Raw genomic sequence first — 144,179 nt, 5'->3', positions numbered from 1 at the left:
TTAGAGGTCGTCAGGCGGGAGATCACGATGTTCTCTGTATGATACCACCCTCCCCCATCACCACCACCGGGACGGTGGGTAATCCTGGCGTTTGGAGTTACAACTTTCTCACTACCTCCCGTAAAATGGTTCCGCCATTTTATTGTGGATCTCACCTTTGCCCCCAAACTCCTCAGCTTTCTGTTCATCTCTGGCCTTTGCATTTATATAGCACCTTTCACCACCTCACTCCCTTTATTTCTTACAGCCAATGAAGTTTAGTCACTGTTGCAATGTAGGAAATGTAGCAGCCTCTTTGCGCACAGTAAGGTCCCATAAACAGCAACGAAATAATGACGTGATGGTGATGGTGATTTTGGTGGTGATGGTGATAATGGTGATGGTGATTTTGGTGGTGATGGTGATTATGGTGATGGTGATTATGGTGATGGTGATTATGGTAATGGTGATGGTGATAATGGTAATGGTGATTTTGGTGGTGATGGTGATTTTGGTGATGATGGTGATTATGGTGATGATGGTGATTTTGGTGATGATGGTGATTATGGTGATTATGGTGATGGTGATAATGATGATGGTGATGATGGTGATGGTGATAATGATGATGGTGATGATGGTGAAGATGATGATAGTGATTATGATAATGGTGATGGTGATCATGGTGATGGTGATGATGGTGATAATAGTGATGATGATAATAGTGATGGTGATAATGGTGATGGTGATAATGGTGATGGTGATAATGGTGATGGTGATGGTGATGATGATTATGGTGATGGTGATAATGATGATGGTGATGATAGTGATAATGGTGATGATAGTGATAATGGTGATGATGGTGATAATAGTGATGGTGATAATGGTGATGGTGATAATGGTGATGGTGATGGTGATGATGATTATGGTGATGGTGATAATGGTGATGGTGATGATAGTGATAATGGTGATGATGGTGATGGTGATAATAGTGATGATGATAATGGTGATGATGGTGATAATGGTGATGATGGTGATAATGGTGATAATGGTGATAATGGTGATAATGGTGATGGTGGTGATGATGAGAGGTGTTAGTGTTAGGGACAATTTCCTATTTTAGTTCAGCTTAACACCTCTGCAAAAACAACAGAGTTCCTTTGTCATCCTGGGTCAAAATCCTGGAACTCCTGACCTAACAGCACTGTGGGAGAACCTTCACCACACGGACTGCAGCGGTTCAAGAAGAAGGCCCATCACCACCTTTTCAAGGGTCAAATAGGGATCGCAATAAATGCCAGCCTTGCCAGCGACGCCCACATCCCGAGGACAAATAATAATAAAAAAGAAATTCACGCAGAAATACGTTGAGCATTTTGCGCGCTAGTGTCTCACGGCAACATTTGAGAGATCCCAAGGGAGTGGCTCTGGGAACGTTGACAGATAAAACTCTGAGGCCCTTGCCATCCGAAAGGTCCCGGGTTTTTCCATCGAGTTGGTTACTGATGAATGTAGGGGGGTGGGGGGCTGCTGGCTAATGTCAGCAGAAGGCAGAAGAAGCTGGCATTCGCCCTGCTGCGCTATCGCATGGTACCAGAGGAGGATGCTGCCACCTATCAATAACTAATGGAGCGAGAATCACCACGGCCTCCTCACATTCCCTGCTGCAGATTCCTCCAGTCTCCTCCCTCGGCCCTGACTTGGGTGAGCATTACGAAATGTTGCAGCAAGCTCTGTTTGGCAGTACTTGCAGTTCACTCAGTAATTACCTTGCGCGACCTTGCTGCCGGATAACCGATGCCTTTCACCAGGCCTCCCTCCCCCCTCTCCGCCCCCCTCACCCTGCAACCCTGCTCCCGGGGAGCTTGGACCTTCAATCTGCCCACTGGGGAGAAGGGGAGAGGGAACAGACATCATCAGCTCCATCATTCCATGAACAGCTGCATTAACCCTATTGGGTAAGGAGATGGTAATAGAGAGTTTTCGTGGCCATTTTTCAAGCCCTCCCCTCCGACAGACAGCACGTCCACATGCCCTCCCGTGGCTTCCTGAGTGGCCATTCTTCATTTGCTTGCCTAGACGTTGAGTGTCACCGCGCTATTTGGCTATGAAGGGCATCGCAGCCCAGGCCAATCCTTCGCTCGCCCGATGTCCATGGGCTTTTCCCAGCAGGGTGTTACTGTAACACTTGTCTCTGAGTCAGAAGGTCATGGGTTCAAGTCCGACTCCAGAGACCTGATCACATGATCCAGGCTGACACTCCCACTGCCAGTACTGAGGGAGTGCTGCACTGTCAGAGGTGCCGTCTTTTAGATGAGACGTTAAACCGAGGCCCCGTCTGCCCTCTCAGGTGGATGTAAAAGATCCCACGGCCACTATTTCGAAGAAGAGCAGGGGGAAGTTCTCCCGGGGTGTCCCGACCAATAATTATCCCTCAACCAAAACCTAAAACGGATTATCTGGTCATTTATCACATTGCTGTTTGTGGGATCTTGCTGTGCGCAAATTGGATGCTGCGTTTCCTACATTACAACAATGACTACACTACTAAAGTACTTCATTGGCTGTAAAGCGCTTTGGGATGTCCTGAGGTCGTGAAAGGCGCTATATAAATGCAAGTCTTTCTTTCTCATGTCCTCTGCCCACAGACCACTTTAGCGGGGGAATAAAATAGAAATCCATTTGGGCCCCTCTTATTCTTAAGTCCTCCACGCAGACCTCTGACCTTAGTGCAAATCCAGATCCCAGCTGAGTTTTCTGATCTCAATAATTGGCCCCAGTGCCCTTGATTAGGGAGGAGACAAGTCAGCCAGAGTTTCCACCTCAGATCACTATCGCTGTAAAACGCCATGTCCGACAGGCTCAACCGCGAAGCCCTCCCAAAGTCGAATAACCTTCTAACGCTCATTTTCCGGGCTGACCCATGAACAATGGATGAGATCCCGGAGGGTGGACACAGCGTGTGGAAATATACCCCGGGAATAGTCCACACCTTCAGGAGAGGGGGAGGAAAGTTGCTTTGCTTGACAGGGTCATAATTCACCCAGTGCGCGGAGCTAACCCAAGGCCTCGAGGGGAGCCAATAAAGTTGATTCTTGGCTTTGGGTCCCTCAGCTGTGAAGACAAGTTAAGGATAGTCAACCTGATCTCACTGGAAAAAAAGATTATAAAGGGGACATAATCCAGGTTTTATGGAGGAGGGGTGGCAGGGGGGAATTGATAATGATAAACACAGAGAAAAACTTCTTGCAAATCCAGAAAGGAATTCTAGGAACAGGAAGATACCCATTAGCTCCAACAAGTCCACACCTCTTTGATAGTTCAGTCTCACCCACTCATCCACCAATTCCCTCACTCCCTCTCTCTCCAGAGGTGCATCTAACTGGAACCCAGTTATACTGTCTGCTTCATCAGGCTTTCCTGCCAACGACTCTCGCACTTTGGATTAAAGAATCCCACCTGATTCCCCTTCTTCTAATTTCCTAATGTTTCATTTGTGTTCTCTGTATTTAATCCTCAAAGAAGCTACATGCAAAATGTAACTCTAGGAATGACCTAATCTTCTTTAGAGTAATTGAGCTGGGAGCGTTTGATGGGACAGTGTAGAGGGAGCTTTACTCTGTATCTAACCCGTGCTGCACCTGCCCTGAGAGTGTTTGATGGGTCAGTGTAGAGGGAGCTTTACTCTGTATCTAACCCATGCTGTATCTGCCCTGGGAGTGTTTGATGGGACAGTGTAGAGGGAGCTTTACTCTGTATCTAACCTGTGCTGCACCTGCCCTGGGAGTGTTTGATGGGACAATGTAGAGGGAGCTTTACTCTGTATCTAACCCATGCTGCACCTGCCCTGGGAGTGTTTGATGGGACAGTGTAGAGGGAGCTTTACTCTGTATCTAACCTGTGCTGCACCTGCCCTGGGAGTGTTTGATGGGACAATGTAGAGGGAGCTTTACTCTGTATCTAACCCATGCTGCACCTGCCCTGGGAGTGTTTGATGGGACAGTGTAGAGGGAGCTTTACTCTGTATCTAACCTGTGCTGTACCTGCCCTGGAAGTGTTTGATGGGACAGTGTAGAGGGAGCTTTACTCTGTATCTAACCCGTGTTGTACCTGCCCTGGAAGTGTTTGATGGGATAGTGTAGAAGGAGCTTCACTCTGTATCTAACCTGTGCTGTACCTGCCCTGGAAGTGTTTGATGGGATAGTGTAGAAGGAGCTTCACTCTGTATCTAACGTGTGTGGTACCTGACCTGGGAGTGGTCAATAAGATAGTGTAGGGGGAGCTTGACTCTGCCTGTAACTCTGTATATAATCCATGCTGCACTTGACCTGAAGAGGATGATGGGACAAAAAATGGATCTGCCTTCTTCGAAACAACATTTAAATCTAGAACCATTCCCGTGTCCTGCTGCTCCAACAAACATCTCGGGTGTTGTGGGGTCTCAGATATTTAATCAACCAGAAGGGCTGGTTATTGGTTCTGCCTTCAGTCGTCACATGATGATATTAGATAAATATACGCCTCAGCCAATTGGATGTCTGCCATGCCGCCTCAGTGGTCTGCAAAGAAACCTTGGGTTTTATTTTTATGAATCGATAGGGAATGAAGGTTCTTTACTGCCAATTAATTCCTAAGTAATTATTTTGTAAGAGTTTGGCACAATCAAGTCAAATGCTATTGGTTTGAAACCAATGAAATGACTATGTCCCTGAAGATATTAAACGTCCAACAAGGCTGTAAGGTATGTTCCATTTTGCATTGATCTGTGGCAGTCAGATTCAACTACCTCCTTTAAGACCAGTCACTGTAAGGTTGGATTGAAGTGGAGTGGTGCGCTGGGATAGTAAATAAAGAATAATGAATAGGAACAGCAGTAGGCCATTCGGCCCTTCGAGCCTGCTCTGCCATTTTTGTTTATCATGGCATGCTCCATCTTTTTAACCCCTATTACCTGCCCTTTCTCCAGGTCCCCTAACACCGTAACGTCCCAATCTATATTCCAAAGTAAACATCTATCTTCGAACCAAGTCCAGTCCTCCCGTCACCCCCTGTGCTCGCTGACCTACATTGGCTTCCGGCCCGGCAACGCCTCGATTTTAAAATTATCATCCGTGTTTTCATATCCCTCCATGGCCCTCGCCCCTCCCCCCCCCTATCTCCGTAACCTCCACCAGTCCTACAACCCTCCGAGATCTCTGCGCTCCCCCATTTTGACCTCTTGTGCATCCCCAATTTTAATTGTTCCACCATTGCCGGCTGTGCCTTCAGCTGCCAAAGCCCTAAGTTCTGGAATTCCCTCCCTAAACCTCTCCGCCTCTCTCTCCTCCTTTAAGACGCTCCTTAAAACCTACCCCTTTGACCAAGCTTTTTGTCACCTTTCCTAATATCTCACCATCACAAAAGCCAGTCTTCAGCCAGTTCGATTCACTGCACATGATATCAAGAAACGACTGAGTGCACTGGATACAGGAAAGGCTAAGGGCCCCGACAACATCCTGGCTGTAGTGCTGAAGACTTGTGCTCCAGAACTAGCCGCACCTCAGTATAGCTACAACACTGGCATCTACCCGACAAAGTGGAAAATTGCCCAGGTATGTCCTGTCCACAAAAAGCAGGACAAATCCAATCCGGCCAATTACCGCCCCATCTGCCTACACTCATCAGCAAATTGATGGAAGGTGTCATCGACAGTGCTATCAAGCGGCACTTACTCACCAATAACCTGCTCACTGACGCTCAGTTTGGGTTCTGCCAGGACCACTTGGCTCCAGACCTCATTACAGCCTTGGTCCAATCATGGACAAAAGAGCTGAATTCCAGAGGTGAGGTGAGAGTGACTGCCCTTGACATCAAGGCAGCATATGACCGAGTGTGGCATCAAGGAGCCCGAGTAAAATTGAAATCAATGGGAATCAGGGGGAAAACTCTCCAGTGGCTGGAGTCATACCTAGCACAAAGGAAGATGGTAGTGGTTGTTGGAGGCCAATCATCTCAGCCCCAGGACATCACTGCAGGAGTTCCTCAGGGCAGCGTCCTATCTTCAGCTGCTTCATCAATGACCTTCCCTCCATCATAAGGTCAGAAATGGGGATGTTTGCTGATGATTGCACAGTGTTCAGTTCCATTCGCAACCCCTCAAATAATGGAGCAGTCCGTGTCCGCATGCAGCAAGATCTGGACAACATCCAGGCTTGGGCTGATAAGTGGCAAGTAACATTCATACCACACAAGTGCCAGGCAATGACCATCTCCAACAAGAGAGAGTCTAACCGCCTCCCCTTGACAATCAACAGCATTACCTTCACCGAATTCCCCACCATCAACATCCTGGGGGTCACCATTGACCAGAAACTTAACTGGACCAGCCACATAAATACTGTGGCTACAAGAGCAGGTCAGAGGCTGGGTATTCTGTGGCGAGTGACTCACCTCCTGACTCCCCAAAGCCTTTCCACCATCTACAAGGCACAAGTCAGGAGTGTGATGGAATACTCTCCACTTGCCTGGATGAGTGCAGCTCCAACAACACTCAAGAAGCTTGACACCATCCAGGACAAAGCAGCCCGCTTGATTGGCACCCCATCCACCACCCTAAACATTCACTCCCTTCACCACCGGCGCACAGTGGCTGCAGTGTGGACCATCCACAGGATGCACTGCAGCAAATCGCCAAGGCTTCTTTGACAGCACCTCCCAAACCCGCAACCTCTACCACCTAGAAGGACAAGGGCAGCAGGCACATGGGAACAACACCACCTGCATGTTCCCCTCCAAGTCACACACCATCCCGACTTGGAAATATATCGCCGTTCCTTCATCGTCGCTGGGTCAAAATCCTGGAACTCCCTTCCTAACAGCACTGTGGGAGAACCTTCACCACACGGACTGCAGCGGTTCAAGAAGGCGGCTCACCACCACCTTCTCAAGGGCAATTAGGGATGGGCAATAAATGCCGGCCTCGCCAGCGACGCCCACATCCCATGAATGAATAAAAAAAACTCATGTAGCTCGGTGTCAAATTTTGAAGTGCCTTGGGATGTTTTACCATGATAAAGGTGCTGAAAAATGCATGTTGTTTTAATTAAACACTTCAATTGACTTTGGGACTAATTTTGACTTTGGGTGATAGTGTAAAACGGGCGATATTAGATCACCCAAATCTGACAGCTGATTCGATATCACTGGTTTTCCATTATCGCCCAAAGTCAAAATTACCCCCTTTGTATCTCAGAATTTCCTGGGTTCAGCTTTAAATGCCCAAGTTCAAATTCTAAGATTATATCTCTTTGTTCTGGATTCCTCAACTCGAGGAAAGAATTATTCTTTAACTATCCGGCCAATTCCCTTCATTGTTTTAAACCATCAGTGAGTGAGTGCTGAGAGTGCTACCTGTAGCTCAGTGATAACTCTCTTGCCTCTCAGTCAGAAGTTTCTGGGTTCATGCCCCACTCCAGAAATGTGAACACATAATCCAGGCTGACACTCCCAGTGCAGAACTGAGGGAGTGCTGCACTGTTGGAGGTGCCGACTTTCAGATGAGATGTCAAACCGAGGCCCCGTCTGCCCTCTCAGGTGGCTGTAAAAGATCCCATGGCACTATTTCAAAGAAGAGCAGGGGAGTTCTCCCTGGTGTCCTGGCCAACATTTATCCCTCGACCAAAACAGATTATCTGGTCGTTATCACATTGCTGTTTGTGGGATCTTGCTGTGCGCAAATTGGCTGCCGCGTTTCCTACATTAGAACAGTGACTACACTTCAAAAAATACTTCATTGGCTGTAAAGCATTTTGGGAGGTCCTGAGATCGTGAAAGGCGCTATATAAATGCAAGTTCTTTCTTTAATTTACTCCCTCCGCCCTCCCAAAGTCATCATTTGGATCCAATCATTCCAGCAAACTCCTTCTGCACTGCCTCATAAATATAGGTGGCGGTTAATGTTGCTTGTTTGGGTGAGGGGGGAGTAAATGGCAGCTGCCTTGTACAGGAAAACTTCACCCCCCGTTTCTGAAGCCCCACTCCTGCTGCACAAGTGCTCCTCATGTCAAAACTTCTAGGCTGCCCTCTCCTGCATCTTCTCCAAGAGCGAGGGCCCGCTTAAAAGTAAGTTGGCGTTGAACTAAAGGCCCCTTTGCGCTGCGGGCTCAACTCCACCGGGACCCTGAGTTGCCTAAACTCATTTCACTTAAAGACGCTTAACGACGACCCAAAAGGGAGAAAAGGCCATGTTTTGGGCCTGTGTTTTTTGGACGCGAGGCCGCAGAGGTCAAAGGGCAGGGCTCCCATCCACCTCACCACTCAGGGCCCTGTAGTTTTCTTATTTTTTTTTTTGCTTGTGCTAAGTTGACAGGATCGGTGTCTCTGCAGAGTAGAATCCTCTCCGCAGACCAGCCCAGGCCCTGATGACACTGATTGTTCCTGGTTGTTGTCGATATTTCTTCCATGCTCGAAGAAGCATTGTCGCTGAATAATAGAAGCCTCATTTGCTACCCCTTGCCCCTCAGTTCCTAGCGGCTGAATAAAAAATCAATGAGCTCTCATCGCCCTAGCGAATGTGCCTCCCGACAGCAACCTTATCCCAAATGACTGCAGTAAAATTTAATTCCTTTCAGCCCACCATTCCGAAATCAGAAGTAGGCATAGCTGCCCTGTTTTAGCTGTGCAGTTAGTGGGAGTAGTGACGAGCTTAGGCTCATGGAGTCTTACAGCACAGAAGGAGGCCATTCTGTCCGCCGTGACTGTGCTGGCTCTTTGGAAAGAGCTGTCCAATTTGGACCCAGACCCCAGCTTTTTACCCATAACCCTGCAAATTAATCCTCTTCAAGTCCAATGTCCAGTTGTCTTTTGAAAGCTCCTGCAGAACCTGCTTGCGTCACCCTCTCAGGTCGTGTGTTCCAGGTCTTAACAACCCTCTGAGTGAAAAAAAAATTATCCCCATTTCCCCTCTAATTCTTTTGCCAATTGTTTTAAATCTATGACCTCCGGTTATGCAGCATTTTAGTCGGAGAATTCGACAGGAAGGGCAGAAGTGTGGACGTCATGCCCTTGACAGCATCCAGCAGTGGTCAGGTGACCAAGGTCGTCCCGGAGAGCAGGAGCACTCCAAGATTCTTCACCAACGACTTGCATTTTCGGTGTCAGCCGTGCCTCAGCGGGCAGCACTCTCTCGCCTCGGAGTCAGAAGGTCGTGGGTTCGAGTCCCACTCCAGAGACTTGAGCACGTCGTCTCGGCTGACACTCCCAGTGCCAGTACCGAGGAAAGTGCTGCGATGTCGGAGGTGCCGTCTTTGGGATGAGATGTTAAACCGAGACCCCGGTCTGCCCTCTCAGGTTGACGTAAAAGATCCCACTATTTCGAAGAAAGGCAGGGGGAGTTCTCCCCGGTGTCCTGGGCCAATATTTATCCCTCTACCAACATCACTAAAACAGATGATCTGGTCATTGCCACATTGCTGTTTGTGGGATCTTGCTGTGCACAAATTAACTGCTGCGTTTCCTACATTATAACAGTGATTACACTTCAGAGAAGTACTTTATTAACTGTAAAGCGTTTTGGGACGTCCTGAGGTCATGAAAGGCACTGTATAACTGCAAGTCTCCTTTTTTTGAGAAGAGGGGACAATTCATTCACTGCAGGGACACTCAGCATATGTTACCAGCACGGTAATTAACCCTTTGAGTTCTGTCAGGACCTGACTGCCCCCCACAGATTACACCTAACAAGGTCCGTGGAGTCTGCGAGGGATTATCATTTTGCTCTCTGCGAAACGAGGCTCCGTCTTGTCTCGGATAGCCATTATTTCTGCCGTGACTCTGGATCAGGCTATGGTAGAAAAGCAAGGACTCTCTGGCTTATTTACCAGCAGCCCAGTATCAGCAGTGAAAGGTGCCGGCCTTCTGTGTGACATATTGCACGAGATGGAATTGGTTTTGTAGCCTCCTGTCGCATCGCATCAGGAGCGATTTTGGAAGCTTTTTTTTTTTCATTTTCCCTAGTTTTTCTCTCCTGAAAGTGCCCCGGCTAGAATCCACCAGATCAGCAGAAAAGGGAAAGGTGGAGAAAAGGGAGTCAGGGACTGAACAGGAAAGAAAAAATGTACAAAGACTGTTATTGCTCAGCCATAGAGTGAAGGTCAATTGTCAGAAGAAATTTGTTCAAATATAACCTTTAGTTTTCCTCTCTCCACCCAACATCTCTGCTTATCCTCAGTCCATGTGTGTGTGTGTGTGTGTGTGTGTGGAGCAGGGGGGAGTATTTGTGTATCTGTGTGTATGAATGTGTGTGTTTATGTGTGGGTGTAAGTTTGTGTGTGTGTGTATGTGTATTTGTGTATGTGTGTGTATGTGTGTGTATGTGTATGTGTGTGTATTTGTGTGTATGTATATGTGTGTATGTATATGTATGTATATGTATGTATGTGTGTGTGTATGCGTGTGCATTTACGTATATGTGTGTGTGTATCTGTGAGCGTGAGCGGGAAAGCACACATAAAGGTCAAAAATAGAGCAATATATTTGTCGCTCTTTCACAATTATATCGAGAGCTCAAGCGAGTGAAAAGAGAGAGACGTCAAAGGAATGAAAGAAAGAGAGGAAAAGTGAAAGTGACAGGTATATGGAGTAAAACTGTGAAAAGGGAAAGACATTGAGACATGGGAAAAGGAAAGAGGTATTTATAAAGAGAAGGGGAGAGAGCGAGAAGGGGAGAGCAAATTCGGAGAGTTGTTGAGTCAGAAAAAGGGAAAGAAAAATAAGAAAGGAAGAGATGCAGAGAGAGAGGGAGAGGCAGAGAGAGGGAAAGGCAGAGAGAGGGGGAGGCAGACAGAGAGAGGGAAAGGCAGAGAGAGGGGGGGAGGCAGACAGAAAGAGGGAGAGGCAGAGAGAGGGGGGAGGCAGACAGAGAGAGGGAGAGGCAGAGAGAGGGGGGAGGCAGACAGAGAGAGGGAGAGGCAGAGAGAGGGGGGAGGCAGACAGAGAGAGGGAGAGGCAGAGAGAGGGGGGAGGCAGACAGAGAGAGGGAAAGGCAGAGAGATGGGGGGAGGCAGACAGAAAGAGGGGGAGGCAGAGAGAGGGGGGAGGCAGAGAGAGGGGGGAGGCAGACAGAGAGAGGGGGAGGCAGACAGAAAGAGGGGGAGGCAGAGAGAGTGGGGGAGGCAGACAGAGAGAGGGAAAGGCAGAGAGGGGGGTGGCAGACAGAAAGAGGGGAAGGCAGACAGAGAGAGGGAGGCAGACAGAGAGAGGGAAAGGCAGAGAGAGGGGGGGAGGCAGACAGAAAGAGGGGGAGGCAGAGAGAGGGGGGAGGCAGACAGAGAGAGGGAGAGGCAGAGAGAGGGGGGAGGCAGACAGAGAGAGGGAGAGGCAGAGAGAGGGGGGAGGCAGACAGAGAGAGGGAAAGGCAGAGAGGGGGGAGGCAGACAGAAAGAGGGGGAGGCAGAGAGAGGGGGAGGCAGAGAGAGGGGGAGGCAGACAGAAAGAGGGGGAGGCAGACAGAGAGAGGGAGGCAGACAGAGAGAGGGAGGCAGACAGAGAGAGGGAAAGGCAGAGAGAGGGGGGGAGGCAGACAGAAAGAGGGGGAGGCAGAGAGAGGGGGGGAGGCAGACAGAAAGAGGGGGGAAGGCAGACAGAGAGAGGGAAAGGCAGAGAGGCAGAGAGAGGCAGAGAGGGGGACCCAGAATGAGAGAAGCACAGAGAGAGAGAGAGGCAGAGAAAGGGGGAGGCAAAGGGAACAAGAGAGGCAGCGAGAGAGGAAGAGGCAGAAAGAGAAAGGTAGACAGAAAGAGAGTGAATGAGGCAGAGAGAGAGCGGCAGAGAGAGGGGGTGAGGCAGAGAGACAGAGAAAGGTAGACAGAGAGAGAGTGAATGAGACACAGATAGAGGGAGAGGCAGAGATAGAACTGTAGACAGAGAGAAAGGTAGACAGAGAGAGAGAGTGAATGAGACAGAAAGGGGGAGAGGCAGAGAGAGAGAGAAAGGGTGGCAGAGAGAGTGAATGAGACAGAGAGAGAGTTGGAGGAAGACAGAGAGACAGGGAGACAGAGAGGGAGTGAATGAGAGAGAGAGAGTTGGATGAAGACAGAGAGTGAATGAGAGACCCAGCGAGCTCTGCCTTTTTGCAGCTGGATTTGGATCATTTTACTTGGAGCGATTGCTCACTCCCGCAGGTTAACCCCGCTGCAGATCTGAGCCCCCCTTGCTCTGTTCCACTTGCCTACATTCTTTATCCAGATTAATCTACTGGGGGCTAATGGGGTACAAGGGCTTGGCAGACAAAGTTACATCAATACCTTGACTCATTTCCATTTCCATTCCTTGGGGAAGGAGAGAGGGCCGATTCTGCATCATTTGGTCTTCCTGATCACCCAGCTCCCACAGGTTTATTCTGCAGTGAAGTCCTTGTGGATTCACCTGAACAGTTCCATGAACATAAATAACTAAGTGACCATATCCATTGATTCCAGGTACAAGCTCACCCAATCCAAGGATAACTTTTTAGTTCAAGCCCTTTCCTGGTTACTCCCATTCCACAGTGTACAGGAAGCTTTACCCTACACCTGCCCTGGGAGTGTTTGTTGGGACAGTGGAGAGGGACCTTTACTCTGTATCTAACCCGTGCTGTACCTGCCCTGGGAGTGTTTGATGGGACAGTGTAGAGGGAGCTTTACTCTGTATCTAATCCGTGCTGTACCTGCCCTGGGAGTGTTTGATGGGACAGTGTAGAGGGAGCTTTACTCTGTATCTAACCCGTGCTGTACCTGCCCTGGGAGTGTTTGATGGGACAGTGTAGAGGGAGCTTTACTCTGTATCTAACCCGTGCTGTACCTGTCCTGGGAGTGTTTGATGGGACAGTGTAGAGGGAGCTTTACTCTGTATCTAACCCGTGCTGTACCTGCCCTGGGAGTGTTTGATGGGACAGTGTAGAGGGAGCTTTACTCTGTATCTAACACGTGCTGTACCTGCCTTGGGAGTGTTTGATGGGACAGTGTAGAGGGAGCTTTACTCTGTATCTAACCCGTGCTGTACCTGTCCTGGGAGTGTTTGATGGGACAGTGTAGAGGGAGCTTTACTCTGTATCTAACCCGTGCTGTACCTGCCCTGGGAGTGTTTGATGGGACAGTGTAGAGGGAGCTTTACTCTGTATCTAACCCGTGCTGTACCTGCCCTGGGAGTGTTTGATGGGACAGTGTAGAGGGAGCTTTACTCTGTATCTAACCCGTGCTGTACCTGCCCTGGGAGTGTTTGATGGGACAGTGTAGAGGGAGCTTTACTCTGTATCTAACACGTGCTGTACCTGCCCTGGGAGTGTTTGATGGGACAGTGTAGAGGGAGCTTTACTCTGTATCTAACCCGTGCTGGACTTGCAATTTTAAAAGGTCGCTATTGAAACTATACGGACTGTAGTTTTAATAAACGACTTTTATTACTCCTATGAATGCCGGGATAGGCCCAGCTCCATAATTGTTTCTTGCCTTGTCTCCCTCTCCAGCAAGAAAAAATTACCGGCAAATACAAAAGAGGTGGGACGTGAAGAGAAGAAATGCAAAAGAGAAAGGGAGACAGAGAAAAGAAAAAGAGAGGAGAAAAACAAGGAAAGAGGGTCAGACAGGAAAGTAGAATATGTTAATTCCACGACCATTCCCTGCGGCCCATGTGGCGGATACTTTCAGCCGCGGTTAAATTATTTAATGAAGGAGCCCAGCTCAGAACTGAATCACACCTGGGATTTGTCCAATGTTGAGAGTAGGAGATGCCAACCCTCCCAAGATTGCCCTGGAGTCTCCAGGAATGAAGGATTTATCTCCTGGACACTGCTGCGAGCAACTCTGGAGAAAAATCATAGGGGGCATTAAAAAAGAAATTATTATGTTTCTTTTTCCCATTTGCCTTGAAGATTTTTGTTTACTAGTCATAGAAATATTGGAGACGGCGGGAAAAAAGGCAGTTTTCCTGAGCAGCGCGGTTGGAGGTCATGGGATGAAACCTCCAGGAATACGTCCAACCAGAGTTGGCAACCCCTAGTCGAGAGGTCAGTCAAACATGTCCGCACTTTCAAAAATGGCGTCCGTGCATTTTCCTGTGAGGGTTTCACAGAACAGAATCATTGTGACCCAAACATCTTTTAAATGAATTTGTTTCCTCTGCGGCCCCGAGACCTCCTGCACCAAGCAGAATAAGTCCTGGCAGAGACATTTGGTGTTTATGAGGATTCTGACCTGTCAGCAATTGGAAAGGAGGCAAAAAAAATAAGTTGCATCGACCTGGACACAGGAGTGAGCAGACGGCTTATCTTTTACCAAAGTATCGGCAGTCAGCAGTAAAGATCCGCTTTATCATTTTTCAAATCAGCACATTTGACACAAAACTGTTTCAAACTGATCGCTCTCAGGGGCTCGTGACAAAAGCAGCACTGAGTGAAAGGTGCATCGCGCCTACGACACTCGTTCCTGAGGGAGACACCTCTTCTCGCGAGTGTTTAGGGAAATAGGCAGCGAACAATAAACGATACAAGAATATTTCATTGTATCTATCTATCCAACATCTATCGATCTATCTATCTATTTATCTATTGATCTATCTATCTATCGATCTATCTGTCTGTCTGTCTGTCTGTCTGCCTATGTATCCAGTATCTATCTATCTATCTAACATCTATCTATCTGTCTGACAGTCAGTCAGTCAGTCAGTCTGTCTGTCTGTCTTTTAGCTATCCGTAAATTCATCTTTATCTACCTACCTATCCACCTTTGAACTGTCTATTAATCTATGTATCTATATATCCATCTCAAAGGGTCAGTGGCTTCAGGAGGGGAGAGAGTAAATTGTAAAGCACATGAAAAAAAGTTCTATGGAATTTATTGATTCTAAGATTTTTACAGAAGGAAGATTCTTCCAGATACCGAACCCCAGATAATTAGAATTACGGTGTTTTCCGGGGATTGGTTGGAGGAGTGGATAAGACACTGACTTTTCCTTTCTGGTACCTGATCTGGAATGCACTGCCTGAAAGGGTGGGGGAATCAGAATTACATCGAATAACATCGAATGTACAGCACAGAAACAGGCCATTCGGCCCATCTGGTCTACACCAGTGTTTATGCTCCGCACGAGCCTCCTCCCTCCCTACTTCATCTCACCCTATCAGCATATCCTTCTATTCCTTTCTCCCTCATGTGTTTATCTAACTTCCCCTTAAATGTATCTATGATATTCACCTCAACTACTCCTTGTGGGAGCGAGTTCCACATTCTCACCACTCTCTGGGTAAAGAAGTTTCTCCTGAATTCCCTATTGGGTTTATTAGTGACTATTTTATATTTATGACCTCTAGATCTGGTCTCCCCCCACAAGTGGAAACATCTTCTCTACGTCTACCCTATCAAAACCGTCATAATTTTAAAGACCTGTCTTAGGTCACCCTCCCCCCCAGCCTTCTCTTTTCTAGAGAAAAGAGCCCCAGATTCAATAGTAACTTTCCAAAGGGAATTGGATAAATACTTGAAAAGGAAAAAAAAATTGCAGGGCTATGAGGAAAGAGCAGGGGAATGGGACTAATTGGATAGCTCTTTCAAAGAGCCAGCACAGGCATGATGGGCTGAATGGCCTCCCTCTGTGTTGTATGATTCTATGGTACCTGTCTTCAAATCCAGCCCAGATGGCTGGGATGAAAGACTTGCCTGTCTGCTCACTCTATGGATCCCAATGGCATCATACAGTCTCACTCCTATCTCTGGTGAGTACTATTAAATTGGTAATCTCGTTCAGCGAGGCCAAAGGACGGCTGATTGGCAAAATGGAATAATGTCACACTGCCAGAACGGGAGGTGTTCTTCTAACTTGATGCCGGGGCAGTGCAGAGGGAGCTTTACTCTTCACCTACTCCGCCAGTCCTGCTGTGTAATTCCAGTTTTGGATTGGTACTTTCCCTTTCCAGTTGTCTATACCTGATCTTGGAGTGTTTGATGCGTACACTGGGCGCCTGAAATGGAAAGAGTGCGCCATTCCCCAGCAGTAATGTTGTTACGATCTGGAACGCACTGCCTGAAAGGGCGGTGGAAGCAGATTCAATAGTAACTTTCAAAAGGGAATTGGATAAATACTTAAATGGGAGAAATTTGCAGGGGGGCTGTGGGGAAGGAGCAGGGGGAGTGGGGCTAATTGGATCGCTCTTTCAATGAGTCGGAACAGGCACGATGGGTCGAATGGCCTCCTTCTGTGCTGTATGCTTCTATGATTCTATAGTAGCCCTAACCCGAGGAACATAAAATTCACATAAAACTGGTTAAAAAGGATTTATTTTTATTTTAATAGTGAATTTTTGATGCATTTTCACTCCATCATGATGAATCAGCTTCATGCAAAGACCCTGAGGAATCTCGAACATACGGGTAAGGATAGATACTTTCATCGCCAATACTCCTTCAGGGAGCTGAGTGCTTATTTTACTGAACTAATCATTCCCACGGCGTTAATCCCACATGATTCGTCTCCTCCCTGCCGAACAATCGACTCTAATACTTTCAGAAACTTGTGCTGTAACCAGCCATCCCAATAACTCCATGGCAGGACTACATTTCAGGATTGGAGGCAGCATTCAGGGATTCGACGGAGGGGAGGGAGGGGGAGGCGGGCAGAGGGAGATGGAGAGGGAGAACAAATACTGATCAGGGAGAAAGAAAGACTTGCTTTTCTACAGCGCCTTTCATGACCTCAGGACGCCCCAAAGTGCTTCGCAGCCAATGAAGTACTTTTGAAAGTGTCGTCACTGTTGTAATGTAGGAAACGCAGCAGCCAATTTGCGCACAGCAAGATCCCACAAACAGCAATGAGATGATGATCTTGAGGGAAACACATTGGCCAGGGCCCCGGAGGAGAACCCCCCCTGCTCTTCTTCCAAATACTGCCGTGGGATCTTTTAAGTCCGCCTGTGAGAGGCAGACGGGGTTTAACTCTGAAAGACGGCACCTCCGACAGTGCAGCACTCCCTCTGCACTGGGATTGTTAGCCTAGATTACGCGCTCAAATCGCTGGAGCGGGCGGGGCTTGATATTTATTCAGTGGTTCTGAAACCGAGGAAAAATACAGGGAGAAACGTCTGTGAGTTGGTTCTGAGACTGTCCTGCGTTCAGCTCCAAGCAATAAAAGTTCCTGATAGAAGCGATGAGTATCAGGGCTTGAAATAGCCTGAGGCCCGATTCCTAATCTAATTAGCATGGTTGAGATCTTGGCACTGCTTAGGGTGAACCCATCCAGTTTTAGTAGCCTGTTGAGTTTCGGGCCTGGGCACCTGGTAGTTTGGACAGATGGTTCACCCAATACCCAGTGATGGACTCCCCTCAGCCAGTCCACCTCCCACTCCTTCTTTCACCACGAGCCTGTGACGGGCCTTTGGTTCATGTTGTAACAGGGTCCGTCGCTGTTGGGTCACAGGCTGCCGGTGGGATCCACATTGGTGATCGGCGGAGATTGTGTTGTGTAATGGGAAAAACGGAGGGCTCCTCAGCTGTGCTAATTAGATTAGGATTCAGGCCTCCGGCTGTTTCAAGGCCTGATTCTCATTCCATCCGTCAGGGACTATTTTCTTTTGGAGATGAAAGCAGGACTGTCTCAGAACCAACTCACAGATGTCTCCCTCTGTATTTTTAGTCGGGTTTCAGAACTAACAACAGCGTGCATTTATACAGTGCTCTTAACGTAGTAAGACGTCCCAAGGCGCTTCACAGGAGTCTCACAGCACAGCAGGTGTATCTGTGACAATCCAAAACTAATCGCACTGCCCTGCTCCCTTTGGTGCTCATTAAAGTGAGGGATGTTGTTGATGGAACTGGGGGGGGGGGCACTTTACACACAGACTGTCCCATCAAACACTCCCAGGGCAGGTACAGGGTTAGATACAGAGTAAAGCTCCCTCTACACTGTCCCGTCAAACACTCAGGTACAGCACGGGTTAGATACAGAGTAAAGCTCCCTCTACACTGTCCCATCAAACACTCCCAGGGCAGGGACAGGGTTAGATACAGAGTAAAGCTCCCTCTACACTGTCCCATCAAACACTCCCAGGGCAGGTACAGCACGGGTTAGATACAGAGTAAAGCTCCCTCTACACTGTCCCATCAAACACTCCCAGGGCAGGGACAGGGTTAGATACAGAGTAAAGCTCCCTCTACACTGTCCCATCAAACACTCCCAGGGAAATGCTGAAGTCATGAAAGGTGCTATATAAATGCAAGCTCTTTCTTTCTTTCTGCCTTTAAGCAGCAGGAAAGTGTCCTTAGACACAAAGTGAACGTAAAACGAATCAGGGGACGTGCGTTTGGACATTGTTCTCCCTGACTCCCAGCTCTGTTCCCTTCTGGATTCTGGGCCATCAGAAATCAGCAGTGCCTGAGCTGCTGACACAGGCCCATTTCCAGCAAAGGCATAAATAAATCATTAATTGTCAAATGGTCGAATCTTCTCACTCCTGGAAGCTCTCCAATGGGAGTTTTTTTTCTCTCTTTGTAATCCTGACACAGGCTGCAGTTTAGTAACTATCAGAAGTTATTGAATACCAGGTCCCAGCAGGTTCCCCTTTGGGTGCTGAGTTAGCTGTTTTCAGGGAGGGGCAGCGGTCGAGGCACCAGGGGGTTATAATAGGGGCTCAGCACCCCGAAGCTAGAAAGGCTGGAACCATGGACTGAACCCCTGCTGCTGAGCAGTGACATTTGCTGGAGAGTGTATGGACCTCAGGCGAGGAGAGATCATAGAATCATAGACATTCACAGCACAGAAGGAGGCCATTCAGCCCATTGTTTCTGTGCCAGCTAATCTGGGCTTAGCTGTGCTGCACCCTGTAGTTCAACAGCTATGCCCTATTCTCAATGTCCAGGTTGTTACATGCTGTGAAAGAAAAAAAAAAGAAAGGCTTGCGTTTCTATAGCACCTTTCACAATCTCTGGACGTCCCAAAACGCTTTACGACCAGTGAAGTACTTTTTGAAGTATAGTCGCTGTTGCAATGAAACTCGGCAGTCAATTTGCGCACAGCAAGATCCCGCAAATAGCAATGTGATAATGGCCAGATAATCTATGAACCAGGGATGGAGGGGAGAGAATCAGGAAGGAGAAATCTATTGTATGCAATTCTTTTTGTAATTTCTTGATGGCTCCCTAGCTCGCACACCTGCCCGAGCTGAGAGGGCAGGCTTGAGGCCTACACCTCTGACGTTCTCCCTCTGTGACAGTATGGTTGAGTAAGGCACCTGGGATCACAGTGGATGGAGTCCAGCATACCCCTGTTTCATCGCCCCCTTCTACCCCCTCCCGCCACCACCTGCTTAACTGACACTGTTTTCTTCCCCCACTCATAGAAAATAGGAGCAAGAGTAGGCCATTCGGCCCTTCGGGCCTGCTCCGCCATTCAAAATGATCATGGCTGATCGTCTAACTCAGTACCCTGTTCCCGCTTTTTCCCCGTATCCCTTGATCCCTTTAGCATTAAGAAATATATCGATCTCCTTCTTGAATATATCTAATGACTTGGTCTCCACTGCCTTCTGTGGTAGAGAATTCCACAGGTTCACCACCCTCCGAGTGAAGAAATTTCTCCTCATCTCGGTTCTAAATGGCATACCCCGTATCCCGAGACTGTGACCCCTGGTTCTGGACTCCCCAGCCATCGGGAACACCCTCCCTGCATCTGGTCTGTCTAGTCCTGTTAGAATTTTATATGTTTCGAAGAGACCACTCAATATTGCTCCATTGTCCTCTTCTTTCCTGCAAGTGGTTACTGACATGCAGCTATGGGCATCCTTCATTACATCGCTCCCAAGTCTCTATACTTCATGTGTGAGCCTCCCGGTCACCGATCCTGCCTAAGATCAGCCAACCCAGCGCAGATGAAGAATTGAACTAGCCGAGTACCACACAGGATGATACTTTTACACACTGACTTATGCAGAAAATCACTGGTTAGGCCTCAGCTGGAGTATTGTGTCCAATTCTGAGCACTGCACTTTGGGAAGGATGTCAAGGACTTAGAGAGGGTGCAGAGGAGATTTACTAGAATGGTACCAGGATTCAGTTGTGTAGAGAGACCAGAGAAGCTGGGATTGTTCCCCTTGGAGCAGAGAACATTAAGGGGAGATTTAATAGAGGTGTTCAAAATTACGAGGGGTTTTCGGATAGAGTAGATAGAAAGAAACTGGCAGGAGGGTCGGTAACCAGAGGACACAGATTTAAGATAATTGGCAAATGAACCAAGGGGGGAGATGAGGGGAATTTGTTTTACGCAGCGAGTTAGGAACATAGGAACAGGAGTAGGCCATTCAGCCCCTCGTGCCTGCTCCGCCATTTGCTAAGATCATGGCTGATCTGTGATCGTACTCCATATACCCGCCTTTGGCCCATATCCCTTAATACCTTTGGTTGTGATGATCTGGAACGCACTGCCCGAAAGGGCGGTGGAAGCAGATTCAATAATAACTTTCAAAAGGGGAACTTGGATAATTACTTGAAAAGGAAAAATTTGCAGGGCTGTGGGGAAAGAGCAGGGGGGAGTGGGATTAATTGGACAGCTCTTTCAAAGAGCCGGCACAGGCACGATGGGCCGAACGGCCTCCTTCTGTGCTGTAAAATTCGATGATTCTATGAAGTGCTTTGTCATTAAATTCTGATGTGCTATTTAATGAGTCCTGTTCGGAATTTGTTGACAAGTAAACAATTAAACGCCCCATCTGTCGTCTCTTTGGAAAATCCAGGGAATAGATCAACATTCGCCGGAAATACCTGTCAGTAATTTATTAACACATGGTAGGTGTGGGAACAATAGACTGAGCTGGTGAGGGAGGCGGAAGAACAGGGCTCTTCGAGATGGATGTCATGTTACAGGGTGAAGCACGAGGATCAGGAAACTGCGGAGACCCTATGAGATCCTGGGGAGGGGGGGGCTGGTGGGGGGAATGGGGTAGAAAAAAAACGGAGAGATTTCCCACTCCATTCCCCCGCACCCCGACCTCCAACCCAACCCAGCCTGGTCACCAATGAGTAAAGGCTCTGCTCGCTGTAGTACTGAGTTGTAAGGACCGGCAGGTCTCCGATACCAGTTTCAAGTCGGCGCTGAGCTAGATGCTTTAAGTCAGGGTGAAGCTAATGGGCTGCAATTAACCTCCGCACCGCTGGGCCAAGGGGGAAAATCAGGATGGATTGCTGGTCCTGTCCCGTTACCCCTGCAGCACTGTGTCGATATCGGGTGACGACAGGATCGGGCTGTGTTGTGATGTCTTCCACAGGTGAATAGCTAGCCAACACTGCTGTCTAGGCATGACGAATGGCCGTTTGTGTGCGATGCCAAAGATCCAACAGCTCCATGGAATATTTAAGGAAACCTCAGTGTCTTCAGAGTAAAATTAAGCTTAGAAAAGTGCTGCAACTACGTACTGTACCCGCCCTGGGAGTGTTTGATGGGACAGTGTAGAGGGAGCTTTACTCTGTATCTAACCCTGTACCTGCCCTGGGAGTGTTTGATGGGACAGTGTAGAGGGAGCTTTACTCTGTATCTAACCCTGTACCTGCCGTGGGAGTGTTTGATGGGACAGTGTAGAGGGAGCTTTACTCTGTATCTAACCCTGTACCTGCCCTGGGAGTGTTTGATGGGACAGTGTAGAGGGAGCTTTACTCTGTATCTAACCCGTGCTATACCTGCCCTGGGAGCGTTTGATGGGACAGTGTAGAGGGAGCTTTACTCTGTATCTAACCCGTGCTGTACCTGCCCTGGGAGTGTTTGATGGGACAGTGTAGAGGGAGCTTTACTCTGTATCTAACCCGTGCTGTACCTGCCCTGGGAGCGTTTGATGGGACAGTGTAGAGGGAGCTTTACTCTGTGGCTAACCCATGCTGTACCTGCCCTGGGAGTGTTTGATGGGACAGTGTAGAGGGAGCTTTACTCTGTATCTAACCCATGCTGTACCTGCCCTGGGAGTGTTTGATGGGACAGTGTAAAGGGAGCTTTACTCTGTATCTAATCCTGTACCTGCCCTGGGAGTGTTTGATGGGACGGTGTAGAGGGAGCTTTACTCTGTATCTAACCCTGTACCTGCCCTGGGAGTGTTTGATGGGACGGTGTAGAGGGAGCTTTACTCTGTATCTAACCCTGTACCTGCCCTGGGAGTGTTTGATGGGACAGTGTAGAGGGAGCTTTACTCTGTATCTAACCCGTGCTGTACCTGCCCTGGGAGTGTTTGATGTAGAATGTATCTTATACGTCTTGAAAAGCCTCAGCAATCAAAGGGTTAATGGGCGTTCTCTCGATAAATTGGATGGTGCTAACCTTATCGAGCACTGACCAAAATCCTGCAGCAAAAAAGAGGCAATTAATATTCAATAAACATAAGAACGATTTTCTGTTCAGCGAAAGGACCCTCGATATTCATTGCAGACACAGGGCACTGCAGCTGATTATTTCGAGGTATTTGTGCAAAGGCTGAGCTCCTGCGAGATTTGTTTGTGCATCCTCCCCTCCTCCCGTTCCCCCCCGTTCCCCGGTTACTGCAGAATTTATCGGCCCAGCCGTGCTCTGACCCCACCGCATTCCATCAGCTCGGTTTCTTACCAACCTCGCAATGCTCTCAGCAGCACAGTGGATTTGAGCAGGAAGTAGGGTCAGGATTTACGAGTCTGCCAGGCAGACTGTGCTGAGGGAAGCAATTCTGCGGCAGCGTGGAGAAAAAAAAGAGGGAGAGGGAGCGAGAGAAAATGAACGTCACAGATGCAGCATGTCAGCCGAGGGCTCACCACAGACAGTGCGCAGTCTTAAAGGGGACCCGCACATCTCGTTCGGAGAGAGATAGCTTCGCGTCAAACAGCGCTTTTTTTTTTACTGCTGATAGGCTTCTGCAGCTGAGCTGTCTTCATGTGTGCACAGCATTAGGGTACTCCTGATACAAGAGACTCTGAGTCAGAAGGTCGTGGGTTCAAGTCCCACTCCAGAGACTTGTGCGCAAAAATCCAGGCTGATACTCCCAGTGGCAGTACTGAGGGAGTGCTGCACTGCCTTCGGATGAGACGTTAAACCAAGGCCCCGGGTCTGCCCTCTCTAGTGGATGTAAAAGACCCCGCGGCCGCTATTTCAAAGCAGAGCAGAGGAGTTGTCCTCGGCCCATATTTATCCCTCATTGAACATCACTAAAAAAAACAGATTATCTGGTCATTATCACATTGCTGTTTGTGGGATCTTGCTGTGCGCAAAATGGCTGCCACGTTTCCTACATTACAACAATGACTGCACTTCAATAAAATGTTTCATTGGCTGTAAAACGCTTTGGGACGTCCTGAGGACGTGAAAGGCGCTATATAAATGCAGGTTCTTTCCTTTTCTTTTAACCAGACATAGTTTGAGGCAGAGGACAGCTCCCTTCACACTGCTCCATCCCAGGGCAATCTAGAACAGGTCCAGTATTTCTGCCAGTGCTGGATTATGCTGAAGATCAGCTGGGAGACTGTGTTTTTTCGACATCAGGAACAAATCTTCATCTGCTTCCTGCAGTGCAGTCTGAGGGAGTTGACATGATTGCTGGCTGGGGACTGGATGATGCAGTGGGTGAGACACCGTCCTCTGGGTCTAGCCTTTGAATCCTTTCCCAGCTGAGGCCTTAAACATCTTCTCGCTGCCAGTCGTAAGGGACTCACATGAGGTGAGTTTGAGCACTCTGCCCGGCTCTTGGTCTTACTAAAACCGGCCAGAATTCAAGGCAAATTTGTTAGCCTTACTCAGAGAGGTCACAGGGAGGGCTGCTGTGCAGAATGGAAACATACATGGTGTCTGGATAGACACGCACACACACTCACACAGACACACACACACACATACATATACACACACACACATATACACACACACACACTCTCACACAGACACACACACACACATACATATACACACATACATATACACACACACACTTACACAGACACACACACACACATACATATACACACACACACATATACACACACACACACTCTCACACAGACACACACACACACATACATATACACACATACATATACACACACACACTCTCACACAGACACACACACACATACATATACACACACACACACTCACACAGACACACACACACACATACATATACACACACACTCTCACACACACACTCACACAGACACACACACACATACACACACACACACACACTCACACAGACACACACACACATACACACACACGCACTCTCACACAGACACAAACAAATACACACACACATACACACACACACTCTCACACACACACTCATACGGACACACACAGATATACACACACACACTCACACAGACACACACACACACATACACTCATACAGACACACACACACTCACAGACACAGACACACACAGACACACTCACACAGACACACACACACTCACAGACACACACACACTCTCACACAGACACACACACACACTCTCACACAGACACACATACACACTCTCACACATACACACACACACACACTCTCACACAGACACACACACTCTCACACAGACACACACACTCTCACACACATACCCTCACACATACCCTGATGGACATGGTGCCACAGTAGGGAGCATTGATGTGCTTCACTAAACACAAACATGCAAACGAGCAGACGAGTGAGTTAGACTCACAGCGACACACACGAGTACAAAAATAACACCTCTAGATAGCAACAGTCACCCACTGGAATGAAGCAGTAACAGTCAGACCAAACAACTCTCCTCCAATTGGCAGGAGTTTCAGGTGGGATCCCAATCTCCCACTCTTCCATTTGAGGATCGTGGCCTCCCACATGTGTGGACTGTTCTATACACGTGGGAGGCCAATTACCAGCATCTTTCTTGCTGAAGGGAGAGCGAGGTCAGAGAGCGCGATGGAGGTGAGGCCGTCCCATCATTCACACCGACAGCAGCAGCCATCCACGAACATTATGGGGCCTACAGTTTTAATAGAGGACTTTCATTACCACTATGGATTCTGGGATAGCCCAGCCTCCATACCTGTCTCCAGCAACAGGAAGAGCCAGGCTGGCTGTGAAGAGAGAAAGAGGAATATAGAAAAAGGGGTAACAGAGAAAGGGAACAGGGAAAAGAGAATAGGGAAGAGCAGTAATGAAGAGTATATTCATGTTCCTTGGCTATGGTCAGCCCACTGATGGATGTAGCTGCCTGTGTTGGCCATGTTTATGTTTCCTGCTCTGTGTACAACTCAGAACTGAAAATCTCACACATAGAATCTAGCTCTGCTAAAACACTGTACAGGCCTCACTCAATGGGAAGCCCCCGGCTGTACGCATGCAGCTGGAAGCATGAGGTGATACCCGATTGTTTCCTCCTGGAGACCTGAGTGAAGGAGAGAATCTTCTCCAAAAGAAAAGGAAGGACTCGCATTTATATAGCGCCTTTCACAACCTCAGGACGTCCCAAAGTGCTTCACACTTTTTGAAGTGTGGTCACTGTTGTTATTGCAGGAGATAAATAAACCAATTCATCAGAACGCCAGTTCTAATTCTCAAAGACTCCAGCACCTTCTATCCAGACCATTGTTTCTCAAGCTTCAATCAACAATCGGGCTCGTTGCCCGAGTTCTCACTGCCCGATGATAATTCTGGTAACCTGACCTCACACAGTGGATTTCTTGCTCGGATATGTTTCTGGTCACGGCCCAAATGGCCATTCCTTATGTGAGATAGTGGGTTCATAGAATCATAGACTCTGTGACAGCATAGAAAGAGGCCACTCGGCCCATCGTGCCTGTGCCGGCTCTTTGAAAGAGCGGTCCAATTAGACCCACTCCCCCCCAGCTCGTTCCCCACAGCCCTGCACATTCTTCCTTTTCAGGTATTTATCCAATTGAATGGAAAATGTTGGCACAAAAGTGAGACAAAAAATTGTGACAAGAGGGAATAAGGATTGTGGATGGCAAGTGCTTACACTATCGTTTAATAACTGATAGATTTAATGTGCATGTGAGTACACTCCTCATTCCCAAGGGTTCCTGTGGGAGTTGCTATTGAATATTACAGTACTCGAAGTGCTGAATAAAGCAATTATAAAGGGGAAGTTGCTCCAATGAAATTCAAATTTATAAAGATAGTCAAAGTTCTTCAAAGGTTTCCAGCTGTACAATTGTACATTTATGTTTAAATTTAAATTTTAATAAATGTTCAACTATGTGAGAGGAGGGCACATCGCAACCAATCCCAATGTTGTCCTGAGACAGTTCCCACACTTTCATAATGACATTGATCACAGGAACAGGAGGAGGCCATTCAGCCCCTCGGGCCTGTTCCGCCAGTCGATTAGATCATGGCCGATCTGCACCTCAACTCCAACTACCTGCCTTTGCTCCGGATCCCTCGATATCCAAACCTCACAGATCAGGAGCAGGAATGCTGGTTAACCTTCACTCCTCTAACTCCAGGGCAATCGTAGCACCTCCAACTGTGGTCAATTAACTCAACACAGGTAACCTTCGATCCTGAGTCCAGGAGCTGTGGGGGGGCAAAGGGATTTGGGTGTCCAGGTACACAGATCACTAAAAGCAGAGGTGCAAAAAGAAATCAAAAAAGGCCAATGGGATGTTGGCCTTTGTCTCGAGGGGGTTGGGGTACAAAGGGGAGGAAGTTAAGCTTCGGTTGTACAGAGCCCTGGTTAGACTCCATCTGGAGTATGGTGTTCAGTCCTGGGCACCGCACCTCAAAAAGGATGTATTGGCTTTGGAGGGGGTGCAGCATAGATTCACCAGAATGATACCAGGGCTCAAAGGGTTAAATTATGAGGACAGGTTGCATAAGCTTGGCTTGTATTCAATTGAGATTAGAAAGGTGAGGGGTGAACTGATTGAAGTGTATAAAATAATAAAGGGATTCGATAGGGTAGATACAGAGAAGCTACTTCCTCTGATGGGGGGGGATCCAGAACAAGGGGGCATAACCTTAAAATCAGAACTAGGCCCTTCAGCAGCGAAATCAGGAAGTACTTTATCACACAAAGGGGTAGTGGAAATCTGGAACTATCTCCCCCCAAATGGGCTGTCGATGCTGGGGGGTCAATTGAAATTTTAAAGACTGAGATCGAGAGATTTTTGTTAGGTACAGGTATAGAGGTGTAGGGAACAAAGACGGGTAAATGGAGTCGGGGTGCAGATCAGCCATGATCTGACTGAATGGCGGAACAGGCTCGAGGGGCCGAACGGCCTCCTCCTGTTCCGAGGAGCCCTTCTTGTCTCAGTTCCTCACCGCCCTAACCAGTTTAGCCAGCAGGGGGCCTTTGTCCTACAGTTTGAGCGAGTCCGTTCTCAGGTGCTGCTGTCTGTTGTGAATTATCCCTCTTCGCACGGCCTGGGCTCGGAATGCCTTCGATTTCCTCTGTTCCGACCACGTAAATAATTCAAGCGGTTTGTCAGCCAATCGCACATACCAGCTCCGTGGTGTTTGCTGGGTGAGAGCTCAGTGTATATGTCAGAGGTACACAATGTGCACAGGAGTGTGACTATGGGCTGTGCATTGCTGCTGCAGGGCCCGGAGAGCGTGACTTTCCTCCGTGCACATTATTCAGGTTTATATATAGAATAACGGATACCCGGGAGTGAGTTACTGACTGGAATCTAATCGAGGGGTTCGGGGGGTTTATATATAGAATAACAGATACCCGGGAGTGAGTTACTGACTGGAATCTAATTGAGGGGTTCAGGGGGGGGTTTATATATAGAATAACAGATACCCGGGAGTGAGTTACTGACTGGAATCTAATCGAGGGGTTCGGGGGGGGTTTATATATAGAATAACAGATACCCGGGAGTGAGTTACAGGCTGGAATCTAATCGAGGGGTTCGGGGGGTTTATATATAGAATAACAGATACCCGGGAGTGAGTTACAGGCTGGAATCTAATCGAGGGGTTCGGGGGGTTTATATATGGAATAACAGATACCCGGGAGTGAGTTACAGGCTGGAATCTAATCGAGGGGTTCGGGGGGTTTATATATAGAATAACAGATACCCGGGAGTGAGTTACAGGCTGGAATCTAATCGAGGGGCTCGGGGGGTTTATATATAGAATAACAGATACCCGGGAGTGAGTTACAGGCTGGAATCTAATCGAGGGGTTCGGGGGGTTTATATATAGAATAACAGATACCCGGGAGTGAGTTACAGGCTGGAATCTAATCGAGGGGCTCGGGGGGTTTATATATAGAATAACAGATACCCGGGAGTGAGTTACAGGCTGGAATCTAATCGAGGGGTTCGGGGGGTTTATATATAGAATAACAGATACCCGGGAGTGAGTTACAGACTGGAATCTAATCGAGGGGTTCGGGGGGTTTATATATAGAATAACAGATACCCGGGAGTGAGTTACAGGCTGGAATCTAATCGAGGGGCTCGGGGGGTTTATATATAGAATAACAGATACCCGGGAGTGAGTTACAGGCTGGAATCTAATCGAGGGGTTCGGGGGGTTTATATATAGAATAACAGATACCCGGGAGTGAGTTACAGGCTGGAATCTAATCGAGGGGTTCGGGGGGTTTATATATAGAATAACAGATACCCGGGAGTGAGTTACAGGCTGGAATCTAATCGAGGGGTTCGGGGGGTTTATATATAGAATAACAGATACCCGGGAGTGAGTTACAGACTGGAATCTAATCGAGGGGTTCGGGGGTTTATATATAGAATAACAGATACCCGGGAGTGAGTTACAGGCTGGAATCTAATCGAGGGGTTCGGGGGGTTTATATATAGAATAACAGATACCCGGGAGTGAGTTGCAGGCTGGAATCTAATCGAGGGGTTCGGGGGGTTTATATATAGAATAACAGATACCCGGGAGTGAGTTACTGACTGGAATCTAATCGAGGGGTTCGGGGGGTTTATATATAGAATAACAGATACCCGGGAGTGAGTTACAGGCTGGAATCTAATCGAGGGGTTCGGGGGGTTTATATATAGAATAACAGATACCCGGGAGTGAGTTACAGGCTGGAATCTAATCGAGGGGTTCGGGGGGTTTATATATAGAATAACAGATACCCGGGAGTGAGTTACAGGCTGGAATCTAATCGAGGGGTTCGGGGGGTTTATATATAGAATAACAGATACCCGGAGTGAGTTGCAGGCTGGAATCTAATCGAGGGGTTCGGGGGGTTTATATATAGAATAACAGATACCCGGGAGTGAGTTACTGACTGGAATCTAATCGAGGGGTTCGGGGGGTTTATATATAGAATAACAGATACCCGGGAGTGAGTTACAGGCTGGAATCTAATCGAGGGGTTCGGGGGGTTTATATATAGAATAACAGATACCCGGGAGTGAGTTACAGGCTGGAATCTAATCGAGGGGTTCGGGGGGTTTATATATAGAATAACAGATACCCGGGAGTGAGTTACTGACTGGAATCTAATCGAGGGGTTCGGGGGGTTTATATATAGAATAACAGATACCCAGGAGTGAGTTACTGACTGGAATCTAATCGAGGGGTTCGGGGGGTTTATATATAGAATAACAGATACCCGGGAGTGAGTTACTGACTGGAATCTAATCGAGGGGTTCGGGGGGGTTTATATATAGAATAACAGATACCCGGGAGTGAGTTACTGACTGGAATCTAATCGAGGGGTTCGGGGGGTTTATATATAGAATAACAGATACCCGGGAGTGAGTTACTGACTGGAATCTAATCGAGGGGTTCGGGTGGTTTATATATAGAATAACAGATACCCGGGAGTGAGTTACAGGCTGGAATCTAATCGAGGGGTTCGGGGGGGTTTATATATAGAATAACAGATACCCGGGAGTGAGTTACTGACTGGAATCTAATCGAGGGGTTCGGGGGGTTTATATATAGAATAACAGATACCCGGGAGTGAGTTACTGACTGGAATCTAATCGAGGGGTTCGGGGGGGGGTTATATATAGAATAACAGATACCCGGGAGTGAGTTACAGGCTGGAATCTAATCGAGGGGTTCGGGTGGTTTATATATAGAATAACAGATACCCGGGAGTGAGTTACTGACTGGAATCTAATCGAGGGGTTCGGGGGGTTTATATATAGAATAACAGATACCCGGGAGTGAGTTACTGACTGGAATCTAATCGAGGGGTTCGGGGGGTTTATATATAGAATAACAGATACCCGGGAGTGAGTTACTGACTGGAATCTAATCGAGGGGTTCGGGGGGTTTATATATAGAATAACAGATACCCGGGAGTGAGTTACTGACTGGAATCTAATCGAGGGGTTCGGGGGGGGTTTATATATAGAATAACAGATACCCGGGAGTGAGTTACTGACTGGAATCTAATCGAGGGGTTTGGGGGGTTTATATATAGAATAACAGATACCCGGGAGTGAGTTACAGGCTGGAATCTAATCGAGGGGTTCGGGGGGGTTTATATATAGAATAACAGATACCCGGGAGTGAGTTACTGACTGGAATCTAATCGAGGGGTTCGGGGGGTTTATATATAGAATAACAGATACCCGGGAGTGAGTTACTGACTGGAATCTAATCGAGGGGTTCGGGGGGTTTATATATAGAATAACAGATACCCGGGCGTGAGTTACTGACTGGAATCTAATCGAGGGGTTCAGGGGGTTTATATATAGAATAACAGACACTTAGGAGAGAGTTACAGGCTGGAATCTAATCGAGGGGTTCGGGGGGTTTATATATAGAATAACAGATACCCGGGAGTGAGTTACAGGCTGGAATCTAATCGAGGGGTTCAGGGGGGGGTTTATATATAGAATAACAGATACCCGGGAGTGAGTTACTGACTGGAATCTAATCGAGGGGTTCAGGGGGGGGTTTATATATAGAATAACAGATACCCGGGAGTGAGTTACTGACTGGAATCTAATCGAGGGGTTCAGGGGGGCGGTTTATATATAGAATAACAGATACCCGGGAGTAAGTTGCAGGCTGGAATCTAATCGAGGGGCTCGGGGTGTTTATATATAGAATAACAGATACCCGGGAGTGAGTTACTGACTGGAATCTAATCGAGGGGTTCAGGGGGGCGGTTTATATATAGAATAACAGATACCCGGGAGTAAGTTGCAGGCTGGAATCTAATCGAGGGGTTCGGGGTGGGGGGGCGGTTTATATATAGAATAATGTTGCTTGGATGTGACAGTTGCTCCTGTCCCAACTCTCAGTACTTTATACTTAGATTCACTCTCCATTCACAACTCAGACTGAGCAAGATGTCAATGATTCAAAGGGGTAACCACACCACCCAGTGAGGTACTGAACCACACAGACCGCGTGGTCCCAGGTTCCACTCCTGCTCTCTTCGCTAATCAGTTGTGGGTTGTATACTTCAGGTGATCCCTGCATATATATAAATGTGGTTATACATAGGGTGTCAGCTGTGGCTCAGCGGTAGCTTTCTCGCCTCTGAATCAGATGGTTATTTTGCGTTCAAGAGACTTGAGCACATAATCCAGGCTGACACTCCAGTGCAGTACGGGAGGAGTGCTGCATTGTCGGAGGTGCCGTCTTTGGAATGAGACCGAGGCCCCGTCTGCCCTCTCAGATGGACGTAAAAGATCCTACGGCCACTATTTCGAAGAAGAACAGGGGAGTTCTCCCTGGTATCCTGGGGCCAATATTTATCCCTCAGCCAACATCACTAAAAAAACAGATGATCTGGTCAGTATCGCATTGCTGTTTGTGGGATCTTGCTGTGCGCAAATTGTCATGTTTCCCTACATTACAACAGTGACTACGCTCCGAAAGTACTTCATTGGCTGTAAAACACTTTGGGACGTCCTGAGATCGTGAAAGGCGCTATAGAAATGAAAGTGCTTTCTTTTTAAATACAGAAAGCTGCATGTGTCATAGTTGGACCACGAGATTTGGCCTCCTCGGCTAGGGAGAGATAAAATTCAGCCAAGGTTCCCGTGGAATCCTACTCCAGCGTCATAAGGAGAGGGAGGGGGAAAAGGGAAATAAAAACAATGCCCACGTTACAAATACAGCCTGAATTTTGAGCTTTAGTTCTGTCAGCGTGCAGCTTGCTCAGATGCAGCGTGCCAAGAGGAAGCAGCATTGTGCAGGGTTGTGGGGATCTGGTGGTTTCGTCCGCACTCCGCACGGTGCAGCTGGACTGCAGTCTCTCTCTCTCTCTCCCCTCTCTCCCTCTCCCCCCACCTCCCTCCCTTACACCTGAGCCTCTGCAGTGTGGGGGGGGGAGGGGCTGCACATCCTGCACCGAAAGAGACTGCACACCAGACTCCAGAGTGCAATCCCAGGTCCCTTCGGTCCGCACGCTCCAGCTCGTCCGTCTTAAAAAGGGAAGGCGCACGATATATAAATCACAGAGCTGGTCAACATCCAGTAACATCTGGCTGCACTGTTTTTAGCTTCCAGCCATACTTGAGGTATTGATTTCAGCTTAAATACAAATGCGGTTTAAATACAGCAAACTGCATCTGTCACATGGCAAAAGAACATTAATGCACTGTCCTCTTCTCTTCCTGTCTTTCACTGTGTTTCTCCTCTTAATGTCCCGCCCTCTTTATTTGCTCTTTCTCTTTTCCTCCCCCCCCCCCCCCACCCCCGTTAAGAAATTTGTGAGTGTTTTCTCTTTCAGCGATGTAGGCAAGGCTATCCCAGCATGCACAGCAGGCCTGAAAGCCTTCTATTTAAACTATAGGCCCCTGAAGATTTAAGAAGGGGGTTTTGCTGGAGGTGGTCCCGGCTCCATTGCATTGTCCAGCAAGGAGAAGTGCTAGGAAATAGCAGCATTAGCTTTACAGCCAATGAAGTACGGTCACTGTTGTAATATAGGAAATATGGCAATTTGTACACAGCAAGATCCCACAAACAGCAATGAGATAATTTGTTTTTTAGTGATGTTGATTGAGGGATAAATATTGGCCCAGGAAACTGGAGGGGAAGAACTCCCCTGCTCTTCTTCGAAATAGTGGGCTTGGGATCTTATCATCCACCTGAGAGGGCAGACATGGCCTCGGTTTAATGTCTCATCCTGAAGGGCGGCACCTTTGACAGTGCAGCACTCCCTCAGTACTGCACTGGAATGTCAGCCTAGATTACGTGCTCAGGTCTCCTGGGGTGGGACTCGAACCCACGACCTTCTGACTCAGAGGGGAGAGTGAACCCAATGAGCCACGGCTGACATATAAAGGAAACAGGTAAGTTCCCTCAGGGCATCTTAAAGCCCTTCACATCCAATGCAGTACTTGTTTGAAGTGAAGTCACTGTTGTAATGTCAGGAAATGCAGCAGCCAAAGTCCCACAAACAGCACACCCATTCCACACCCCCCACCCCACTCACCTCCCACAACAACCCCCCCTCCCCCTTGTTTCCCACACTTCCATCTCACACACTCCTGCCTCACGTCATCCTCTCATTCCACACCCATCCCCCCTGCTGCCAATACCGCCCTTGGATCAGAGGGAAGTAGATTAAGCTTTCTGAGAAGCACTGAAAGTCAGGGCAGAGGGAAGACCAAGGAGAGATAGACAGAAAAGAAGGTGAGAGGGATGATACCAGAACTGAGAGGTTATAACTATCAGGAAAGACTGAACAGGCTGGGGCTCTTTTCTCTAAAAGAAGGCTGAGAGGTGACCCGATAGAGGTTTTTATAATTATGAAGGGTAGAGAAGATGTTTTCACTTGTGGGGGAGACCAAAACTAGGGATTATAAATATCAAATAGTCGCTAATAAATCCAATAGGGAATTCAGGAGAAACTTCTTTACCCAGAGAGTGGTGAGAATGTGGAACTCGCTATCACAGGGAGTAGTTGAGGCGAAAAGCATAGATGCATTTAAGGGGAAGCTAGATAAACACATGAGGGAGAAAGGAATAGAAGGATATTTTTAAAAGGTGAGATGAAGTAGGGTGGGAGGAGGCTCGTGTGGGGTTCAAACACCAGCATAGACCAGTTGGGCCGAATGGCCTGATTCTGTGCTGTAATTTCGATGTCATTCTATGAAGCCTGATTTGCATGTCAGTAATGAGTCAGGCAGGTGTCTCGACCACCTTAAAAAAGGACCCAGTTATGGGGGCAATTTTACCTGCGGGGGTGTCTCGTTTCCCCACAGGCCGGGGTTGGGTTAAAATCGCTTCCCCCGCCCCGAATTAGGCCCACTGCTGATGGTGGAGTAGGAGCTATCGCAAGGGGAGAACAACAGCTTCACTGAAGAGATTTGCCCTTTCCGCTGTCAGCCCGCAGTGTGGCAGAAGGATCTATTTTAAACTCTGATCCGTCACAGCTCTGCTACACTCCGCTGCTCGAAGCCTTGACGTTGGAAGTTAGCGCACTAATACGGCAGAGGCAGCCGAGCGCGAGCATTTATAACTGGCAGGGCTCACGGGCTGCTCCGATGATTCGGTGCCTGCAGGCCCCTTTACTGGAGAATGTAGATGCTGTCTGCTGGCACTCAGCCATTTGTCTGGCACATCTGCGCCGCTCCACAGCTGGATTAATAAACGTCGGGAGATTTATCCCGCTTCGGTCAATCGGTGGCCACTTTGGGATTTTTATGACAGCGTGTCGCGATTGGCTGTTAACTGGGTCTTACAACGAACCAAATCTTTCTCACAGTCATCACAGATTTCGAGTACATGTGTCCCTACGATATTGTTGGCAACACGTTTACATCGGCCGAAAAAACAGCCCAAAAGCCAGTAGACAGGTACAAAAAGCAACCAAAAAGGGCTAATGGAATGTTGGCATTTATCTCGAAGGGGTTAGAGTACAAAGGGGAGGAAGTGATGCTCCAGTTGTACAGAGCCTTGGTCAGACCTCATCTGGAGATACTGCGTTCAGATCTGGGCACCGCACCTCAGGAAGGATATTTTGGCCTTGGAGGGGGTGCATCGCAGATTCACCAGAATGATACCAGGGCTTAAAGGGTTAAATTAGGAGGACAGGTTGCATAGACTAGGCTTCCATTCCCTTGAGGGTGATCTGATCGAAGCGTTTAAGATATTTAAAAGATTCGATAGGGTAGATAGAGAGAAATTATTTCCTCTGGAGGGGGAGTCAAGAATGAGAGGACGTAATCTTAAAATTAGAGCCAGGCCGTTCAGGAGTGAAATCAGGAAGCTGTTTTTCACACAAAGGGGAGTGGAAATCTGGAATTCTCTCCCCCAAAAGGCTATGGATGCTGGGGGGCAATTGGAGTTTTCAAGAGTGAGATCGATAGATTTCTGTTGGGTAATGCTATCGAGGGACATGGAACAAAAACGGATGGATGGAGTTGAGGTGCAGGTCAGCCATGATCTAATAGAATGCTCAAGGGGCTGAATGGCCTCCTCCTGTTCCTATGTTCCGATGTTCTCTCTCTCATGGAGTTCTCCCTCCATGGCCTCTCCCCCTCCCTATCTCCGTAACCTCCTCCAGCCCTACGATCCTCCGAGATCTCTGCGCTCCTCCAATTCTGGCCTCTTGACCACCGCTGATTTTCATCGCTCCACCATTGGCGGCCGTGCCTTTAGCTGCCTCGGCCCAAAGCTCTGCAATTCCCTCCCTGCATCTTTCCGCCTCTCTCCTCCAAGATGCTCCTTGAAACCTACCTCATCACCTGTCCTAAGATCTCCTTATGTGGCTCGATGTCAAATTTTGTTTGATAATCACTCCTGTGAAGCATCTTAGGACGTTTTACTACATTAAAGGCGCTGTATAAATGCAAGTTGTTGTTGTCACCAATGATTGTGATTTCGTCAATGATTAATTGAATGTTGCGCAGAATTCTTGTGGGTAAAAGAGAGTGAGAGAAAATAAGCTACATTTATCGCTAAATGAAGAATTTTCTTGCCACCCTTTGCACTGACTGAAAGGGGGTCGGGGATTTTGGGAAGAGGGCTGTCTGTGTGGGGAATGTTCAGTTTAGCCTGGAGTTGGTTTAGCACAGGTGAGAGATGGTTGTCACAATGTACTTGCTGTCAAGAGGCAGCCTGAATATTGTGGGTTATTTCAGGAGAAAGGAGATTTACACAGTGCGACCTTTCCTGAGTTAATGACTGTGGAACCAGGTGAAAACACACAGACAGCGGTTACTCCATTCAGTTTTTATTGCGTAGTTAACGGGCTCTGAAGGATTTATTAACTCTTGCTCTCCTCCACAAGACCGCAGAGATAGTCTGAGGAATCAGCAACCAGCTGCAGATTGCGAGCAATCCGCAATAGAAAAGACATCGCCATGGCGACACAGCCAGACTGCTCCGTAAAGATGAAATAGCAGCCACCGTTTCCGAATATCTTGGTTGACACATCACTTATTCACTTGACATTGTGGGCTTTTGCTACGGAGCACCAGAAGAAAGGTGGGAGGGCGGGTGGCGTTGGGAGGCAGAAGGAGATCGTTAAAACTAAGTCAATGGCCATTTTGATTCTCCAGCATGCTTTGCCAATCAGTGGTGTAACCGAGCTGGCTTCCTCAGCTGTAACCCCCTATCTTTTCTTTATTCGTTCATGGGATGTGGGCGTCGCTGGCGAGGCCAGCATTTATTGCCCATCCCTAATTGCCCTTGAGAAGGTGGTGGGGAGCCGCCTTCTTGAACCGCTGCAGTCCGTGTGGTGAAGGTTCTCCCACAGTGCTGTTAGGAAGGGAGTTCCAGGATTTTGACCCAGCGACGATGAAGGAACGCCGGATATATTTCCAAGTCGGGATGGTGTGTGACTTGGAGGGGAACGTGCAGGTGGTGTTGTTCCCATGTGCCTGCTGCCCTTGTCCTTCTAGGTGGTAGAGGTCGTGGGTTTGGGAGGTGCTGTCGAAGAAGCCTTGGCGAGTTGCTGCAGTGCATCCTGTGGATGATACACACTGCAGCCACTGTGCGCCGGTGGTGGAGGGAGTGAATGTTTAGGGTGGTGGATGGGGTACCAATCAAGCGGGCTGCTTTGTCCTGGATGGTGTCAAGCTCCTTGAGTGTTGTTGGAACTGCACTCATCCAGGCAAGTGGAGAATATTCCATCACACTCCTGACTTGTGCCTTGTAGATGGTGGAAAGGCTTTGGGGAGTCAGGAGGTGAGTCACTCGCTGCAGAATACCCAGCCTCTGACCTGCTCTTGTAGCCACAGTATTTATATGGCTGGTCCAGTTAAGTTTCTGGTCAATGGTGACCCCCAGGATGTTGATGGTGGAGGTTTCGGTGATGGTAATGCTGTTGAATGTCAAGGGGAGGCGGTTAGACTCTCTCTTGTTGGAGATGGTCATTGCCTGGCACTTTTCTGGCGCGAATGTTACTTACCACTTATCAGCCCAAGCCTGGATGTTGTCCAGGTCTTGCTGCATGCGGGCACGGACTGCTTCATTATCTGAGGGGTTGCGAATGGAACTGAATGCTGTTCAATCATCAGCGAACATCCCCATTTCTGACCTTATGATGGAGGGAAGGTCATTGATGAAGCAGCTGAAGATGGTTGGGCCTAGGACACTGCCCTGAGGAACTCTTGCAGCAATGTCCTGGGGCTGAGATGATTGGCCTCCAACAACCACTCCCATCTTCCTTTGTGCTAGGTATGACTCCAGCCACTGGAGAGTTTTCCCCCTGATTCCCATTGACTTCAATTTTACTAGGGCTCCTTGGTGCCACACTCGGTCAAATGCTGCCTTGATGTCAAGGGCAGTTATTCTCACCTCATCTCTAGAATTCAGCTCTTTTATCCATGTTTTGACCAAGGCTGTAATGAGATCTGGAGCTGAGTGGTCCTGGCAGAACCCAAACTGAGCATCGGTGAGCAGGTTATTGGTGAGTAAGTGCCGCTTGATAGCACTGTTGATGACACCTTCCATCACTTTGCTGATGATTGAGAGTAGACTGATGGGACAGTAATTGATGATTGGATTTGATTGGATTTGTCCTGCTTTTTGTGGACAGGACATACCTGGGCAATTTTCCACATTGTCGGGTAGATGCCAGTGTTGTAGCTGTACTGGAACAGTTTGGCTAGAGACGCGGCTAGTTCTGGAGCACAAGTCTTCAGCACTACAGCTGGGATGTTGTCGAGGCCCACAGCCTTTGTTGTATCCAGTGCACTCAGCCATTTCTTGATATCACATGAAGTGAATTGAATTGGCTGAAGACTGGCTTCTGTGACGGTGGGGATATCGGGAGGAGGCCGAGATGGATCATCCACTCGGCACTTCTGGCTGAAGATGGTTGCAAACGCTTCAGCCTTGTCTTTTGCACTCACGTGCTGGGCTCTGCCATCATTGAGGATGGGGATGTTTACAGAGCCTCCTCCTCCCGTTAGTTGTTTAACTGTCCACCACCATTCACGACTGGATGTGGCAGGACTGCAGAGCTTTGATCTGATCCATTGGTTGTGGAATCGCTTAGCTCTGTCTCTAGCATGTTGATTCCGCTGTTCAGCATGCATGTTGTCCTGTGCTGTAGCTTCCCCAGGTTGGCACCTCATTTTTAGGTATGCCTGGTGCTGCTCCTGGCATGCACTTCTACGCTCCCCATTGAACCAGGGTTGATCCCCTGGCTTGTTGGTAATGGTAGAGTGAGGAATATGCCGGGCTATCTCCACGCTGGCAGGCTGCACAAGAGCCGACGGATTTTCCACAGGCCGGCCGCCTCTTCCCCTCTCACTTCCATCCTGCTTCGAGCAGGAGAGTTAGACCAGCAACGTGATAATGAGGCCTAAGGTGTTAAAATACCCTGGGCCTGTTTTCCTGCGGCAGTGGATGAGTTTCTAACTCACCCTCTCCGCCCAAAGAGCCCGCTCCAGAATTAAAATCGAGGTCTTTGTTTTAAATGGGTTTGTGCCTCCATTAAAATATAGACAGATGAAAGTCATCATAAGAATTCATCCACTCACATCACAAGCAGTCATTTCAGTTTGCAGAACACAATTAATCCTTAATTAACTGCCAGTACCATTACCCAGATTCCATGCATCATGAGTCACTTGTGGGTTGTTAAATTGCAAAGTGCAGTTAAAACACCAATGGCTGCGGGATTGTCTCCTCTTTCAAATTTATGAACCAGTCCCATACAGTTCATTTCAGTCAGCTGTGTGCCTGACACAAGCGGAACATAAGAACATAAGAAATAGGAGCAGGAGTCGGCCATACGGCCCCTTGATCGTGCTCTGCCATTCAATAATACCATGGCTGATCTTCGACCTCAACTCCACTTTCCTGCTTGATCCCCATATCCCTTGATTGCCCTAGTCTCCAAATATCCATCGATCTCAGTCTTCATCAAACTCAACGACTGAGCATCCACAGCCCTCTGGGGTAGAGAATTCCAAAGATTCACAACCCTATGAGTGAAGAAATTTTTCCTCATCTCGGTCCTAAATGGCAGACCCCTTATTTTGAGACCATGACGTCTAGTTCTAGACTCTCCAGCCAGGGGAAACAGCCTCTCAGCATCTACCCTGTCAAGCCCTCTAAGAATGTTATACATTTCAGTGAGATCACCTCAGTAACCTGTCACATGCTTAAGCGTCTCTCAAGCAAGCCTTGGAGAAAACCCCAAGAGTAGTGACTGGCTTCCATCACCATGAGTGCCTACTTCCTCCTTCCTACTTGTCATCTACATGCTGCCCCCTCAGCGACATCATCCGAAGGCACAAAGTCAGGTTCCACATGTTCGCTGATTATTCCCAGCTCTATCTCAACACCATCTCTCTCAACTCCTCCAATACCTCTGTGTTGTCAGACTGTTTGTCCACTTTCCAGTCTTGGATGAGCCGATATCCAGTGTAACTCCTTCTACTCTGTCTCTAATCCATGTTGTACCTGCCCTGGGAGTGTTTGATGGGTCAGTGTAGAGGGAGCTTTACTCTGTACCTAACCTGTGCTGTACCTGCCCTGGGAGTGTTTGATGGGACAGTGTAGAGGGAGCTTTACTCTGTATCTAACCCGTGCTGTACCTGCCCTGGGAGTGTTTGATGGGACAGAGTAGAGGGAGCTTTACTCTGTATCTAACCCGTGCTGTACCTGCCCTGGGAGTGTTTGATGGGACAGTGTAGAGGGAGCTTTACTCTGTATCTAACCCGTGCTGTACCTGCCCTGGGAGTGTTTGATGGGACAGAGTAGAGGGAGCTTTACTCTGTATCTAATCCGCACTGTACCTGCCCTGGGAGTGTTTGATGGGACAGTGTAGAGGGAGCTTTACTCTGTATCTAACCCGTGCTGTACCTGCCCTGGGAGTGTTTGATGGGACAGAGTAGAGGGAGCTTTACTCTGTATCTAATCCGCACTGTACCTGCCCTGGGAGTGTTTGATGGGACAGTGTAGAGGGAGCTTTACTCTGTCTCTAATCCATGTTGTACCTGCCCTGGGAGTGTTTGATGGGACAGAGTAGAGGGAGCTTTACTCTGTATCTAACCCGTGCTGTACCTGCCCTGGGAGTGTTTGATGGGACAGTGTAGAGGGAGCTTTACTCTGTATCTAACCCGTGCTGTACCTGCCCTGGGAGTGTTTGATGGGACAGTGTAGAGGGAGCTTTACTCTGTATCTAACCCGTTGCTGTAGCTGCCCTGGGAGTGTTTGATGGGACAGTAAGGAAAGTTATCCTGATTTCTATAATTCTGAATCTAAGATTGAAGGGAAGCAGCTGCTGAGTTGACTGATTTTGCGTTTTACAGAAAGGAGATCAGGTCACATGGAGCTGACTGGAGTCGACATTAGATCCCATTGCATGCGCCTGTCTCCCTTTGAATAAACAAGTGCAAATTGTGGCTATTTTCATCCCTGCTGTTCCCTCCCTGAGGGGAAAGTCCACGCAGAACAGATAAATACGTACAAGTTCATTTTGTACAGCTTTTGTTCAGATTGAATCGGCATGGCAACGTGGGGGTATGGGTTTATTTACAGTTTGCAGCTCAGATTGAAGTTGCATTGGATCGCGTCCATCTTTTGTGAGCGGTGTTTATGTCACATTGAGTAAATAAATACACTTCTCTTGGAGGGATAAACGATTAATGAGGCTAATTGGAGCGTTCTCCCTCTATATCTCTTTTCTTTAGCTCTCTCTCTCTCTCTTTCCCTCTCTATTGGTAGATTTTCCAGTCGTTGCTGTTCCTTTACAAAGGGCTCCTGCTAAATCTCTATTTTTTTTAAGGAGAGAAAGGAATGAACTTGCATTTATATAGCGCCTTTCACAACCTCAGGACGTCCCAAAGCGTTTTACAGCCAATGAAGTACATTTGAAGTGTAATCACTGATGTAATGTAGGAAACATGGCAGCCAATTTGCGCACAGCAAGATCCCACAAACAGCAATGAGATAAATGACTAGATATTCTGTTTCAGTGGCGTTGGCCGAGGGATAATTATTGGCCAGGACACCCCTGCTCTCCTATGAAAAAGTGCCGTGGGATCTTTTACATCCACCTGAGAGGGGAAATGGGGTCTCCGTTTAACGTCTCAGCTGAAAGACGGCACTGGAAAAAGCATGGAATTAACCGGTCCATTCATGTCAAAATGGCTGTTCCGGGCACTGTTAGTGGGAGTGCGACCAGCTATTGTGTACTGAACCCGTCTTTTATTGTGATTTGTGCGAGATGAGTAAATACAGTTTCGTAGGAACATTAGGAACAGGAGAAGGCCATTCAGCCCCTCGAGCCTGCTCCACCATTCAATCAAATCATAGTTGATCTGTATCCCAACCCCGTTTGCCCTTCTTTGCTCCATATCCCTTGATACCCCTACCCAACAAAAATCTTTTTGTTTCTTTTGTTTGGTTTAATTCTTCCTCCGCTGCCCAATTGGAATTGTTACTGAAATGTCAGGATATTTTAGAGGATTTCAAATGAGTTCACAGTTGATTTATTCCTTTTAACCTATAATTTTAACAATCAAAGCCATTAAACGGACTGGTCTCTCAGAATTTGCCTGATGTCCTTTATCTGAGAGAGAGATAGAGGGGATCAGAGCATCCTTGATATGTTAGGCACCAAATAACGAAGCTAAATGAAACAGAAGGAAGATTCTCCTTGATTGCCCGGTGAGCAAAGGCACCGTTCCCTGTGGCCCGGGCCTTACAGATTAGCACGGTCGCTGTGTGGGCCACTCTTCATCTGGATGTGGCACTATTCGAAGACGAGCAGGAGAGTTCTCCCCAGTGTCCTGGCCAACATTTGTCCTCAGGTGGCTCAGTGGATTTCACTCTCGCCTCTGAGTCAGGAGGTCATGGATTCAGATTCCCGCTCCAGAGACTTGAGCACAAAATCCAAGCTGACATTCCCAGTGCCAGTACTGAGGGAGTGCTGCGCTGGCGGAGGTGACGTCTTTCCGACGAGACATGAAACCGAGGCCCAGTCCGCTCTTTCAGGCGGACCGTAAAAGATCCCATGGCACTATTCGAAGAAGAGCAGGGGAGCTCCCCCCCTGTCCTGGGCCAATATTTATCCCTCAACCAACATCACTAAAAAACAGACTATCAGGTCACTATCACTTTGTGGGATCTTGCTGTGCGCAAATTGGCTGCTGTGTTTCCTACATTACAACAGAAACTACACTTCAAAAGTACTTCATTGGCTGTAAAGAGCTTTGGGACGTCCTGAGGTTGTAAAAGGCGCTATATAAATGCAAGTTCTTTCTTTCAAACAACATTATCGAAATAGATTAACTGGTCACTTTTCACATTGCTAATGTATTGCCCACAAAACAACAGTGACTGCAGTTCATGCAATAATTCATTGATTGCAAAGCACTTTTGGGGTGTCCTGAGGATGTGAAGAGTGCTGTATAAATCTCTTTCAATGTATGCAACACCCCGTTTAGCATCAATCCTCATTCTCAGACATCACGAGACAGATTTCAAAGGGGTGATTGATAAAATAAAACACTCATTTTAAATACAACAACAGCAACTTGTATTTTTATAGTGCCTTTAACGTAGTAAAACATCCCAAGGAGCGTTATTCAACAAAATCTGACACCTAAGGAGATATTAGGACAGGTGACCAAAAGCTTGGTTAAAGAGATAGGTGTTAAGAAGCATCTTAAAGGAGGAGAGAGAGGCGGAGAGGTTTAGGGAGGGAATTCCAGAGCTTAGGGCCCAGGCAGCTGAAGGCACGGCCGCCAATGGTGGAGCGATGAAAATCGGGGATGAGCAAGAGGCCAGAATTGGAGGAGCGCAGAGTTCTCGAGGGTTGTAGGGCTGGAGGAGGTTACAGAGATAGGGAGGGGGACGAGGCCATGGAGGGATTTGAAAACAAGGATGAGAATTTTAAAATCAAGGCGTTCCCGGACCGGGAGCCAATGTAGGTCAGCGAGCACAGGGGGTGATGGGTGAACGGGACTTGGTGCGAGTTAGGATACGGGGCAGTAGAGTTTTGGATGAGCTCAAGTTTATGGAGGGTGAACGTACGTGCGAGTCTGTTTCAGGAAATGAGAGTGTACAAGGACTGAAGGGAAGGAGAGACAGAAGGGACTGTTTGACAGCTCTGTCTCTCCCCTCCCCCCCACCTCCCGAGTTGTGAATGGGTAAGTGAGGCAGAAGACGCTTACTGCAGCAAACAGACTTTCACTGAGCTCCAGCTTCATTCACAAGCCAGGCTCCACACTCCCCCGCCCCATGGCCAGCTACAGAGATCTGCTCATCCAGCACTCTCGTCCCTAAGGTTGTGCCTTCGAGCCCCACTTCAAGACCAGAGCACATAATCAGGGCTGACATTCCGTTACAGCACCGAGGGGGATTTGCTGAAATGCCGGAAGTGTCATCCTTCAGATAGAGGGGTTGCCAACTCTGGTTGGACGTATTCCTGGACGTTTCATCACACGACCTCCTACCTCCAACTGCCCCGCCCCCACATCCACCCCCCACTCCCACCATTGGTCGCCCGACATGTCCATCCTCGCGGCACCCCACCTTCCCACAGCCAATCGGAAAGCGAATAGACTCTTCATTACCCAATTGGATGATTCTTCACCATCACTCAACAGCCTTTGTTCCCTATCTCTGATATTTTTATAACTAATAAACAAAAGTGTTCTAAGAAAATTTAAAAAACACCATTTTTTTATTGCCCCGATGATTTTTCTCCCTGGGTTTTGCTCGCAGCAGTGTCCTGGAGATTAATCTTCAATTCCTGGAGACTCCAGGACAATCCTGGAGGGTTGGCGACCATATTCAGATGTAACGTTTAACTGAGGCTCCTTCTGCCTGTCCTGGTGGACTTCATTGTTTCCGGACAGCTGTTCGAAGAACAGTTCTCCCGGTGTCCTGGCCAATATTCCTCCCTCAACCTCACTAAAAGAGGTTAACTGATCATTTACCGCGTTGCTGCCTGAAGGATATTACCTTGAGCAATATGGCTGCCACATTCACCTGGATAACATCAGTCACCGCCCTTCAAAGTCATTCACTGCACATGACGTGCCTTGAGATGTTTCTCAGAGACATGACAAGATGTGTACAAAGACTTAGGGGTGTCAGCTGTGGCTCAGTGGGTTGTGCTCTCATCTTCTGAGTTTGAAGGTTGTGGGTTCAAACCCCACTCTGGAAACTTAAGCACATAATTTAGGCTGACAGTGCCAATATTGAGGGAGTGCAGTGCTGTCTTTTGGATGAGATATTAAACCGAGGCCCCGTCTGCCCTCTCAGGTGGGCGTAAAAGATCCCATGGCACTATTTCGAAGGAGTTCTCCCCGGTGTCCTGGCCAGTATTTATCCCTCAACCAACATCAGAAAAAAACAGACTATCTGGTCACTTATCACATTGCTGTTTGTGGGACGTTGCTGTGAGCAAATTGGCTGCTGCGTTTCCGACATTACAACAGTGACGACACTTCAAAAAGTACGTCATTGGCTGTAAAGCACTTTGGGTCATGAAAGGCGCTATATAAATGCAAGTTTTACTTTCTTTCTTTCAACGTATTTGCCAACAAAACAACAGTGACTGCAATACCGGCATCTCCACATCATGCAGTACCCTCAACCAAGATCCTACAGCACTATTTCGAAGCAGAGCAGGGAAGTTCTGGGCCCTTGCTGAGCACAAGTTGGCTGCCGTGTTTCCCTTCTCTCTCGTTGCATGCATCAAGCCTCCCCGTTCACACTATCTGCCTCAACAGCATGAGGATTCCACGTCTCACCTGGAATTTAGCAGTGAATTCGAGACGGTGGTAAATTTTGATGCTGAGAAATGACTAATCGCCTGGTCCTTGTGCTGTGTCTGTGAGCAAAGGGCCTCCTGTCTCAGCAGCTGCTACGGTGAGTCATTTGGGGGCAATATCTCTCCTGCTTTGTTTCTCCACAGCCACCTTTCCGAGTCCTTCGCTTGTGATTTTGCTTTGTCGGTTAATTCACATGCCGGTTCTGAGGGTCTTTGAGGGTTTAATTTGGTAATTAAGCAATGCTGAGCCGCTAATAATTAACCAAAGCTTTTTATCATCATCACGGAGTGTGTGTTCATTACACCCTTTTAAATAATAAATCTCTTCCACAGCCATTTCTCTTCGCTAAATAAAGAAACACAAATGAATAGAGAGTCATTTTTTACCAGGTTTTAATGAACTGTTCTGTCCAGTCTTCCATCAGAGTGAGCAAGGAAAGGATTGAGGAAAAGAGCCAGGAAGAGAAGGAGAGAAAAAGAGGAACAGAGAGAAAAAAAAGAAAGACCTGCATTTATATAGCGCCTTTCACGACCTCAGGACGTCCCAAAGCGCTTTACAGCCAATGAAATACTTCTTGAAGTTTAGTCACTGTTCTAATGTAGGAAACGGGCAGCCAATTTGCGCACAGCAAGATCCCACAAATAGCAATGTGATAAATGACCAGATAATCTGTTTTAGGTGTTGGTTGAGGGATAGATATTGGCCCAGGATACCAGGAGAGAACTCCCCTGCTCTTCTTCGAAATAGTGCCTTGGGATCATTTACATCCACCTGAGAGGGTAAACGGGGCCTCGGTTTAGCATCTCATCTGAAAGACGGCACCTCCGACAGTGCAGCACTCCCTCAGTACTGTACTGGAGTGTCAGCCTAGAGAGAAAGGGCATAATTTTGACACTATTTAAAACGGTGATAGCGAATCGGCAGCCCGTTTTACATCTTTCTCGATTTTAATTTCCATTGAAGTTATTTACATATGTAAGAGGCTTAACTCCTATTATAGACGGCCACTGTAAAATGGCCGACCCACTATCATGTCGGGCGTCCTTCAGGCTTCCTTTGGGCACAGGGTCTTAGGTCCTGAAATTGGCCCTCGTTGCCCCTGTTTTACACCCGTGAGATGGGTGCAATGAGGTCCAATTTCTACCCCAATGGGTGGATGGAGAGTGAGATCGGTGTGGCCAGGGGTCAAGGCAGACTGGGTAACCTCCGGGAGGAGGCTCGTGTGGAGCATAAACACCGGCATAGACCTGTTGGGCCGAATGGCCTGTTTCTGTGCTGTAAAGTTCTGTATAATTCTATGTAAAAAAATAGACAGAAAGATAGAGAGAGAGATAGACAGAAAGAAATATATTTATAGACAGAGAAGAGAGAGATAGACAGAAAGAAATATATTTATAGACAGAGAAGAGAGAGAGGAGAAAGAAAGAGAAAGAGTCATTCTCTGGATTTGAAGCCAGGTTCCAGAAGTGAAGGACAGTGTTTAACCCGTCAGAAAAAGGAGCTTATCCTCGCTAGCTGCGTTGCAGTTGAAGCCAAGTGGTGGAGGTGAAAGAATGACACGCTGTATTGCGACAGTTAAACCAAAAGGAAAGAATGGCGATTCTGCCTTTTGAGCTGCCCCACTCTCGGTAATCTATTACAACTGCAGCTTTCAACTGCACAGCCACATCCACAGGCTACGTGAGTAATGATGCTGTAATGATCTTGGTGTCTGAGCAGCATTTCAATGAGGCAGTGGCTCCGTCTTGCTGCAGTGTTGCTGCAATTCCGCACTACATCACTGCTGTCGTCAAGGTCCATTTCTCCTGAGATGGATGGTGACTGGGTCTGGTCTTCCAGTCCCTCCAACAGGGGGCAAAGAAATAAGTGTTATAGCACTTTATAAATCTGCAAGGGCCCTTTAGCTAAACCAGCCAGTCGGGGACAGAAAATTATTTTACAAGTGTTTTCGGAAAACTGTGAGGGCCTTAACGAGGAGCCCGTGGCCTTGTTTTGCTGCATGATGTACTCACAAGCCTTCTCCAACCAGGAGATAGATGGGATTGCTGAGATTTATAGGTATGCTCACAATCAATAGAACAGGAGCTTCGTTGGCCAATTGAAAGACAAGAGTAGCATCACGTAACTGCAGTAGATTTAGAGCATAGCAGCATATTGCCCAATCAGCGCAGGAGAATCGTGTCACCTGACTAACAGAGCAACAGTCCTGTCCATAGATCAAAACGAGAAAGTAAATCACAGAAACAAGAGCGATAAAACACACAGAAAACATTTCAGTTAATTTATTTCTGATTGTTTCCTTCTGTTTTGCTCCTCTTTTTCCGGGTCTCCTTATAGCATCTTCCAAGTGAGAGTGCAGATGAGTGACGCAGTCAGGCCTCTACCCATGGCTGGTCACTAGGGTGTCTGCACAGGGGAGCCGCGTAAGAAAGATTTGCATTCGATATAGCACCTTTCATGACCTCAGGACATCCCAAAGCACTTTACAGCCAATGAAGCACTTTTTAAAGTGTAGTCATTGTTGTAATGTAGGAAACACAGCAGCCAATTTGCTCACATCAAGTTTCAACAAACAGCAATGAGATAATAACCAGATAATCTGTTTTTTAGTGATGTTGATTGAGGGATAAATGTTGGTCCAGGACACCGGGGAGAACTGCCCTGCTCTTCTTTGCAATAGTACCGTGGGATCTTTTATCTGCACCTGAGAGGGCAGACAGAACCTCGGTTTAACATCTCATCCGAAGGACTCCCTCAGTGCCGCACCAGGAGTGTCGGCCTAGATTTTTGTGCTCAAGTCTCTGGAGTGGGACTATGAACCCAGGACCATTCTGATTCAAGAGGGGAATGTGCTACCCACTGAGCCACATCTGACACTACAAAGCGAGTATCTTTCTGATTTATCCTCCTCGTGGAGAAGTCGCCGACCATCCTCAGATCATCACCTCGCCCAGGTGCCCGGATTAAGGTGGTGATCTCGTGCACCCCCAAACTCAAGGCACGGGACGTTAATGCAGTAACGCTCCGCCAGCCCTGCTTTTACTGAGTGGTCAGGTGAGGACTTTAACTTGGGAGCGCAATCAGCAGATTCCGAGGGGTTGATGTGGCAATCAAGTAGGGAGCTCAACACAGAATGCACAGTACTGAAACAGGCCATTCAGCCCAATAGGTCTATGCTGGTGTTTATGCTCCACATGATTCTCCTCCTACCCCTCTTCATCTAACCCTATCAGCATATCCTTCTATTCCTTTCTCATGTACTTATCTAGTTTCGCCTTAAATATATCAATGCTATTCACCTCAACCACTACATGTGGTAGCAAGTTCCACATTCTCACCACTCTCTGAGTAAAGATGTTTCTCCTGAATTCCATATTGGATTTATTAGTGACTATCTTATATTTATGGCCCCTAGTTTTGGTCTCCCCCACAAGTGGAAACATCTTCTGTACGTCTACCTTATCAAACCCTTTCATACTCTTAAAGACCTCGATCAGGTCACCCCTCAGTCTTCTCTTTTCCAGAGAAAAGAGCCCCAGCCTGATCAGTCTTTCTTGATAAGTATAACCTCTCAGTTCTGGTATCATCCTTGTATTGTGCAAGCCCCAAACGGTCTCAGATTGGTTGATCACCTTCACCACCGGCGCACCGTGGCTGCAGTGTCTACCGTCTACAGGATGCACTGCAGCAACTCGCCAAGGCTTCTTCGACAGCACCTCCCAAACCCGCGACCTCTACCACCTAGAAGGACAAGGGCAGCAGGGACATGGGAACAACACCACCTGCACCACCTAAGTCACACACCATCCTGACTTGGAAAAATATCGCCGTTCCTTCATCGTCGCTGGGTCAAAATCCTGGAACTCCCTACCTAACAGCACTGTGGGAGCACCTTCACCATGCAGACTGCAGCGGTTCAAGAAGGCAGCTCACCACCACCTTCTCAAGGGCAATTAGGGATGGGCAATAAATGCCAGCGACGCCCACACCCCATGAACGAATAAAAAAAATAACATTACACAAACCATCTCGTCACTTCTTTGTACAGTCCTGCTGGAGTCACAAGATACAAAAATATATGACCACCTTGCCCATTGACTGCTCCCACACATACAGCCTAAGTCAGGAGACATCGTCTCTCTCTTGAAGAGGTGACTGGGATGAATGGAGCTGAGTGGTTAACAGGCTGACGCAATCAGATAGAAGTAGGAAGAGTGACCACTGACAACTTGAAGGGAATAAGGGACGAGCTTAAGAAACCAGGTTGGTTGGCATTGTTCTGTAGAGGGCACATGGAACAGCTTTAAAGGGATAATCCAAGCATGCAGGATAAATACACACCTAGGATTGTCAAGCAGAGATGAAAGAAGTGTGATCTTAAATGGATAAACAAATCTATCAGAGGTGAAATAGGGAAGAAAATACAATGGTGAGAGGCACCTGTGGGATGAATATAGGATCAGTTCAAAAACATGTTAATGGGCCCTGAGAGGGACAGAGGAGCTCAGAAATTAGCAGACGCAAATCCCAAGAGTAAGAAATCTTTCGAGTGGGGCCAAGGTGGCTGACGGTGCAGCGGAGGGACGGAGAAATACAAAAAAGCCGATGTCGGCTGAGTGGGGACAACCTTACAGATCATAGAATCTTACAACACAGGAGGAGGCCGTTCGGCCCATCGTGCCTGTGCCGGCTCGTTGAAAGAGCTATCTAATTAGTCCCACACTCCCCCTGCTCTTTCCCCATAGCCCTGCAAATATTTCCTTTCCAAGTATTTAATCAAATCCCCTTTCAAAAGTTACCGCTGAATCTGCTTCCACCGCCCTTTCAGGCAGTGCATTCTGGATCGTTACAATTCGCTGCGTAAAAAAAAATTCTCCTCATCTCCCCCCCGGTTCTTTTGCCAATTATCTCGTGATTGGCAAATTAAACTTATACTGAAGAACGGTGGCATAATTCACCATTTTATTTCGATTTGCAGGAACAAGGACGTAAATCGCAATCTGTCTTTTAACTGGATCGACCGTCACTATTTTCTTTACACACCAAAATGTTTCGGAATGAGCGCACATATTTTCAGTGTAGATCACGAGCAACTGAAGGAACTTGGGGCCTGTCCTGATGGAGCTGGAAAGGAGGAATTGGCCTTTGCAATCTGTCACAGTCCCTGTTGCAATGTGAGCTGACAGCTGGTGTGTGGAAGTCTGTTAGATAATTGGAAAGTTCAGATTTAGATTCAGGATGGCTGAAAGCAAGGAGCTGTTTAGACGAGCTGGAGTAGTGTTAAATACACATGGGAAAAAAACCAATTTATTTCCATTAGGAAATATTTAAACTGGAAAGAAAGACGTGCATTTATACAGCACCTTTCATGACCTCAGGTCCTCCCAAAGTGCTTTACAGCCAATGAAGTACTTTAGAAATGTTGTAACGGAGAAATCACGGCAGCCAATGATCGCACAGCAAGATCATCAGTAGTAAAACGCAGATAATCTGTATTCTAATTATGTTGCTTGAGGGATAAATATTGGCCAGGACACTGGGGAGAACTCCCCTGCTCTTCCTCACAACAGTGCCATGGGATCTTTTACACCCACCTGAGGGAGTAGAGAGGGCCATGGTTGTAACATCTCATCCACCTATGACCCTCGGTACTGGCACTGGGAGGGTCTGCCTAGAATTTGTGCTTAAGTCTCTGGAGTGGGACTTAACCCCTCAACCCTCTGACTCAGAGGCAAGAGTGCGACCCACTGAGCCACAGTTGACCTTTCGTGAGGGTGATATCTGTAGGGCCACACCTCTCAACTTGCAGGCCAGTTGCTGGGCACGTGCGGCTAACCGGGGGACCTGCCAATCAGCTGATGTTTTGGTGTATTACGAGTTCCCCCTCCCTGCTGCAGCCTCTCCAGAGGTCCCTTTTTAATGTCAGGTTGACCTGATTAAAACTTGGCACTTGCGAGGCACGAGAGTAGGTCACTCTGGGTGGGCTCTCCGTCCATCTGCATCGGTGGTCCTTATCCTAGAAATGACTGCACTGTTCATTCCCAGGAATAGCCTACCCCCTCCCTAACCCCCTCCGTCACGGGATCAATCCCTTTAAGCAGGAGCACGTTGGCTCAGAGCTTGGACTGTGTACAGCGTTTAATCATTTTCTGCATCCTCAGGGAGGCCTTTTTGCGGTTAAATTTAGAACCTGGTAATGAAACAGGCTGTGCGCTGTCATTGGTAAACTGTGAGCCAAGCACTTCCAGTGCCTGTGTCAGCAAAGCTGAACAATGTGCATTGAGAACAGAGAGGCCCTGACAAATATCGAGTGAGGCACCTCGAGGCTGGAATCTCACTCTTTCCCTGCTCCCCCCCACTTCCCCCCCCCCAAGCTCTACCTCTCCGACTTTGATCCCCTTCTCCACGCAAAGAGCTAAAGGCACTTTGAAGTGCAAAGTATAGGGGGTTACCATGGCAACACAGCATGCAGCTCAAACTGATTGGCTGGCTTTAATGTCCGCAATGTTCCAATGAGTGTTGTTCAGCTCAGCTCGGAGAAGATGCTTCAGCTGTGAGCTTGTGTTATGTCACCTGACGCAGGTCAGACCTCATCGTCGGGCAGGCGACGTTGTTATTTTGAATTATGCTTCAGGGTTCTCGGTAAATCGAAGACCAAACTGGGAAAAAAAAGTTAAGACGCTTCCTAAGGTTTAAAGCAACGGTTACATACAGCAGCAATCAGACTCTGGTCCATCTTCTCACTTTGGCCTAGGGGGGCAATCTGCCTCAAACTGGTTGCCTAATCAATACATTGGGGGTGGGGGCTGAGTTTGCTTGGCGTTTCTCCCACCATCATATTGGGGTCAGGGGTCGGAAGGGGGTCGCTGGAGTGGGAATTGAACCCATGACCTTCTGACTCAGAGTTGAGAGTGCTACTCATTAAGTCTCGGTTGAACACTGAGCACAAAAGAAAGGGGGAGGGGGGGAAAATAATTTTTACATATTGAAATGAAGAGATGAGTAGTCAATTTCATAAACGACCATCGTTGTAGAAACATTGATGTGGAGATGCTGGTGATGGACTGGGGTGGACAAATGTAAGGAGTTGGACTATAACCTGGTGTTGTAAGACTCCTTACATTTGTAGAAACATTAAAAGCCTTTGAAGTCCACACTCGCAAGGAGCAATGAATTACATCGGGTACGAGTGGCACATCAGTTGAAATGGCACTCGTGTTGTTCCAAGAGTCCTACCAGGCTGATCATGAGAGGACTCAAAGGAATCCAGGCTGGTTGCACCCGCCGGTTGAGTGAAAGAGGGCAGCAGATGGCAGACAAGTGTCACCAGCAGATCAATGATGGAGCCAACATTGGATTACTCGGTGCCCAATCAACCAGCCCTGCGTGGTAAGGACATAATGGCACTGTTCATCTGGAGGGAAACAGTCTACGCTGGACCAAATATAATTTTTATTTTCAGATGTTGTTCGATTAAAGCATTAAAATGCAAAAAATAAGGTCTGCCTTGTTACGTAAAGTCAGGAGACTCTCGTTGGCTCAATTTGGGCCAGGCAATTCCTTGGAGCTATTCGCTCTACGTTGGCATCACTTTGCCGGAAGTGCGGCTGGAAACGCGAAGTGACGCTGGTGAGAACGGGAGCAGAATCAGGAGAGGGAGAGGGATCGGGAGGAGAATCGAGAGCAGGAGAGGGATCGGGAGCAGGAGTGTTATCAGGAGTGGGATCAGGAGTGGAATCGGGAGCGGGGGAAGGAGTGAAATCGGAAGCGGGAGCTGGAGTGGAGTTGGGAGCGGGATCGGGAGTGGAATCGGGAGCGGGAGTGGAATCGGGAGCGGAATCGGGAGTGGAATTGGGAGCGGGAGCAGGAGTGGAATCGGGAGCGGGAGCGGGAGTGGAATCGGGAGCGGGATCGGGAGCGGAATCGGGAGTGGAATTGGGAGCGGGAGCGGGAGTGGAATCGGGAGCGGGATCGGGAGCGGAATCGGGAGTGGAATTGGGAGCGGGAGCAGGAGTGGAATCGGGAGCGGGATCGGGAGTGGAATTGGGAGCGGGAGCAGGAGTGGAATCGGGAGCGGGATCGGGAGTGGAATTGGGAGCGGGATCGGGAGTGGAATCAGGAGCGGGAGAGGGATCGGGAGTGGGATTGGGAGCGACGCCGAGAAATTTCCCGGCCTACGTCCAATTGCGCGGCTTAGTTTACTGCCAGTGGCACAGTAAGATAGAGTTCCCATACCTCCCGCAATGACCGTGCGTCTCCCACCCCCGGTCCGTGATGTCACTCACAGAGAGCCGCGACCGGCTGGAGTGCGGTCGGGAGGGGGTTACGGTAAAACAAAACCACCCAACAGAACTCTTCCGATGGCCCAGGAACCTCCCGGTTAGTACTAGACCAGACCAGGCCAGAGAGACTAACCTGTACCAAGGCAAGTGATCACAGCTGGCAAGGCAGCCCAGGTACCACAGGTGGCCTGAATGCCCCTGTGCCAGAGACGGGGAGAAACGCTAAAGTTTGCACACCTGAACACTACGTGGTGAGTCCTGCTGGTAAGTGTGTGAGTACACCTATGAATGAAGGCTGCTTGAACCCTTTTGCGTATGAACAACCTGGTCACGCTCACTTGCTAAGCAACATATGAAGAATGACCACTTGGCCGAAGCAACAGGAAGTGTCCAAGGAAACATATCCTGGCGAAAAGCCTCAGGGAAGAATGGAAGAAAACTATAAGGAATAGAAATCACATATTAGTGCTTGGTGATAAGTGTAGATAATTACTGTGTACTCTTTCTTAAAACTGAGAGAGACCTAGGTGAAAGACTAAGCTCCGTAGGACACCGCTAAGGTTGAAGTAGTCTGAGAGAAGACAAGTCAATAAGTATGGCTGCGTGCCACTAAGGTTGCATCTTAATGACCTCTAGGTTGTCGGAGGGAGTGAGATTGAAAGGTGCTGAGGAGTTCCACACTTTTCGAGCTCCTGGGAAAGAGTGTGCTCGAGCAGGCGGCAGTGCGGTGGGTCTTGAATTCTGACACAGCGGAGGATGCGGGAGGGGAGGAGATTGGGTGGGATGGTGTGTACCTGGGGGGGGGGATTTGGAGGAAGAAGAGAGGGAAGTTCAGAGGGAGCAATGACCAAAGAGGCACAGGGGGAGGTTGCTTGAGGAGCAAGAGGTTGGAGGCTAGAGGCAAGAGAAGGAATTAGCTATGACCATTTTTGTTTCTAGTAATCTCATCCAGGAGTGTACAGAGGAGTACCACTCCAGATAGGGAAAGAGCAGGGGAGTGGGACTAATTGGATAGCTCTTTCAAAGAGCCAGCACAGGCACGATGGGCCGAATGGTCTCCTCCTGTGCTCTAACATACTTTGATACTATGATATGGGAGCAGTGAATGATATTTGCTTTCGCCATTTGAAAAGTATCATGTTGCTTTTTGTTGCATTTTCACCGACAGGAAAACCACTGCGTAGGTACAGAGACAGATCCTGGGAAAACTGCACAGTGTCCCAGGGAAAGTCAAACCAGGAGTTGGGATCAGTGGGGCCCTGGATCGGTCAGTGCCTTGTATTGAAAGGCAGCTCTGCTCTGGAGGAGGTTTGCTGATGTTATTGGCATTTCTTTATAACAAAAACCGCTGATGTACGATCTGTATATATTCATTTATAAAAGGTATGCCTGTCTCACTTGGCTGAATTGATCCAATATATATTCCGGAAAGCTTGAAGCACCAAAAGAGTAAAAATAAAGCAAAACTGCTAAGGTAAGCAAAAAAATAAATCTAAACAAAGGATAAATAATAATATTGTCTTGTTGCTTGACGTGAAACCAGAGTAGAAAATGATGCATTTTATCCACTATGATAATTAATTCCCAATTTATTTGGTTATACCCACTGCCTGTAGAAGGATATTATTACTCTGCAATTATCATTGAATTCTGACACAGCGGAGGATGCGGGAGGGGAGGAGATTGGGTGGGATGGTGTGTACCTGGGGGGGGGGATTTGGAGGAAGAAGAGAGGGAAGTTCAGAGGGAGCAATGACCAAAGAGGCACAGGGGGAGGTTGCTTGAGGAGCAAGAGGTTGCAGACAGCCAGACTGCAGTAACTTCAAGCACAAGCACAAGGTTTAAAGCCCTGCGTTCAGTTCTGGGCACTGTACCTCAGGAAGGATATATTCGCCTTGGAGGGGGTGCAGTGCAGATTCACCAGAATGATACCGGGACTAAAAGGGTTAAATTATAAGGACAGGTTGCACAGACTAGGCTTGTATTCCCTCGATTATAGAAGATTAAGGGGTGATCTGATTGAGGTGTTTATGATGATTGAAGGAGTTGATAGGGTAGATAGAGAGAAACTATTTCCTCCGGTGGGAGGAGTCCAGAACAAGGGGGCATAACTTTAAAATTAGAGCTCGGCCGTTCAGGGGTGATGTCAGGAAACACTTCTTCACACAAAGGGGAGTGGAAATCTGGAACTCCCTCCCCAAAAAGCTGTTAAGACTAGATTAATTAAACATTTCAAAACTGAGATTGATAGATTTTTGTTAGGCAAGGGTATTAAGCGTTATGGAACCAAGGCGGGTAAATGGAGTTAAGACACAGGTCAGCCATGATCTAATTGAATGGCGGAACAGGCTTGAGGGGCTGAATGGTCTAATCCTGTCGCTATGTTCCTAACTTCCTAAGGTGACTGGACTGTCTCAACCTGTTATTTTTCTCTCTCCCTCTGCCTTGAAGGTTGCTCCCTGTATTGAGGCTGCCCTCCCATGTCGCAGGGATGCAGAATAATTGGCACTCTTGGCATGCCCGTTGGCACTCCTCATGCTGTTTTGTGGATCTTTTCCAATCTATGGTTGTGTGGCATACGATCCGGATGGACATGCCTGGCTCACTTCGAGTTTTCCCCCTTTTTGCTTGTTGAGAAACCTAGGTGAAGGGTCAACAAAGATCGGAGTGGGGGGAGAAAATAAATCGGAAGATGAGGTAAAAACAAGATAATTACGTGACACCAAACTTGGGTTTCAAAGGTCGACAGAATGTAGGAGGAAGGGAAGACTGAGGGAAGAAAGGAGTTCCACAGTTTTGAGGGTCTGAGAAAGAATGAATTGAATGAGCAGACGATGGTGCTATGAGTTTTGATTTCAACACAGTGACCTACAAGTGACCCCAGCCCAGACTGATCACAGCTCCTAATTTCAATCCCAAAAGCTATTGGTAGATTCAAGATTTTTTTTTGAGGAGGCTGCTTCTGAGAGTCAAAATATGTAAACTCTCCATTGTACTTTTACTCATTACTTGACTTCCCTCTCAAGCAATTCCACGGTGTTAGAACATAAACCCTTTGATGTCTATAGCCTGCACGGTAATAGGCACCATCCACACTTAGAAGATAGAAAGGTTACTGAGGTTGTCATCTTAATAGTTGGGCTGCAAACTCAGGCGAGGACGAGCCACCTGAGTCCGCTCTTAATGGGAGCTTTATATTGGAATGGTCACATTTGGGAAGGTCACGTGGGGTATTTTTTATCGCATGAACATTTTGTGTTTGTCAAGCTAAAGTACATTAGAGCTGAGGAATAGAACACTTACCCTCTGGGATCAGCTAACTCAGCATATCGACTCAGCAGAAGAATTGAACCTGTGACCTTCTTGATCTTGTGACTCAGCAACCAAACATGTGATGCGCTTATCCACTGAGGACACTTAGGGTGTCCTGCCACCTCTAAATTATTTTTTGGTCCTTCTGGCGGCTTCTTATCTATATTTCAGCACAGGACTCCCAAGTCTTTACTAAATTAAACCTACAAAGCATATCTGAACCCGTGCGGTCTGAACTAAGGGTCCTTATTGCGTGATGCCTTATTGGATTGTAACCTGATGATTGGCTCACTTGTGCAAATAGCCTCCCACTGAATCAGCGACAACATCAAGCACTGAAATCACTTTTCCTTTTGCAGCTCAATGATAATTTTAAAAGCTGGCTGTGTTCCAGCTTTCCATTTCTGCATGAAAAGGAAACATCTGAGCTCAGATTTGCCAACATTTAGTTCTGGCCACTGTCCAACCCTACAGAAACTGATATTTGGTTCCCAGAGATGTATTTCTCTGCTCTTGAAAATATTGCTTCCTGTCTTGTGACAACATTGAATTGTTCCATCAGTACGATAGAGAGGCAGGATTTGATGTTCGCCCTCAGTTGCCCCCAACAAAAGGTGTGACTATACACTGCAGGCATCAGATCAGAGGCACTTTACACAGAATATACTGCACAGGAACAGGCCATTCGGCCCAACAGGCCCATGCCAGTGTTAATGCTCTCCACTAATCAGTGACTGCCCCCTCCTAACAATCAGAGAATCCCCAACAATCAAAAATTCCCCAACAATCAAAGACTCCCCAATAATCAGAGACTCCCCAACAATCAAAGACTCCCCAATAATCAGAGACTCCCCAATAATCAAAGACTCCCCAACAATCAGAGACTCCCCAATAATCAGAGACTCCCCAATAATCAAAGAATCCCCAACAATCAGAGACTCCCCAATAATCAAAGAATCCCCAACAATCAAAGACTCCCCAATAATCAGAGACTCCCCAATAATCAAAGAATCCCCAACAATCAAAGACTCCCCAATAATCAGAGACTCCCCAACAATCAAAGAATCCCCAACAATCAAAGACTCTCCAATAATCAAAGACTCCCCAATAATCAAAGAATCCCCAATAATCAGAGACTCCCCAACAATCAAAGAATCCCCAACAATCAAAGACTCTCCAATAATCAAAGACTCCCCAACAATCAAAGACTCCCCAATAATCAAAGAATCCCCAACAATCAAAGACTCCCCAATAATCAAAGACTCCCCAATAATCAAAGAATCCCCAACAATCAAAGACTCCCCAATAATCAGAGACTCCACAACAATCAGAGACTCCCCAATAATCAGAGACTCCCCAACAATCAGAGACTCCCCGATAATCAGAGACTCCCCAATAATCAAAGAATCCCCAACAATCAAAGACTCCCCAACAATCAAAGACTCCCCAACAATCAGAGACTCCCCAATAATCAAAGAATCCCCAACAATCAAAGACTCCCCAACAATCAGAGACTCCCCAATAATCAAAGAATCCCCAACAATCAAAGACTCCCCAACAATCAGAGACTCCCCAACAATCAAAGACTCCCCAATAATCAGAGACTCCCCAATAATCAAAGAATCCCCAACAATCAAAGACTCCCCAATAATCAGAGACTCCGCAATAATCAGAGACTCCGCAATAATCAAAGACTCCCCAATAATCAAAGAATCCCCAACAACCAGAGACTCCCCAATAATCAAAGACTCCCCAACAACCAGAGACTCCCCAACAATCAGAGACTCCCCAATAATCGGAGACTCCCCAATACTCAAAGACTCCCCAACAATCAAAGACTCCCCAATAATCAGAGACTCCCCAACAATCAAAGACTCCCCAATAATCAAAGATTCCCCAATAATCAGAGACTCCCCAACAATCAAAGAATCCCCAATAATCAAAGACTCCCCAATAATCAGAGACTCCCCAATAATCAGAGACTCCCCAATAATCAGAGACTCCCCAATAATCAAAGATTCCCCAATAATCAGAGACTCCCCAATAATCAGAGACTCCCCAATAATCAGAGACTCCCCAATAATCAAAGAATCCCCAATAATCAGAGACTCCCCAATAATCAAAGACTCCCCAATAATCAAAGAATCCCCAATAATCAGAGACTCCCCAATAACCAGAGACTCCCCAATAATCAGAGAATCCCCAATAATCAAAGACTCCCCAACAATCAAAGACTCCCCAATAATCAAAGAATCCCCAACAATCAAAGACTCCCCAATAATCAAAAATTCCCCAACAATCAAAGACTCCCCAATAATCAGAGACTCCCCAATAATCAAAGACTCCCCAACAATCAAAGACTCCCGAATAATCAGAGACTCCCCAATAATCAAAGACTCCCCAACAATCAGAGACTCCCCAATAATCAAAGAATCCCCAACAATCAAAGACTCCCCAATAATCAGAGACTCCCCAATAATCAAAGACTCCCCAACAATCAAAGACTCCCCAATAATCAAAGAATCCCCAACAATCAAAGACTCCCCAATAATCAAAAATTCCCCAACAATCAAAGACTCCCCAATAATCAGAGACTCCCCAATAATCAAAGACTCCCCAACAATCAAAGACTCCCGAATAATCAGAGACTCCCCAATAATCAAAGACTCCCCAACAATCAGAGACTCCCCAACAATCAAAGAATCCTCAACAATCAAAGACTCCCCAATAATCAGAGACTCCCCAACAATCAGAGACTCCCCAACAATCAGAGACTCCCCAATAATCAAAGACTCCCCAATAATCAAAGACTCCCCAACAATCAATGACTCCCCAATAATCAAAGAATCCCCAACAATCAGAGACTCCCCAACAATCAAAGAATCCCCAACAATCAGAGACTCCCCAATAATCAATGACTCCCCAATAATCAAAGAATCCCCAATAATCAGAGACTCCCCAACAATCAAAGAATCCCCCACAATCAAAGACTCTCCAATAATCAAAGACTCCCCAATAATCAAAGAATCCCCAATAATCAGAGACTCCCCAACAATCAAAGAATCCCCAACAATCAAAGACTCCCCAATAATCAAAGAATCCCCAACAATCAAAGACTCCCCAATAATCAAAGACTCCCCAATAATCAAAGAATCCCCAACAATCAAAGACTCCCCAATAATCAGAGACTCCACAACAATCAGAGACTCCCCAATAATCAGAGACTCCCCAACAATCAGAGACTCCCCGATAATCAGAGACTCCCCAATAATCAAAGAATCCCCAACAATCAAAGACTCCCCAACAATCAAAGACTCCCCAACAATCAGAGACTCCCCAATAATCAAAGAATCCCCAACAATCAAAGACTCCCCAACAATCAGAGACTCCCCAATAATCAAAGAATCCCCAACAATCAAAGACTCCCCAACAATCAGAGACTCCCCAACAATCAAATACTCCCCAATAATCAGAGACTCCCCAATAATCAAAGAATCCCCAACAATCAAAGACTCCCCAATAATCAGAGACTCCCCAATAATCAGAGACTCCGCAACAATCAAAGACTCCCCAATAATCAAAGAATCCCCAACAATCAAAGACTCCCCAATAATCAAAGAATCCCCAACAATCAGAGACTCCCCAACAATCAAAGACTCCCCAATAATCAAAGACACCCCAATAATCAAAGACTCCCCAATAATCAAAGAATCCCCAACAATCAGAGACTCCCCAACAATCAAAGACTCCCCAATAATCAAAGAATCCCCAACAATCAAAGACTCCCCAATAATCAAAGACTCCCCAATAATCAAAGACTCCCCAATAATCAAAGACTCCCCAATAATCAAAGAATCCCCAACAACCAGAGACTCCCCAATAATCAAAGACTCCCCAACAACCAGAGACTCCCCAACAATCAGAGACTCCCCAATAATCGGAGACTCCCCAATAATCAAAGACTCCCCAACAATCAAAGACTCCCCAATAATCAGAGACTCCCCAACAATCAAAGACTCCCCAATAATCAAAGATTCCCCAATAATCAGAGACTCCCCAACAATCAAAGAATCCCCAATAATCAAAGACTCCCCAATAATCAGAGACTCCCCAATAATCAGAGACTCCCCAATAATCAAAGATTCCCCAATAATCAGAGACTCCCCAATAATCAGAGACTCCCCAATAATCAGAGACTCCCCAATAATCAAAGAATCCCCAATAATCAGAGACTCCCCAATAATCAAAGACTCCCCAATAATCAAAGAATCCCCAATAATCAGAGACTCCCCAATAATCAGAGACTCCCCAATAATCAGAGACTCCCCAATAATCAAAGAATCCCCAATAATCAGAGACTCCCCAATAATCAAAGACTCCCCAATAATCAAAGAATCCCCAATAATCAGAGACTCCCCAATAACCAGAGAATCCCCAATAATCAGAGACTCCCCAATAATCAAAGACTCCCCAATAATCAGAGACTCCCCAATAATCAGAGACTCCCCAATAATCAGAGACTCCCTCAGCTCAATAAAATTACCTGTGATTCATATATTTATGTGTGGCATTGTTATTAAAATGGAGCCATAGCTTCCCTGTGGCTCAGAGACCACATGCACTGTGTGGGCTGCACAGACCGGGAGTCCTAGGTTTGATCTCCTGGCCTGTGCTGTGTTAGATGATCACAGCTGGGAGAACAGATATTTGTGTTTTTATGATTGGCGTTCAGTACAAGAAAAATTTCTATTCCCATTGTTTTAGTTATTTATTCTCCCTCCAATCTCTTCATTGTTTTTGTTTTTTATAATTAATTGACCCTTATGAGCATAAGGGATTTGTATCTCAAGGCTCCCTTAGCAGCCTGGAATCAGTAACCTTGACCAATGGAATGAGGAGGGTCTTGTCTTCAGGTCACCTTAGGAACCTGGGGCTGGTGACTCTTACCAACAGGACTGAGATGGTCCTTGGGGCCAATTTGCTCCTGCCTACTGCCCCATGTAGTCTCGACGAGTGGAGACGAGGCCTCCATCTCCGAATTCTGGGTCGTCATCCAGTGGGGCACTCGCGTCCAATGGGAGTGGTGTGCTGACGGCTCCCCACCACCACCGTGGCATCTAGCTGATTCTCCCGGTAGGAGGGTGGTGGGGGTCGTGAGTCAGGCTAACGACCTGTCCACGGAAACAACCCCAGAGCGCGACCTGCTGGATGTAATAGTGGTGGGTCACCTCACGTACCGATAGGCAAGGAAGAGAAGCAGCAAAACGTCCTATGGTTCTGGGGCATCAGAAAGAGGAGGTGAGAGCGGAGATCCATAACACAAGGCTTGCGCTCTTGACGAACATTTCCTGGGAATTCCCGGTGTGACTGGGAAGCTCCCACCTGGATCAGCGGCAGCAATTAAATTCAATGTAAACGATGCTCAGTCTCCCACAGAAATGAGCACTCGAGGAAGCTGAGCCATAAGAAGTTACTGAACAGTCCCTTCAGATCAGAGGACCCGTAAAGGGGCTGCCAGCAACCTCCTAGCATCTCAGGTAAGTTCAAGTCTTTCCTTGTCGGGTGCAGCAGGGATCCACTGGAGGGCTTGAGGCCATCTCATTGCTGTTTCTGCCAGACCAAGGGTTGCCAACCCTCCAGGGATTGAAGATTATTCTTCAGGACACTGTTGTGAGCAACCCTGGGGGGAATCATGGGATCTTGCTGTGTTTTTTTTTTCATTTTCTTTGAACACTTTTGAGCATTAATTATAGTAGTTTTGGAGATGGGAAGAAAGGCTGACAGTCAAGAATTATCCAATCAGGTAATAAAGCTTCTGCTCGCTTTCCAATTGGCGGTGCCTTGAGAGGGTGACCAATAGCGAGAGCGTGGGGGCGGGGCGGTTGGAAGCAGCAGGTCATGTGACGAAACCTCCCTGAATACGTCCAAGCAGAGTTGGCAACCCCACCCAGACCTCACCAGGAATCAATGCCGGTGAAGGAGGCTTAGGCCTGCAGCAGGGCTCAGCTTCCCTCCCCCGTATCTGGGGTGGGGGCCCATTCATAGGTGGCATTCCCGTCCGTCACTCGCCCAGCCCATGCAAATGAGCCGAACACTGACCTCCGCCTGAGTTCAAATCGGGCAGGGGCAAGGGAAGGGGGGGGGGGTGGGGGAGAGTTGAACCCCGCCTTTTCCAGGTGTCCTTAACAACCTGAGGTCGGTGACTATTACCAGCAACACTGAGAGAATCCCAGCGCACCAGTGGGAAACCTTCCGCCCATTGTTTTTCCGTGAGGATTAAGACTTGTTCTGAGTTTGAGATCTTTGTGATTGAACAAAAACTCTTAATGATGATTTGTACTGGTTTGAATCACAGTGTAGCGTAGACTAAGAGGCGATCTGATAGAGGTTCATGGAATAACGAAAGGGCTGGATTGCATAACTAGTCATAGATTATTCTAGTTTGGGAATGGCCGGGGGACACGAGTTTAAATTACATCAGGGTAGGAATAGACTGGATGTTGACGATACTACTTTTCCCGGAGAGTAGTGAGCTCCTGGAATACGTGGCCGGCTGGTGTGGTGGGTGCTGACTCTCTGTTCTGCCTTCAAGAGGGAGCTGGACTGCTTCTTGACTGAGGTCCCTCTACTCTACCTGACAATGAGCCTCAGACGAACCCTCTGTTGCATCAGTGAGCTTTTAGTTCAGTGGGAGCATTCGTGCTTCTGAGTTGGAAGGTTCAGGGCTCAAACCCTCGCTCCAGACGGTCCCGGCGAGCGGAGACCAGACCTCCAGACGGTCCCGGCGAGCGGAGACCAGACCTCCAGACGGTCCCGGCGAGCGGAGACCGGAGCTCCAGACGGTCCCGGCGAGTGGAGACCAGACCTCCAGACGGTCCCGGCGAGTGGAGACCGGAGCTCCAGACGGTCCCGGCGAGTGGAGACCAGACCTCCAGACGGTCCCGGAGAGCGGAGACCAGACCTCCAGACGGTCCCGGCGAGCGGAGACCGGAGCTCCAGACGGTCCCGGCGAGTGGAGACCAGACCTCCAGACGGTCCCGGCGAGGGGAGACCGGATCTCCAGACGGTCCCGGCGAGCGGAGACCGGAGCTCCAGACGGTCCCGGCGAGCGGAGACCGGAGCTCCAGACGGTCCCGGCGAGCGGAGACCAGACCTCCAGACGGTCCCGGCGAGGGGAGACCGGAGCTCCAGACGGTCCCGGCGAGGGGAGACCGGAGCTCCAGACGGTCCCGGCGAGCGGAGACTGTAGCTCCAGACGGTCCCGGCGAGCGGAGACCGTAGCTCCGGCTCTGAATTCTGGGCTGACATCCAGCAGGATTCACGTGTCGTGTGAGTGGCTCCCCCTCATCATATGGGTTGTGTGAGCCCATAAAACCCTCCCAGGGTGTAGGACTGACTCCCCCACCCCCCATCAGCTGGTATGGAGATGGTCACAGCCATGGAAGGAGCGTTTACGTTGCGGCCTGTCAGACTGTTAATCAGCCTACAGTCCTTTCACTACTTCACGCTGTTCTCCAAGAGAAGAGTGCGAAGATACAACAAAGTTACCTACAGCAGCCTCTGAGTGACGTTGCCGATTAGAGACAGCTATCTGCCTTAAAACCGTGCCCACTAGGAACTGGACTGAGACCGCCAGAACCAATTTTGCAAAGGACCCAATACGCAGAGAAGGCTTTCATCGCATCATTCTGGGCTGGATTCAAATCGGGTCTCAGAGGTGAAAGGTCAGTATTTGACCCACTCCACTTGGGTTGGGTGATCACGCCAATATTTCTTGTGGGCCCAACCGGGGGAAGGGGCGGGATCCAATTAGTTTGTGATTTGTGATCTTTAGAAGATAATTACAATCCAGGTTGATTCAAATTTGTCATCCAGGTACCTCCATGAAACGGTTAGGTTAGGCCGAGGCAAATACTTTTTGCCGCTGTTGATTTGTGGGACCTTGCTGTGCGCAAATTGGCTGCCTCGTTCCCCTATATTACAACAGTGCCTGTGCTTCAGAAGCACTTCATTGGCCGCCAAACACTTTGGGACGTTTTTGCGCAGGTGAAAGGTGCTGTGTAAACGCACGTTCTTTCTTTCTGAATAGACGATCGTCGTGGAAACGAGCGGGGGAGGGGTGGGGTTGTCTCCGTTCCACGTTCCCTGGAAACGAGTTCAACAAAATGAGTGGTGTGTGACTTTATTGGGCAATGCTGGACGAGAGCTGCTTTTATATTATAGTCTGGGTCATTGGGGTTGTGTTCTCTGGAGTTTCGAAGGTTAAGGGGTGATCCGATCGAAGTTTATAAGATATTAAGGGGAACGGATAGGGTGGATAGAGAGAAACTATTTCCGCTGGTTGGGAATTCTAGGTGTAGGGGGCACAGTCTAAAAATTAGAGCCAGACCTTTCAGGAGCGAGATTAGAAAACATTTCTACACACAAAGGGTGGTAGAAGTTTGGAACTCTCTTCCGCAAATGGCAATTGATACTAGCTCAATTGCTAAATTTAAATCTGAGATAGATAGCTTTTTGCCAACCAAAGGTATTAAGGGATATGGGCCAAAGGCAGGTACATGGAGTTAGATCACAGATCTGCCATGAACTTATCAAATGGCGGAGCAGGCACGAGGGGCTGAATGGCCTACTCCTGCTCCTACGTTCCTATGGCAGAATGACATAAGCACACCTCTCTCCTGCATTCACATGTACAGGTGGGGTTAGATCATCTCACGCATTGGGAACCTAGGGAATCTGTGCACGCACAAGTGGCTGTGACACTGTGACCACTGTGTGTAGGAACAGGCAGAGGCACTGCTGCCCCTCAAGCCTGTTTTGCCATTCAGTGAGACCATGGCTGATTTGTAATGGCACCTGTAGCAACCTTGATGATAACATAACATCCAGAGATTCACTTCACACCGTCAGGGTCACAGGTGCACTGGAACTAAGTCAGTAGGTTCAGTGAGGCATCCTTGGTACCACGAGGTCTTTGGTAGTGATATTTCTGACCCCGGCCTTTAAGATCACCTACTTCCACCTCCGTAACATCGCCCGTCTCCGCCCCTGCCTCAGTTCATCTGCTGCTGAAATCCTCATCCATGCCGTTGTTACCTCCAGACTGGACTACTCCAATGCTCTCCTGGCCGACCTCCCACCTTCCACCCTCCGTAAACTTGAGATCATCCAAAACTCTGCTGCCCGTATACTAACTCTCACCAAGTCCCTTTCACCCATCACCCCCTGTGCTCACTGATCTACATTGGCTCCCTGTCCGGCAACGCCTCGATTTTAAAATTCTCATCTTTGTCTTCAAATCCCTCCATGGCCCTCGCCCCTCCCTATGTCTGTAACCTCCTCCGGCCCTACAACCCTTCGAGATCTCTGCGCTCCTCCAATTCTGGCTACTTGCGCATCCCTGATTTTCTTCGCTCCACCATTGGCGGCCGTGCCTTCAGCTGCCTAGGCCCTAAGCTCTGGAATTCCTTCCCTAAACTTCTCTCTCCTTTAAGTCGCGCCTTAAAACCTACCTCCGTGACCACCTGTCCTAATATCCTTATATGTGGCTTGATGTCAATTTTTGTTTGATAATCGCTCCTGTGAAGCGCCTTGGGACACTTTGCTACGTTAAATGCGCTATATAAATGCAGGTTGGTGGGAATCAGCTGGACCAGCGAAACACAATCATGGTGAGTTGTGTCATCACTCATTTCTGGACACCCAGATTCTCCCTTTTCCCCCCATTAACCTTTTATGGACGGTGTGTAGTTGAACCAGTGCCAACAATGCCTTGGGCCTTCCGTTAATGCTCCTCCTGGACCCGACCTTGAGCCTGCTCCTGGGATTCCCCCCGAAGTACAAGCAGACACGGAGTCCCACTGAGCGGCAGGAGTAGCCTGGCACCATGGAAAGTAACTCAGCCGGCACCCAGTGAGGCTGAATCAGGGGAAACGTCCTTAAAATCTGGTGCCCTGGTTCTTGGGCCTGCTGCCAGTAGCTGGTCAGTGTGTCAGGAACACTCCTTACATAAAGGGGTGTGCTTAATCCCACCCAAGTGCGGTAGCACTCACACCCACCGTGGCACAACTGAAACCCACAGAAGGTTGGCTCAGTGGGCACACTGCGATGATACTGGCATCCCCGGGAATCAGCCTCCAGTGCTGGCCTGCAAGAGCACCTCTCTCAACCCGCAAAGTTAGGGTTGCCAACTCAGGTTGAATGTATTCCTGGAGGTTTCATCACATGACCTGCCCCAGCGCTCCTGCCATTAGTCGCCCGATACATCCATCCTCGCCTTGCTCCACCTTTCCACGGCCAACTGGAAAGCGAAAAGACTTTTTGTTTCCTGATTGGACAAAGCTTGACTGTCAGTCAGTTAGACTTTTTCCCATCTCCAATATGTTTATGACTAATAAACAGAAGCACTCGAAGAAAATGAAACAAATATAATTCCTGAAGACTCCAGGCCAAGCCTGGTGGGTTGGAGACCCTGGTCAAAATGGATCAGGAACGAGCTGCTGAGCACGACTATCCCTCTGTACACACCGTCCCGACTTGGACATATATCGGCCGTTCCTTCATCGTCGCTGGGTCAAAATCCTGGAACTCCCTTCCTAACAGCACTGTGGGAGAACCGTCACCACACGGACTGCGGCGGTTCAAGAAGGCGGCTCACCACCACCTTCTCAAGGGGCAATTAGGGATGGGCAATAAATGCTGGCCTCGCCAGCGACGCCCACATCCCCAAAATAAAAGCGGGGAGAGATGTAAAATGAGCTGCTGATTCATTATCACCCCCTTTTACACTAATGCACTGAGTCAAAATCTACCCCACTCTACCTTGATTACCAGATCCCACGAACAGAAGATAGGACAAGGTGTCATGGCAAAGATGCAACAGATTGTAAGCATCACCAATTTTAAAAAAACGACTTCACAAGGTAAGGATTTTTTTTTTCCCCATTTATTCAGAGAATAGTGTGATTAAGAAATGTTTTACAGTTCTGTACATTTCTCTAACTCTACTCAATTTATAGGCATTCGTACTGGGTTTTTTTGTCTGCAGATGTTTGAACAATCAAAAGCATGCACAGATTTCAAGAGCTGTCAATAACAGTCCAAACTCAAAAGGTTCATACCTGTGTTTTTCTGTTTAGTTTTTGTTTTGGCAAGCTTTTAATTCATCAGATTCTTCTAGATGTCTGAAAATCTCTCAACAAATTAATACAAAAAGAACTTGGAGACCATCTTGTAAATTTTCCTGATCGCCTCAAACATCCAGTGTTTCTTCCACCTGTTGCGTCCTCCCACCCCATTATACAAAGATTAGATACACAATTAGGACCTCTTATAATGGGGAAATGGAACGACCACCAGTTAGGTAGTGTTAGCATATGTCGGGGTGATTTCTCTACAGTCAGTGTCATCAGGGGCTCAAGCAATCAGGTACAGCATGGGTTAGATACAGAGTAAAGCTCCCTCTACACTGTCCCATCAAACACTCCCAGGGCAGGTACAGCACGGGTTAGATACAGAGTAAAGCTCCCTCTATATTGTCCCATCAAACACTCCCAGGGCAGGTACAGCACGGGTTAGATACAGAGTAAAGCTCCCTCTACACTGTCCCATCAAACACTCCCAGGGCAGGTACAGCATAGGGTCAGATACAGAGTAAAGCTCCCTCTACACTGCCCCATCAAACACTCCCAGGGCAGGTACAGCATAGGGTCAGATACAGAGTAAAGCTCCCTCTACACTGTCCCAGCAAACACTCCCAGGGCAGGTGCAGCATGGGTTAGATACAGAGTAAAGCTCCCTCTACACTGTCCCCATGAAACACTCCCATAGCAGGTACAGCACAGGTTAGATACAGAGTAAAGTTCACCCTATACAGTCCCATCAAACATTCCCAGGGCAGGTACAGCACGGGTTAGATACAGAGTAAAGCTCCCTCTACATTGTCCCATCAAACACGGCCAGGGCAGGTACAGCACGGGTTAGATGCAGAGTAAAGCTCCCTCTAAACTGTCCCATCAAACACTCCGAGGGCAGGTACAGCACGGGTTAGATACAGAGTAAATCTCCCTCTACACTGTCCCATCAAACACTCCCAGGGCAGGTACAGCACGGGTTAGATACAGAGTAAAGCTCCCTCTACACTGTCCCATCAAACACTCCCAGGGCAGGTACAGCACGGGTTAGATACAGAGTAAAGCTCCCTCTACACTGTCCCATCAAACACTCCCAGGGCAGGTACAGCACGGGTTAGATACAGAGTAAAGCTCCCTCTACACTGTCCCATCAAACACTCCCAGGGCAGGTACAGCACGGGTTAGATACAGAGTAAAGCTCCCTCTACACCGGAAAGAAGCCTCCTCCGGTTGAGCTAGAGTACTGGTTCGATGTAGAGTAGGGTGCTTCTGATCACTGTGCCTTATTCCCCTTCTCTATATTCAGCTGGGACCCATTTCCCAATTCCCATTCTCCCCCATCACTTCGTTCTCACAATCTCTCTGAGTCACACTGCCCAACGGTTAGTGAACTGCGGCCAGTTATTCCCCGTGTGCTTGCACCCACTGAACAGGGGACAACTCAACCAGAACCAAACTAAGGACAGCTGTTGCGCTACAAACTGGGGCCCAGGAATCGAGCTTGCTCCCTGTCCTCTGCTTTAAGCCCTCCTAGTACCAGGGATATTTACCGGGGGTGGGAGGTGGGGGGAGGAGAGGGGGGCGGTGGGGGGAGAGGGGGCAGTGGGGGAAGGGGGAGATTTGAACCATTCAAACAAAACACAACATATTTGGGATCAGTCTGAAGATTCTGAAGATGCTCTCAAACAGATTTTTGTACATCGTAAATTTAACCCAACATATATTTATAAAACACCAATGTTCCTTTAAACTCTGCAGAGAAACACTTCTTCCCTGCCATGCTTCACGCGTTAATATTCTCCGGCATTTTTTTTTCCTTTTTGATAAAATGTCACCCAAAAATATTGCACAAATACTTTGTACATTTTTCCTGTAAATTTTTAGTTGTTATTGCGCATAACCTTTCTGTTAAAAATTTTTGCATAAATATCAACACAGATATCATGTGAATATCAGTCAAGGTTGAATCTGAAATCACATACACAGAATAAAGAGGGCATCGGGCTCCAGTGAACACAGAGATACCAACCCCTCGGGCTCACTCACTGGGCAGCCCGCACGCAGGGGACGGGCCAAGCGGGCCTGGTGGAGGGGGTGGCAGTGACTCGGCTGCACCAGAAGGTGTGACCGTTTTTGCGTGTTGACGAGCAAGAGGCCGTCAATAATCCCCTTGGACCAACAAGGAAGGGGAGTGGGGAGGGGGGAAGGGAGTGGGGAGGGGGGGAGAATGGGAGGGGGAGCGGGGAGGGGGAAGGGTGAGGTGTAGGGAGGGGAGTGGGGGGGGAGTGGGGAGGGGGAGTGGAGAGGGGGAAGGGGAGTGGGGAGGGGGAGGGGGAGTGGGGAGTGGAGAAGGGGAAGGGGAGTGGGGAGGGGGAGTGCGGAAGGGGAGTGGGAGTGGGGAGGGGGGAAGGGTGAGATGAGGGGAAAGGAGTCCGGAGGGGAGGGGAAGAGAAGTGGAGAAGGGGTGGGGGAGTGGGGAAGGGAAGAGGGAGTGGGGAGAGGGAGAGCAGTGGGGAGTGGGAGGGGGAGTGGGGAGGGGGAGTGGGGAGTGGGGAGGGGGAAGGGTGAGATAAGGGGAGGGGGAAGGGTGAGATGAGGGGAGGGGAGTGGGGAGGGCGTGGGGAATGGTGAGGGGAGGGGAGTGGGGAAGGGGAGATTTCCTCCGATCCGTCGACTTTGACTTTGTAAGCCCAGCGGAAAGATTTCCTTTGCTTCTGCACGGTTTTATGAACCTGCTAAGAGTGGCAGTGGGAGGAAGTCCTCTCTCTATGAGATCCCTAACCTCTAACGGACAGCCTCCCACCTCTCAGTACCCACTGGCTTTCTCACCTTGGAGTTTGCCAAAGACCTCCCTGGCTGTCCCGTCCGTCCCTGTGGACAGGGTGCCCCGTGGCTACAACAACACAAAAGGAGGGCAGGGCCTTTATTATTAACACCATTGATACTATTTCTTGAAAGAAAGTTAGATTATTTTACTTCTAAAAATTAAAATGGTGCTGGGTTGCAGGCATATAGCAGACAGCTGAGGGGGTCTAGGGGTGAACTTTTGTTTAATTTGAGGTTAAAATCCTTCCATCCTTCCCTCCCACCCTTTTCCTTTCTTCCTTAGTGTCCCCAGACCCCTGCCAATGCCACTCTCAACCAGCCGTGTAGCAGTGCAGAGGTGTAGCAATGACTCCCCCACCTCTCTCCCCTGCCCCCACTCCCCCCACCCCCCAACCACTGCCCCCCAATGGTTTCTCGGTCTGTGCAGTTAAGCCTCTGAGCTTCACTCTCCACAGTGACACAGCGGTAACTAGTAATTCCACAGAATGAGAGGTGGGGAGGTGGGGAGAATGGGGGCACCGATCTTGCTCCCCAAAATCTCCACGGTTTTGTGGCGTGACGAAGAGCGAGCCCCATCAGAAATATTAACCCTCCATTTTGTTCTCCAGAGAATTTAGCCGCCTTCTGCCAAAGTGAAAGAAGGGGGAAACGGCTGTTCTATTAAGACACCACCCACACCCCTCCTTGATCGGTTGACCAGAACCAGATCACCAATTGGTGCAGAATGTCCACCTTATCTCCATGACCAGCCTATCCCTTCCCTGCTCCCGTTAGGATCAGTTTGCTAACCAGCGCCAATGACCCAATCAGTGATAGTTCTGGGATCCCTGGAGCCCAGTCCCCTCAGTACACATTTACAATGCTTTCACCAACCAGTGCAAAGAATAAAAATACTTCAGACAATTTAATTTAATTTTTTTTTCTTCCTTTTTTTTTTAAAATCTCAGTAGGTTTAAAGGGGAGGGCAGGTCCGACCAATCACAGGCATGCTTAAAGGAAAACATTCAAAGGGATTAAAAAGATTCAACAATGCATAAATATTTCAGAGCAAAATTCGGCAAGACCAAACTGGTTAAGTGTTACACCAGGCCCATTGCGGGTGATGCCATTCACTGTTCAATAAATCAGAACTGTCGGGTTTATTTACCAGAGCTCACAATGTACAGAACGTGGCCGCAGCAAATAACCATGTCAATTCCTGCATTTGGAGGTTTTTTTTTTTCCAAGTACGTTTTATCCTTCAAGGATGAGGTCTGTCTCTACGGCTCTTCATCCTGAGGCCTCCTGTGTTTTAACACCAGCAAGCCTCCCAACAAGTGAAAGGAAACCTCTCGGAAGGCTTGAGAAATGTGCCCATGGAGCTGAAGGAAAGGTGGGAAATTCTGGGTAGGGAAGAGGGAGGTGTGGGGTTGGTGAGGAGGCGGTGGGCGGGGGGGGGAGCGGGGAGAGGGAGATCGAAGGCAAGGTCAAACAGAAGTGTTCTTGGACGTGTTTGAAGGTAAAGGGAAGCAGTGAGGCAAGTGGGTTTGAGGAGAGAAAGCCAGAGGGCATGGGTGTTGTGAATGGATAAATGGTCTTCAATGGGGAAGAAGTGCAGGGGGTTGGGATCAAGTATTAGTTCAGTGGCAGAGGAGCAGGAAGTGAACGTGGGAACATACAGCCGGTGAAACTCACTCAGATAGATGGGCGGGGCAGTGGCGGGATTTGGAAACGAGGACGAGGGAGTCATAATGTAACCCTACCATTCTGAGGGGACATGTGTGAGAAGACGTTCGATGTGGCAAATTTCCCTTTGGCAACATCGTGGAGACAGTGGGTGCTTTCCTACGTCAAACAGGGACGGATAAGTACTTGAAAGGAAAAAAATTTGCAGGGCTACAGGGAAAGGGCGGGGCAGCGGGACTAGCTGGATTGCTCTTGCATAGAGCCGGCGCGGACTCGATGGGCCGAATGGCCTCCTTCTGTTGCTATAACCTTTCCATGATTCTAACATGTGCTGAGAATTGTAGCTTCTGAGCAATGCTTTTTGCTGAATAAAACACAGGAGCAAAATAGCCCAAAGGAACACCTGCAACTGGCATTGAGAGCTCTCCTTACAGCACTGAGGATTATTGGATAACATCTGTGAGTTAAGTTCCCCTTTTAGAGACTGATTCCAAGATGCATTTAAACCTCAAGGAATGAAGTCCCTCTCTAAGGAATAATTGCACTGTTCGGTACTTTACTGACATCCTTTGCCCTTTTGCAACCAATAGGCCTAAACGTTCATGAGAAAATGCTTCCAATATACCAACACCAATATAACATACCAGACACATAAACGAATATGCATATAACTCTTTGGATGGGGAGGGGGGAGTAATTAGATCCACAGTGCTGAAATTATTGAATCTGTTCAAATTCCCAGATCCGATATTCAGGAGTTCAATATTGGATTCAAGCAGAAACAATTGGGCAGTAATGGATTGCCACCCCTAGATGTCTCTAGCAGGCTTGCTAAATGGGATATGATGCATTATTTTTCCAATGTGCTGGTGGCATCTGTTGGCAGAAGGTAAGTACTGCAGCATTGTTATTCTATTGAGAAGTCCAACTTGGACACCTTGGATTCTTTCTTTGAACTTGATGGGAATATTGGTTGCTTAACAATATGACTAATCTACCACTGGAGGTACTTTGCATTTGATATGGTTTTAAGGTTGTGAAAAACTCAACTCCTCCACAGAAAGGTTTGACTTCTAGGAACCAGGTGATGTACTTTCTGCTCTCGGAGAACATCCCTCGTTCTATGTTGACCTGTTGGTGTAATTTGAGCCTCAGGAGGAAGGTTGGTTCATTCTATCATTTACTGGAGATGAATGGAGTTCCCATAAAGGCTAACGCTCACCGATTATGTTTCTTTAAATTATTATTGAAAACCCAACGTGAAGGGACGAGGGCCTGAGTGCAGGGCAACACTCAGGTTGAAAAGAGTAGAAGATAAATTAGGAAGTAGTAACTAGATAATGCCCAGTTTAGGTTATAGAAACTAGAAGATTGTAGATCGGAGAAAAGTCTGGGCAAGGTAAGGACCTCCACAGTCTGGAGGTCCTGGGAAAGAATGTGTTTGAGCAGGAGATGGTCTGATGCGTCTTAGTGAGGCTGCAGAGAAGAGAGAGAGTGTGTAGAGTGTGATATTTGCATGTTAAGAAGATTGGAACATTGAATATCCTGAGCCAGTAATGATGTCAGCGTCCACTTCTACCCAAGGTCAGCCCTTTCCTATTGAATAGTTTCGCACTCTGAACTCTCTTGGTTGCCAATGGATGTACTCGGCCCATCACAACCAATGTCACCAAGTAGAATTATAAATGAACATCCCATAAGGAGATTGAATTTGCACCCAGTATAGCCTACAGTGTGAACAGGTTAAAATAGCAGACAAAGAAATGTCGTATGACAGCTTTAAACATTCTTCTGCTGAGACTGTTGACTCTAATTCCTTGTCTCATGTAACCAGCCACAAACAAACTGAAAAAATAAAACGCAGTGGAGCTTTGGACTTGTCCTTATTGGTAGGCCCAAATGGGAATTGTCTTTTTAAATAATATACATGGATTGTGTTTGCATGCATGCGTGCATGTGTATACATGCGAGTGCATACGTGCGTGTGTGTATATGTGCATGTATGTGTATACATGTGTGTTTACATGTGTCTGTGCCTGTATCCATATGTGCATGTGTGTATATGTACGTGTGTGCATGTGTGTACGTGCGTGCGTGTATATGTTTGTGTGAGATATCAGTGTTGCTCCAGGTGGAGGACCTGCTTTGATTGGGATTGCAATGCTTTTCCAATTCACAGTGAAAATTTCAAAGACAAGTATCGCCCCTGTTCAAATGGAAGGTGATGCATTCCTGCAGCAACATCCCCGCCCCGCCTGCGGATCACCTCAGAACATGTCTACGTTTTAATCCTTGCAACTCAACTCCACTGAATAAAATGATCTTAACGGTTCAATTTAATGGCAGCCCTTTGCCATGAACTTATTTCTTCCACCAACTGGATTTTGAACAAAAAAAAAACTGAACGTGTTTGAGAAGGTTTTGTCCCTGATGAGGATTAAAGGGGCCTTCAGAAAGAGGGGAACCGTATCCTGTGGATGAGCCAGATTTAAACTCAGCTCCTGTGTGTGAAAGGAAAGCTCGGGTGCACTGCGTCACGCAGTTCCCCCCACAACAGGAAGAGGACCTACACCCCTCCTGCCTGGATTCAGACCTAGTTCCCATGGGTGAGAGGGCACTAAACTACCCAACCCATTGACTGCCCCAGTGCTTGGGACACTTGATATTACACTGCACAGTGTATGTCTACAAAGTCCTGCCTGTTAAGTATCAGGACTATGAGGTGTTCAGTTCTCGTTTATAAAGTGTGGGTATATAACAGCACAGTGATAGAGGCTTTATTGCACTGTACAGTGCAGAGCGTTTGATTTCAATTACGAAATCCTGCAGCTTTTAATACTCAGATATTAGCATTGAAGGTTATAAGTTAGCAAAATAGGGCAGGAGGGGAAGGGGAAACGCCAAGTTATTGACCTGAGATACATCTGACAGTTCTGATCCCTCAAAGAATGAACTGGCATTACAACCAAAAAACTTGTTGTCTCCACACTTAGCTAATGGAACAGTGAGGGTTCTCAGTCACACTGAGAGACTCTGGACCCAAACAGCAATAGCAATCTGCAGTCAGCGAAGCATCCCAACAAAGCAAAGAGACCCTCAGCAATTTGGAGCCAATAGAAATAGGGACCTCTAACGCCCTCAGCCAGTGGAACATCGGAGGCTCCTGAGCTGCAACGGCCTGACAAGAATGAACTTCTTTCAGTGACTCCTGCCCCCGTGGACCCTGATCAGCCCACGGACAGGAGATCTGGCAAGCAGAGCGGCAACTTCTATCTCCAGGTGCTCTCAGCCTGAACCTTATCAGTCGAACTAGAAAGCCCCCAACCCTTCGCAGCCCCATCGTGCCCAAAGGCCGTAGGATTTGCGGGAATGGCCGGGGGGGGGGGGGTCCAGCAAATCGTGTTTCCGACTTTCTTATCATTTCGACATCTCCTTTAGCGGTCCAGCGCAATGGCGACTTGGACTATGCGCCTGCTTTGTGTGAACTTTGGCTGGCTGCAGGATGGGGAGCCAACAGTCCCACTGGGAAGCTCCGCTGGCTCTAAGCTGGGAAGCTTTTGGGAAAGAGAGGCAGCCCATGCTCCCAATCCAGCCATCACCGGGATCTGCAACGTAACACTTAACGAATCTTTTAACTCTCCATTTACTTAATTAGCGTGCCAGAGAGAGGGATAGAGCAAGACAAAGACGGAGAGAGAGAGAGAGAGAGAGAAAGACAGGGGAAAAAAACGGTCAATATGACCGAGTAATGGCACCTTTCGTATATACACGCCTTTTAATATTAATTCTGATTAAAAAATAGAAAAAAAAGTGCTGCATACTTTCAATAATACTGTTTTATACGATTGGCTAAATTCTTTTTTTTTTTTGTTTTTTTTTCATGTATTTTTCATCGAGTTTTGCAATCTGGAAGGAAAATATAATTTTTTTTGCATATGACATTAAATATAATCCTTACAGTACATCATGCAAAGTCATGCGGAGGCTGAGAAAAATGCACCTTTTAAATATATATAATATTTTTTTTCGATTTCCCCCCACTCGTTTCACGAACTATTACTCCAGTCTTTTTTCCCCGTTCTACCACAATTGTTGCACTTTTTATCTGTCCTCTTCGTCCTCTGTTGGATGATTATCACAACAAATCCCATGTTGCTCGTTGTTTGTCTTCGTTCTTTTGCCTCTTCAACGCTGTCATCAGCAAGTCAGGTTTTTGTGGGGGGGGTGGGGTTTGTAGGGGCTTTTTTTTGTTGTTGTTTTTTTTAAAGAGTTCTCCTGCTCGAAAGTGAAGAGGGAGCAAACGAGATGAGCAGGAAAGGGGGAGGAGGAGGAATGGACGGAAGGGGAAGAGGGGGAGGAAGCAAGCAAGGTTTTGGCAGAGAAGGAAGGAGGGAGGAAGCAAGTAAGGAGGAAAAGGAGAAGAAGGTGGTGGCAGAAGAGGGGGGGAAGGATGAAGAGGTGTTAGAGGAGAAGGACGAAAAGGTCATGGGGCAGTAGAATTGATAGGACAGCTGATGAAAGAGGAGCAGGGAGAGGTGCTAGAGGAGGTGGAAGAAGAGGGGAAAGAGGGGATAGAAGGGATAATGGAAGAGAAGGAAAGAGAGGTGCTAGAGGAGGTGGAAGAAGAGGGGATAGAAGGGATAATGGAAGAGAAGGAAGGAGAGGTGCTAGAGGAGGTGGAAGAAGAGGGGATAGAAGGGATAATGGAAGAGAAGGAAGGAGAGGTGCTAGAGGAGGTGGAAGAAGAGGGGATAGAAGGGATAATGGAAGAGAAGGAAGGAGAGGTGCTAGAGGAGGTGGAAGAAGAGGGGATAGAAGGGATAATGGAAGAGAAGGAAGGAGAGGTGCTAGAGGAGGTGGAAGAAGAGGGGATAGAAGGGATAATGGAAGAGAAGGAAGGAGAGGTGCTAGAGGAGGTGGAAGAAGAGGGGATAGAGGGGATAATGGAAGAGAAGGAAGGAGAGGTGCTAGAGGAGGTGGAAGAAGAGGGGATAGAAGGGATAATGGAAGAGAAGGAGGGAGAGGTGCTAGAGGAGGTGGAAGAAGAGGGGATAGAAGGGATAATGGAAGAGAAGGAAGGAGAGGTGCTAGAGGAGGTGGAAGCCGAGGGGATAGAAGGGATAATGGAAGAGAAGGAGGGAGAGGTGCTAGAGGAGGTGGAAGCCGAGGGGATGAGCAGGCGGGGAAAGAAGTGTTGGAAGAGGAAGTGGGATGGGGGTCACTAGTTGACCGTGACGGCCTCCAGTTGCATGTATCTAGAAATCACTGGACTGTCCTTATAATTATCTGTGAGTAGAGAAGAGAGCAAAAAATGGCTCAGGGATAGCTTTGATCTCACCTCGCTCTTGCATAACAGGCATGCAGCAGTCGAGGCTGAACACTCCACTTCAGACAGAACATAGTTTTTTCTTTAAAAAAAAAAGAAACAATTTTTTTTTGTTTTGTTTTTGTTTTAAATTGTTCAACATGCACCAAGGCAAACTTATTCATTTGCTTATTGCTTGCAATGGAGTTCCATGCATAAGAATGGGGGAGAAAGGGAAGGGGAGAAGGGGGAGCGGGGGGAAGAGAAGTCCCACTGCACTCTGGATCAGAAAGTCATTTCCACTGGTTTCCCACTTTGTGTGTGTTTTTTTTTTGTGTCCGTACGGCTCGTATATCCTGAGTGTACACTTTTTTTTTTATTTAAACAAGAGTCACGACAGAGAATACACAGCAGTCTGGAATAATCTGCAGCTTCCCTACGGAAAGATTCATTGCTCCGTGCGTGTCAAATTTCCGGGGTGTTTTTTTGTTTGATTTTCTCAACTCTTTGAGGGGGGGGGGGGGGGGGGTGGGTGGAGTTGGTTGGGGGGGGAAGGGCGAAATAATCTTGTCCTTTTTTTTAAAATACAGGAAAATTCCACCTTGCTGTCCATGTTTTGGTGGGGGGGGGTGGGGGGAAAGGGAGGAGGAGAGGGGGATGGGGCAGTCTTTTCCTTGAATAAGCCACTGCCTTGGCACAAATTTAACCAGCTTATTTTTCCTTTGATCAGTAGCCAGCAGATCCTTCATCAGTCATTTTGGTATATGCAGCCTATTGTCCAAGCAATGCTCTCTTTTGTTTTGTATTCTTTCTTAAATGATTTTAATTGTCCTAGATATACATAAATATATATATATACCTATATAACATCTATATATATATATATATAGATATAGATACATACACACACATATATATATTTCTCTAAAAAAATATTTCCCACTCTTTTGCGTCCATGCTACAAGACGGATGGGATGGGTGACTGAGGTCGCCTCAGTGGGCAGGGCGAGTTGAATGGCGAGGTGACAGGAGACAATCGTAGCGCATTCCCACTCATGCCAGCAATGTTGTTTAGGCTCCTCGACTTTTCATAACCTTGGATTTCAAGAAAGAAGGGAAGAAAGTATTTTTCGCATGGTTACTAAAATAATGAATGAGTGATCTCGACTCCGAGACAAGGGTAACTCTCTGGGACAAGTCTACGCGTGCGCCCGCACGGCAGCGCAACGGAAAATCAGAACCATCGCTCGTCACTGCTCGGTAGATTCTTTTAGAATGGGTCTTTCTCACGGAAAATATCTCCAATCTCTGGCTTTCTAGCTGATTCTAAACTCCAGGCCAGTTAGTGTCCTTCCTTGATCACTAAAATCGAACTCTACGCTCACCACTAATCTAAGTCCAAAGTCCAGCCTGGAAGCGAGTCCCATTTTCTGACCTACCACATGAATGTCAAGGCAGCTAATGATTTAAATTTCCTTTCAACATTCAGTTCACCTCACTGGCCCAGCAGATTGAGGGAGGGGAGGGGGATGGGGAGGATCGAATGCTAGGAACTCCCAACTCAAAAAGGGTCGAATGTTTTAATTTGCAGCCTTGGTCCATATCCAAACCCACCTGGATCACGAGCCTCCTTAGTACCTAACAAATAGTATTATGGAAGAGAGGAACATTTCACTTTAGAAGGAGCAGGGGGGGAGGGGGGAGCAGGGGTGGTGAGGAGAAAACTGTTATGGTCGATCCAGACCCACCAAATATACTTCCTGTTCACTATTTTTGTAGTAGCAGTGACCGTTCACTGAGACAGCACGACAGTCACAAAAAGGCAGAATGTGGTGGGTAAAGAATTCATATTTGTGAATTTGTTCTTATCAGTGTGAGAGATATTGGTTTTGGGGAATGGAGTATTTCAACACTTTTTTCATTTGTGTCCACATCAAGCAGTCCCAAGACAGACACACCATTGGTTAAATTCAGAGCAAAGCTCCCTCTAAACTGTCCCGTCAAGCACTCTCAGGTCAGGTACATCATGCGTTAGACGCGGGGTAAAGTTCTCTCTACACTGCCCCATCGAGCACTCCCAGGTCAGGTACGTCATGCGTTAGACGCAGGGTAAAGTTCTCTCTACACTGCCCCATCGAGTACTCCCAGGTCAGGTACATTATGAGTCAAATGCAGAGTAAAGCTCCTTCTTCATTGCCCCATCGAGCATTGCCAGGTTGGACTGAAGCTCCCTTTACTGTTACTCAACAGTGTGCCTTAACCCCAATCTCAGAAGAGCGTCCCTACTGCATCGTAGTAACACCTTTCCTTTCTCAACCATCTTTTTGAAGTCTCTCTGTAAGACTGAGTTTTGTGCCATTGGGGGGAATTACAGATGGTTTGTGTTGTTGACTCACACCCGTTAGGTTGAGATTGTCCCAAACTCATTTCATGTAGGACCATTTTTTTTTTTACATAGAATTGCATAGAATGTACAACACAGAAACAGGCCATTCAGCCCAACTGGTCTATGCTGATGTTTAAGCTTCAAGTGAGCCTCCTCCCACCCCTCTTCATCTAATGCTATCAGCAAATCCTTCTATTCCTTTCTCTATCTAAAGAGCTGATTTTCATCCCATTATTCTGGGCTGGACTCAACCCAGATTCTGAAACTAAAGGACAGTATTCCAATTGATGATACCACCTAACCCACTTGAGTAAAAACACCGCTATCCTTGTATGTAACAAGAATTTCTCTGAACTACCAGGTGCTCTGAGAGAGATTTGACAAGTTTTCCTCCTCTGGAGTTTCGTGGATGATCCATATGCTTCTGTTCCGTTCACTTCCTTTCTACCCTCACTCCAACGTCACGTGATCTGATAAGTGTGGACAACTCCTGCAGTTTACACCCTGTGTCTCTGGGGGTGGATTACACTTTGCTGATTCTGTCTTTGTGTCTCACATGTCCTGTCACGTGGATAATGCCTATGCAACATCATGTTTGGGAGGAGGAGCAAACAAAAAAAAATGACCCCGCTACCAACCCCTTGGAACTACAATCAGCCCCTAAGCTCCTTGGCCAGAGAAAGGACTCACTGAACAAATTCTGATGTCCATGGGCAACTGAGAAGGAAACTTCTACCAGGGAGTTAAGATGTCTCAGAGTCGGTCATGGCAACATCAGTCATCTTCTAGTTCATGCATTCATGCTCACATAACAGCACTGCATTTTCTCCTATACAGAAAAAGCACATACATATGATCAACAAAACTACTGATAGAACGTCAAGGGTTTTTTCTTTACTTCTTTTGAATTTTATTTTCTTAGTGTCCCTCCCCTCAGTCCCAAAGTTAGAGGCATACAACCTTTTCTGATAGAGGGCGGGGCTTCGCATTTATTGCCAAGAACATACTCAATATGGCTCCTTGGTTGACTCTCCAGGAGGCACATTTGAGGAGTCAGAGTTCCCTCCACCCGGAGAGAATCGTTAAGATCATCTGGGGGAAGCCTGAAAGCGGATGTCACTTCAAGTTGGGATTGGAACCAATTTCTCCGAGATGGAGTCCTATACTCCACCTACCATCTATTAGTAAACCCTGACACCTCTCCTAGATGGGAGAATCAACTTCTAGCGTAATATCTACTGGTCAATCATGACACCTGTCCTAGATGTCCTACCTCTGGATTACTAACTACTGGATCAGTTCTGAGACATCCTTGTCATGGAATTCTGACCCTCTAACCTAGTAACCATTGGGCAATCCCTTGGAACATTTCTGGTAATAGATTGTAATGATATGCCATGTGGAAACTGAAATAGTAAAGCATCAGTGAGACAATAAGAATGGTACAGTATGGCTTAGACAGGCACCCGGTATGAGAGCATGGAAGTGGTATAGCATGGCCCAGTACGGTACTGATGAGAATGGTGCAGTATGGAACCATTCAGAAAGCAGAAAATGCAATGGGGTGACTTTGATGAGGCAGAGTTGGGGGGGGGTGGGGGGGGATTAATTAACGCAAGTCTCCTCTTGGCCAGTTGGGGAAAGGTGATGCTAAAGGTGTCAGTCAAGTCCGTAACCTTGACTACCATGCCGTCTTTGCTGAAGGAAGCTAGATAGAGATAGGAATCCCTCACGGGAAATAAATAAAGAATGCACCCGGCAAGGAAAATGAAGCAGAAAACTGCAGAAAGTATCACACTGAACATATCCCATGGCCCATTCTTCTACTGAGGACAATTGGACAGGACTCTTTTCAGTCGGTTTCATACTCTGCTACTGCTTATGACCTCCACAGGAAAAAAGAATGACTTTGTGTTTCACAGTGCGCAGCAAACTCATTCAGCATGACCCACTAATTACAGAGGTTAAATTACTCTTTTTGGGGATCTCACCGGTGCTTGGAACCTGGTGAGAGGTCGCATTGGTAGAAATAAATCTAACGGGTCTTAATTCTTGACGGCAGTCGCATTTGACAACTAACACTAGAGGTCACTGACAATCTGCGCAGAGACACACTAACCAGCTCCACCAGTAGAAATCAAGTACCATAATTGCAAGGCCGCAATTTTCCATTCTTGTTTTGTTGGGTGTTTTTTTTTGGATCGATGTTGCTGATTTAACGATTCGGCCCTGGATCTGGGACCAGCGGAACTTTCAACCTCTGTGCTTTTAGAAACTGTTGAAAGCTCCTGAGCTTTCATATTAAGATCTGAAACATAACACGAAGCTAACCCCACTAGCCAGTGACTATCAAAATTCCATGATTAATATGACCATATTTCGTTCTTCAGGCATAAAATTGGACATGCTTGTATCAAGATGAAATTTGGTTGACAAAACTGTCAAGTTTTACATTTTTAAGGTTTACCATCACCCCTCCCCACCCCCACAATAAATTCTTGGTTTGCAATATGTAAATTTAGGCCAGGAATTGGTCCTTCACTTACAACGTGCGATTCCAAAATATGGTCTATTTTCAGGCAAGATCCAGACTCTCCAGCGACCATATTGAAGTGTGTAAGCAGTGTTTCGTTATTATCAATGTCCCAGTACATGAACGTTTGGGTTAAAATGGTGTTTAAAAGTTCTATTGCCAATCATACATTGAAAACTCAATGCAGGGGAGTTATTTTAAAAGCAATTAAGATCTGAATTCAGTTTATCTCTTAATCTGTGACAGGAAACAACCGTTATAACACACCCCAATATGGAGGATTAATAGGGGTCCTTCACTCTAGTAGGTCAGCATAATGCATTCTCTATTAAATAATAAGAAGAAACAAGGCACCCACTCAGCCACCTAACATTCTGAACCACTTGCGTCTTCCTTCGTGTCACCGTTACCATGATGATTGAAGTAAACATGTGAGCTGCATTGGTGTAACCGTGATATAGAACATGATAACTTATCTTTATCGCTGTGGGCCTAAACAGGACCACTTACGAACCTGCAGCAACTTCCCCTTTAGGATACGTCAGCTGTCCTTTTCAACGTTCAGAGCCAATTATTCGAATCTATCTGCAGTTTTTGGATCTTAAATGAGAAGTCTGGTGGAAGGGGTACCTGGGCAGGATATTGTCTATCAGCACTCTCTTAAAAAAAAAATTCACCATAAATAATTCCTGGCATTCTTGGAGATTAACATTTAACATCTCTGATTCCCTAAGGATGTCAAGGCCTTGGAGAGGGTGCAGAGGAGATTTACCAGAATGGTACCGGGGATGAGGGACTTCAGTTATGTGGAGAGACTGGAGAAGCTGGGATTGTTCTCCTTAGAACGGAGAAGGGAGATTTAATAGAGGTGTTCAAATTCATGAAGGGTTTTGATAGAGTAAATAAGGAGAAACTGTTTCCACTGGCAGGAGGGTCGGTAACCAGAGGAGACAGATTTAAGATAAGTGGCAAAAAAGGCCAGGGAGCAGGGGGTGAGATGAGGAGAAATTTTTTACGCAGCGAGTTGTTATGATCTGGAACGCGCTGCCTGAAAGGGCGGTGGAAGCAGATTCAATAGTAACTTTCAAAAGGGAATTGGATAAATACTTGAAAAGGGAAAGTTTTCAGCGGCCATGGGGAAAGAGCAGGGGGAGTGAGACGAATTGGCTGACTCTTTCAGAGTGTCGGCACAGGCATGACGGGTTGAAAGGCCTTTTTTTGTGCCGTAAGATTCTATGTTTTACTTCATTGGCCTTCCCTGGTAAGTTATTCCATAACTTTTATTGCCCTTTAGGTGAAAAAGGTTTGTCTGACTTCCCTTTCTTGTCTTAACTTCCTAATTATTAACGTGTCTCCCAGGTATTTCATTTTGCCACTACGAGCAATTTGCCTGGATCGGCTACGCCAATTCCCTTCGAAACTTCAAATAGGACACCTCAAAGTCCCCCCTTTTCCACAGGTTTGTGTTGATGCTGGCGTATGTTAAAGGGAAGGTCATGCAGATTTTACGTCTTCAGATAAAAGCCTTTTGAAAACGCTGTCAGTGTAGGCCATCCAACTGGGGCAGAATCATTTAATGAGGAAACATTGACCTTTGGATGTATGGATGCACCTGCTTCTTGTGCGACAGCTCGCTGGGAGAATACATACCCTCTTCACACCTTAGTACAAGATCGTGGGCTCTTTGGGGGTCCTATGAGATGGCATTCAGAATGAAAATTAATAGTTAATTTAGGTTATGAGCTGTACAGGGATTTGAGACCAATCTTTTGAAAAGAGGTCAAGTATTATACCCGTGAATGGCGTCGGTTCAATAATTTACTAAACGTAAATAATACTATTGTTTTAACGCTTATTAATATTGCTGTAATGAATGGGGAAGTGGGGTGTATGTCAGCCCTACCACTTTTCAAGTTAAACCCACATCAGTTGGGAAAATAGTCAAAGTGAGAAAGGTATAAGTCAAAGGGCAGCCGGCTACCTACAATGTCAGAGGGCCGAACTCTCAACTGGGAGGCCTTAGGCTTTACTTGGCAGCGGTTGGAAAGTGGAGTGGGAGGGGGATGCGGGTATGTGGGCAACGTGCCAGTAACAAATCGGATTCTCTGGGATGGGTAGGAAAGCCAGGAAAGGGGAGCACTTTACCCCGTCTTTCTCACTGACTTGCCAATCGAGGGGTGAGTCCGAGGGAAGCTTCTCGTGAGGCCGAGGCCACGGAATCTTTCCGGATGGAGGTGTGGCTCGGGTAACCGGACGCTCCTGATTTTCTGTTTATTGATTTCGACGCCCGGAAAATTCAGCAGCGTCGTGAATTGGTCACGCTGCCCTCCGTGTCCGTTTCTCCAATTCACGCTCCTCCCTCCCAAAATGATCCCTCATGGCCTGATCTCAGCAGACTATTCCAGTGATGATGTCTGTGACCTTTTGTCCTACGATGTCATGTTTCATTTGACAAGAAAAGTCGCAATGGAAGGTTTTTGATAAAAGGACTCAATAATTATTAGTGAGTGGCATATGGTAAGGTCACACATTTAAATCTTCTCTAATCTTTGAGGGTCCAAGGTCGATGCCTAGTCGCCCTGAGAAGGTGGTGGATGGCCTTCTTCTTCTTCAAACGCTGCAATCTACATTCTTTGTAGCAGTTTGATAGAACTGAGAAACTTGTTGGGCCACTTCGGAGGGCAGTTAAGAGACAACCACGTTGGTGTGGGACTGGAGTCACGTATAGGCCCAGACCGGGTAAGAACAGCAGGTTTCCTTCCCTAAAAGGACTTGAGTGAACCTGTTGAGTTTTTTTAACGACAATCCGACAGCTTCATGGTCACTTTTACTGAGACCAGCTTTTTTTAAATTTCCAGATTTTTTTTTAAAACTGCATTCAAATTTTCAAACTGCCACAGTGGGATTTCAACTCTCTGGATCATTAGTCCAAGCCTGTTAGATCACTAGTCCAGTAAAGTAACTGCTGCACTATCGTACCCGTAACATAACTACTATACTTCCGACTGCAGTACATATCAGGGATGGCACAATCTGATTTTTGACGGTACAGTATTATTTTTGGTTTAAATCATCCTGCTATCCCAGCTATCACAATCCACTGGGCACACGAGAGCTTGTGCACAGAGCTACATTGGCTCCTGGTCCGGGAACGTCTCAAATTTAAAATTCTCATCCTTGTTTTTAAATGTCTCCATGGCCTCGCCCCTCCCTATCTCTGTAACCTCCTCCAGCCCTACAACCCTCCGAGATCTCTGCGCTCCTCCAATTCTGGCCTCTTGCGCATCCCCGATTTTCATCGCTCCACCATTGGCGGCCATGCCTTCAGCTGTCTCGGTCCTCAGCTCTGGAATTCCCTCCCTAAACCTCTCCACCTCTCTCTCCCCCTTTAAGACGCTCCTTAAAACCTACCTCTTAGGCCAAGCGTTTGGTCACCTGTCCTAATATCTCCTTATGTGGCTCGGTGTCAAATTTTGTTTGAAAATGCACCTTGGGACGTTTTACTATGTTAAAGGCACTATATAAATGCAAGTTGTTGTGACTTGCAAGAGAATAGCGTTGTTAGTGCAGCTGGGTGACCGAGTGAACTGATAAGACGGGGAAAAGCAGCGCATTCAGACCTCGGTGTGGGAAAGAGTGAATCTCATCGAGTTACTCAAATCAGTTTCACAGTGTCAGGATGGCAATGGGAAGCTGATCATGCATTTCACCCGGGATTCTGAGTTTCCCGCAGATGAACTGGAATGAACGCTTTTATATTGGAATTGAAGAAATTCATTCAATGCTAAAAGCAGAGGTTTAATCATTTGTGACTAGTGGTGTCAGCCAGAGAGATTGAGTAGAATGGGCCTATACTCGCTGGAATTTAGAAGAATGAGAGGTGATCTCATGAAAACATAACATTCTGTGGGAGCTTGACAGGGTAGAGGCTGAGAGGCTGTTTCCCCTGGCTGGAGAGTCTAGAACTAGGGGGGGGGCATTGTCTCAGGATAAGGGTTCGGCCATTTAGGACTGAGATGAGGAGGAATTTCTTCACTCAGAGGGTTGTGAATCTTTGGAATTCTCTACCCCAGAGGGCTGTGGATACTGAGTCGTTGAGTATATTCAAGACTGAGATCGATAGATTTTTGGACTCTAAGGGAATCAAGGGACATGGGGATCAGGCGGGAAAGGGGAGTTGAGGTCGAAGATCAGCCATGATCTTATTGAATGTTGGAAAAGGCTCGAGGGGCCACTACAGGCATGGCAGCCGTCTCCAATTGGGGTCTCAATGAAACTGAGGAACTGCCTCTGGAGGCCAGACAAGTGCCTGCAGCTCGCCGGTAATATTAAGGCCAAAATGGGAGCTCCAACAGCGCAGCGCAGCGCTCCCTCAGTACTGGCACCAGGAGTGTCGGCCAGTGGTATAGGCTGAAGTCCCCGGAGTAGGATTTGAACCTACCACCTTCTAGCTCAAAGGCAAGAGGGCTACCCGCTGAGCCACTGCTGACACCATATTAGTTTGGCTACAGTTGCACAAGCACTGGGCAATCCCCAGTACCTCCCCTCAAGTGGCAATTATTCATGTGGGGGCCTAGACAATAACTGAGCAGGCTATTCAACTGCCAAAGTCACACAATCAAGTAGCTTGGCTTGTGTTTCCTTGAGTTTAGAAGATTGAGGAGTGATCTAATGGAGCTTTACTCTGATTCTAACCCGTGCTGTACGTGCCCTGGGAGTGTTTGATGGGACAGTGTAGAGGGAGCTTTACTCTGTATCTAACCCGTGCTGTACGTGCCCTGGGAGTGTTTGATGGGACAGTGTAGAGGGAGCTTTACTCTGTATCTAACCCGTGCTGTACGTGCCCTGGGAGTGTTTGATGGGACAGTGTAGAGGGAGCTTTATTCTGTATCTAACCCGTGCTGTACCTGCCCTGGGAGTGTTTGATGGGACAGTGTAGAGGGAGCTTTACTCTGTATCTAACCCGTGCTGTACCTGCCCTGGGAGTGTTTGATGGGACAGTGTAGAGGGAGCTTTACTCTGTATCTAACCCGTGCTGTACCTGCCCTGGGAGTGTTTGATGGGACAGTGTAGAGGGAGCTTTACTCTGTATCTAACCCGTGCTGTACCTGCCCTGGGAGTGTTTGATGGGACAGTGTAGAGGGAGCTTTACTCTGTATCTAACCCGTGCTGTACCTGCCCTGGGAGTGTTTGATGGGACAGTGTAGAGGGAGCTTTACTCTGTATCTAACCCATGCTGTACCTGCCCTGGGAGTGTTTGATGGGACAGAGTAGAGGGAGCTTTACTCTGTATCTAACCCGTGCTGTACCTGCCCTGGGAGTGTTTGATGGGACAGTGTAGAGGGAGCTTTACTCTGTATCTAACCCGTGCTGTACCTGCCCTGGGAGTGTTTGATAAAAGGATTTGAAAGGGTAGATAAAAAGATTCTATTTCCTCTGCTGGCGGGAGTCCAGAACACGGGGGGCATAATCTTAAAATTGGAGCCAAGCCATTCAGGGGTGAAATCAGGAAGCACTTTTTCACACAGAGGGGAGTGGAAATCTGGAACTCTCTCCCCCAAAAGGCTGTGGGTGCTGGGGGTCAATTGGAGCTTTTAATACTGAGATCGATAGAATTTTGTTGGTTAAGGGTATCGAGGGAATTGAGTCGAAGGAGGGTAAATGGAGTTGAGGTACAGATCAGCCATGATTGAATTGTATGGCGGAACAGGCTAGAGGGGCTGAATGGCCTTCTCCTGTTACTAAGCCATGGGGCGGGGGCCATTAATGACATTTTCAATCGCAAAAATAAGATACAAACCCTCCCCCCAGCAAAGATACGGTGCAATTAATTCAACTATTGCCTCCCCCCACCTCAAAAAAATAGCTTCACAAGAGACATCTCTCGAAATTATCACAGCTCATGATTAGCCCAAGAGAACAAAGGCTCTGAAGGGCTCACCAATGTTTAAATCATTATTGTATTCTCTGTGTCTTACAAGATGATCCAAATCATTGGTTTGTCAGATGAAAGAGCATGAGTTGTCTTGTTGTCAGCTGGGAGCAGGAGCTCGAGTTGCCTTGGGCTTGTCATGTGTGGGAGCTGATTTAATCCCCCTGTCTTTAAACTCAATTGGTAGCTGAGAGGAAGTGAGATTGATTCAATGGTGGGGGGCCGCAGAGAGGGCAAATGTTATTAGTTGCTAAGAAAATATTCTTGGCAAAGTCTGAGATTGATAGATGTTTTGTTGGTTAAGGGTATCGAGGGATATGAGTCAAAGGCGGGTGAATGGAGTTGAGGTACAGATCAGCCATGATCGAATTGTATGGCGGAACAGGCTAGAGGGGCTGAATGGCCTCCTCCTGTTCCTAAGCCATGGGACGGGGGCCATTAATGACATTTTCAATCGCAAAAATAAGATACAAACCCTCCCCCCAGCAAAGATACGGTGCAATTAATTCAGCTATTGCCTCCCTCCCCCCTCTCAAAAAAATCTCACTCAGATGAAAGACACTTGGGGCGAATTTCCTGCGATCCGTTCCGCCGCCAAAACCTCACCGCGATTTCCTCCGCACTTCTGGCAAAGTTACAGCTCAGAGCAGGAGCAGCTCTGAGGAAATTCCTGGCCATTAGTGCCAGGAAAAGGAACCTGTGGTCAGCATCAAACACTCCCAGGGCAGGTACAGGGTTAGATACAGAGTAAAGCTCCCTCTACACTGTCCCATCAAGCACTCCCAGGGCAGGTACAGCATGGGTTAGATACAGAGTAAAGCTCCCTCTACACTGTCCCATCAAGCACTCCCAGGGCAGGTACAGCACGGGTTAGATACAGAGTAAAGCTCCCTCTACACTGTCCCATCAAACACTCCCAGGGCAGGTACAGCACGGGTTAGATACAGAGTAAAGCTCCCTCTACACTGTCCCATCAAACACTCCCAGGGCAGGTACAGCACGGTTTAGATTTTTTTAATATTCATTCTCAGGATGTGGGCGTTGCTGGCCTAGTTGCCCCTTGAGAAGGTGGTGGTGGGCCTTTTTCTTGAACCGCTGCAGTCCGTGTGGTGAAGATGCTCCCACTGTGCTGTTGGAAGGGAGTTCCAGGATTTTGACCCAACGACGATGAAGGAATGGCCGATATATGTCCAAGTCGGGATGGTGTGTGACTTGGAGGGAAACTTGGAGGTGACGGTGTTCCCATGGACCTGTTGCCCTTGTCCTTCTAGGCGAAAGTCGTGGGTTTGGGAGGTGACATTATGGGCCATTTGCTCTTTGATGTGCAAACTATGAAACATTGTCACATGAAGATGACATTATCATATGTGATGCCTAATCAGCACATACATGACATAGTGCAGGCAGCGGGATCCACCCATGTCTTCGAAGAACTGATTATGATCGTAACTTGTGGAAACAAGCACATCAACATCAACATCTGGTCATCTCTTTAAACAGCCTTATGACAGCCCAGGTGTGGTGCACAGGTGCCCAGATGTTAGATACAATGCCAGATGCTCCTTCCTTCCCCGAGATTTCTCATGGGTTATTTTCTGGGCCTCCTCGCCCCAATATCACAAGGAGTTTTCAGCGAACCTCTTAATTGTCACATTGTAATCAGAACATCTCGCCATTACCCGTGAGTCCCAGGATCAGCCCCTTTATCAGTTATACAGAAAACCACTCCTCCATCCCAGAATACCAAGCCAAATCCTGTCCTTTCAACATGGCACAGGCTGAGAACTATAATAGCCACTAAAAATTTATATGGATTGTAATAATTAATTCAAATTTTAATTTAGATTCTAATTTCTTCAAATGAACGAGACCTCGCCTCAACTTGAGCGATACTGAGTATTCATCTCAATTGGCCATTACCGAGCCAATTGGAAAGAGGATGTTTGATGATGTGACATTCTATGATTTCCCCCACTCCCCCATTAAAAATTAATAATCCCAAATCATGGATTTACCAAAGAAATAGTAATTTAATTAAAGAGATGAATCTTTGGTCTGTGCTGAGTTACATTGAGTCTACAGCACAGACACAGGCCATTCGGCCCGACAAGTCCATGTCGGTGTTTATGCTCCACACGAGCCTCCTCCCCCACAAGTGGAAAGATTTTCTCTACGTCCACCCTGGTGAACCCTTTCATAATCTTAAAGATCTCGATCAGGTCACCCCTCAGCCTTCTCTTTTCTAGAGAAAAGAATCCCAGCCTGTTCAATCTTTCCTGATAATTATATCCTTTCAGTTCTGGTATCATCTTTGAGAATGTTTTTTGTACCTGTTCCAATGACTCTATATCCTTGTTATAACATGGAGACCAGAACTGAGCACAGTACTCCAAGTGTGAGTTAGATGATCTTAGTCATGGCAACAGTTGGGACATTAAAATTGTCCTCAAAGCCCCTTGGGTAACAATGGGATAATCAGCCAAGATTACCATTCTTGATGTCAAGTGAAAACGGGATCGGGCTTGTCTACGATGCCCTCAATAGTCAAATAGCCTGCTGACAGTCGCTGTCTAAGGGTCACATGTGAAAAATGACTACATGAGGTACCAGAAAGTTGGCACCTTGGTTAGGCCTCAGTTAGATTACTGCGTCCAGTTTTGGCCTCCTCACATGGTGGGTGATATTGAGGTTTTGGAGGGCCAATCAACTAATTCCCAGCTTAAATCATCTTAGTTATCAAGATAGGTTCAAAGAGCTGGGACTTTAGAGATTTTAGAGGAGCGTGGACTTAGGGGTGATTTGATCGAAGTTTATAAGACAATGATGGGCATACGTTGCATTTGTGTAGACCGTTTGTTTCAACTAAATAGGTTAGGGAGGACCAGGGGTCACCCTTTCAAATTATGTAAGGCCAGAACAAGGTTAGACGTCAGGAGGTGGTTCTTTTCCAAGAGAATAGTGGGCCCGTGGAACAGATTGCCGGCTGGTCTGGTGGATGATGATTCGCTGAATTCCTACAAAAGTGAGAGCTGGACCTGTTTCTGGCTCGGGCGGAGATCACCTCTTACAAAAGGGATTACATTTATCAGGGACAGAGTGATCTCCTGGACTAGTTTTGCTCGCCTAAGGGCAGGGGGGTCGGAGAGAAATTTCCCGGATTTTGTTTCCTCTTTTCTCTGGAAAAGAGAAGGCCAAGAGGTGATCTGATAGAGGTCTTTAAAATTATGGATTGATAGGGTAGACGTAGAGGAGGTGTTTCCACTTGTGGGGGAGACCAAAACTAGACGGCCATAAACATAAGATAGTCACTAACAAATCCAATAAGGGATTCAGGAGAAACTTCTTTACCCAGAGAGTGGTGAGAATGTGGAACTCGCTACCACAAGCAGTAGTTGAGGCGAATAACATAGATACATTTAAGGGGAAGCTGGATAAACACATGAAGGGTAAAGGAATAGAAGGATATGCTGATAGGGTGAGATGAAGTAGGGTGGGAGGAGGCTCATGTGGAGCATAAACACCAGCATAGACCTGTTGGGCTGAATGGCCTGTTCCTGTGCTACAAATGCGATGTAACTCCATGTATGTTTTATGGAATTGGCCTGGGTTTTTTATCTTTTTTTGCCTCTCCCAGGAGATCATGTGGTTTCGGGTGGGGTGGGGAGTGTGTGTATTGTGATGCACAAGGCTGGATGGACTAGATGGTCTTTTCCTGTCCCTCATTGTTCGTATGTACCCCAGTGAGGGTCAGTGCCTTCAGGGAAGGAGGGGAGAAAACTGGACAGGGGAACAATTAAACAAAAAGGAAGAGTGTAAAAAGAACACAGGAGAAGGTTCTGGTACCTTATCCAAGTGGCCTATTCCTTATTGGTGAGCCTGTGCAGTGAATGTTTGAGCTGGCTATTTAACCATGGCTGGGGCATTGCTGCCAAGCCCAATCCTGTCCTCATCCCCATGCCCGTTCCAGCAGGGCATGGGATAGTAATCAGAAGTAGGAACTGTGGCTGATTCTCTTCACCTCCCTAAGCCCCAGGGCTTTGAGACCAAATGTAGCGTCTCAACTGAGATCAGACAGGGCGTCACAGCCCGGGGGCAAACCAGGGACAATCTGGACTGTCGGAATTACACCTCACCATGGTTCAGCCACTGAACCAATCGGGGAGCTGTTGCCTCACTCGCACACGTGTGCACAGATGCATGCGTGTATGTTCCATGCCAATCACATGCATTGGCACCAACACCAACATATAATGGCAATAAGGGAATCCTTTGCATAGGACACAATGCTCCCTTGCTTTGTGAGTGGAAGGTTCCAGTGGGAGTCCCCCCGCCCTCCCCGGACCCCCACCTTTCTCCCAAGTTAGAAGATATGATTGAGGTCACCCTATGAACGGACCACACCAGAGATGCTAACAGTGGACTTGTTGGTCAACCTGCTCGCCCCAAGGCAACGATGGAAGGCTTTCCAAACTTCCCATTAGGATTTGCCCTCCCTTTCCTTCCTCCCCTCACCTCCATCTCCCAGGGACCCAGCCCTCTAGACCGGGCAAGCTCCTCTCCCACCGCCTGAGCAAGTTAAGTTTAAATGCCAGTCAGGTCTGATACTCAAACCAGAGGAGGGTGAGGAGGGCAGGGGAGGGGGTGTGATCTCCCAGTGGAGAGTTGAGCTTTCTGGCATTGTTACCTGTCAGTCATCCATACTGAAGAGTGAGAAGGAATGTTGGGTCGTGATGTGATGCCTTCAAGTTGATGCGGGCTCTGGAGTCCAGTCAGCGTGGGTGGTGAGGACAGTTTCACCAAGGGCACCTCCGAATTCTCCAGGGTGACGTCTTTCTATTATACCTGTCGCCGTTTGACAATTGACCATCACCATTTCTGCTCCTCCACAAAAAAAAAACCGAACCTCAGCTGCCCCAACTTCCCACAACTTCTAAATCAGCCGGACCCCTCCCTCGCCTCCCTCCTCCACCACCCCAAACCGAGAAACGAAACAGATGGAACACATTGAAAACAAGAAGATGTAAAAAGATTATGTGAGGGGTTAGGAGGGAGGGAGGGGGGGAGAAAAGCCTTCATTCCAGCTCACGTGCTGACAGCCTCTTCCTTTCTTGCCCACCTTTGGCTGAATTAACCTCCGCAAAGGGTCCTCTATGGTGGCCTTATTGTGAAGGTCCCACATCTCAATCACTCACCCAACTTCCCCGGGTTGCCATTAATAGTCTAATGACATCCTTTTTACTTTATTTATAGATTGGTATAATGTTTCAAAATCTTTCCCCCGTGCAGTCAACAAAGAAAAAAAAAAAATCAAAGCTTTACATTATCGTTCCTGCAAGGTCCTTGAAGGTTGGATTGGTTTTCTGTTATCTTTTTATTGTTTATTTTATTTTCGCGCTAATCATATTTTAAGAAATTGCCTATTCATTTCAGCTCCGTGTCATTGGTCCCCATGAGTAGCTTTGTCACCGAGATCTGTGGTGGGATCTCGGAGGCTGAATTTTGAGTGGTAAAGTGGCATCACGCCAAGGCCTGGGGCTGAGGTCAGGTTTCGACAGCAGAAGGTTTGCTTGACGGGCGAGAGGAGGCAACCGAGAGGCCCCGATACTTGGCGTAAGTTGATCGGGAAAGGCTTTCCGGTGTTACTGGGTCTTTGTTTCTTTCGTTAAATAATATGGGGGTGGGTGGTTACCAAGCGAGCTGGCACTAGGAGGGAAGGGCATTCATGCAAATTGCAGATCTGCCTTCCATCAGAATTTGCCGAATGGTAAATCGCGGGGACTAGTGCACCATTGATTTTCACCAAGGTGCTCCCGATCGAGCAGCGCTCCCTGCTGGGAGTGACGGACTGTAGGGTTAACCCCCCTCCTCCTCCCGAGAAGGTCTTTTAGGTGCTTCTTAATCCTCTGACCATAGCTCACGGTGGCCACTCATTGGAAACTCGTCTTCCTCTTGCCGATGGGAACTAGAGCTCTGTTAAAAAAAAAAATCTTTACGCCTGTTCCCATGACAACGGTTACATGGTTGGGGGGCGGTGGGGGGCGGGGGGGTGGAAACGCTGAAAATTCACATCCCTTCCAGTGCAGTCCTGCCCTAATTCCGGCAAAAGAGACACAAATTAGGCCAGGACTAGGAATATTGGAGATCCCGGACTCACACGGGAGTTTTGCTGGGCCTTATAAGGGAAGGAGCCTCTATCCACCCAAACATGGTCAGTGGCTTGGGGTGGAGGGGAGTGGGAGAAGGGGGGAATGTGGCGGGAGGGGCTTGGCTGGGGCAGGGATTCCCAGGCCCAGGAGTTCCCACATTCACAGCCTGGCAGTCAAGTGGCAGCCTGGGATTCCGAGTGGGCCAGGTATATTGGCTGGGCCAAACGGCCGATATGGGGCTTCAGTTTGGGGGGGGCTTCTGTTGTGAGACAGGGCCTGGACCCTCCCCGAAAGATTTTTAAAAATGTTTAAAGATTATTTCGGCCCCTTACAAAGAGGGCCGCCCGGTGGTGGGGTGGGGGAGCGGAGGGAAGTCCTAACAACTAACCCGCCACAAAGTGACCAGCATTGTGATGGGAGTCTCGGCCCGCCCAGGCTGGCAGGGGCCTGTGGTGTACTTCATGGGCAGCCGCTTGCATTATGCAGGTGATCCACCCCACTGACCCCACAAACTGCCACAGGATCAGCAGCGGAGAGGGAGCATCCTGACTCTTACACCAGGGTGAATGGCCTCAGATGTTCTACAAGTGCTGGGAGCCTCCTCCATGCTCCATGTGGTACAGTCTATGAACCATCTGTTCTGAACTCAGCCAGGCTGGCAGACTGGTGCTACGAATTTGCTACAGTTCCCTCAAGCAAAGGGGTTTTACTATACTGGTCGCTATCCAGTATCACTGGATGTGTGTGTGTGTGTGTGTGTGTGTGTGTGTGTGTGTGTAGAAGAATGTGTACGTGAGACTGTGTGTGGGTGTGAGACTGTGCATATGTGTGTGGGTCTCATATATGTGTGCATGTGTTAGACACTGTGTATATGTGTGCGTGAGAGACGATGTATATGTGTGTGTGAGACATTATATATGTGTCCGTGTGTGAGATTGTGTTTGTGTGTGAGAGACTATGTATAAGTGTGAGACTGTGTATGTGAGTGGGTAAGACTGTGTAAATATGTGTGTGAGACTGTGTATATGTGTGTAATACTTTGTGTGTGTACTGTATGTGTGAGACTGTGTATATCTGTGTGAGATGTGTATATGTGTGCATGTGATAGGCTGTATATATATGTGTGCGTGAGAGACTGTATATGTGTGTGTGGGAGACTGTGTATGTGTGGGAGACTGTGTATGTGTGTAAGACTGTGTATGTGTGTAAGACTGTGTATATATGTGTGTGAGACTGTGTGTGTGTATGTATGTGCATCTGTGTATATCTGTGTGTGAGATGTGTATATGTGAGCGTGTGAGAGACTATGTGTGTGAGACTGTGTATATGTGTATGAGACTGTGTATATGTGTGTGTGTGAGACTGTATATATGGTGTGTGTGTGTGTGTGTGTGAGACTGTATGTGTGTGGGGGACTGTGTATATGGGTGTGTGAGAGACTGTGTATATGTGTGTGTGAGAGACTGTATATATGGTGTGTGTGTGTGTGTGTGAGAGACTGTATGTGTGTGGGAGACTGTGTATATGGGTGCATGTATATGTGCATGTGAGACATTATACATGTGTACGTGTGTGAGATTGTGTATATGTGTGAGAGAGATTGTGTATATGTGTGTGTATGTGTGATTGTATACATATGTGTGAGAGACTATGTATATGTGCGTGTGTATGTGTGAGACTGTGTATGTGAGTGTGTAAGACTGTGTATATGTGTGTGAGACTGTGTATATGTGTGTGAGACTGTATATATGTGTGTGTGATATTTTGTGTGTGTATGTATGTGTGAGACTGTGTATATCTATGTGTGTGAGATGTGTATATATGTGTGTGTGAGAGACGGTGCATATGTGTGTGCAAGACTGTGTATATGTGTGTGTGAGAGACTGTATATGTGTGTGTGATACTTTGTTTGTATATGTGTGTGAGAGACTGTATTTGTGTGTGTGTGAGAGAGACTGTGTATATTGAGTGAGAGACTGTGTATATGTGTGTGAGAGAGACTCTGTATATGTGTGAGTGAGACCATGTATATGTGTGTGTGAGAAAAACTGTATACAGTATGCGTGAGAGTCTGTGTATATGTGCATGTGAGGGACTGCGTATATGTATATCAAAGGACAATATTGTACTCAACCGTGATGCCCCCAATAGTCAAATAGTTTGCTGGCATTCACTGTCCGGGTTCACACGTGAAGAATGGAGGCTTGGATGAGGTGCTACAGGTTCCTGTGTGACTGTAGCCCAGTGTGAATCAGTGTCTTCAGGAGAAAATGGGGAAAGGAACGAGAGAGGTGCCCACAATCCCCTGCCAGAATAAGCGGGTGTCAGAGTGACCTAGCTGTCGTAGCTAAATGAGCACAGAGTCACCTTGCTGTGGGATTAAGAAACAACTAAAATAAGCAACGTAGTTATCAAACGGAGACGAAAAGGGTGAGTAACCTAATAAAAAGAATTACATCACTATTGGTGAGTAGATCTTCTCAAAACTTGGGCATTCCCTCCCTCAGTTTTTGTAATAGTCATTGTCGGTTCTTTTTTTAAAATTCATTCTCAGGATGTGGGCCGACAATTGTCACCCGTCTGCGCGAGTAGTGAGTCACTTCAGAGGGGCAGTTAAAAGTCCACCACGTTGGCATGAGGCTGGAGTCACCGTGTAGGTCCAAACCCAGGTAAGGACGGCAGGTTTCCTTCCCTAAAGGGACATTAATGATCCTGTTGGGTTTCTACGACAATCCGACAGCTTCACGGTCACTTTTACTGGTCCCAGACTTCACTTTTGCAACCCAATTCAAATTGAGTGGGAGTTTGACCTCGCTGTTCTCTGGATTACTAGTCCAGTAAACATAGCCACTACCCTTGAGAATATTGTTCCGCAGGAACTGCTGAGAGACAAATCTGCGAGAGTAAGGCCCCCCTCCCGCCCGTAGATCACCTCAAGGACCCCTTCGGAGGTTAACCAAAGGACCCCATCGCATTCCCCCTCCCACCAATCTGTAGTCAGACTATGGACCTGCTTGTATCCCTGTTCCGTTTGGCTTGGAGACATCATGTGGTACCTTTGCGGATACTTCCGTCGGAAGAGTGGTCAAAGTCTCCGGTGGTCAGCAGGAAGCAGGCTCTGTCTCGGGCGCACCTTTCCCTCCCTCCGGGCGTGATAGGCTGGTTCTCCTCCGGTGACAGGGCCTGGTCAATGGTCGGACAATCCTCATTGGCCAGAGCAGCGTTGGCGGCGTCCCCGTTTTGCTTGGGATCTTATACACACACACACACAGAGAAAAAACACACACAAACACAGAAGCATTACTCATTACGCTCATCGAGAATTCCCTCAACACGCGACAGAAAGGAGACGGAGAGACAATTCCAACTAATCAGACTGAAATTCCCCTCCCAGTTTTTATCCCCTCCTCTTGCTGGGCCTACAGTACCCCACCCATGCAGCCATTCTTCCTGCACCAGCCTAGACAGTGTGTAGTCCTCAGGCTGTTCAGCTACCGGAGCATCACAACCAAAACCCAATCTAGTCCTAATCCAGGGGTTGCCTCCTGGATTAATCTGCTGCCCCGTATCCTAACTCGCGCCAAGTCCCGTTCACCCATCACCCCCTGTGCTCACTGACCGACATTGGCTCCCGGTCCGGGAACGCCTTGATTTTAAAATTCTCATCCTTGTTTTCAAATCCCTCCATGGCCTCTCCCCCTCCCTATCTCTGTAACCTCCTCCAGCCCTACAACCCTCCCTATCTCTGTAACCTCCTCCAGCCCTACAACCCTCCAAGATCTCTGGGCTCCTCCAATTCTTGCCTCTTGCGCATCCCCGATTTTCATCGCTCCACCATTGGCGGCCGTGCCTTCAGCTGCCTGGGCCCTAAGCTCTGGAATTCCCTCCCTAAACCTCTCCGCCTCTCTCTCCCCCTTTAAGATGCTCCTTAAAACCTATCCCTTTGAACAAGCTTTTGGTCACTTGTCCTAATATCTCCTTATGTGGCTCGGTGTCGAATTTTGTTTGAAAATCACGCTTGTGAAGCACCTCGGGACGTTTCACTATGTTAAAGGTGCCATTTAAATGCAAGTTGTTGTTGCCACCTCTCCAGGATTGTCCTGGAGTCTCCAGAAATTAAAGATTAATCTCCTGGACGCTGCTGTGACCAAAAATCCAGGGAGAAAAATCATCAAGACCCATTAAGAAAATTGTGCATTTTTCTAATTTCCTTAGAACACTTTTTGTTTATTGGTTATTGAAGATGGGAGAAAAAGGCTATTTGACCGAGTGAGGCAGCTGGAGGCAGGACGTCATGTGATGAAACCTCAAGGATTATGAACAATCAAGAGTTGGCAACCCCTGCCCTAATCTAATGATCACACACCAACCTCTCTCCAGATGTTAGTGGTCAAGAGAAAGAGGCCGAACTTATTTTGTCCCCCTGCCCGGCCTGAAGACACCGAGCAGGTTAACCCCCTGGCCCAGTCGAGAGCAGCAAAGCTGCCAGAGGTCAGGGTTCAAGCCTGAGGCCCCCCTACTCTACAAGGCCCAATGTGGCACTGGACAGTGCATCCACCAACCAGGACATCAGGGCAGGTCTGGGTGACTGGAAAACCCTGGTGGAATTGCTTTGCAACAGCACAGTGTTCAGATGAGACACAGCAACAGTCCTGGCTCAGGAGAGACAAACTCCCACTGACCGCATGATCCAGAACTGGTTTCCATCCCAGTCTGTCCTGCTCTCCGAATTGATAGTTTTTGTAAGGAAAAGAGAATCAGACCAATAGAATCCATGATGCCACTTTTATAGAGCCCAATTTCTAATTCTAAGTCCAGTCCATACACCTCCCCCTGTGTAACACACTGTCCAGTCCATATACCTCCCCCTGTGTAACACACTGTCCAATCCATACACCTCCCCCTGTGTAGCATAATGTCCAGTCCATACACCTCCCCCGTGTAACACACTGTCCAGTCCATACACCTCCCCCTGTGTAACATAATGTCCAGTCCATACACCTCCCCCCGTGTAACACACTGTCCAGTCCATACACCTCCCCCTGTGTAACACACTGTCCAGTCCATATACCTCCCCCTGTGTAACACACTGTCCAGTCCATATACCTCCCCCTGTGTAACACACTGTCCAGTCCATACACCTCCCCCGTGTAACACACTGTCCAGTCCATACACCTCCCCCTGTGTAACATAATGTCCAGTCCATATACCTCCCCCTGTGTAACACGCTGTCCAGTCCATACACCTCCCCCTGTGTAACACACTGTCCAGTCCATATACCTCCCCCTGTGTAACACACTGTCCAGTCCATATACCTCCCCCTGTGTAACACACTGTCCAGTCCATACACCTCCCCCTGTGTAACATAATGTCCAGTCCATACACCTCCCCCTGTGTAACACACTGTCCAGTCCATACACCTCCCCCTGTGTAACACACTGTCCAGTCCATACACCTCCCCCTGTGTAACACACTGTCCAGTCCATATACCTCCCCCTGTGTAACACACTGTCCAGTCCATATACCTCCCCCTGTGTAACACACTGTCCAGTCCATACACCTCCCCCTGTGTAACACACTGTCCAGTCCATACACCTCCCCCTGTGTAACACACTGTCCAGTCCATACACCTCCCCCTGTGTAACACACTGTCCAGTCCATACACCTCCCCCGTGTAACACACTGTCCAGTCCATACACCTCCCCCTGTGTAACATAATGTCCAGTCCATACACCTCCCCCTGTGTAACACACTGTCCAGTCCATACACCTCCCCCTGTGTAACACACTGTCCAGTCCATACACCTCCCCCTGTGTAACATAATGTCCAGTCCATACACCTCCCCCTGTGTAACATAATGTCCAGTCCATACGCCACAACCTGTGGAACAACAACAACTTGCATTTATATAGCGCCTTTAACGTAGTAAAACATCCCCAAGTTGCTTCACAGGAGCGATTAGCAAACAAAATTTGACACCGAGCCACATAAGGAAATATTAGGACAGGTGACCAAAAGGTTGGTCAAAGAGGTAAGTTTTAAGGAGCTTCTTATAGGAGGAGAGAGAGAGGCGGAGAGGTTTAGGGAAAGAATTCCAGAGCTTAGGGCCTAGGCAGCTGAAGGCACGGCCGCCAATGGTGGAGCGATTAAAATCGGGGATGTGCAAGAAGCAAGAATTGGAGGAGCCCAGAGATCTCGGAGGATTGTAGGGATGGAGGAGGTTACAGATATAGGGTGGGGCAAGTCCATGGAGGGATTTGAAAACATGGATGAGAATTTTTAAATTGAGGCGTTCCCGGACTGGGAGCCAATGTTGGTCACAGGGGTGATGGATGAACGGGACTTGGTGTGAGTTAGGATACGGGAAGCAGAGTTTTGGATGAGCTGAAGTTTATGGAGGGTGGAAGATGGGGGCCAGCCAGGAGAGCATTGGAATAGTCGAGTCTGGAGGTAGCAAAGGCATGGATGAGGGTTTCAGCAGCAGATGAGGGCAACTTCACAGAGGTGAAAGTAGGCGGTTTTGGTGATGGAGCGGATATGTGGTCAGAAGCTCATCTCATGGTCAAATAGGACGCCAAGGTTGCGAACAGCCTGGTTCAGCCTCAGACAGTGGCCAGAGAGAGGGATGGAGTCGGAGGCCTAGGGAACGGAGTTTGCGGCGGGGACCAGAGATAATGGCTTCGGTCTTCCCAATATTTAGTTGGAGGAAATTTTTGCTCATCCAGTGCTGGTTGTCGGACAAGCAGTGTGACAAATGAGAGACAGTGGAGGGTGAGAGGTGGTGGTGAGGTGGAGCACGCTCTCCAGCCCACACAGATCCCCGTGTAAAACACTGTCCAGTCCATATACTTACCCCGTGTAACACTGTCCAGTCCGTACACCTCCCCGTGTCACACACTGTTCAGTCCATATCCCTACCCTGTGTAACACTGTCCAGTCCATATACCTCCCCTGTGTAACACTGTCCAGTCCATACACCTCCCCCCGTGTCACACACTGTTCAGTCCATATCCCTACCCTGTGTAACACTGTCCAGTCCGTACACCTCCCCCTGTGTCACACACTGTTCAGTCCATATCCCTACCCTGTGTAACACTGTCCAGTCCATATACCTCCCCTGTGTAACACTGTCCAGTCCATACACCTCCCCCTGTGTCACACACTGTTCAGTCCATATCCCTACCCTGTGTAACACTGTCCAGTCCATATACCTCCCCTGTGTAACACTGTCCAGTCCATACACCTCCCCCTGTGTCACACACTGTTCAGTCCATATCCCTACCCTGTGTAACACTGTCCAGTCCATATACCTCCCCTGTGTAACACTGTCCAGTCCATACACCTCCCCCTGTGTAACGCACTGTTCAGTCCATACACCTCCCCCTGTGTCACACACTGTCCAGTCCATATACCTCCCCTGTGTAACACTGTCCAGTCCGTACACCTCCCCCTGTGTAACGCACTGTTCAGTCCATATCCCTACCCTGTGTAACACTGTCCAGTCCGTACACCTCCCCCTGTGTAACGCACTGTTCAGTCCATATCCCTACCCTGTGTAACACTGTCCAGTCCGTACACCTCCCCCTGTGTAACGCACTGTTCAGTCCATATCCCTACCCTGTGTAACACTGTCCAGTCCATATACCTCCCCTGTGTAACACTGTCCAGTCCATACACCTCCCCCTGTGTAACGCACTGTTCAGTCCATATACCTACTCCGTGTAAACACACTAAGTCCATACAGAACCTTTATGTAACACACTGTCCAATGTATACACCTCATTTAAGGTAGAAACAGGAGAGATAATTGATCAACTTAGAGAGGATAAAACCCCTGGTCTGGATGAATTGCATCCACAAATATTAAAAGAAGTTAGGGAAGAGATAGAAGAGGCACTGTTATATATATATAAAAATCCATTAGAAAAGGGAATAGTGCCAGAGGACTGGCGGACAGCCAATGTTATTAACATATTTTAAAAGGGAGATAGAACAATTCCAGGGAACTATAAACCAGTTAACTTAACATCGATGGTAGGAACGATAATAGAATCTTAACTCAAAGATGCAACAGAAAAACATCTAGAAACAAAAAATATAATAAAGAATAGTCAGCACGGATTTCAGAAGGGAAGGTCAGGCTTGACCAACCTTACTGAATTCTTTGAAGAAGTAATAGAAAGAGTAGACAAGGGTAATGCAGTAGATGTAATTTATTTGGATTTTCAAAAGGCCTTCGATAAGGTAACGCATTGTAGACTCATGGTTAAGGTCAGAGCGTGTGGAGTCAGGGGTCAGGTGGCAGAATGGTTAGCAAGCTGGCTACAAATCAGAAAACAGAGAGTGGGGGTTAAGGGTAGCTACTCAGACTGCAGAGGGTGTGAAGTGGTTTTCCACAGGGATCGGTGCTGGGACCACTGTTGTTCACAATTTACATTAACGATTTGGACTCGGGAATGGGAAGTACAATTTCAAAATTTGCGGGTGACACCAAATTGGGGGGTGTAATTAATTCAAAGGAAGAATGTATCAAAATGCAAGAGGACTTTAATAAACTTGCAGAATGGGCGTGTAATTGGCAAATTAATTTCAATATAGACAAGCGTGAGGTGGTGCATTTTGGTAGGAAGAATAAGGAGGCCACATAGTGTTTGGATAATAAGAGTCTAAGTGGGGTAGAGGAGCAGAGGGATCTGGGGGTACAGATACACAAATCACTAAAAGTAGCGACGCAGGTTAATAAGGCCATAAAAAGGCAAACTAAGCACACTGGGGTTCATTTCTTGAGGGATAGAATTGAACAGCAGAGAAGTTATGTTAAACTTGTATAGAAGCTTGGTTAGACCACACTTGGAATTACTGTGCACAGTTCTGGTCTACATGTTATAAAAAGGATATAGAGGCACTGGAGAAAGCTCAAAAAAGATTCACAAGGATGATACCAGAACTGAGAGGATACACTAATCAGGAAAGGCTGAACAGGCTGGGACTGAGAAGAGAAGGCTGAGGGGTGTCCTGATGGAGGTCTTTAAGATAATGAAAGGGTTTGAGAGGGTGGACATAGAGAAAATGTTTCTACTTGTGGGGGAGTCCAAAACTAGAAGTCATAAATATAAGATAGTCGCTAATAAATCCAATTCAGGAGAAACTTCTTTACCCAAAGAGTGGTTAGAATGTGGAACTCACTACCATAAAGCATAGTTGAGGCGAATAACATAGATGTATTTAAGGGGAAGCTAGATAAACACATGAGGGAGTAAGGAATAGAAGGATATGCTGATAGGGTGAGATGAAGTAGGGTGGGAGGAGGTTTGTGTGGAGCATAAACACCAGCATGGACCAGTTGGGCCGAATAGCCTGTTTCTGTGCTGCAGATTCGATGTAACCTCTCCCTGTGTAACACACAGTCCAATCCATAAACACAGTCATCCCTACACCTCCCCCTGTGTAAAACACAGTCCAGTCCAAACACCTCCCCCTGTGTAAAACACAGTCCAGTCTATATACCACCCGCTATGTAAAACACAGATCAGTCTATGCACCTCACCCGATGTAAAACACTGTCCAGTCTATACACCTCCCTTGTGTAAAACACTGTCCAGTCCAAACACCTCCCCCTGTGTAAAACACAGTCCAGTCTATACACCACCCGCTATGTAAAACACAGATCAGTCTATACACCTCACCCTATGTAAAACACAGATCAGTCTATACACCTCCCTTGTGTAAAACATTGTCCAGTCTATACACCTCTCTTGTGTAACACATTGTCCAGTCTATACACCTCCCTTGTGTAAAACATTGTCCAGTCTATACACCTCTCTTGTGTAACACATTGTCCAGTCTATACACCTCTCTTGTGTAAAACATTGTCCAGTCTATACACCTCCCCCTGTGTAACACACTGTCCAGTCTATACACCTCATGACTGTATTATGCATATATAGTATCAACACGATCTCAACAAGCTCAGCTTAAACAAAATAAATGGGATATTGGACTGAAAGTCCATGTTTGAGTTGGCTACCTCAGTGAGTAATGAGTAATCTATTGTCTGTTGGAAAGGTTTGCCCCTATGAGTGTTCCAGATATACCAGCAACATCACACCTGTGGTTGAATGTACAGTCACTGCCTTTAACCACTGTTGATGTTGGAACCTTTGTACAGATAAACTCTGCAAACTACCGATTGGTTGCTCCATCTCCCAACTGTCCAGACATTAAACAATCCTGCTGAGCTGAGCAACAATTGGAATGGGGAGTGCATGACCTTTGACCCCACATACTCAACAGGTTAAAGGGTACCATCGCCATGTTCAATTATAAAGTAAATTTTAATCATTGGTTGATTGATTGGGAGACTGTCACATCAGACGGAGTCTAATCCCCACTGAATGTCGACATCCAGTGTCACTTTATGTGAGAGTTTATTGAGCAAAAGTTTATCCAAAGCTCAAAAAACATATTTTCCCTGTTTTGCATTCCTGGTATCTCCTGAGGTTGTCAGCCCAGCCCCTGGGTTGACATCTTTCTGCTGGGTCTTCCTTGGAGACCATTCCTCAGGCACCAGCCACTCTCCAGCGACTCACCCAAGTGGACGACTGTGAGCCCAGACTGTTGAGTTTCAGTGGGCTGTTTGACCATGAAGGGAATCCCTGACAACAGTCATCCTCTGATCCTCTCGACCCAGTGTCCATTGCTCATGTGCAAGCCTTGACAGTGAGGGAGCAGGTACGCCACGTCACGGCACCAAAGCCAGTCCCGATCCTGTCCTCAACCAACGTCCCCCCACACCTGAGCCTCCAACCGGGGTCAGCAGATAGCAATCAGGAACGAGAAGAACCCAGGGGATTCCTCCCCTCCCCTTCCCTCACCCAAGGGTGCTGAATCTAACTGTAGCCACCCCTGCCTCTGCCCTGGCGGAGATCTGCTAACTCAACACCGAACTGGACTGTATGGTACAGCTACCCAGTGGATAAGCCCACTGAACTATCAGCAGTCTGGCCCATTAGTTATTTCAACATGACTCCCATGTCGTTTGAGCCTAGGCTGTTTGTCCGCAGTGGAAGCCTTACCTGCCCTGTTTATTTCGATGATCTCCTCTTGAGCCAGAGGGCAGGAGTCATCTTGGGCACTCCTCTGGGGGGACTTGATGTCAGGCTTGCAGTAGTTGGGTGATCCCGGCTGAGGGGCTCGAGGAATATGCTTGTTTTTCTTCTTTGGTAACTTCTGCTTGGCCATAGCCAAGGAATAGTACATGCCAAAGTTATTGACAATAACAGGGACTGGCATAGCAATGGTTAACACACCAGCTAAAGCACAGAGAGCCCCCACCAACATCCCAGACCAGGTCTCTGGATACATATCCCCGTAGCCCAGGGTTGTCATGGTTACCACCGCCCACCAGAAGCCAATGGGAATGTTCTTAAAGGTGGTATGTTTGCTGCCCGTTATGTCTTCAGGATCAGCCCCTATCCTCTCGGCATAATAGATCATGGTGGCAAAGATTAGGACTCCAAGGGCAAGGAAAATGATCAGCAGGAGGAACTCGTTTGTGCTCGCTTTCAGGGTGTGGCCCAGGACTCTCAGCCCGATGAAATGGCGGGTGAGCTTGAAGATGCGGAGGATCCGGACAAAACGCACAACGCGCAGGAAGCCCAGGACATCTTTCGCGGCCTTGGAAGAGAGTCCGCTCAGGCCCACTTCCAGGTAAAAAGGGAGGATGGCCACAAAGTCAATGATGTTGAGGCTGTTCTTGAGGAAGTCTTTCTTGTCGGGGCAGAACAGGATGCGCATCAAGAACTCAAAGGTGAACCAGATGACGCACATGCCCTCCACGTAGGTGAGGAACGCCTCCGTCTCAATCTCCACGTCCTCCACCACAGTGGTGACATTTCCCGTCGTAACATTCTCAGTCTTGTTCACCAGGTGGTTGAATGCTTCATGGGTCTCAAGGCAAAAAGTGGTGATGGATATCAAGATGAAGAACAGAGATGCAAATGCCACATACTGCAAAAAAAAAAAGAAAAAGAAAAAGAGAGAGAAGTTAAAAAAAAAGAAGAGCGCCAATTAATCACCATGGTAACACTGAACAGTTAGACCCCTGGGTAATGATATATAGGGCTAGGTTTCCCACCATAGTATGAATTATGTCTAACCTTCAGTGATGCTTTTGTGTCATCTGGGATCTGGAGCACACTTGCAATGTTTAGTTGCTACTCTGGCCTGTCCCCTTCAGATATAGAATCACACAACACAGGAAGAGGCCATTCGGCCCGTCGTGCCTATGCCAGCTCTTTGAGAGAGCTATCCAGTTAGTCCCACTCCCCCTGCTCTTTCCCCAGATTTTTTCCTTTTCAAGTATTTGTCCAATTCTCTTTTGAAAGTTACCAATTGAATCTGCTTCCACCGTACTTTCAGGCAGCGCGTTCCAGATCAGAACAACTCACTGTGTAAACAAAATTCTCCTCATCTCCCCTGGCTTTTTTGCCGATTGTCTTAAAAGTGTCCTCTAGTTATTGACCCTTCTGCCAATAGAAATAGTTTTTTCCCTATTTACTCTATCAAAACCCCTCATGATTTTAAACACCTCTACTAAATCTCCCCTTAACCTTCTTTGCTCTAAGTTTTAAAAATATCTTAGTTTTTTTTTTAAAAACTCAAGGGCAAAGTATATTGTAAGCATTTCCATCACATGATTCACTTTTTCTCATAATAGAAGGTACTCACTGTGGGGGAAGTGGTCGATATAAATCCTGAAGTCAATTAGAAGCAAAGAACTTGCATTTATATAGCGACCTTTCATTACGTCAGGGCATCCCAAAGCCCTTCACAGCTAATGAAGTATTTTTGAAGTCACTGTTGTAATGCAGGAAACGCGGCAGCCAATTTGCGCACAGCAAGATCCCACAAACAGCAATGTGATAAATGACCAGGTAATCTGATGTTGGTTGAGGGATAAATATTGGCCAGGACACCAGGGGAGAACTGTCCTGTTCTTCTTCGAAACAGTTCCAAGGGATCTTTTACGTACACCTGAGCGGGCGGACGGGGCCTTGGTTTAACATCTCGTTCGAAAGACCGCACCTCCGACAGTGCAGCACTGAAGTGTCAGCCTGGATTATGTGCTCAAGTCCCTGGAGTGGGGTTTGAACCACTCTATAACTCACTGATGTCCTCCAATATTCTCTACGTAACTCACTGATGCTCTCTATTGTCTATGTAACTCGCTGATGCTTTCGATTAAATATTGCGATGCAGTCATTAACACAGGACTCTGGCGGACTGCATTTACTGAGCCTGATGTGGAGGGCTGGACTCGGGTCAGTAATCCAGAATGCCGGCTAGGAGGAGTTACTGAGCTTGGCTCTAAGAACGAGCTGGATTAACATAATGAAGATGCAGTCATTAACAGCCAGGGGGCTGTTTGAGAGGAAATGCTGTGCCCAACAATGTGAAGAAACTAGATTTACACAGGCACACAGCTGGAATAACAGGATCCCTGTATCCCCCTTGGGTTAATGACTGCATGTTAGCACAGCTGCCTCGGTAGATCAGCATGGCTGACATCAGGACCACACCATATAGGGAATGACCGCCACGAAGCTGCCTCCTACGTGCTGGGAGCGTATGACGGGGCCTTATAATTTTCAACAAAAAGAAAGCACGGCTGTGAAAATCATGGTGGTAGATCTGCTGCTCGCCACTGTCCTGGAAACAGCTGTTGCCATTAGTAACAAGCAGGCATGTTCCAAACTGGAGTAATAATTACTCACCTCGTCACCCTCCCCATGAACGTGACAACACCACAGTTTTCCCAATGGGCTAATTAGTAAAAGGTTTGAGAAGAATTGCTTCAGAAATCTCCCCAAGTTTTACTCTTGCAGAAGTCGCTGATTGTCCCTCTTCCTGGAAGCACCTTCAGCAACTAATTCATTTTTACTATTTCTTCACCAAATCCTGTCTCGACCTAGTTCGCCGGCAGCCATTAACTGCAGTGGAGAGACTAATTGGCGGCCATTTAGTCAACTTTCACTGGGCTGCACCTACAGCTGGCTGAAACACCAGAAACAATGAATGAGCTTTATTTTCCCTCATTGCTTTGTTTTTCCGAGCTGCTATCTTATAAATTTCTCCTCCTCCCTTATGGGCTGTCACTAGGAGTTGCCAAATCATCCCGAATTGTCCTGGAGTCTCCCGGAATTAAAGGTTAATCTCCCGCCAGCAAAACAGGGAGGAAAATCACGGGGGGACATTTCCTTCCCCTGTTTGGCTCCGGAAGCCGGGCAGGCAGCAAAACAGCAAGGGGGGCGACAACGCGCCCAGAATGCAACAGGGAGCCCCTGGCGCATGGCGCCCTCTGGTCAAACCACGTGCTGGAAGGAGCGGTTTCTGGAGTGCAGGGGGGGGGGATTGTGGGTACTGTAGCCGCCATTATTGACCGACTGACGTATCGGCCAACCGATTTTCACTCGAGGTGACCATGACGGTTTTGGTGGTGACCATCCCATAACCTTGAGCGATGAAGATGGACCCAACAAGTCCACTTTCATTCATCAGCATCATGGAGTGGCAATGCTGGATCTACAATGTCTAATGGTGAGATCCGTTCGTCAAGCAATTTTGCACACAGTGATTTGAAATGTAAAAAATACGGGGATTATTTTGGAGTTGCATCCTGCTAACCAGGGGGTGTGTGGCAGAGACGCCTTTAGGAAAGGAACTGGTCAAATCATGCACCATGGGCAATGAAGCCAAAGCGGCAAGTTTGGAATTATTTCTGTTGAGCCGAGAGGAACAGGAGAAACAATCTGCCCCTCAACCCCCTCCCCCACCCCTGCCAAACTTAGCTTGATGTCAGCCGGGATGGGCTGATATCAGTAGGGTTGCCAACTCTGGTTGGGCATATTCCTGGAGGTGTCGTCACATGACCTCCTGCCTCCAAGCGCCCAGCCTCCACCCCCCCCAACACGCCTGTCAATGGTCGCCCAACACGCAGTTACGTGGAGAGACTGGAGAAGCTGGGGTTGTTCACCTTAGATCAGAGAAGGTTAAGGGGAGATTTGATCGAGGTGTTCGAAATCATTAAGGGTTTTGGTAGGATAAATAAGGAGAAACTGTTTCCAGCGGCAGGAGGGTCAGTGACCAGAGGACACAGATTTAAGGTGATCGGCAAAAGAACCAAAGGCGACACGAGGAAACATTTTTTTGACGCGGCGAGTTGTTATGATCTGGAATGCGCTGCCTGAAAGGGCGGTGGAAGCAGATTCAGTAGTAACTTTCAAAAGGGAATTGGATAAATACTTGAAGGAGGAAAAAAATTACAGGGCTATGGGGAAAGAGCGGGGGAGTGGGACTAATTGGATAGCTCTTTCGAAGAGCCAGCATAGGCACGATGGGCCGAATGGCCTCCTTCTGTGCTGTATCGTTCTATGATACTCGCGGCGCCCCACCTTCCCACGGCCAATTGGAAAGCGAATAAGACTCTTCATTACCCAATTGGATGATTCTTGACTGTCAGTCAATCAGCCCTTCATTTCCCCATCTCCGATATTTTTTATAACTAATAAACAAAAGTGTTTAAGGAAAATTAAAATAAAGCACAATTTTTTTCAATGCTCTTCTGATTTTTCTCCCTGGTTTTTGCCCCCTTCAGTATCCTGGGAGATTAATCTTCAACTCCTCGAGGCTCCAGGGTAATCCTGAAGGGTTGGCAACCTCAAGGTATCGGGAGGATTTAATCTGACGCGCGGCATCGGGAGGGCCGTTTTGGTGCCTCACTGCTCGTCATCTGAGGCCGAGGCCCCAAAACCCTGGGGCTGCTTCTTCACCTGGGTTAAAGGAGACCCTTTGGTTGCCCAAAGCTCAAAATCGACCCCCATGTGTTGGCATCAGCCACTTAGGGGTCGCCAACCCTTCAGGATTGTCCTGGAATCTCCAGGAATTAAAGATTAATCTCCAGGACACTTGCTACGAGCAAAACGCAGGAGATAAATCATAGGGGCGTCAAAAATAAACATTTTCATTTGCTTTGGACACTTTTATTTATTTGCTATAAAAAATATTGCAGATGGAAGGAAAGAATTTGCTTGACTAAGAGTCAAGAATCATCCAATCGAGTAAGGAAGAGCCATTTGGCCGTGAGAAGGCGGTGCTTTGCGAGGATGGACATGTCGGGCGACCAATGGTGGGAGTGTGTGGGGGCGGATAGGTTGGAGGTGGGAGGTCATGTGATGAAACCTCCAGGAATACGTCCAACCAGAGTTGGCAACCCCTATCAACGCTGGAAAATGCTTCTTTGAAAGTGGCAGTGTCCTTAGCTCTTGTTGTTGTTGACTTCAACTAACTTGTTAAAACCGTCACTTCAGCCTCCCCTCGTGGCCTAAAGGCATCAGCAAGGTGGGGCATTAAAGTCTCGTAAATCAGGTGGCCCCCGTTTTGCTTCTGGTTGATTCTTTGTTAACCGAACTTGAAAGGAACAGCTGTAGAGTCCATCAAAAATAGTCTCCAAGCCCCAAAGCTAGTAGGGGAGGAGGAGTAGGGGGGGGGGTGGGGGGGTAAGATGGGGGGGAGGGGACAAACCATCAGCCAAGGTTCTTGCTCCTGAACATCATCCAGTGACATGGGCCGTAAAATGTGCCCTTATGAATGTAGGAACATAAGGCTGGTGGGCAGAGATCACATCATGTAGAAGGTAAGTGGATTAACAAACAACATACCCACGGTCAATGTGATCTCCTGGACTGGCTTCAATTGCCTGAGTGGGGGGGGGAGGGGGGTCGGAGAGAAATTTTCCTGAGTTTTTTTTTCCCCCTTATTGGCCCTGGGGTTCTTTTTTGCCTCTCCCGGGAGATTACATGGCAGCGGGGTTGGGAGGGTGGCGAAGGGTCTAGTCATGATGATCCATCCATCATAAGCTTAATGGACGTTTCCTTGGTCTCGCTTAAGACAGAGTGGAGCTGGGCTACGATGGCCCCCACGGTTGAACAGCTGGCTGATGCTCACCGTCTCAGCACAGGTGAAGAATGGCCAACTTGGGAGCGGCACCAGTGGGGCTGCCGAATTTGCCGTAACAACAGCGACTGCACTGCAAAAGTAATTCATTGGCAGTGAAGGACTTTGGGATGCCTTGAGGGTGTGATAAGGCGCATTGTGAACACAAGTTCTTTTTTTCAAATGGGAGGTGGGGGGGCAGAGGAGGAATAAAAATCCAATTTGTTTTTAGTAGTGTTTGTTTTCAGAAGAAGAGCTGTTGCACTGTGGTGAGATGTTAGCATCGCCTGAGAATTATAACAAGGAAATCTGTGCCAAAATGACATGGCATCATCAATATTGAACGACGAAGCCTGAGGCCTTTGCTGTACTTAGTAACCAAGGAAAGAAAGAAAGAACTTGCATTTGTATATCGCCTTTCATGACCTCAGGACTTCCAAAGGCGCTTTACCGCCAATGAATTACCTTTTTGAAGTGTAGTCACCGTTGTAATGTAGGAAACGCGGCAGCCAATTTGCGCACAGAAAGATCCCACAAACAGCAATGTGATAAATGACCAGTTAATCTGTTTTTTAGTGATGTCGGTTGAGGGATAGATATTGGCCCCAGGACACCAGGGAGAACTCCCCTGCTCTTCTTCCAATAATCCCGCCTGGAGACAGCAAAACGCTGTGGATACTTGAGTTAGATTTTCCATAAAGAACACTTCTTGCCATGGTTTTCTTGGAGTGTAGACTGGTCAGTGATTGGAAAGCTGAATGGGCTGTCGGGTGGGAGATTGCACACTGTCAGTTTTACCGAGGTACTGATTTAGGTGTAACATTTCAGGATCCTACGGTGACCTCTCTGATATAACACTTTTCACGGCTTCAGGATGTCCCAAAGCACTTTACAACCAGTGAAATACTTTTGAGATTACAGGTAAACTCCCCTGCTCTTCTTCGAATAATGGCCTTGAGATCTTTCACATCCACCTGAGAGGGCAGATGGGGCCTCAGTTTAACATCTCACCTGAAAGGCGACACCTCCGACAGTGCAGCACTCCCTCAGTACCGCACAGGGAGTGTCAGCCTGGATATTCTGCTCAAGTCTCTGGAGTGGGACTTGAACCAACAATCTTCTAGACTCAGAGACAAGAGTGCTACCAACTGGGCCACAGCTGACACATGACCAAATGGGGCCAATGTGTCTTTTTTTCAAAAATTGGACAGGTTTGAAAGGGATTTGATTTTGCAAGATGACGTGCAACATCCCCGTCGTCCAGCAAACCATGTGACTGTTGTGATGTCACTGACAACAACAACTTGCATTGATATAGCGCCTTTAACGTCCCAAGATGCTTCAGGGGAGTGATTTTCAAACAAGATTTGACACTGAGCCACATAAGGAGATATTAGGACAGGTGACCAAAAGATTGGTCAAAGAGGCAGGTTTTAAGGAGCGTCTTAAAGGAGGAGAGAGAGGCGGAGAGGTTTAGGGAGGGAATTCCAGAGCTTGTGGCCGAGGCAGCTTAAGGCACGGCCACCAATGGTGGAGCGATTAAAATCGAGGATGCGCAAGAGGCAAGAAATGGAGGAGCGCTGAGATCTCGGGGGGTTGTAGGGCTGAAGGAGAGTTGGAGAGAGGGGGTGAGGCCACGGAGGGATTTGAACACAAGGATGAGAATTTTAAAATCGAGGTGTTCCTGGACCAGGAGCCAATGTAGGTCAGGGAGCACAGGGGTGCATGCATTGGCTACCAGCCTCAACCAAAGACTGGCTCCTTAAATGCCGGTCGCTTGTGAACCATCACTTTCCTGCTACAGAGAGCCGATTCCCGGCTAAACAGATGGCTGGAATGAAATATTTAACACGGCGCAATATTGCCGCGTGCCAGTGTTAAGTCCTCACTGCTGGTGTTGGCTTCTGCCTGCCAATTCCTTCAGTAATATTTAAGGACAAGCTCTGGGATTTAGAACCCTGTAAGCTTAGAAAGACAGGCTTCAGTCATTGCTTAAAGGGCCAGTAAATCATGCCTCATCGTAAAGCTGGATGACAGGCTGGCATCTTGCACCACTGACTGAGGCAGATCGTTGTTGTCTTGCAGAGGAAACATCAAAAACAAGTGGCTACCATTCATTGTTCGTGAAGCACCGTGGGATGTTTCTGGGAGACGTGATAAGGTGCTAGACCAATGCAATGCTTTTTTCAATAGGTCAGAATGTTGGACCGTTGTCTTGGACACTTGCCTCAACAGAGCTACCAACACCCCTTCCCATTGTACAGAATTCCAAAAGACCAACCTCTTTCCTATTTACTCCCATTGTGCAGCAATACCAATAAGACGAAGCCTTTCCCAATCATTTCCATTAAGTAGAATCTCAAAGGACCAAATCCCTTCCCATTCACTCTCATAAGACCCACTTTTCCCATTCACTCCCGTTGCATAAACTCCCAAAGGCCCCAAACCTCTTCCCATTCACTCCCACTTCATTGAACCTCAGTGGGCTCCACCTCTTCCCATTCAATTTCATTGTTTAGAATCCCTATGGGCACAAACTCTTTCCATTCACATCCACTCTATAGAATCCCAACGGACCAAACCCTTTCCCATTCACTCCCATTGTGTAGAATCCCAATTAGTTAAATTGTCTCCTATTCACTCCCACTGTTTTGAATTCTTTTTCACCAACTTAAGCAAAGTAATTGGAGCCAATCCAAATAAATTTAACAAAATATATGTAAACATAAATCCAGGTTACAACACCATCACCTACAGAGTGCCAGTCAATCTCTTACTGACTGGACTCAGCCCAACAGACACGGATATAACAGACACAAAATGGCTCCGTCTGCAGTATTACCTTCTCTTTGTCCAATTTATTTTAAAAGCCTCAGAGAGATTCAAATTCTAGTCCCACAAATTGGACCAAAATGTGGATTGCTCCAAATCCGTGAATTCTGATCAGCTTAGGAGCAAATTGGATTCTTCCCCATTAGATACACTCTGTTTCCTGCCAATCCTGCACCAGAGACTACAGCTTTACAATCAAATCACTTTTGTCTAAAATCTGTGTTTTTTGTTCTGGGTTTTCCGTGGCTTGTGTTTAGTCAGTGGGGCAGAACTTTGCAAATTGTCTGTAATTATCTGCCATTCAAAGCCAAGGGGGAAAATTTCTCTTTGAGGCGATTTATCAGGATTCTGCTGCAACTAATGAACATAAATATTCAACTTCTCCTATTATCACATGGTCCTAAATAGTACAAAATGAGGTATCTGTACACCAACTGGTTACTCACTTTACTCCAAGGTCTGCTAGACATCCTTTCTTATCTCTACTTCCCTCTTCACCAATTTCCTCCCCTCCCCCAACCCCCATCCGCCATTTTCTCCTACATGTTTCCTTGAGGCTAATACAGTTGGGCACCAAATTATCTTATAGGCATAAGAAAGTGACAATGTGGAAAAAGACTATTCTTCCCACCAAGAAAGAAAGAACTTTCATTTATAATGTGTCTTGCATGACCTCAGGACGTCCCAAAGCACTTTACAGCCAATGAAGTACTTTTTTTTGAAGTGTGGTCACTGTTATAATGTAGGAAACGCGGCAGCCAATTTGCGCACAGCAAGATCCCACAAACAGCAGTGTGATAATGACCGGATCATCTGTTGTTTCTAGTTATGTTGGTTGAGGGGTAAATATTGGCCAGGACACTGGGGAGAACGCCCCTTCTCTTCTCCGAAAAAGGGATCTTTTACGTCCACCTGAGAGGGGCAGACAAGGTCTCAGTTTAACGTCTCATCCGAAAGACGGCACCTCCGACAGTGCAGCGCTCCCTCAGTACTGGCACCGGGAGTGTCAGCCTAGATTATATGCTCAAGTCTCCCACTGCAGAATATATGCAAGCTACTCTATTATGGGCTCTGCTCCACCTGATGCTTCTGAGAGACGGCTCCGTGTAAGTAATCTCCGATCCCCAAAGGTAATCAAGCAAAGCTCCATCCCCACACCTTCACGATTCAACCATGGCCTACTTTTTTTTTAAAAGTTCATTCTCAGGATGTGGGCAACGTCAGCAAGGACGCATTTGTTGCCCATTCCTATTTGCCCAGAAAGGGTGGGCCTTCTCCTCAAACTGTTGCAGTCCTTGCAGCGATGGGGCGCCCACAATGCTACAAAGCACGGGAGTTCCAGGATTTTGACCCAGCGACGTTGAAGGAACGGCCGATACATGACCAAGTCAGGATGGTGGGTGACTTGGAGTTGATGGTTGTTCCCAATGACATTGTCGCTCCTGTCCTTAGTGGCAGGGGCTCCAAGGGGAGCAAGATGCTGCTGAAAACTGCCCTCGATGACAATGGAACCCCATGCAGATGTTGACACTCTCCTAGAAGCCCCTTACAAACACTGGCCCGCTCCTTGGTAGGGGGGTGGGGGGGTGCTCACTGTCCTAACGACTGAAAGACAGTGTCAGCCACGCGAAGGACAAGCAATTAAAATAATCAGTCATCTCGTTGAGGTATGTGGGGTCTTGCTGTGCGCAAAATGTCTTCCGCGTTCGCCTGCATTGCGACAGGGGCTGCACCTCAAAGTAATTTATTTTCTGTGAAGCGTTTTGAGACGTTTTTGAAAGATGTGACCTTTCAGGGTGGAATATCAATGCAAGTTCTTTCTATCATTGCAACAAATATATAAACCGGACTGACCTGAAGAGCACTTGAGGTCTGTAGGCCCCAGTTTGAAATCCCACCCCATGCACAACATTCCTATCCTCGCTCCAGGGCTTAGAGGGTTAAATTATGAGGACAGGTTGCATAAAGTAGGCTTGTATTCCCTTGGATTTAGAAGGGTGAGGGGTGATCTGAAATGATAAAATGATTCGATAGGGTAGAGAGAAACTATTTCCTCTGGTGGGGGGGATCCAGCACAATGGGAGCACAATCTAAAAATTAGAACCAGGCCATTTAGGACTGAAATCAAGAAGCATTTTTTCACACAAAGGGGAGTGGAAATCTGGAAGTCTCTCCCCCAAAAAGCTGTGGATGCTGGGGGGTCAATTGAAATTTTCAAGACTGAGATCGATAGATTTTTGACGGGTAAGGGTATCGAGGGATAGGAGCAAAGGCGTGTAAATGGAGTAGAGGTACAGCCATGAATGGCGGAGCAGGCCCGAGGGGCTGAATGGCCTCCTCCTGTTCCTATGTTCACAAGATAAAGCAGCCCGCTTGATTGGCACCCCATCCACCACACTAAACATTCACTCCCTTCACCACCGGCGCACTGTGGCTGCAGTGTGTACCATCTACAGGATGCACTGCAGCAACTCGCCAAGGCTTCTTCGACAGCACCTCCCAAACCCGCGACCTCTACCACCTAGAAGGACAAGAGCAGCAGGCACATGGGAACAACACCACCTGCACATTCCCCTCCAAGTCACACACCATCCCGACTTGGAAATATATCGCCATTCCTTCATTGTCGCTGGGTCAAAATCCTGGAACTCCCTTCCTAACAGCACTGTGGGAGAACCGTCACCACACGGACTGCAGCGGTTCAAGAAGGCGGCTCACCACCACCTTCTCGAGGGCAATTAGGGATGGGCAATAAATGCTGGCCTCGCCAGCGACGCCCACATCCCGTGAACGAATAAAAAAACATTTTTTTAGAAGTGCAGGAACTCTTATGGCCCAAGGAGTTTTACACTGTCCTTGAAGCTTAATAAAATGTTGTACAGTGTATCAAAACACACAAGGAACTGTACGGCTACATGCTAAACAGCACAGATATTCTATATTCCCAGAATAACGTTATTATGACTGTCTAAAACAGCCAGGAATCAATAGCTGCTGTCAGTGACCTCTGATGCTGTGGTTTGAACTTTCGGGCGGTCAGATAACGTGAAGTAAGAGGAATTCTCATTAAACCATCCGGTGTCGTGGGCTTCACCTCTGGAAACACAGGCATGAATCCAAGGCGAAAGGGGGAAGATGAGGTGATGCTGCATGTTGGACTCGGAGCTGAGTCGTCAGAAGAAGGCTTGAGCCACAAAACGTTCGACTGCTCTGAAAGCAACATCAGAAAAAGCAAAGTTGGCACATAAGTGAGGTGAGTGCACACCATAGGAACTTTAGGAACAGGAGGAGGCCATTCAGCCCCTCAGGCTTGCTTCGCCATTCAATCAGATCATGGCTGATCTGCACCTCAACACCACTTTTCCGCCTTTGCTCAATTTTCCTTGATACCTTTACCCCAAAAAAAAATCTATTGATCTCGGTCATGAACGCTCCAATTGACCCCCAGCATCCGCAGCCTTTTTGGGGAGGAGAATTCCAGATTTCCACTATCCTTTGGGTGAAAAAGTGCTTCCTGATTTCACTCCTGAACGGCCTGGCTCTCATTTTAAAATTATGTCCCCCTTGTTCCTGATTTTCTCATCAGAGGGAAATAGTTTATCACTATCTACATTTTAAACGCCTCAATCAGATCAACCCTCAATCTCCTTATACTCAAGGGAATACAAACCAAGTTCATGCAACCCGTCCTCATAATTTAACCCTCTAAGCCCCGCTATCGTTCTGATGAACCAGAGATACCAGGGAATCAGACAGGTATCTGACACAAGCTCGCCGAACATTCAGATGTAAAATTGGGATCTGATTGCCCGAGGACATAATATAAGTGTCCACCACCAGACAGAATCATCACTGGCACTAGGATGCCACTCAGACCTTCTTGAGACACAAGAGGACACCAGAGCTCCAGATGCATCCACATTTAGTCACCTCCCATAAAAATAATGATCTCAAATCTCTCTCTGTGTGGGTCTATATGCTGTTAACATGATGCAGGCTTAGAAGGTCTCCAGTTCATCTCCAAGTCTCTGCTCAGTTGACTGACTGATCTCAGCCAAGGGCACGACAATGGACTATCGAAGGGAAAATCACCCAGGGTTCCTGTTCCTAATCACCAACTAGTGACCCCTGTGATTGTGCGTAGACTAACGTGAGGATAGGATGAGGTCCCATCTGCAATGGCCCCCACACAGTCTGCCAACACTCACTTTTGAAGGCTGCCACGTAAGTGAGATACTCGGGCAAGGTACTTTTTTGGGATGGTTGGTGCCCATGGAACTTTAACCCTGCATGAGCCAACAGGAAAATGGGAACAAGGCAGTAGCGTGGAGAAAGCATCACCTGCCGACAGGTATGCATGGTACGTTTGTACGTCAAACACAATTCCACAGGGCCAGGAACCAGCAAAGTCATTCCCTTGAACAGAAATGTCCCCATCCAAAGCAACATGGTTTGAAAAATGCCAATGTCTCCCTGACTGACTGACCGACTGAGTTTTGTATGTTCCAGTCACATCATTGCTGAGACGTTGGAGCAACGGGGACTAAATCTGTTATCCTGCACTGCCAGCGGAGACCCGTGAGCACGGGATGTGTGGGTCAGAGAATCGGGACCTGCGATGTTTCAGCCCTAACTCTGACGTGGATTGGTCCACAATGCCCTTCCAGCCTTAAAATATGTGTTAGAATCCAAATCAGTCGGAAGGTATAAAGGTCTTCTCTCTCTCTGTTGTCAGGCCTGGCTCAGTGGGTAACACTCTCACCTCTGAGTCAGAAGGTCGTGAGGCCAAGTCCCATTCCAGAGATTTGAGCAGAAAATCTAGGCTGACACTCCCGGTGCAGTGTTGAGGGAGCGCTGCACTGTCGGAGGTGCCATTTTTTGGATGAGACGTTAAACTGAGGCCCTGTCTGCCCTCTTGGGTGGACGTAAAAGATCCCAAGGCGCTATTTCGAAGAATATCAGGGGAGGTCTCCCCGTTGTCCTGGCCAATATTTATCTCTCAACCAACATCATTAAAAACGATTATCTGGTCATTATCACATTGCTGTTTGTGGGATCTTGCTGTGCACAATCGGCTGCCCCGTTTCCTACACTGCAACAGTGCCCACACTTCAAAAAGTACTTCATTTGCTGAAAAGTCCTTTAGGACATCCTGAGGTTGTGAAAGGCGCTACAGAAATGCAAGTCGTTCTTTTTTCTGGTCTGTGTGCTTTGGTGCAACAGTCTTTATCAGAGAGGCCCCTGTAGGAGCCTGAAATGTTACACATTAATCAGTACCTCGGTAAAACAGACGGTGTGCAATCTCCCACCCGACAGCCCATTCAGCTTTCCGATCACTGACCAGTCTACTCTCCAAGAAAACCATGGCAAGAAATGTTCTTTATGCAAAATACTGACTCAAGTATCCCCAGTGTGTTGCTGTCTCCAGGTGGGATTTGGCAAAGAGCTCCTGATGTTAATGAGTTGAACGTTCACAGAACAGAGCCCAGAGAATATGAAATGCTTGCGTCAGCAGTTCTATATACTGCAGCAATATTCCGAGTGCTTATAACTGCTCCAAACCTCTATGCAGTCCTCAACACATAAAGCAGAATGACGAACCAACAACTCACTGTAAAGATAACCTGATCATTGATCTGGGGGCTGCTATTCCCAATAATATACACATAGCTGCTAGTCCCTATAACATATACACAGGCTGCTATTCACTATAATATATACACAGGCTGCTTGTCTCTATAATATATACTGGGGCTGCTATTCTCGATTGTATATACTGGGGCTGCTATTCTCTATAATATATACACGGGCTGCTAGTCTCTATCGTATATACACGGGCTGCTATTCTCTATAATATATACACGGACTGCTATTCTCTATAATACATACTGGGGCTGCTATTCTCTATAATAAATACACGGACTGCTATTCTCAATATTATATACACAGGCCGCTATTCTCTATAATAAATACACGGACTGCTATTCTCAATAATATATACACAGGCCGCTATTCTCTATAATAAATACACGGACTGCTATTCTCAATAATATATACACAGCCTGCTAGTCTCTATAATATATACTGGGGCTGCTATTTGATATAATATATACACGGGCTGCTATTCATAGCATCATAGTATCACAGTAGGTACAGCACAGGAGGAGGCCATTCGGCCCATCGTGCTGGTAGTGGCTCTTTGAAAGTGCTATCCAATTAGTCCCATTCCCTGTTCTTTCCCCATAGCCCTGTAAATTTTCATCTTCAAGTATTTATCTAATTGCCTTTTGATAGTTACTATTGAATCTGCTTTCATCATCCTTTCAGGCTGTGCAATCCAGACCATAACAACTCACAGCGTAAAAAAATGTTTCCTCATGTCACCTCTGGCTCTTTTGCCGATCACCTTAAATCTGTGTCCTCTGGTTACATAAGAACATAAAAACATAAGAAATAGGAGCAGGAGTAGGCCAATCGGCCCCTCGAGCCTGCTCCGCCATTCAATAAGATCATGGCTGATCTGATCCTAACCTCAAATCTAAATTCATGTCCAATTTCCTGCCCGCTCCCCGTAACCCCTAATTCCCTTTACTTCTAGGAAACTGTCTATTTCTGTTTTAAATTTATTTAATGATGTAGCTTCCACAGCTTCCTGGGGCAGCAAATTCCACAGACCTACTACCCTCTGAGTGAAGAAGTTTCTCCTCATCTCAGTTTTGAAAGAGCAGCCCCTTATTCTAAGATTATGCCCCCTAGTTCTAGTTTCACCCATCCTTGGGAACATCCTTACCGCATCCGCCCGATCAAGCCCCTTCACAATCTTATATGTTTCAATAAGATCGCCTCTCATTCTTCTGAACTCCAATGAGTAGAGTCCCAATCTACTCAACCTCTCCTCATATGTCCGCCCCCTCATCCCCGGGATTAACCGAGTGAACCTTCTTTGTACTGCCTCGAGAGCAAGTATGTCTTTTCTTAAGTATGGACACCAAAACTGTATGCAGTATTCCAGGTGCGGTCTCACCAATACCTTATATAACTGCAGCAATACCTCCCTGTTTTTATATTCTATCCCCCTAGCAATAAAAGCCAACATTCCGTTGGCCTTCTTGATCACCTGCTGCACCTGCATACTAACTTTTTGATTTTCTTGCACTAGGACCCCCAGATCCCTTTGTACTGCAGTACTTTCCAGTTTCTCGCCATTAAGATAATAACTTGCTCTCTGATTTTTCCTGCCAAAGTGCATAACCTCACATTTTCCAATATTGTATTGCATCTGCCAAATCTCCGCCCACTCACCCAGCCTGTCTATATCCCCCTGTAGGTTTTTTATGTCCTCCTCACTCTCCACTTTCCCTCCCATCTTTGTGTCATCTGCAAACTTTGATATGTTACACTCGGTCCCCAACTCCAAATCGTTAATATAGATTGTAAAGAGTTGGGGACCCAGCACCGACCCCTGCGGAACACCACTGGCTACTGGTTGCCAGTCCGAGAATGAACCATTTATCCCAACTCTCTGCTTCCTGTTAGATAACCAATCCTCCACCCATGCCAGAATATTACCCCCAATCCAGTGATTCTTTATCTTGAGCAATAATCTTTTATGTGGCACCTTGTCAAATGCCTTCTGGAAGTCTAAATACACTACGTCCACTGGTTCCCCTTCATCCACCCTGTACGTTATGTCCTCAAAGAACTCAAGCAAATTTGTCAGACATGACTTCCCCTTCGTAAAGCCATGCTGACTTTGTCCTATTAAATTATGTTTATCCAAATGTTCTGCTACTGTCTCCTTAATAATAGACTCCAAAATTTTACCCACCACAGATGTTAGGCTAACTGGTCTATAATTTCCACCCTTCTGCCTACTACCCTTTTTAAATAAGGGTGTTACATTAGCAGTTTTCCAATTTGCCGGGACCTTTGCCGAGTCCAGAGAATTTTGGAAAATTATTACCAAAGCATCCACAATCCCTACTGCCACTTCCCTCAAGACCCTAGGATGTAAGCCATCAGGTCCAGGGGATTTATCTGCCTTAAGTCCCATTAATTTACTGAGTACCAATTCCTTAGTGATTTTAATCGTATTTAGCTCCTCCCCCCCCTAGAGCCCCCTGTTTGTCCAGTGTTGGGATATTCTTAGTGTCCTCTACCGTAAAGACTGAAACAAAATATTTGTTCAGCATTTTTGCCATCTCCATGTTTCCCACCATTAATTTCCCGGTCTCATCCTCTAAGGGACCTACATTTGCCTTAGCCACCCTTTTTCTTTTTATATAACTATAGAAACTCTTGCTATCTGTTTTTATATTTTTTGCTAGTTTATTTTCATAATCTATCTTCCCTTTCGAAATCAATCCTTTAATTACTTTTTGCTGTCTTTTGAAGACTTCCCAACCTTCTATCCTCCCACTAAGTTTGGCTACCTTATATGTCCTTGTTTTTAGTTGGACACTATCCTTAATTTCTTTACTTAGCCACGGATGGCTGTCATTTCTTTTACACCCTTTTTTCCTCAATGGAATATATATTTTTTGAAAGTTGTAAAATAACTCCTTGAATGAACACCACTGCTCATGTACCGTCTTACCCTTTAATCTATTTTCCCAGTCCACTTTAATCAATTCCGCTCTCATACCATCATAGTCTCCTTTATTCAAGCTCAGTACGCTTGTTTGAGAACCAACCTTCTCACCCTCTAATTGGATATGGAATGTAACCATGTTATGGTCACTCATTCCAAGGGGATCCTTAACTAGGACATTATTAATTAATCCTGGCTCATTACACAGGACCAGGTCCAAGGTTGCTTGCCCCCTTGTATGAGGGGCACAGATAGGATGGATACTAAGGAGCTTTTTCCCTTCGTTGAGGGTTCTATAACAAGGGGACATAGATTCAAGGTAAAAGGCGGGAGGTTTAGAGGGGATATGAGAAAGAACTTTTTCACCCAGAGGGTGGTTGGAGTCTGGAACTCACTGCCTGAAAGGGTTGTGGAGGCAGGAACCCTCACAACATTCAAGAAGCATTTGGATGAGCACTTGAAATGCCATAGCATACAAGGCTACGGACCAAATGCTGGAATATGGGATTAGAGTAGACAGGGCTTGATGGCCGGCGCGGACACGATGGGCCGAAGGGCCTCTATCCGTGCTGTATAACTCTATGACTCTATGAGGGCAGAGATGCAGTAAAATGGAAGGATTTAGGGACATTGTTCCAGAATTTGGAGCTCAGAGTCCACAGCACAATGCTGTGCAGTCGAAGGTGGAGTACAGGGACAGAGGGATGCAAAGGAGGCCGGAGTTGGGAGAACAGAGGGTGCATGCAAGAACACAGGGCTGAAGGAGGTTGCAGAGTTAGGGAGGGGTGAGGTCATGGATGGACTTGTAGATGAGTAAATCGATAGAATAAGGGGCAGGGAAACATCGGAGGTTAAAAGGGAATTGGATATTTACTTGAAAAGGAAAAATTTGCAGGGCTATGGGGAGGAGCAAGAGAATGGAACTAATTAGGTGGTTCCTTCAAAGAGCTGGCACAGGCACAATGGGTCGAATGGCTTCCTTCTGTGCTGTATGATTCTATGAACAAGGATAGGGGAATAGGGGAGCAGGACTTGGTGCAGGATGAGATGTAGGCACTAGACATTTGGACGAATTGTAATTTGTGAAGGACAGAACTTGAGATGCAAGCAAGGAGAGCGTTGGAATAATCAAGCCTGGAGTGACAAAAGATGCTGATAATCATTTCATTGGCAGTGGGAGTATTGGCAGGAATAGACAATGTCTCGGAGGTGGAAATGGGTGGTCTTGACGGTGGCTGAGATGCGACATTTAAAGCTCAGCTCAGCTTCAAACAGGACAGTGAGCTTGAGTCCCATCAGGCTCAGCCTGAAGAAGCTGCAGGGAGAGGGATGAAGTCAGGGGCTGAGGTGCGGAGATTTTGGTGGGAGTTGAACAGGGTGGCTCTAATTTTGCTGATGTTAAATTATAGGAAGTTCTTGCAGAACTGTGTACAGTTCTGGTCACCCTATTATAGAAAGGATATTATTAAACTAGAAAGAGTGCAGAAAAGATTTACTAGGATGCTACCGGGACTTGATGGTTTGACTTATAGGGAGAGGTTGGATAGACTGAGACTTTTTTCCCTGGAGAGTAGGAGGTTTAGGGGTGATCTTATAGAAGTCTATAAAATAATGAGGGGCATAGATAAGGTAGATAGTCAAAATCTTTTCCCAAAGGTAGGGGAGTCTATAACGAGGGGGCATAAATTTAAGGTGAGAGGGGAGAGATACAAAAGGGTCCAGAGGGGCAATTTTTTCACTCAAAGGGTGGTGAGTGTCTGGAACGAGCTGCCAGAGGCAGTAGTAGAGGCGGGTACAATTTTGTCTTTTAAAAAGCATTTGGACAGTTGCATGGGTAAGATGGGTATAGAGGGATATGGGCCAAGTGCAGGCAATTGGGACTAGCTTAGTGGTATAAACTGGGCGACATGGACATGTTGGGCCGAAGGGCCTGTTTCCATGTTGTAAACTTCTATGATCAGTTACCAACCCTCCTGCCACTGGAAACTGTTTCTCCCTATTTACTCTATCAAAACCATTCATGTTTTTGAACACCTCTATCAAATCTTCCCTTAACCTTCTCTGCTCTAAGGAGAACAACCCCAGCTTCTCCAGTCTCTCCACATAACTAAGTCCCTCATCCCTGGTACCATTCTAATAAATCTCTTCTTCAGCCTCAGGCCTTGACATCCTTCCGAAAGTGCGGTGCCCAGAATTGAACACAATACTCCAACTGAGGCCTAACCAGTGTTTTATAAAGGTTTAGCATAACTTCCTTGCTTTCGTACTCTATGCTAAAGTCATAGTAAAAGAGGAGGTAGTTGACATACTGGATGGGGATAAAGAGGAGGTACTAGAAAGGCTGGCTGTACTTAAAGTAGGTAAGTCACCAGGTCCGATGGGATGCATCCTAGGTTGCTGAGGGAAGTAAGGGTGGAAATTGCGGAGGCGCTGGCCATAATCTTCCAATCATCCTTAGATACAGGGGTGGAGCCAGAGGACTGGAAAATTGCAAATGTTACACCCTTGTTCAAAAAAAGGTGTAAAGCCAGTCAGTTTAACCTCGGTGGTGGGGAAGCTTTTAGAAACGATAATCCGGGACAAAATTAACAAAGTTACTTGGACAAGTGTGGATTAATAAAGAAAAGCCAGCACGGATTTGTTAAAGGCAAATCGTGTTTAACTAACTTGATAGAGTTTTTTGATGCGGTAACAAAAAGAGTAACAAAAGTTACCCTTTTTGTAACAAAACACCTCGAAAATTTTCAGTTAATCAGAGAGAGCCAGCATGGATTTGTGAAAGGTAGGTCGTGCCTGACAAACCTGATTGAATTCTTTGAAGAGGTAACTAAAGTAGTGGGCAGGGGAATGTCAATGGATGTTATTTATATGGACTTCCAGAAGGCATTTGATGAAGTCCCACATAAGAGATTGTTAGCTAAGATAGAAGCCCATGGAATCGAGGGAAAAGTACGGATTTGGTTAGGAAGTTGGCTGAGCGAAAAATCAGAGAGTAAGGATAATGGGTAGGTACTCACATTGGCAGGATGTGACTAGTGGAGTCCCGCAGGGATCTGTCTTGGGGCCTCAATTATTCACAATATTTATTAACAACTTAGATGAAGGCATAGAAAGTCTCATATCTAAGTTTGCCGATGACACAAAGATTGCTGGCATTGTAAGCAGTGTAGATGAAAACATAAAATTACAAAGCGATATTGATAGATTAGGTGAATGGGCAAAACTGTGGCAAATGGAATTCAATGTAGGCAAATGTGAGGTCATCCACTTTGGATCAAAAAAGGATAGAACAGGGTACTTTCTAAATGGTAAAAAGTTAAAAACAGTGGATGTCCAAAGGGACTTAGCGGTTCAGGTACATAGATCACTGAAGTGTCATGAACAGGTGCAGAAAATAATCAATAAGGCTAATGGAATGCTGGCCTTTATATCTGGAGGACTAGAGTACAAGGGGGCAGAAGTTATGCTGCAGCCACACAAAACCCTGGTTAGACCGCACCTGGAGCACTGTGAGCAGTTCTGAGCACCGTACCTTCGGAAGGACATATTGGCCTTGGAGGGAGTGCAGCGTAGGTTTACTAGAATGATACCTGGACTTTAAGGTTTAAGTTATGAGTAGAGATTACACAAATTGGGGTTGTATTCTCGAGAGTTTAGAAGGTTAAGGGGTGATCTGATCGAAGTTTATAAGATATTAAGGGGAACAGATAGGGTGGATAGAGAGAAACTATTTCCGCTGGTTGGGGATTCTAGGAGTAGGGGGTACAGTCTAAAAATTAGAGCCAGACCTTTCAGGAGTGAGATTAGAAAACATTTCTACACACAAAGGGTGGTAGAAGTTTGGAACTCTCTTCCGCAAACGGCAATTGATGCTAGCTCAATTGCTAATTTTAAATCTGAAATAGATAGCTTTTTGCCAACCAAAGGTATTAAGGGATATGGGCCAAAGGCAGGTATATGGAGTTAGATCACAGATCAGCCATGATCTTATCAAATGGTGGAACGAGCTCAAGGGGCTGAATGGCCTACTCCAGATCCTATGTTCCTATGTTCCTAAAGGGTTGATGAGGCCAATGCGGTGGATGTGGTGTATATGGACTTCCAAAAGGCATTTGATAAAGTGCCACATAAGAGGCTTGTCAGCAAAGTTGAAGCCCATGGAATAAAAGGGGCAGTGGCAGCATGGATAGTAAATTGATACTAAATGGATACTAAAAGACAGGAAACAGAGTAGTGTGAATGGTTGTTTTTTTGGACTGGAGGGAGGTGTACAGTGGTGTTCCCCAGGGACCATTGCTTTTCTTGATATATATTAATGACTTGGACTTGGGTGTTTCGGGCACAATTTCAAAAAATTTGCAAATGACACAAAACTTGGTAGTGTAGTGAACAATGAAGAGAATAGTGATAGACTTCAAGAGGACATAAACAGGCTGGTGGAATGGGCGGGCACACAGCAGTTGAAATTTAATAGAGAGAAGTGTGAAGTGATACATTTTGGTAGGAAGAACGAGGAGAAACAATATAAACTAAAAGATACAATTCTAAAGTGGGGGAAGGAACAGAGAGATTTGGGGGTATATGTGCACAGGTCGTTGAAGATAGTGGGGCAGGTTGAGAAAGCGGTTAAAAAAGCCTATAGGATCCTGGGCTTTATAAATAGAGGCATAGAGTACAAAAGCAAGGAGGTTATGATGAACTTTTTATAAAACACTGGTTTGGCCACAACTGGAGTGTTGTGTCCAATTCTCAGCACCACACTTTATGAAGGATGAGAAGGCCTTAGGGAGGTTGCAGAGGAGATTTACTAGAATGATTCCAGGGAATGAGGGATTTCAGTTACGTGGATAGACTGGAGAAACTGGGGTTGCTTTCCTTAAAGCAAAGAAGGTTGAGAGGAGATTTGATAGAGGTGCACAAAATCATGAAGGGTCTAGACAGAGTAGCTAGAGAGAAACTCTTCCCATTGGCGGAAGGGTCGAAAACCAGAGGGCACAGATTTAAAGTGATTGGCAAAAGAACCAAAGGCGACATGAGGAAAAACTTTTTTATGCAGCGAGTTGTTATGATCTGGAATGCACTGCCTGAAAGGGTGGTGGAGGCAGATTCAATCATGGCTTTCAAAAGGGAACTGGATAAGTACTTGAAGGGAAAAAATTTGCAGGGCTACGGGGAAAGGGCGGGGGAGTGGGACTAGCTGGATTGCTCTTGCAGAGAGCCGGCACAGGCTTGATGGACCGAATGGCCTCCTTCTGTGCTGTAACCATTCTATGATTCTATGCCTTTATTAATAAAGCCCAAGATCCCATATGCTTTTTTAACAGCCTTCTCAACTTGTCTTGCCACCTTCAAAGATTTATGTATGTGCACCCCCAGGTCTCTCTGTTCCTGCACCCGCTTTAAAATTTTCCATTTAGTTTATATTGCCTCTCCTCATTCTTCCTACCAAAATGCATCACTTCACACTTCTCTGTGTTAAATTTCATCTGGCATTTGCCTGCCCATTTCACCAGTCTGTCTCTGTACTCCTGAAGTCTGTTACTATCCTCCACAATGTTTACTACTTTTCTGAGTTTTGTGTCATCTGCAAACTTTGAAATTATACCCTCTGTACCCAAGTCCAGGTCATTAATATATATCAAAAAGAGCAGTGGTCCTAATACTGACCCCTGGGGAACACCACTGTATACTTCCCTCCAGCCTGAAAAACATCCGTTCACCACTACTCTCTGCTTTCTGCCCCCCAGCCACTGCGACTGTCCTGTTAATTCCATGGACTTTAATTTTGCTCACAAGTCTATTATGTGGTACTTTATCCAATGCCTTTTGAAAGTCCATACACCGATCAACAGCACTACTCTCATCAACCCTCTCCGTTACTTCATCATATTCTCCATAATACATACATAGGCTGCTAGTCTCTATAATATATACACGGGCTGCTATTCTCTATAATACATATGCAGGCTGCTATCCTCTGTAATACATACACAGGCTGCTATTCTCTATAATATATACACGGGCTGCTATTCTCTATAATATATACACGGGCTGCTATTCTCTATAATATATACACGGGCTGCTAGTCGCTGTAATATATACACAGGCTGCTATTCTCTGTAATACATACACAGGCTGCTTTTCTCTGTAATATATACACGGGCAGCTAGTCTCTAATATATACACAGGCTGCTATTCTCTGTAATATATACACGGGCTGCTAGTCTCTGTAATATATACACGGGCTGCTAGTCTCTGTAATATATACACAGGCTGCTATTCTTTGTAATATATACACGGGCTGCTATTCTCTGTAATATATGCACAGGCTGCTTTTCTCTGTAATATATACACAGGCTGCTATTCTCTGTAATATATACACAGGCTGCTATTCTCTGTAATATATACACAGGCTGCTATTCTTTGTAATATATACATGGGCTGCTATTCTCTGTAATATATGCACAGGCTGCTTTTCTCTGTAATATATACACAGGCTGCTATTCTCTGTAATATATACACGGGCTGCTATTCTCTGTAATATATACACGGCTGCTATTCTCTGTAATATATACACAGGCTGCTATTCTCTGTAATATATACACGGGCTGCTATTCTCTGTAATATATACTGAGGTTGCTATTCCCTATACTATACAAAAGGGCTGCTGTGTCCTTTAATATATACGAGGACTGCTATTTGCTACAATTGGAAGGACTGCATTTTCCTACAGAATATTTCCTACAGTATACACATGGGTTGCTATGTCCTATATTATACACAGGGGCTGCTATACCCTATAATATACACAGAGGATGCTTCTTTCTATAATATATACAGGGGCAACTTTGTCCTTTAATATACACAGTTTTGCTATTTCCTATACTTATACACAGGGACAGGGATTGCTATGTTATATAATATACACAGTGGCTGCTGTTCCCTATGATATACACAGGGGCTACATTGTCCTATAATATACACAGAGGCTGCTTGTCTCTATACTATACACACAGACTGCTCTTCTCTAAAATATACACAGAGGTTGCTTTTTCCTATAATATACACAGGGATGGTTATCTCCTATAAGATACAGAGAGGCTGCTATATCATGTAATATACACAGGGGGCTGCTAATCTCTCTAATATACAGAGGTGCTGCATTTTCCTAAATTATATTTCCGACAGTATACACAGAGGCTTCTATTTCTAATATAGACAGGTGTTTCTATGTCCTATGTTATACACAGGGACTGCTATTCCTTATAATATACACAAAGGATGCTATTCCTTATAATATACACTGGGACTGCTTCTTTCTAAAATATTACAGGGGCAACTCTGTCCTTTAATATACACAGGGACTGTTATTTCCTACAGGGATTGCTATGTGATACAATATACACAGAGCCTGCGATTCCCTATAATATACATAAGGGCTGCTATTCTCTATAATATACACAGAGCCTGCGATTCCCTATAATATACTACATAGGGGCAGGTATTCTCTATAATATGCACAGGTACTGCTATTTCCTACAATATACATGGGAGCTACTGTATCCTTTAATATACACAGGGGCTGTGATTCCTTATAATATACACAGGAGCTACTATGACCTATAATATACATAAGTACAACTATTTCCTAAAATATACATATGGGCTGTTCTTTCCTATAAAATACACAGGGGCTGTTTTAGTAGCGTAGTATGTTACAGTACAGGATCAGGCCATTCAGCCCATCGTGCCTGTGCCGGCTCTTTGAAAGAGCTATCCAATTAATCTCATTCCCCTGCTCTTTCCCCATAGCCCTATAATTTTTTTCCCTTCGATTAGTTATCCAATTCTCTTCTGAAAGTTACTTCTGAATCTGCTTCCACCGCCTTTTCAGGAAATTCATTCCACATCATAACAACTCTCTGCGTTAAAAAATGTTTCCTCATGTCACTTCTTGTTCTTTTGCGAATCACCTTAAATCTGTGCTCTGGTTACCGAACACATCCGCCACAGGAAACCGTTTCTCCTTATTTACTCCATCAAAACCGTTCATGATTTTGAACACCTCTATCAAATCTCCTCTTAACCTTCTCTGCTTTAAGGCGAACAATCCCAGCTTCTCCAGTCTCTCCACATAACTGAAGTCCCTCATCAATGGTACCATTCTAGTAAATCTCTTCTGCACCCTCTCCAAGACCTTGACATCCTTCCTAAAGTGCGGTGCCCAGAATTGAACACAATACTCCAGCTCGGGCCTAACCAGTGTTTTATAAAGGTTTTGTACTCTATGCCTCTATTAATAAAACCCAGGATGCCATATGTTTTTTTAACAGCCTTCTCAACTTGTCCTGGCACCTTCAAAGATTTGTGTACATACACCCCCAGGTCTCTCTGTTCCTTAAAATTGTACCATTTAGTTTATATTGCCTCTCCTCATTCTTCCTCCCAAAATGTATCACTTCACACTTCTCTGCATTAAATTTCATCTGCCAAGTGTCTGCCCATTTCACCAGTCTGTCTATGTCCTCAGTCTGTTATTATCCTCCACGTTGTATACAACATACCCGACTTTCATGTCATCTGCAAACTTTGAAATTATACCCTGTATACCCAAGTCCAGGTCATTAATATATATCAAAAAGAGCAATGGTCCTAATATCGACCCCTATAATATACACAGAGGCTGCTATGTCCTATAATGTACACAGTGGCTGTGATTCCTTACAATATACACAAGGAATTATATTTCCTATAATATACACAGGGGCTGCTATTCCTTATAAAATACACATGGACTGCTATTTCCTATACTATACACAAGAGCTGCTTTTCTATAATATACACAGGTGCTACTATGTCCTATAATGTACACAGAGACTGCTATTCCTTATAATGGGGGCTGTTATTTTCTATACAGACACAGGGTCTGCTATTCCCTATAATATGGACAGGGGCAGCTAATCTCTATTATACACAGACTGCTATTCTCTATAACATACACAGGGACTGCTAGTCCCTATAATATACAGATGGGCTGCTTTCCTCTATAATATACACGGGGGCTGCTAGTCCATATAATATACACAGGTGCTACTATGTCCTGTAATGTACATAGGGACAGCTATTCCTTATAATATGCACAGGGGCTGCTATTTTCCATACTTATACACAGGGGCTGCTATTCCTTATAATATACACAGGCATTGTTATGTCCTCTAATATACAAAGGGGCAGCTATGCCCTATAATAAAGACAGGGGCTGTTATGTTTTATAATATACACAGAGGTTTATATTTCCTATAACATACACAGGGATTATTATGTCCTATAACATACACAGGGATTATTATGTCCTATAATATACACAGGGGCTGCTATTCCTTATAATATACACAGGGGCTGCTATTTTCCATACTTATACACAGGGCTGCTATGTCCTATAATATACACAGGGCTGCTATTCCCCATAGTATTCATGGGGCAACTAATCTCTCTAATATACAGAGGGACTGCACTTTCCTACATTATATTTCCCACAGTATACACAGAGGCTTCTATTTCTATAGTGCACAGGTGTTTCTGTGTCCTATGTTGTACACAGGGACTGCTAATCCCTACAACATGCACAGGGGCTGTTTTTCTCTATAATATACACAGCTACTGCTATTTCCTTTAATATATACAGGAGCTACTATATCCTTTAATATAGAGGGGCTGTGATTCTTTGTAATATACACAGAGGCTACTATGTCCCATAATGTACAAAAGTACAGCTATTTCCTAAAATATACATGGGGGCTGTTCTTTCCTTTAAAATACACAGCGGCTGTTATAGTATCATAGTATGTTACAGCACAGGAGAAGGCCACTCGGTCCATCGTGCCTGTGCTGGCTCTTTGAAAGAACTATTCAATTAGTCCCATTTCCCCTGCTCTTTCCCCATAGTCCTGTAAATCTTTACCCTTCAAGTATTTATCCAATTCCCTTCTGAAAGTTATTATTGAATCTGCTTCCACCGCCCTTTCAGGCAGCGCATTCCAGATCATAACTCTCTGCGTAAAAAACTGTTTCCTCATGTCGCCTCTGGTTCTTTTGCCGATCACCTTAAATCTGTGTCCTCTGGTTACTGATCCTTCTGCCACAGGAAACAGTTTCTCCTTATTTACTCTATCAAAACCGTTCATGATTTTGAACACCTCTATCAAATCTCCTCTTAACCTTCTCTGCTCTAAGGAGAACAATCCCAGCTTCTCCAGTCTCTCCACATAACTGAAGTCCCTCATCCCTGGTACCATTCTAGTGAATCTCTTCTGCAGCCTCTCTAAGGCCTTCACATCCTTCCTAAAGTGTGGTGCCCAGAATTGAACACAATTCTCTAGCTGAGTCCTAACCAGTGTTTTATAAAGGTTTAGCATAACTTCCTTGCTTTTGTACTCTATGCCTCTATTAATAAAGCCCAGGATCCCATATGCTTGTTAACAGCCTTCTCATATTGTCCTGGCACCTTCAAAGATTTGTGTACATACACCCCCAGGTCTCTCTGTTCCTGCACCCCTTTAAAAATTGTACCATTTAGTTTATATTGCCTCTCCTCATACTTCCTACCAAAATGTATCACTTCACACTTCTCTGTGTGAAATTTCACCTGCCATGTGTCTGCCCATTTCACCAGTCTGTCTCTGTCCTCCTGAAGTCTGTTACTATCCTCCACAATGTTTACTACATTCCCGAGTTTCGTGTCGTCGGCAAACTTTGAAATTATACTCTGTATACCCAAGTCCAGGTCATTAATATATATCAAATAGAGCAATGGTCCTAATATCGACCCCTATAATATACACAGAGGCTGCTATGTCATATAGTATACACAGTGGCTGTGATTCCTTACAATATACACACAAAATGATATTTCCTATAATATATACAGGGGCTGCTTTTCTCTGTAAGATACACAGGAGCTACTATTCCTTATAAATTACACTTGCACTGCTATTCCTTCTAATATGAACAGGGGCTGCTATTTCCTGTAATATACACAGGGGCTTCTATTCTCTATAATATACATACTTGTGCCCGAGACAGTCAGGCTTGATCCTGTCACTGGCTGATCACTGTCGCTAACGCAGAACATAAGGAGCAATGATTGCAAGAGCAGTGATGACCTGAGGACACAGTTTGATCTCTAGGCTGAGATGACAGTGTTGCTACAGCACAGGTCACAACCCAAATAGCATTTTGTTCCTTGAATAACTTCCACCCACACATTATCATCCTGAATAATTTATTTTTCAATCAAGCTTTCGAGGGTGTAAGAGTGGAGGATGGTGTGGATTCACGTGGCCTGTACAGTTGTAATATTACAAGTTGTCGTTTTGCAGGGGAGGGAGAGAGAATTTCTCAGCAGAGGGTGAACAAACATTCTGCTTTACCAGGGACTGTTCTTGTACCCAACACTCTGAGCTGGGGAAATGAGATAGATGTGAGATATAAGGGTGCAAGAAAGAAAGCAATTGCATTTATACAGCGCCTTTCATGACCTCAGGACGTCCCAAAGCGTTTTACAGCCAATGAAGTGCTTTTTTTGAAGTTAAGTCGCTGTTGCAATATGGGAAACACGGAGGTCAATTTGCACACAGCAAGATCCCACAAACAGCAACGTGATAATAGCAGGTTAATCTGCTTTTTTAGTGATGTTGGTTGAGGGAGAAATATTGGCCCAGGACACTGAGGCGAGCTCCCCTGTTTAACACACTATCATTTTTGGAGTTGGCTACAATAAAATATGTGACTTTTTTTTAAAACAAGTGAGTGAAGCTCACTTGAAATGAGCCCTGGGGTTCTGTGTTCACACTATTACCAGGTCTGAACTGTAACAAAACCTTTCTGATGTTAAATAGCCCTGCACTTCCAAACAACTCAACTGCAATAACCCAGCACACATAATCCAAGGCTAATTGTTCCTCTTCCCACTAAGATGTCATCCGTGTCTCAGTGGGTAGCACTCTCACCTCTAAGTCAGAAGGCTGTGGGTTCATAGTCCCATTCCAGAGATTTGAGCTGATAATCCAGGCCGACACTCCCAGTGCAGTACTAAGGGAGTGCTGCACTGTTGGAGGTGCCGTCTTTCAGATGAGATCTTAAACCAAGGCCTTATCTGCCCTCTCAGGTGAATATCAAAGATCCCATCACCACTATTTTGAAGAAGAGCAGGGGGAGTTCTAGCCAACATTTGTCCCTCAACCAACATCACTAAAAAAACAGACGATCTGGTCATTTATCACATTGCTGTTTGTGGGATCTTGCTGTGCGCAAATAGGCTGTCACGTTTCCTACATTACAACAGTGACTACACTTCACAAGTACTTGATTGGTTGCAAGGTGCTTTGGGACGTCCTGAGGTTGTGAAAGGCGCTATATAAATGCTTTTTTTTTCTTTTTACACTTCTTCCTTTAACCGATATGGCCTCAATGTTAATACGTTCATTCCTCCTTCTCGTACTTGTCTCTTAATTATCAGCCGCTATGTTGTACAGTAACAAGATCCTCATTCTCCATCAGATCACTTTTTGTTTAGACTGTTACCATTTATTTTTTCAAAATCAGCTTCTTGAAACAGAACTGCCAATATCAGGGGCTGTCAGGGGCAAGAGTTATGATAAAAAAAACAGTGGATACAGATGACAAACCTGCACCAAGTTGGGCTTTTGATTTGGAGGTAGGGGCTGGAAATGTATGGAAATATGCTAAGATTTTAAGGAATGAGTTTCAGTCTAAATGAGGGAGACCTAACGAGAGATGCTACCTTCGTAAATACATCCTGCAAACTCCACACCAAAAAAATGATCCCCTGTTTACTGAGCTGTTAATAGACTGTTCATAAACAGTCAGACACACATTCCTTAAGAGTCCAGACCCATAAACACGTTGAACCAAACCGGCTTGGTCTGAAAGATATCTTTGGTGCTTCATTTTTTAAACATGTATAATTACATAGAATTCACTGCACAGACACAGGCCATTCGGCCCAACTGGTCCATGCTGGTGTTTATGCTCCACACGAGCCTCCTCCCACCCCCTCTTCATCTCACCTTGGCACCACATCTTTCTATTCCTTTCTCCCTCGTGTTTATCTAGCTTCCCCTTAAATGCATCTATGTTAGTCACCTCAGCTATTCCTTGTGATAGTGAGTTCCACATTCTCACCACTCTCTGGGTAAAGAAGTTTCTCCTGAATTCCCTATTGGCTTTATTGGTGACTATCTTATATTTATGGCCCCTAGTTTTGGTCTCTCTGTTTACCCTATCAAACCCTTTCATAATCCTAAAGCCCTCGATCAGGTCACCCCTCAGCCTTCTCTTTTCTAGAGAAAAGAGCCCCAGCCTGTACAATCTTTCCTGACAGGTAATTTAATTAAAAACTGCTTTTACCCTTTGTGTTAAATCTGTATCTGTTACTCAATGGAGGCAACTCGCCGGTGGAAGTGTCAACAGAACAATAGTAATGAAATGCCAAATGGATTTAAAGTTTATTAAATGAGATCCCTCGTTTCTTGCTGCAGTGGGGATGGTTGCATGTTTCGCCTCTCTCTGCAATACTGTTTGTAGAGTGAAGAAACCTGCTACCTCTCACTCACCACAGCTACAAAACTGCTGGCGTTGTGATTATTAATCGGCAGAATTGCTACCACTGCTAAATTCTTGCCGCAACCTCGGATTCTGCAACAGCGCAGTCCTGCCCCCTGCCGGCCCGCGGTGGGATTTAAATGCGTCTTTTGTCCCTTCACAATCTTTTTACCTCTGCAATTGCAGATCCTTCTATTTTTTTCTTTTCTTTTTTTTTTGACATCCATTTTACTTTTTCCCCTTCAGATTACTTTTCCTCCCTCCCCCTTTTTTTCTCCTTCTCTGTTATTGTTCGTCTCTTCCTTTCGCCACTTCTTTTTGCCCAGCTGACTTTTCATTCATTCTTTTCCCTGCATTCATTATTTTTTCTCTCTAATTTCACTTCCTCTCCTTTCCCACTTTTTTTTTTAAACTTTTCGTTCATCCCTTTTACTCCATTCCAGTCTCTGTTGTATATTTTAATTCTTCTCACTTTTCCAATTGAAATCTCAAAATCCCAGCCCAATCTTGATAAATTTCCTAATTAATTATCTCTCTCGTCCTTTCCTCTGAAACAGTAAAGTCATGTCTTCTATCTCTCTGTAGTTGTCACTTATCCATCATTTTCTAGTTCACTTATCCATCATTTTCTAGTTCACTTATCCATCATTTTCTATATCAGTTTTCTCTGACTATTCCTAATTTCCAATTTAGTCTTCCCTCCTCTCCAACAAAAACACCCTACAAGCAAACAGGAACACAATTCCGCCTCTCAGGAACACAACAAATTGAATCCATTCATTAAAAGCACACACGTTACCCGGGCTGCTTTGGATGAATAAGGGTCCTCGAACAGCGCCCAAACCTTGGGCTGAAGTTTCTTCCACCAGCTCAGTTTCCTGCCCGAATCCTCCTGAAGACATAGTCTCTTGAGATCACCATCTTCCTCATCGTCCGGCTCGGGGGTCTCGAAACTGTCCAGAGCCTCCTCGGCGTCCCTGTGCTGCCTGTAGTTCATCCAGCAACATGCCTCCACGTCAGTCTCATCGATGCCCCAGAAGGCAAGTTCTTCCTCGAAGAGAGGTCCACACACATCCGACGGGCAATGAAGCTTACCCGTCCTGTAATAGTTCAACACATAGGCAAAGACCGAGGGATGGCGATCAAAGAAGAACTCATCTGTCTTAGGATCATAATCAAAATTGCTGGAAGCATCTGGTTCTGTCAGCCAGGACAACCTAGTCCCGGGCAGAGTCTTGAGGGTGGTCCTATAGGTTTCATGCCTGATGCCACCAACATTGATGACTATCTTGTCGCTTTCCTCGTTTTTGCCCATATCTCCTTTCAAACATGACTTGGAAGGAGGTTTGTTTCCGGACTTTCTTCCACGGAAAGAGGACACGCAAACTGAACTGATCATATGGGATGGATTTGCCTGGGTGACGCTTTTTCCTTTCGTTCAAAAGCACGTGGTCGCTCTTCGAATCAGGATCCAGAGGCAGAATGGGTCAGGTGCCTCTCGTCATCACTTTCCCCCCCCCCCACCCACCCCCCACCACCCACCCCCACTCTAATCTCTTTCTCACTCTGTTCTACAACGCTCAAATGAGAGAGTTGGGGGAAGCTGGTAGATACGTGGAGGATGGTGAAGATTCGGCTGCACCCAGAGATTGAAGTCACTAGTGAGGGAGGGAGGGAGGGAGGGGGGATAAAAGAGAGGCTGAGATAAAGAAATCAGCCCAACAACCGTCCAAGAAGGAGCCTGGATGCCAAATGCTTTTCAACAGCAACAACAAAAAAAAGGAAAGTTCCCTTTGGACTTTGGTGTCTCCTCTTCGAAACCTGCAAAAAAAAAAGGAGGAAGAAAGGTGATTTTGATTTCAAGTGAAGTTGTGTTTGTGTGCAATTACATAGTATTACAAGAGGCAGTGGTTAATGGTCTGTATTTCCATTAGAAAGGCCTTTTTTTTGAAGATAAGGACACAATCTATCATTAAATTCGTGCAATGTGATAGACGAGAGATTGTGAGGGATGCAAAGGAGGTCTCCACTCTTGGAGCAATGTCTTTATTTAAGCATGTGATTGAGATGTTGTCAGTATTAGGAGCTGGGGGGGGGGTCTCTCCTCTCTCACTGGAGAAATCAGCTTTTTTTTATGTTGCATGTTTGTGTATTTATAAAATACCGAGGAAAAGACAAACTGAATGGGACACGTTGTGTGGGTTTGCAGTAGTGCTCGCGTCAGCACTGAAATTCTGCAAAGCTAGCAAAATAAAACAGGCATTGCAGCAAAAAAAAAACTGGATGTTTTAATCTTGTATTAATTTCCAAGGGTTGAGACTTATTACTGAGATTTATTGAAGCATTTCGTAGAGTTGCACAGTAAATTTCGCTCAGTTTAAAATACACGGGAACTTGTTTATAAATATCCATTCCCGGGACAGTAACAATTTTTTTTTTAAAAATCATTGTTACATAATCTTTTTTTTTTTGCAAACCATATAATCAGAAACTATTCCTTTACAGAGCCGGAATGTTATGGCAAGGAGCAGTTTCTGTGTAAATGAGATTTGGTCCATAGAGTTTTGTGTGTGGAAACGGCTCTGTGTTTTGCAAGGTCTGTCTGATATATATTTTGGCAATTTTAAATACGAGCGGAAAATGTTCGTGCATCTGTTAGAAGCGGGGACACTTCATATTTAGGAGGGGTGGAACCGCAAATCCCTATCTAAGGCGGTTGAACTTAACTGCGGATCTGCTCCCTTAAGTATGCGATGCCCCATTTGGACAGGGAGCAGAGTTACTGGGCATTGCAGAGCCCCCTGCTCCTAAATCAGAAAATAAAAGTCAGGGACTAATTTCTATAAGCCCCCCAACCCCCTCTCAAATTAAATGGCGATTGGAAATGATTTTGCAAGTATCAGCAGTTATATCGCAGTCAGTGCCCTGCTGGTTTATAGTGGAATGTACTGAATGGTGGAGTGAGAGTCTGTGTGAGTGTGAGTCTCCTTGAGCGTATGTGAGCTTGTGTCTGTGTGAGCGTGTATTTGTGTATGAGTGTGTTGTATCTTCCCGAATGTGAGTGTTAATGTGTATGTGCGTCTGTGTGCGTGTGTAAAAATGTAAGTGTACGCGAATGTGAGTCTGGAAAAGAGTTTGTATGTGTGATTGCTTGTGAGTTCGTCAGTGTGTGTGCACGTGAAAGTGTGACAGTGAGTGAATGAGTGTGTAAGTGACTGTATGTGTTTGTGAGTGCGTGGATTAGTTTGTGCATGATTAAGTGTGCGGGTTTAAGAGTGTGAGCGTGTATACCTATATGTGTTTGTGTGTGTGATGTGAGTATGTCTATCCGTGTATTTGTGTCTATATGTATATCTTAGTGTGTGTGCCTGTGAATATATGTGTGTGCATATGTGCCTGTGTATCTGACAGTGAGTGTCTATTTGCGAGTGTTTATGTCTGTATATATCTGTGTTTGTGTATGCTTGTATGTGTGCAGTTGTTTCTGCATGTGTATCTATTTATATCTGTGTGTATGTGTGAATGTCTCTGAATATGTGTGCAATTGTGAATAAATGTCAGTGTATATCTGTGTATCTGTGTATGCATAAGTATGTATGCATGTGTTTATCTTTGTATGTTGATGTACATGTATATATATCAGAGTATGTCTGTGTACTTGTGTGTATCTGTGTGTATATATTGTAAGTCTGTGTACCTGAGTATCTATCTGTACATATCAATGTATGCCTGTGGACTTGTTTGTGTGTATCTGTGGGTACATATCAGTGAATATTTGTGTACCTGTATATTTGTATATTCCAGTGTATGTCTGTGTACCTGTGTGTGTGTGTGTATATATCCCAGTGTATATCTGTGTACCTGTGTGTGTGTATATCTCAGTGTATGTCTGTGTACCTGTATGTGTGTGTGTATATATCTCAGCATATGTTTGTGTATACATTCTTCCTGGTTAGAGTGTGAATGAGCCAGCTCTCCATATGGAGACAGACATTAAACACAAAGCAACCCAATGAGAATGGCAAAGAGATTGGTGCATGTCTGGTATCATCTGATCAGGTTTAACCTCCTGTACTTTTCAGGTTTAATCTTTGGTGAGGAAGAGCAGCTGATTGGGAACACCATCGATAACAGTGACAGTCGTGTCTGGTCGATTCTCAATAACTCATTGGTCCTGGAAAGTGTACCAGGCAAATAAAGAACAAGGTAATTGGGAAATGAGAACATCCATTTCACTGCATGGTTAACATATTATGTATATATCAGTCGATCTCCCATGGCATTTGCACAGACGTTAAGACCAAATCTGGTGAAGGGGGGGGGGGTCAAAGGTTGAGAATAATTGGACCAGGATGTACGGACATAATTCATTCTCTATTTTAAAGACATACATTCTGTCCCTATTTTTGTATTTCTATTATAAATTCTCATGTCTACATTTATAATAGAAATGGCACCTCCAGTGGTGGGAGGGTGTAACTACTGTGTGACAAGTTTACATAGGCAGTTTCCATTATTATAAATTCTCATGTCCACATTTATAAGAAAAGTCAACAGGAAGTCTATGCAGACATACAATTTCTAGTCAATCGGCTGTGGTGCAGCACACAGGGAGTGATGATCAAATGTGGCCTTCAGGTCAAGCGGAGTTACAGGTTGAGGAATATTTGGACCAGAGATGCAATCGAATCCCTATTTTAAATTCATACATTCTGCCCTTGTTTTTCTATATTTCTATTACAAATTCCTATACCCACATTTATAATGGGAATTGCCTATGTAAACTTGTATATGCTGTAATTACACTCTCCCGCCAGTGGTGGCATTGCAGCGCCTCCACTGGAGGGGGCGTAATTACAGTGTGACAAGTTTACATAGGCAGTTCCCATTGTAAACAGGACACTGGAATTTATAATGGAACAGCTGACAGGAAGTGCATGTAGACACAAGATTTTTTAATATGATACAGGTATAGATATATGCAGACATAATAACTAGACAGAATGCTGTTTCTCAGTAATCTTGCAGTTACTCCATCATAATTTAACTCTTCATAAGCAGCTTATTGATAATCACACTGTTATATATTCTAAAAAGTGGGTAAGTGGGACTAAGAATATAATGGGTCTCATCTGGGCATTTATTGCCCCAAACCTGCATGGTTTTGCTCTCATAGTTTATGATATAATCCAAACCCTTATAAATTCCTTATATTCATTCCCATCATGCTATTACACTATATCTAATGTCTGCATGTCTATGCAGAGATAGACAGCCAGACAGACACTATTCCATATATAAAGCATGCACGCCTACAAACAGATAGACAGATAGAAAGAGAAATAGATATACACATAGATAGAGAAAGAGATAGACAGAGGCAGATAGATACAAATGGACAAAGATAGAGACAGATATCAGAGCAAAAGAAAGATAGACAGATGGGCAGACAGAGACAGTGGGATACAAATTCTCATGTCCACATTTATAATGGGAATTGCCTATGTAAACTTGTCCAGCTGTAGTTACACCATCCCACCAGTGGTGGTGTTGCAGTGTTCCCACTGAAAGGTGTGTAGACAGATAAAGCCAGAGAGAAATGAATAGATAAAATAGATAGATAAATAGGCAGACAGATAGACAGAGAGATAGAAGGAAAGAAAGGATAGACAAACGGATAGAGAAAAAGGTAAATAAACAAATAGACAGAGAGAAAGGTAGATAAACAGATAGAGAGAAAGGTAGAGTAACAAACAGAAGTAAAGGTAGATAGACAAATAGAAAGGTAATTCGACAGACAGGGTAGGTAGATAGATTATAGATAGACAACTGGATAGAGAAAAGAAAATAGATATAGTCAGAGACAGACAGACAGACCTGTTTCTCGATGCGATTGCTATGGTGCTCAGTCTCTGCCGCTATATGATTGCTGTGGTTTTAAATACAGCGCCTTTGGATTTTGCAAAATGCTGGCAATCAATGGCCATGCAGGTCGCACACTGCAATCCGAGGAGAGACCCCAGCGTTCTGCCCTTTTGCAATGAATGCTACAGATGGTCACGTTAACACACGGGAAAACAGAGCGGGGTCTCGGTAGACCCGGGTGCCTTGCAAACACTGAATTACCCAATTAGTCTGCAAATACAATTTAATTTTTTTTTTGAAAAGCCCCTGTGGCAGCTATTTGGACACCCAGTACAGTCAGAATAACACGATGATAAGTCTGTCCTGCTGCACTGTACCTATGTTGGCAGAACCCGTCACATTATTAGAGCATCGAACAGTCGCAGGGGGAAAATATCCTGTTTATAATTTTGTGAAAAGGGAATTGTCACCGGCGATACAGATGGCACGGTCGATGTGCATTGCTAAAGAACGCAGCATCAAGACAGCGTTCAGACGCACAGCCGTCCTGAAGGGAAAGATTCGCACTTGCACAGGCAAAAAAAAAAGACTTGCAAGCTATTTCCTGCTTGATCCGAGTTATATAATATTTTATTCCAAGATAATTAATTTTTTTTTGCATTTGTTTCCTTAGCCGCAGCGGGAGGGGGGGTGTTGTGTCTAATTACAAAAATAGCTCATTAGAAAAATAAAGAGCAAGCAACTGATCTTGTAATATATATCAGGCACAGAAGGATTGGTACTCACTTAGCTGCAAGATTTCAGTCAAAATGTTGCTCCTGGTCTGTTGCAATCGTCAGTTTCACTGGAAAGTGACAGGAAGGAATCTCCCTGCTATTTGGTTGGTCTCTCTCTCTCTCTCTCTCTCATGCACTCTCTCACACACACACACACACACTCTCACTGACACGCACTCACACACACATTCACACACAAGAAAAAAAAACCAAGAAATAATTGCAATTTTTTTTTTAGCTGGCAGCAGACATTTGTCCTTGAACTCTGTCGCGTGTTTATATATATATATATATATATGAACACACACACACATACACACACAAGCAAATATGCTTTTCTTCTCCTCTGGCTACACAATAAAAGAGTAAAGAAGGATGCTGGCAATTCAAAGATAGTATGATGAACTGCTGCTGTCTGTAGCTGGGAAGAGAGAGCTTTGGGTTGTTAGTTCTGCTAATTCTGCGGCAGAGCAATGTCCATGACGTAACTCGGCACCGTTAACAATTTGTGGATGGATTTCGGCTTCTGAAAGAAGTCACCTTCTTTTATTAATGGTGAAAATACAACAGCAGTCCCGGTCCCTCTCTCTCTCTTGTTTATTTTTTAAGCCTAACAAAAAAAGCAATGTAAGGTGCAAGGTTATTCACAGGGATTTAATCATTTGCACCTGTCATGCAGGGAGGGATTTGAGGGGTTGTGTTGGAGGGAGGGTAGGGGGGTCGTTGGGTGGGGGTCCTGATAAGATGTGGGGCTTCAATTAGGGCCCCCTCGTGCTTTAAGGGGGTCTGACCGTTGTGTCATGGTGGTGTGTGGAGAGAGTGAGAGGGGGAAGGATTTAAATGGGTTTGGTTTCAAACATTTATATATTAAAATTAATACAATAAAAATCAATAATTAAAATGAAATGAT

General features: G+C 46.5%; 1 protein-coding gene across 6 annotated transcripts; it reads right to left on the bottom strand.

The window, feature by feature from the left end:
• Positions 1–78,535: 78,535 nt before the first annotated feature.
• LOC137305332 (voltage-gated potassium channel KCNC1-like) lies at positions 78,536–138,027 on the bottom strand. 6 transcript variants are annotated; one of them, XM_067974171.1, is made up of 6 exons: positions 137,428–138,027; positions 105,667–106,600; positions 97,647–97,842; positions 89,831–89,848; positions 82,223–82,230; positions 78,536–78,689 (listed from the first exon to the last, which is right to left on the bottom strand). In XM_067974171.1, the coding sequence occupies exons 1-6, from the start codon at positions 138,025–138,027 to the stop codon at positions 78,553–78,555; spliced, it is 1,893 nt and encodes a 630-aa protein (XP_067830272.1). In that variant the 3' UTR covers positions 78,536–78,552. The 6 variants fall into 6 exon arrangements, with proteins under 6 accessions (XP_067830272.1, XP_067830275.1, XP_067830274.1 ...); XM_067974174.1 differs by lacking the exons at positions 82,223–82,230; positions 89,831–89,848 and adding an exon at positions 98,958–98,965 and having other exon boundaries at positions 97,648–97,750; XM_067974173.1 differs by lacking the exons at positions 82,223–82,230; positions 89,831–89,848 and adding an exon at positions 95,307–95,312 and having other exon boundaries at positions 97,648–97,842.
• Positions 138,028–144,179: the final 6,152 nt, after the last annotated feature.

The sequence above is a fragment of the Heptranchias perlo genome, chromosome 40 (assembly GCF_035084215.1).
Source record: "Heptranchias perlo isolate sHepPer1 chromosome 40, sHepPer1.hap1, whole genome shotgun sequence".
Lineage (NCBI taxonomy): Eukaryota > Metazoa > Chordata > Chondrichthyes > Hexanchiformes > Hexanchidae > Heptranchias > Heptranchias perlo.
The sequence above is the reverse complement of the archived record's forward strand: the minus strand, read 5'-3'. Positions and strand labels throughout refer to the sequence as shown.

Coding starts and splice junctions, on each gene's coding strand:
- LOC137305332 (XM_067974171.1), bottom strand. CDS start 138,027: ATGATCAGTTCAGTTTGCGTGTCCTCTTTCCGTGGAAGAAAGTCCGGA. Junction 106,601..137,427: donor ATTCATCCAAAGCAGCCCGG/GTAACGTGTGTG, acceptor TTTTTTTTGCAG/TATGTGGCATTTGCATCTCT. Junction 97,843..105,666: donor CATCGAAATAAACAGGGCAG/GTAAGGCTTCCA, acceptor TGTGTGTATAAG/ATCCCAAGCAAAACGGGGAC.